General features: G+C 43.4%; 3 protein-coding genes across 9 annotated transcripts; all 3 read left to right on the top strand.

Moving 5' to 3' along the window:
- Positions 1–9,728: 9,728 nt before the first annotated feature.
- Rprd2 (regulation of nuclear pre-mRNA domain containing 2) lies at positions 9,729–64,730 on the top strand. 4 transcript variants are annotated; one of them, XM_051199027.1, is made up of 12 exons: positions 9,729–10,502; positions 33,905–34,034; positions 37,487–37,587; positions 38,547–38,624; positions 39,863–39,915; positions 40,806–40,932; positions 44,220–44,395; positions 50,025–50,307; positions 51,279–51,539; positions 53,995–54,195; positions 58,683–59,701; positions 59,984–64,730. In XM_051199027.1, exons 1-12 carry the CDS (start codon positions 10,298–10,300, stop codon positions 61,403–61,405), a joined length of 4,056 nt encoding a protein of 1,351 aa, XP_051054984.1. In that variant the 5' UTR covers positions 9,729–10,297; the 3' UTR covers positions 61,406–64,730. The 4 variants fall into 4 exon arrangements, with proteins under 4 accessions (XP_051054984.1, XP_051054983.1, XP_051054985.1 ...); XM_051199028.1 differs by having other exon boundaries at positions 9,730–10,502; positions 58,683–59,843; positions 59,984–60,110; XM_051199025.1 differs by having other exon boundaries at positions 9,730–10,502; positions 58,683–64,730.
- Positions 64,731–70,157: 5,427 nt separating this feature from the next.
- Tars2 (threonyl-tRNA synthetase 2, mitochondrial) lies at positions 70,158–87,180 on the top strand. Of its 2 annotated transcripts, XM_051199029.1 has the most exons (18): positions 70,158–70,301; positions 70,532–70,728; positions 72,753–72,876; positions 74,322–74,446; positions 75,129–75,246; positions 75,328–75,392; positions 75,647–75,725; positions 76,912–77,058; positions 77,427–77,525; positions 77,868–78,085; positions 78,695–78,857; positions 79,264–79,401; positions 79,578–79,655; positions 84,240–84,340; positions 84,489–84,590; positions 84,705–84,777; positions 85,734–85,848; positions 86,832–87,180. In XM_051199029.1, exons 1-18 carry the CDS (start codon positions 70,221–70,223, stop codon positions 86,978–86,980), a joined length of 2,172 nt encoding a protein of 723 aa, XP_051054986.1. In that variant the 5' UTR covers positions 70,158–70,220; the 3' UTR covers positions 86,981–87,180. The 2 variants fall into 2 exon arrangements, with proteins under 2 accessions (XP_051054986.1, XP_051054987.1); XM_051199030.1 differs by lacking the exons at positions 70,158–70,301; positions 72,753–72,876 and having other exon boundaries at positions 70,592–70,728.
- A 442-nt stretch (positions 87,181–87,622) lies between these two features.
- Positions 87,623–93,055, top strand: Ecm1 (extracellular matrix protein 1). 3 transcript variants are annotated; one of them, XM_051198683.1, is made up of 11 exons: positions 87,623–87,783; positions 88,793–88,855; positions 88,990–89,094; positions 89,233–89,292; positions 89,398–89,478; positions 89,944–89,991; positions 90,420–90,739; positions 90,992–91,366; positions 91,807–92,027; positions 92,291–92,378; positions 92,730–93,055. In XM_051198683.1, exons 1-11 carry the CDS (start codon positions 87,714–87,716, stop codon positions 92,961–92,963), a joined length of 1,665 nt encoding a protein of 554 aa, XP_051054640.1. In that variant the 5' UTR covers positions 87,623–87,713; the 3' UTR covers positions 92,964–93,055. The 3 variants fall into 3 exon arrangements, with proteins under 3 accessions (XP_051054640.1, XP_051054639.1, XP_051054641.1); XM_051198682.1 differs by having other exon boundaries at positions 89,941–89,991; XM_051198684.1 differs by lacking the exon at positions 89,944–89,991.
- Positions 93,056–126,944: the final 33,889 nt, after the last annotated feature.

Below are 126,944 nucleotides of genomic sequence, written 5' to 3'. Positions count from 1 at the left end.
TTGTTGTTGTTGTGGTTTTTGAGACAGGGTTTCTCTGTGTAGCTTTGTAGACCAGGCTGGCCTCCAATTCACAGAGATCTGCCTGCCCCTGCCTCCAAAGTGCTGGGATTAAAGGCGTGTGCCACCACCCTCTGGCTTTTTTTTTTTTTTTTTTGCCTTTTGAGACATGATTTTTCTGAGTAGTCCTAGCTGTCCTGGAACTCACTAGGTAAACCAGGCTGTCCTTGAAGTCAGAGATCCAACTGCCTCTGCCTCCCAAGTGCTAGGATTAAAGGCGTGTACCACCATTGCCTGGTGATAGGAACTACTTTTGTATTTTTGGTTGTGAGCCTAGCCTTTGACAGCTGAGCCATCTCTCTAGCCTGATAGCAACTACTAAGTTGCCAATATTAGCTTTGAACTCACTCTGTAGCCTCGTGAGAACTGGAGTTTAGGATTGTCAATATGTTTGAAGATAACAAAAACATACAAATAATTTCCTTTGAAAGTAGAACATCAAGGGCTACACAGAGAAACCCTGTCTTGGAAAAAAGGATGTAAAGTAATAGAAAATTTTTGGTCTATTGTTCAGTAGTGCAGTATTTGAAAAGTATTGTGCTAACTGATCTGGGTTTGTTCTGGCACTGGGGAAAAAACAGTCATTATAAGGGAAGAAAACATTCTTTATAGAATAATTCTTTTTTTTTTTCTTTTTCTTTTTTTGAGACAAGGTTTCTTTGTATTGCTTCGGAGCCTGTCCTGGAACTCGCTTTGTAGACCAGGCTGGCCTTGAACTCACAGAGATCCACCTGCCTCTGCCTTCTGCCTTCTGAGTGCTGGGACTAAAGGCATGCAACACCACCACCAGGCTAGAATAATTCTAACTGGAAATTTTCGAGATATGCTAACCAAAAGACAAACAAACCATGGGGGGGGGTGAGAAGCATTTATTGCAAAATTAGGTTGCAATAATTAGAGAGAACTTGTATTTAACTGTATGCATGTGTACATACTCAGGTTCAGGTTATGCCGTTCTAACCACTGATCTATCTTGCTGGCCCAATTCTTTTGTTTTGTTTTTGAGATGGGAGTCTTGCACTTTGCCCAGGCTGGTCTAGAATTCTTTATGAGCCTCTCAAATCCTGGAATTATGTGTGCATGCCAATATACCTAGTGGTTTTTATTTTCAAATAGAGAACTTACAAGTGTGTTGGATATCACTGTGCAAATCAAAAGTTGTGATGGTTAATTTTCATCATCAGTTTGATTAGTCTTGGACTCTTCCAGAAGACACCCCTCTGGGAGTGTCTATGATGGCATCTCCAGGTTAATTAAGGGGAAAGATGCAGTGGATATGGTCTGGGGGGTCCCAAAGTGAATAAAAGAAACCAGGTGGATGAAATATGAGCATCAGTATCCATCCCTCTTATCCGGCCACGGAAGTAACACAGCCAGCACTTCTATGCCTTCCAGCAATGGTGGACTATAACCTCTAAAACTATGAGACAAAACAAACTCCCCTATAGATTCCTTTTTTATTGTTGTTAGATATTTAGTCATAGCAAAAAGAAATGAATAGGGTGCCTTGGGTAGTCTTTTGTTATCTCAAGAAGGGGGTTTTTCTGTGGTTTTGGAGACTGTCCTGGAACTAACTCTGTAGACCAGGCTGGTCTTGAACTCAGAGATCCACCTGCCTCTGCCTCCTGAGTTCTGGGATTAAAGGCGTGTGCCACCAACACCTGGCATTTGGGTAGTCTTATGACTGATTAAAAACAATAGTCAGGTGGCTTTGTAGCTTAGTTAACTAAAGCACTTGTCTCATAAGAATGGTAATCTCAGAAGGTAAGAAGATTAACGAAGAGTCTGGAGGGTCTAAGTAAGGTTTGATAGGCAGAGGCAAAGGGTGGATTCAGAACTAGGAAATTAGGTGTGACACATGCTTGTAATCCCAATAGTAGGGAGGCAGTGGTGGAGGATACAAGAAGATCAGAAATTCAGGGTCATTCTTGGCTAAGAAGTTCAAGGCAAGCCTAGGCTATATGATACCACAGACTACCCCAGCCGGGTATGGGGGTCCCTGGGATGAGGGTTCTCGAAGACTAGGTGTGTAAGGATTCAGTGGTGACAAACAGAAACAAACAGAGGCAGTTGGAATCTGAGTATATTTTGCAGTTCTCAAGCAAGGTTTTTATACAGATATTTTTCTCAGGGGATGTTTTTGTTAAACAAACCCAAACATATGACATTATTGTTACTTGGTACAGTGATACAGAAATTGAAAACATGAAATCATCGGAGTTAGTGAAAACATAGAATTGTCCTTGGTTAATCAAAACATAGAACGATCCTTGGTTAACAGAATCATCCAAGGCTAACTGCATGTTTCTTAGATCAAATTAATATATTTTTATGGTCAGTTATTCTTTAACCTCTATTACCTAGTTCTTATGAGTTTTGTTTTTTGAAATATTGGCTATTTTAACTATTTCAACTCTTTCTTATTAAAAGCTTTCTTTACCAGCCACTTAAGCCCGCTCTTGATGACACATGTCAGCCATATGAAGTTTTATTGTTGGGAAAGTTTTTACTATTTGTACTTATATGAATGATGTAAATGATTTGGAAAGCACTGGTTTTTCCTGAGATGAGGTCATGGCTAGTGACCCCACCTCGGGGTGGTTTCTTATCTATATCTCTCGTTTGAAATGTCATCGTAGGCTTTCAGGGACATTTCGTTAATGTGAAGAAAGAACAGAAGAACAAACAGAAATTGACACAAGAATCACAGCCCAATATTTTTCTCCGGCTGAGAGTTTTCACACCCGTTTCCAGGAGACCTCCTTCTTTTGAAGTTATCGCCTCAGTCTGAGGAACTTGTCACACGGAATCTGCTGGATTTGGTGTGATAATATGAGAATGTTCCAAAACAAAATAAAACACCAATAAAAGCTAGGATGTACAACTTAAATAAATCTGAATGTAGGTAATAAACCAAATCTTTGGAAAAAGGATAAGAAGCAAAGGGAAATGAGTTTTAAGATTTAAATAAATTCCAGCACTGAGGAGGAAGAGGCAGGTATGTATCTGTGGGTTCAAGGGCACCTGGTCTGCAAAGTGAGGACAGACACAAAGGAAACAAACACACAAACAAAAAATTTAAGTTGGCAAGGTAATGGTGCACATTTTTAATCCCAGCATGAGAGGCAGAGGCAGGTGCATCTCCTGACACTTTGAGACCTGTCTGGTCTGCACACTGAGCTCCAGGACAGCCAGGACTACAAAGTGGGACTCTGTTTCAAAATAACAACTGAAGAGTTAAATGGGCTTGGGGTATAGCATGGGAAAGGCTGTAGCTTTGACTCCAAGAACATTAAAAAAAAAAAAAAAAAAAAAAAAAAAAAAGGCTGAGACAGGAAAAGTGAGGTGGCTCAACTACTTGCTGTACTTCCTGAGGACCAGAGTTCAGTTTGTAGCGTTGGTACCAGGCAGCTCACAACCCTCAGAGGACCCATCGCCTCCAATGAATGTAATAGTAACTGATGTCACTTTCTAAGCACTGTACATGCATTAACTCATCTAATACTTAGGCAAATTGGAAAGGTTTTGAAAAAATGCCCGCAATTGCAGATGCAAGTGAAAAGCCTAAATTTCAGCAGTCCCCCCCCCCCCAGAGTTCTTTTTGTGTGTAGACTTGAATGTCCTGGGAGTTTGCTCTGTAGACCAGGCTTGCCCCAAATTCACTGAAGTCTGCCTACCCCTGCCTCCCAAGTGCTGGGATTAAAGGTGTGCACTACAATGCCCAGCCGAGTAGGCTGACTTTTAGACATCTTGTGTGACAGTCTGTGTAAGAAATACTGCGAATTTACTGTAAACTATGAATGGGGCACAGTGCAGAATGTTCTCTCCACAAGGTGACCTTTATAACATGGTAAATAAGAATCTGGGAAACGATAGGCTGATGGATGTTTATTAGGGGAGAAATCACTTACACCAGAGACAGATGACAGACGAAGGTAGGTTCCTGTCCCAAGGATACCTTCAGATGTTCTTCTGGTCTCTGACCCAGAAGCAAGAGAGCATCTGGGGTCCAGGACCCCAGATCTAGTCCCCCCTGGTCACTCCCGAGAACCTGTCCCCACGTCCCAGGGAGTGTGGTCAGTGCTACAGGTGTGGGCGGGGTGGATATCCCACTACAATTCCTCTTTTAGTCTAAAGAAAAGATTTAGGCTTGATACGAAATTATATATAAAGACAGTAAATATCAAGTATGCTCTAGGAAAAGGAAAATTAAGGACATACAAACTTAAGACTTATTGCCAGCGAGGTAACAAGAGACAATGGCAAGAACTACAGTCCTTCTAGAAAACACTGCATAAACTTGCGAGCAAGGACATGAATGGAATGCCCTGTCATGTCTACATTATCTCTGTGGGAAAGGCTAAGGCCTGGGAGGAATATTCTTGGCTCTTTTCACATGACCAAAGACGGTAAGACATAACATCAGGTGTATTCCCTTCTATCCTTGTATTCACTTAAGCTAACTGTAAACATCACATCATGTTTTGCTTGCTTTAATAGTAAAAGTGGGATGTTGTAACGTGTATGGTGTTTCCGCCCGCCACCGCTGGTCTTGTCCTGCCGCCACGCCACCAGCCCCAAATAATACACAGAGACTCTGTATTTGATACAATACTGTTGGCGCGGTTACTTGTTTCTTATCGGCTAGCTCTGCCTTAATTATTAACCCATTTCTGCTGATCTATGTATTTCTCTTACCGGGGAGCCGGCGGCATACTGCTTTCTCCAGACTCTCCATCTTGACTCCTCCTTACTACTTCCTATTTCCTCCTTGTCTCCTAGTCCCTCCTATCTTCCTTTCCTATTGGCCAACAGTGCTTTATTATTAACCAGTATGAGAAACATATACAGAATGACATCTCCCATCATCTCCTCTTTTCTGTCTAAATAAAAAGAAGGGTTTTAACCTTAACATAGCAAAATATATCACATAACAGTTATCAAATAAGAATCACAGTTAACACTATTTAGTCCATTAACATTTAGCAAGATTTGAAGAAAATATTCCATCATCTATCATATCTTTGTGTGTCTAAAGTCTAAGTAACTTATCTTTAATACTAAGGAAAACTGTAACCATAACTCTCTGTCTTCAAGTCCCTCAAAGACCACAGAAGGATAGTATAAACTCTAGAAATGACAGGGACAACTCACTGCCTGGTCACCCGAAGTTCTTTTGTAATCTTCCATCTTCAGCCCATAGGCCATAGTGTGTCTGGCAGACTCTTCAGCAACACAGGAAACTTTAAACTGTCTTCTTGTATTGGCAGTTTGTCAGTCACTTTTCTCTGTGTCCTGCATACTGTCTCGAAGACTCTTCCATGAAGCAGGATCTCTGTAGCAATGTCCATCTTGAATCAGCAGTCACTTTTCTGTGGGTCCTGCATGTCCAGTATATACAGCATAAAGTCAAACAGTCCAGACAAGAGCAGTATCTTGTCCAAATGGCTAGTCTTGCCATATTGGAAGTAAACTCCATAATGAGTTTCTTCAATGTCCATCTTCATCTTCCTTTCTGACGCAGGTGGTGTTGCCAGGAACAATTATGTCTCATTGTCAAGAAAAACCCTAAACCATTTTAAATGCCATATTCTGTAGGTCTTTGAAAGATTTGAAGAATATCTATCTATCTCAAATACATCTGCATATCTAGAAAACCTAACTCACCTAGCTATGTTTTGACTATTATAGGTAACTATCTAAAATCTGTACTAAATTATACATTACATTTTTAAATGAGCTATATAAACACAATACATAAACAAGAAGAGAAATATACATATACAACATTGACCTTAAATTGTATCAATAAATGAAAATCCATTCCAAAACAAAGTATTCATATCTATACCATAATTCCCTTTTTACCTTTAAAAAGAATTGGCTATGATCATTAACCATTTATAACCAAGTCCATTTAAATGAAAACAAACATTTATAAACAATATTTGGGAATTTGGGCGTCGTTCTTTCCAAACTACTTCCTGCTGACAGGGGGCGCTGTCATGGGGGATCCTGAGAAGATGTAGAAATCCTGGCTGTAGTCTGCAAGACTGCCTTGTCCAAGCTGTTTTGAATGTTGGATCACCAGCGACTCTGTTTCAGGGGGTCTGGCTTGCTCAAACCACATAAGTCTGGAAGGAATCCACAGCTTTTTATTTTCTGTGGAAACAAAAATAGAAATCCTTTTCCCCAGTAACTTGTCCTTGAACTTAAATGTTTGAGTCAAAGCATTTTTAAAATATATAAATTGAATTAATTCAGCAGCATTTCCTTTATCAGTTGTTATTTTCTCAGCAGTCAAACAATGCAGAGACAACACTATAGCATACAGTAACCAGATTCTCTCTGAGCTTTTCATCTTTACGTGGCTTTATTATTACTCTGTTTATTTTACTTTTATTTTTTATTTCTTGACATAGGGTTTCACTGTGTAACTCTTATCTGTCCTGGAATTTGCTCTGCATACCAGGTTTACTTTGCAAATCACAGAGATCTGCTTGCCTCTGTCTCCTGAGTGCTGGGATTAAAGGCGTGTGCTACAACACCCAGTTCCTCTTTGTCTCTTTAAAACCATTTTTTTTTTTTTCATGTCTACGTATATTTTAAAACACACTGTAAACCTTTAGAGGTTTTTCTTAATATGAATCTGTCTTTACTGTAAATCTTTATCTTTTTCTGGCCATGAGTCTTTATCTGTTAAACAACAACATTGTTAAAATGAAAGTCTTTGTTTCTGCCGCAGTTTACCAAAGATGGTGGCGGGTACTCTTACTGCCAGCACTGAGAGCTGTGCTCACCGCCTTGGTCTGCGCTGCCACCCAGAAAGCATGCTGCCTGCTTGGAGATGTGGTCACTGCCATTTCCATCTCTCATACACACCAATAAATTGTTAGCAGAGTTATTTAAAAGCTGTGCGGTTTTTTTTTGCCACTTAAGCTGAGTCAGGAATCTTCCCTTAAAGGAGCAGCGCGAATATCTGCTTGTCTCTAGCAAAGCAGAGTTCAACTGAGAAAAATGCTGCTACCAAGAAACCTTGCTTATCTCTGTTCTTTTGTTTCCAAACCCTTTTTTAACCTTTTGTTAAATTTTTAGTGGAAGATCTTACTAGCCACGTGGGCGCCATTTGTAACGTGTATGGTGTTTCCGCCCGCCACCGCTGGTCTTGTCCTGCCGCCACGCCACCAGCCCCAAATAATACACAGAGACTCTGTATTTGATACAATACTGTTGGCGCGGTTACTTGTTTCTTATCGGCTAGCTCTGCCTTAATTATTAACCCATTTCTGCTGATCTATGTATTTCTCTTACCGGGGAGCCGGCGGCATACTGCTTTCTCCAGACTCTCCATCTTGACTCCTCCTTACTACTTCCTATTTCCTCCTTGTCTCCTAGTCCCTCCTATCTTCCTTTCCTATTGGCCAACAGTGCTTTATTATTAACCAGTATGAGAAACATATACAGAATGACATCTCCCATCAGGATGTGCTTTATTTACTACCTACTCTTGAGCTCAAAGGCTTAGAGTCCCCTCTTTTACCCTAAGGTTGATCTTTGGCATTTCCATCCCAGAATACAGCCTCAATGGCTGGTAGGATTCAATAATCTTACTCTGAAACTGTTACATATCCAACAGAAAAATACAAAGTTAAGACCATCAACAGCCATTCATGGTGAAGCACTAGGTAAACCCATTGAGGCAGAGGCTAGTGTATCTCTGAAGCCAACCAGGACTATGCAATTATACCATTTCTCAAACAAACAAACAAAAAACTGTGGCAGCTAGTGTCTATGAACCGAGAACCCCCAGCTAGTGTTGGGTAGACAGGAGGATTGCTGGAGCTTTCCGGCCACAGGTAAAACATGTTAAAGCTCCATGTGATCAACTGAAACTTTAGTTGTTTACTTTGATCTCCCAAGAAACCAGGAAAGAGCTCATAGTCAAATCCCCAAGCAGGTCAGTTATAGCCAGCATGATAAGGAAGTCCTGTCTTTAACCTTTGGAAGGAAAATATCTTGCAAACACTCTGTTTTTACTTCTATTTTTCTATCTGCAATGCCAAGCTTCTGCTCAGCTCATCAGAATATTCATGGTATGGAATGAGAAATTGTTTTATTTTAGAATCTTAAGAGTCATTAAGGTCTTTAAAACTGTTGTAATTTCTTTATTTAAGAAACCCCAGTCAGGCATGGAGGCACAGGCCTTTAATTCCAGCACTTGGGAGGCAGGCAGACAGGATCTCTGTGAGTCTGATGACAGCTTGGTCTACAGAGCTAGTTCCAAGACAGCCAGGGCTATACAGAGAAACCCTGTTTCAATGCTTTCTGACCTCTTCTGCCTTACTGGCTTTATTAACTTCAGCATGTATGCCAGAAGAGGGCACCAGATCTCATTCAGATGGTCCCCTGAACCATCATGTGTTTGCTGGGAATTGAACTCTGAATCTTTGGAAAAGCAGTCAGTGCTCTTAACCCCTAAGCCATCTCTCCCTTACATTTTTTTTCTTTTTTTCTTTTTTACTGAGACAAGGGTTTCTCTGTGTAACAGCCCTGGCTGTCCTTACTTTTGTAGACCAGACTGGCTTCAAACTCACAGACATCCACCTGCATCTGCCTCCTGAGTGCTGGGATTAAAGATGTGGGCCATCACTGCCCAGCCAAGTTATCTTTAAAAAAAAAAAAAAAAACTTGGTTCACGCCATTTTTATGCATACGCAGTCTTTCTCCTTTAACCCTATTCCATGCCTCTTTATTCCCTGGCACACACACTCGTGGTTTGATCCTGCTATCAACTCAAGCTGAAGGAATTTTGTTTTGCTATCATTTCCCTAATCCTAAAGCAGTTCTTGGCACAAAGACATTATGAATACTAAATGTGAAATTGCTCTATTTATTAGAAATACACGAACCTCCAAAATTTCCCAAAAGATTAACACAGGCAGATGAGACGTAATGGTTAATCTGAATTTATGCTAATAAACGCAATACTTGTACTATATCGCATTACGCAACGGTGAGGCTATCATAACCGGCCAAAGAAGCCACATTTTGTCAATTATTCTTTACTCGTTTACAGTGATATTTTCGTTTAATTCCGTCTTTCTAAATGCGGGCGGTCGACTGGCTGTGAACGGTGTCACCCAAATCGGGTGTGTAACACCATTTAGTAGTCTAGGAGTCTGCGTAGGGAACGGCTAACTGGACCTGACGCATGCGCACCTCCAACCACGCCGCAAGATGGGTGCCAGCCATTTTGTCGCGCGTCCACCCCCGATTTAGGGGTGGTAGAGGATGTAGCTGCAGATGCCAGGAACAGTGGCCACAAAACGGGGGGAGTTCCCCCGCCTTGTGCGGGCTAAAGGCTGCAAGAGAGCAACCTCGCTATGAAGCGAAAGGCGCAGGGCGGAGCACTAAACACCGGTCCCTTAACGTCCTCCATTCCCCAGCTCCTCCATCCTGTCTCCCCAGGTTTTCCTCCCAACCCGCTGTGCGCAGACTTAACGCGCAGGCGCGCAAGTCAACGCAGCGCCTCCCCAGCGTTCAGGGCTTGCCGGTTCCTGCGCGCGCTCCTCCGACCCCTCCCTTGATTGGTCGGATTGCAGCGCTATCACGCCTCGCTTTGCCCTCAAGGTTGAGAAGGAAGCGGAGGGGGCGGGGCTACCGCGCGCGTGCGCACTGCCTTGGCTGGTCCATTGCTGCTATTGCGTTGCAAAAAAAATTCTGACTAGGTAGCTTTGGGCCCTCTCTGTGGTAGAGAATCCAAAGGAAAAGCTTTCTGCAGCCGAAGGGACAGTCTGGTAGTATTACGTTTTTTGGTACTGAGGCTTCCCTGGCTCACCGGAGTTTGGCCAACGGGATGAGGGAAGGGCCTTGAGAGTTGAGGGCCTTAAGGATAAAACCATTAGTTTCGGCGCTGGACGTTTTGAAAGGCGTCTCAGGTCCTGTCTTCTGCGTAGGTCTCTCTCCCGACTACTGGTTTAAACACGACCCCCGAACCATTACTGACAAACCTTCGAAACCCGCAGCCCCTCCTTGGAGCGTGTGGGAGCCGCCAGCGTGCCCAGCAGCTAGTCTTCCTACCTCCAGAAGAGCCTAGCGCGTGCACCATCCCCACCCCCTGGCCTCCCTCCCCTCCTGCGGCTTTCACGCACTCGCAGTGATTGTTTTGCCCGCTGCCGCCGCCGCTGCCGCCGCCGCCGCCGCCGCCAGAGGACCAGCGGCGCTTGTGCAAACCGGGAAGATGGCGGCCGGCGGCGGCGGAGGCAGCAGTAAGGCCTCCTCCTCGTCGGCCTCGTCCGCAGGGGCCCTGGAGTCCTCGTTGGATCGAAAGTTCCAGTCGGTGACCAACACCATGGAATCCATTCAAGGCTTGTCGTCCTGGTGTATAGAGAACAAGAAACACCACAGTACAATCGTCTACCATTGGATGAAGTGGCTCCGGAGATGTGAGTGTGGGGGCGACTAGGAAGGGGATACTAGGGAAATGGAGGAAATGCGGCCCGAAACACTCCGGGGTTTGCCCACGGGGCCTGCATTCAGTTGGGGTTTACAGTAAAGCTCGTACGTGAGAGTTCCCAAGCCCAGACTCCATTGCTAGGTAGGGTTGCCCTGATCTGCAGGGGGCTCATTGCTTGGAATTTTTTAGCGTCTCATTTGGCGTGACCTTGGGCCGTTGGGCCTAGACCCATAGAGATTTACGTGTTTCCTTCCGAGCCTTGGAAGGTGTGTTGTTGATTTTTCGGAGCCTTCACGGAAATTGTAGCGTCCGTTTATTTCTTACAGGCCTTGACGTGTTAATGATTTCTGGGTTTCCTGGTAGTAGTCAAGCTATGGTGTAAGCTGTTCACTTTCCTGGATTATGTTAAACCATTCAGTTTTCCGCCGACCTGAAACTTGTGATGTGTATGAAAAGGGGCCTTCTCTTGATTAATATAGGTAAAACTTGGCTTGTGTTTTAAGGAGGTTGAATGTGAAGTAGCAATATGAGCTCCAACAGACTGTGAGGCGACCACCTGTTTTCCCTTTTACCTGTGTTTGCAAGAGTAAAACGCAGACTTCGGGATACTGACGACACACACCTGAGAAACTGTTATCAGTATTTTATAATTGGTACTGAAGCATAGAATGTATCCGGCCACTTTTAATCACCTGAAGTACGTTTTACAGAATTGAGTTTGTTTGCATAGGCAATCAAAATGGGAAGTAGATTTTTTTAAATAATTATTTTATCATATAATACTGCCCCCCCCAATTACACGGGTTTTGGGGTTTTGTTTGTTTTTGCCTTCAACCCTTGGGATTCTCCCCCCATCGCCACTTTAATATAGAAAAGAGGTCTTCTGAAAATATGGTTTGCTAAACTGGGCGTGGTGGCTCATGCTATTCTGGAGGCTGAGGCAGGAGGATTGTCACAAGTTAGAGGCCAGTTTGGACTACATAGTAAGTTCCAAGCAGCTTTAATCCCAATTTCACACATATTTATTTGAGTTTTAGTTTGCTTTCTATCCTTACAGCCTCTTTTTTTGGGGAAGGGGTTCGAGACAGGGTTTTTCAGTAACTTTAGAGCCTGACCTGGAACTCGTTTGTTGACCAGACTGGCCTGGAACTCAAAGAGATCCACCTGTCTCTTCCTCTTGAGTGCTGGGATTAAAGTGCAATTTCTTATTGCACATTTGTCTTTGCTTCTGTAATATTTTTGAGTTTATTTGATCGTGAACAAATGGATAAAACTTCAAAAAGTTATTGATGGGATAGTTGTTCTCTGGTTCTTTGAAATATGGTGCCTTGAAAGATACTTGAGGAAAAAAAAGACAGAATTAGGTAATTTCTGCTTATTATTATCAGATTTTTTCATTTATTTCTTGCCAAGTGGTAAAATTAAGATCTGCAATATCAAATAAGCTGCCACCTTCAAAGACTCACATGCTAAGTATCTGCCACATGCCAGCCATTTCCTTAACCTTATAATGTACTTTATAATCTATTGAATTAATTACAAACGAGGAAACTAAGGGCTCAGAAATGTCAGGTTGTTAAAGGCTACTCAGTAAAATGATGTAGTTAGGGTTTGGATCTGTCATTAACACTGAAACAGTGTTTGATGTATTTGGTACATCAGTATTAGTGCTGATGTGATTAGAACATCTTCCACCCTGTTTTAAATTATGAAGCATTTTTACATTCCCTACTGTTGGTCTCTAGTGCTTCAACCTTTTGGTTACATTATTTTCAAGAATAAATTGGTCCCTATCTCTGTTTTGTGGGATCACAAGTGACAGTTACACACTGTCCCAGTCAGAATTTTTCCTGCCCCTGCTGCTGTTTAGTGTCTGAGCTTATTTCCTTTGTTGGTACCAAGAGTAGGAGAGCAATATTTTATCCAAGAAGTGAATTTTACATAAGTTAAAAGAAGTTAAATGCATTTGGCCTTCTAAAACCTGCTGTCAGTTTCATGGCGGAGTGGAATTTAACTTTCTAAAATGACTAAGAATAATTTTTGAATATGTGGTTTTACACTTGGAGGATGTCTGTCTTACAAAGCCTGAGTGGTGAAGAGTAGGACTCAGATAGTTGGTATATTAGGCCTGGATTTTCATTTAATTTTTTGTAGATCTTAACATAGTTTGGTTGCTAAATTTGTTTAGGTAAAATTGTGAGATAGATAACTGGGCATTCCCAATCTCTCTGTCCATTTACCTGATGCTGCTGTTGCATCTCCCTTTTCTTCTGATATCCAATATTTAGTTATTTGGACCTCAGTTAAATTTAAGTGACTGTGCTAGATATTCAAGAGATGTTTTCTTTCTGTCATTTTATGATGCATCTGACTCAGGGCCTCCTGAATTCTGTGCAAGCTACATACACCTCAAGTCCTCAGATGTTTTCATTGCATCCTTAATCTTAAGGCATGTAGTAACAATGACAGACTTTTAATGCATTGCAAAGAAAAAACTTTAATAAGCCAACATGCTTCCTGAAGCTGTATTCCATAGGCAGGTTCCATTGATTTCATCTAGGCATGTCTGTAACATTCATTATCTTCTGTCTGTCTGGGGGTTACCCTGGCTGGTGTTGTATTCAGAGTGTAGCCCACATTGGTCTCCAGGCTGCAGCCTGTTGCTGGTTTTGTAGCTACTCATCACTTATTTTTTGAAGTGATCGTTCTATGGTATGGCCGCGAACTAAAAGACCAGCCTGTTTCTACTTCTGAAGTGTTGGATTAAAGGATTAGAGGTGTGGGCCACCATGTCCAGCTCATGCTACGTTTTAACCCTCCAGTAATATACTGTTGGCAGTAAAGTTAAAGTTTTTTTGTACTGTGGCCCCTCCAAGAGCCTGTATCACCTGTACTGCCTGCTTCTCAGGCTTCTTCAGAGCCTCATGTGGATCTCATCACAAATAGAACCCTCCTCAGGAAGGCCTTTGCTCACCCTTCTCATCCTATAAGCCTTTCCTTCTCCTTTCTTTTTTCTTTCACATTTTCAAGATGGGATCTCACTGTTGTAGCCCTGGCTGCTCTGGAACTCACTATGTAGATCAGGCTGGCCTCAAACTCACAGAGATACACCTGCTTCTGCCTCTGCCTTCTGAGTGATGGGAATAAAGGTGTGGGTCACTACACCTGGCTTTTTTTTTTTTTTTTTTTAAAGATTAGGGTCTCATTGTATAGCATATAGCCCTGGCTGCCCTAGACTTGCTATGTCTACTAGGCTGACCTCTAGTTCATTGTGATCTGCCTGCCTTTGTTTCCTGAGTTCTAGTATTAAAGGCATTCAGCACCACATTTGCAGGCATATCATATTATATTCAGCATGCAAAATACTGTATTTACTTTTTATATCTTTATTACCTATTTTTCTCAAATGTCAGGACTATGTTTTGTTTGTATCTATATCTCCAATATTTATAGATCAATAAATATTTGCCAAAATAATACTGCAAAATGGCTAATAAAATACTTGCATCTGACTTGGCTGCACATGCCTGCAGTCCTGGCATTTGGGATTCTGAGACAGAAGGATTAGAAGTTTGAAGTCAAACTGAGCCATACCGTCTTAAACCCCCACTTGCAAAAAAAGAAAAAGAAAATTTGAACACATTTTAAAAATTTCCTGTTCACACTGGGTGGTGGTGGTGCACACCTTTAATACTAGCACTCAGGAGGCAGAGGCAGGCAGATCTCTCTGAGTTTGAGGCCAGCCTGGTTGGTGTACAGAGCCAGTTCCAGGATAGGCTCCAAAACAATATGAGAAACTATTTTGAAAAAAATAAAACAAAAAATACTGTTTACAAAAGTATGTAATTTATACTTTTGTATAAATATAATGGCTTACTTGCTGGTTCAGGATGTGGCTCTTATATGGAAAACCCAGATTTCAGAATTAGAGCTAGGTTCAGATCTTAGCTCCATTGCTTCATCCTGGGGACGAACTGTGCAAAGTACTTCAACCATGGGCTTTATCTCTTATCTACAGGGAGCATTGTACTCTCAAAGAATTTGTGGCCTGGGTTTAAGGAGATAATATATGTATCTTAGTATAGAATTAACCTACAAAAATATGAATTGTTTACTGCTGAGACCCTGAGCATTCCAGAGTTACAGGACGGTTTTGCTTAGAGTACTGAGGTGGGGTCACCTATTAGGGGAGAGAATTGGATGGACTTCTTAAGTGAATTATAAGGTGCTCTGAACATCTAGTGAGACAAAAGTGAAATATATTGTTTCCTGATATCTTTATTTTATTTTATTTTTTTCCGAGACAGGTTTCTCTGTGGCTTTGAAGGTTATCCTGGACCTCGCTCTAGAGACCAGGCTGGTCTCGAACTCACAGAGATCCACCTGCCTCTGCCTCCCGAGTGCTGGGACCCAGGTCCACCACCTGGCTTATTTTATCTTTCTTAAAAATTGTACAATGTGTCTGTCTAGGGTATGTGACTCGATCCCTTGGAGCTGGATGTGGATGCTGGGAACTGAACTCAGGTCCTCTGTAAGAGCAGTATGCAGTCTTAACCACCTACTCATCTCGCCAGACTCTGTTTTATTTTATTTCTAACCATTGAGTGGTTTAATATGTTTTAAGAAACAAAGAATTTAAATGAGTTCATTCAGGATAAATAGAAGCTTAATTAGCAATTATTTGTAAACTACAACATTTCTTAAGTTTTCTTATTCAACTTTTTTTTTCTTTTCTTTTTTTGCATTTATTTGTTTTGAGGCCCAGGAATATACTCATGCCACAGTGCTTGTTGGTCAGAGGACAACTGGTGGAAGTCATTTCTCTTCCTCCATCATGTGGGTTCCAGGGATGGAACTCAGATCATCAGGTTTGGTGACTGACTCCTTTCCCACTTGAGCAAATACTCTGGCCCTGTCTTCAGCTATTTTTAGTTAAAATTACAAAAAATAGAAAGGCAACCAGGTATGGTGGCACTTCCTGTAATCATAGCATCCAGAAAGCACAGCTAGGATGATTAAGGCCAGTAGAGAATCTGTCTACAGAAGATAGGAGAAAGGGAAGATAAGAGGAAAGGGTAAGGTTACCCATTTGTCGGTGGTCTTCAAACATGATTTTTACATGTGCAGGTATCATTTTTTTGTTGTTGCTTGTTTGCTTTTTGACTGTGTAGCACAAACTAGCCTGGAATCACTGTTACTGCCTTTGATCTATGCAATGATTTCTCAGATCCTTGAGACAGGGTTTCTCTGTAAGAGTCCTGGCTGTCCTGGAACTAGCTCTTGTAGACCATGCTGTTATACTCAAACTCACAGAGCTCTTCCTGCCTCAGCCTCCTGAGTGTTGGTATTAAAGTCATGCACCTGCAACACCACGCTCTGAGAACACATTGTGTATACATATACATATACTTATGTATTTTAGCTCAAACTAGCCTGGAATCACAATTACTGTCTTGATCTGTGCAATGATTTCTCACTTCATGTTTCAGGTTCCTAGTCTGGCAGTGGTCGCACACTCCTTTAATCCCAGCACTCAGGAGGCAGAGGCAGGTGGATCTCTGAGTTTGAGGCCATCCTGGTCTATAGAGCAAATTTCAGGATAGGCTCCAAAGATACAGAGAAACAATTTGAACATATTTAAGCTGTGTACTAAATAAAAACCTCTCTGAATGTGAGAGTCACATTAAATAATAAAAGGAAGTTTTGGTCATATAATATTTGAAGTACATGCTGGTCAGTAAAGAGTTCAATGTGGTATCATATATGTTTTGTGGGGTAAAAGAGCTTGGGACTAAACTAAGAATCTTGAGATGCCAGAGGCATGTGATCTCCAGTACTAGTGAGCTAACTCTCAGCCTGCTAGCTTACCTTTGATTATTATACTTAGCAAAGGCATGGCATTATTTTGTGCAGGTCTGATCTCTGAAATATAGCCCTTCCCTTAATTATTTACCTTCTTTGTCATCTATCTGTTGTAGCAGGTATTTAGGCTAGATTTGTAGAATGTAACAATACTGCCATACATGCTTAGTGTATGAGTAATATAGATGAAGTAGGTACTGCATTTAAATTTGAGTTACAAAATAAAACTTTTGTGTTTTGAGATGGAATGTTGTCTAGGCTGTCATTGAACTAGGATCCTCTTACCTCAGCCTCCCAAGTAACTAGAATGAGCATCCAGCTCCAAGATGAGTTTTACTTATAAGTCACTTCACTTATATCTGCTTCCTCCAATAATTGTTAGCAACAGTGTACAGTTTGGTATAGTGTGATATATTTGTGTTTTAATTTAATTTAAATAAAAAATTTATTTTTTATGTGTTTAGTACTACATGTAGGTATGGATACCATGTTTTTATGACTCACTATGTGGATGCTGGGAATTGAACTTGGATCCTCTGGAAGAGGATCTTGACTACTGAGCCATGTCTCCAGACTGTTCTTTTTTTTTTTTTGGTTTTTTGGTTTTTTGGGACAGAATTTCTCTGTAACAGCCATGTCTATCCTGAAACTAGCTCTGTAGTTGAACTCACAGAGATCTGCCTGCCTTTGCCTCCCAAGTGCTGGAATTAAAGGCGTTGCACTGCTACCCAACTCTGTTTTGTTTTTAAATGACAGAAAATAATTCTATAAATTTATGCGTACAGAGTGACTTTTTAGTAAGTTCATATGGTAGGTAATGAATAAATAAGGGTAGTTGCTTATGTGATACCTCAGACATCATTTCTTTGCATTTGGAACATTGAAAATCCTCTGCAAGAGGCTGGAAAGATGACTCAGCAGTTCAGAGCACTTGTTGCTCTATCATGAAAACAAAGTTTGGATTGTATAGACTATTGGTCATCTTACACCTACAACTCAGCTCCAAGGGGTCTATGGCCTCTTCTGTGGACACCAGCACACACAAATACATGTACTTTGACAGATACATGAGCAATAAAAATGAATCTTTAAAAAAGAACAGAACTTGTACCAACTGTTTTGAAATATAGTTGTCTAGCATAGTTAGTTACCTTACTGTGCTGTAGAACAGGAGAATTACTTGTCTCTGTAGCTGCACTCCTGTATCTATTAACCATCAACAAATATTTACAGGACACCTACTGTGCTGGGTACTGTCTGGGCACTGAGGACATAGCAGACTAACACAATGGCAAGGCATTTTCCTATCAAACAACTTATTCTAGTGAGTTAAGTCAACAACAGAGAGAGTGAATAATTAAATCTATTAAATGGTGACAAATGCTATAAAGCAGAAGTAGGGAATGCAAGTTGTTAGGGAGGTTGGGATATGAGATTAGTGGTAAGGAGACTGAGAAGGTAACATTTGAGTAAGAAGGCAAGACATTGGGCAATGTTTTTAGAAGATGGCTCAGTTGGTAAAGGTGCTTGCCAACAAGTCTGACAACCTGAGTTCTGTTCTCAGAACTAACTCTTGTGGGCTGCCTACATATATACCACGACACACACATGTCTACAAAATAAATATAATAAAATAATGTTAAAAGACAGATTGGAGAGATGGCTCAGAAGAGTACTGACTTCTTCCAGAGGTCCTGAGTTCAATTTCCAGCAACCACGTGGTGGCTCGTGACCATCTATAGTGAGATGTGGTGCCCTCTTCTGGTGTTCAGGTATACATACAAGTAGAACATTGTATACATAATAAATAAATCTTAAAGGAAAAAAAAAAGAATCTGTTTTAAAAAGTTAATAGTCAAAAGAATAAAAAAAAAAGACCACTAAGTTCCTGAGGCTAGGGTATGCCTGGTGAGCTAAAGGAACAATAAAAACCGTTGTGGCTGGAAAACAGTTAATATGGAGCTTTATTAGCAGATAGTCCAAAGATTATGATGGGAGAGAGGGTAAAGAGGCAATAAATAGATCGAGTCTTCTTTATTAAAAAAAAAAAGTTTGTGTATGAGTGTGTCTTAGTGTGTACATGTTCTTCTGCATGAATATACCCATGGAAGCCAGAGGAAAATACCAGATCCATCAGAGCTAGAGTATTAGAAGGTTGTTAGCTACCTGACGTGGATCTGAATTTGGGCCCTGGAAGAAGCAGCAAGCAGTCTTAACCATTGAGCCATCTTTCAACCCCTTTTTGTTTTTTTCCAGACAGGGTTTTTCTGTGTAGCCCTGGCTATCCTGAAACTCTGTAGACCAGACTGGCCTTGATCTCAAGAGTGGGTATGCCTCTGCCTCCTAAGTGCTGGGATTAAAGGCACGTGCCACCACAACCAGGGCCATCAAGAGTCTTAATAGGCTCTTTAAGGACTTTGGATTTTGTTTTTTGGTTTTTTGTGTGTTTTGTTTTGAGACAGTCTCTCTTGTAACCTAGGCTGGCCTCAAAACTTACCTTGTAGTTAAGGATGACTTTGAATTCCTGATCCTCCTGCATCCAAGTCCTGAGTGCTAAGATTGCAGTCATATGCCACTGCCCAATATACGTAGTGCTGGGGATTGAACCCAAGGCCTTGTGAATTCTAGGCAAGCCCTCTGTGAATTGAGCCATATTTCTAGCCCAGGACTTTTATACTGAGAGCCATTTGAGCAGAGAAGGGATAGTATCTGATTTATGTTAGTACATGCCTATGATTGAACCAAGGACTGAATATATGCTAGTTGATGTTTGTGTTTTGAGACAGTCTTACATAGTCCTTGCTAGCCTTAATGGTCTTGGATTGGCCTTCCTGCCTTTGCCTCCCACGTGCTAAGATTACTGATGTGTGTGTAATAGAATGTTAGACATTGTGAATGCTAGATAAGCATTCTACAAACAGCTCCTATAGGAGCTGGAGAGATGGCTCAGCAGTTAAGAAAGAGTGCTTGTTGCTCTTGCAGGGGACATGGGTGGTTCCCAGCACTTACATGGTAGCGTACAGCCATCAGTAATAATTCCAGTTCCAAGGAATCCAACATCTTCTGACTTCTGTGAGCACTAAGCACACATGTGGTGCACATACATACACAGGTGAAAAACTTATAGAATAAAATAAGTCTTACAGACAGCTATATTACTTGTCCCTAATTTAAGTTTTTTTTTTTTGTTTTGTTTTTTTTTTTTTAAAGGTTCTTCTGGTTACTGCAGAAACAAGGACACCAGTTAGCTAGATGACTGGTGTACTCTCTTGTAAAATGTTAATGGTATTGGTACTTGTTGTGAGAGGTGATACAAAATAATCTTGAGTTTTCCAGGTTGGTCCAACTAGATCTTTAATTAATGTTGTTATATGGCTCAATCTGGCCTGAACCCACCATGTAGCCCAGGCTGGCCTCAAACTTTTATCAGTCATCTTGTCTTAGCTTCCTAAAAGCTGAACATGAGTCTATATCTTATTGGTTCATTGTAAGGAGTGATGGGTTTCATAAAAACCTTTCCATACAAGGATATCATATACCTTTGGATGGATTCAATGTGGGGCAAGAATAGTAGTCTGAATGACTTTGATTTTTGCCTCACTGTCTACAAAGAGTTAGTGGTTACTGGTGAAGGTTGAAAGTGGAGCAGGTTTTGAAAGGTAGACCAGAAATTTACTTTTGAGTATGTTAAATTTTTGGGTGTCTGCTTTTTAAAATACCTTGAGATATAATCCACAGATATAAGTCACTGATTTGAAGTTGTTTTAGTGTATTCATTACATTGCTTAAATTGCCAGAGGACGTAGGAAGTTGAGACATGAGGACTGTGAATTTGCAGACAGCCAGGGCTACATACCAACACAAAAACCATGTTTAATATATTCTAGACATAGTAATTAACTTTCATGCTTGGGTGGGAACTGGCTGTGAAAGTCAGTGGTGGAGTGCTTACACGCTGAGATCCACTCTGAAGCACAGGTTAAGAAAAATGTTGATGTTTTTGAAACATTGCTAAGAAACATGGAAAAGTATTATCTGTATCTTCATGAACTTATTAATGCACTGGAATAAAGAAAAGGTGGTGCAGACATTCAAAGGGAAGACATCGCAACACTAACTTTAAGACTGATGCTATGAAACAGCTACTACTCAGTGAATGCACTGGACAAAATGACAGTGTAGCCCTGGCTGTCCTGGAACTGGCTCTGAAGACTAGGATGGCTTCAAATTCAGAGATTCCACCTGTCTCTGCTTCCATTATGCTGGGGTTAAAGGCGTGTTCTACCATGTCTGGTTTACTGATTTATTCTTGGTGAGGTGGCTTCTTGCCATTTACAAATTAATAAATAATGGCTTTGCCCTCCTCTTAGGTTTTTGCCAACTAGTTATTCTCCCCCAAGTGTTATTTAACAGGAATACTTCTAGAAGTTCAGTGGGGATATTTGAAATTGTAAAAATTTGACTGTGGAACTAGATGCTCATTGGTTAAGAGCACTGGCTGCTCTTGTAGAAGGCCTACATAGGTGGCTCACAAATAGCTGTAATTCCAGTTCCTGTAGATCCAGAGCCCTTGCCTGGTCTCTACAGGTACTACACACACCTGGTGCACACAAACCCAGACAAGCATACACATAAACATACATAAAAATACACGAGAAAAAAGTTTGATGGTGATAACTAAGTTCACGGGAGGTTTAAATTGTAGAACAACCTGAGATGATAGTAAAAAAAACAACCCAAGAACTGTACAAATCAGCTAGACTGACTTTCGTTTACTTGTCAGAAAAGAATAATAGTTGGTGTTTTGTGGTATTACAGATTCCAACACCACCACAGATTTTAATTGGAGAACTGGAGAAATATACAACTTGTACAGAAAGTAGTAGAATCTAGTTACTCCATTTTGAAAGGCAGCTATTCCTCTTTGCTTTGAAACATTAAAACTTTCAGGGTAAGATAAAGATAATTTTTTTGTTGTTTTTTTGAGACAGAGTTTTTCTGTGTAACAGTCCAGGCTGTCCTAGAACTTGATTTGTAGACCAGGCTGGCCTTGATTGAACTCACAGAGTTCCACCTGCCTCTGCCTCCCAAGTGCTGGGGTTAAAGGCGTGGGCCATCACTGCCTGGTGTGCATCAGTGTTTTGCTTGCATGTGTTTCCTTGTTGGATCCTCAGGAACTGGAGTTATAGACAGTTGTGAGCTGCCATGTAGGTGATGAGAATCAAACCTGGGTTTTTTGAAAGAGCACTCTTGCTAACTCATCATCCCTTAATTTTTTTTCTTCTAATTTTATGTGTATGAGTGTTTTACCTGCATGTATATGTGAACCATTTCTGTCCCTGGAACTTGGCAGAGGTCAGAAGAGGGTGTCACATTCCCTGGATCTGTAGTGTGGTTGTGAACCATCATGTTGGTGCTGGGAACTGAACCTGGTTACTTTGGAAGAACAAGTGCTGTTAATCTCAAAGCCATCACTCCAGCGCCCCCCCCCCCGAACTTCATGCATCATTCCTACTCCTTCCTTCTCTCTAAACTCCCTCCCCTCTTTCCAAATTCATGGTCTCTGATTATTGTTGTATGCGTGTGTGCATGTGTACATGTATGTATACCTACTGACTCCAGTAAGTATTGTTACTATGTACATGTATAGGTCTAATCACTTAGAACTGGGCATCCTGTTTGGGAGCTCATTCATGGAGGAAACTAGAATTTCTTGTCTCAGTAGCTATTGACCACCTGTAGCTCTTTATGTAGGGGTAGGGCCATAGGGAAATATTGCTGTCCAAGTTAGCATATCAAATGTGTTGTCATTTATGTTGATCTTGTTCAGGCAACCTTTTTTTTTTTTTTTTTTTTTTTTTTAAGGTTTTATTGGTGTATTTTCCCTGCCATCCCTAGGGGACACTGTTTAGCAATAGGTGTCCTGTGCCTTATAATCTTTCTACTCGATCTTTCATGATATTCATTGAACCTTAGGTGTAGGAATCGTGTAGTAGATGTGTTGGTTGGGCAAACCCATAGCCCTTTATTTTCTGTGGTTTGACCAGTTGTGGTTTCTGTTGCTGAAAGAAGTTTTATTGATGAAGGGTGAGAACTGTACATATCAGACTGGGCTAGCATACAGGATGTCTGCATTCATTCTTTCATTCATTCATTTATTATGTGTGTTGCATGTGTGCAAGCATTCATGTGGAGGTTAGAGGACAACTTGCAGGATTTTGGCTGTCTCCTCCCACCATCTAGGTTCCAGGGGTTAGAATACAGTCATCAGGCTTTGAGGCATCTGTTGAGCTACCTTGTTCCCATTCATTCATTCATTCATTCATTCATTCATTCATTGGCACTAGGAATGGAACACAGGACCTAACACGTGGGGCAAACTACTGCTTCCTTTTGTTCAGTTTTGAAATGTGGAATTATGTGTGTAGCCCATGTTAGTGAAAAGCTATTAGCATTTCCCCTGACTTGGCTTCCATAGTGTACCACTGTATCCAGCTCAACTAACTTCTGTGTGTGCATGTTCCTGTGAATGGGTATACAAGGTAGCCACCTTTTTTTTTTTTTTTTTTAAGGTTTAAAAATAAATTTAGTGTTTGAGTTCTTTGCCTCCATATGTGCATGCTGTGCCTAAAGAGGTCAGAAGAGAGTCAAACATGGTTGAGAACCCCCGTGTAGCTGCTGGCAATCTAACCTAAGTCCTCTGAAAGAGCAATACATTCCATGCTCTTAGCTGCCATTTTTTTAAAGACAGGATCCCTCTCTAGCATTGGCCTAGTACTTGGTTGCCTTGCCAGCAAGCCCTAGAGAGCCCCCTCCCCCCATTGCAGTCTTTTACCAACTAAACTATTTCCTAAATTTAGTTTTCTTTTTTTTTTGAATGTGTGAAATCTTAGGTTTGTCGATTTGTTTTGCCAAAAAGCATAAAATTTTGCCATTGGTATAATTACTTTTTATAAACTATTAGAATTAGGAGCACATTATCTCAGAGTAAAAAATAAAATCTTCGAACTATTTGAGTTATTTTAAATTTATCCTTCAAGAAGAGTTCTCTGTGTAGCTCTGGCTGTCCTGGAACTCACTCTGTAGACCAAGCTGGCTTCACAGAAATGTGTTTGCCTCTGTCTCCTGAGTGCTGGGATCAAAGGTGTGAGTCACTACCACCTGGCTTTTTTCTTTTTAAATATGTAATTTATTTTTATTTTATGTTCATTGGTGATTTGCTCGCATATATGCCTCTGTGAAGGTGTCAGAAACCCTAGAATTGGAGTTACAGATAGATGCAAGCTGCCATGTGGGTCTTGGGAATTGAACCCAGGCCCTCTGGAAGAGCAGCCTGTGCTCCTAACTGTTCAGCCATTTCTCCAGCCCTTCCCTGCCTTCTTATCATATAACCTTGTTTTCTTAATAGTCTTCTCATTAGAAACTAGCTAATTTACTTATATGTGCATATTTACTGAGACATGACACCCCTTACCTCCAGTTAAAAGGAACTCCCCCAACAGAGGCTGTTTGCTTTACCATGACACATTCAGTATTCAGGTGAGACACCAAACAGCATAGAAAGGACCAGACTGGCTTGGAGCTCACAGAGATCCTCCTGCCTTTGCCTCCCAAGTTCTGGGATTAGTGGAGAATATGAGCTTTGGATTGTTACAGTCAATAGTTAACTTTTGTTTGTTTGTTTTTTGTTTTTGTTTTTTCGAGCCAGGGTTTCTCTGTATTGCTTTGGAGCCTGTCCTGGCACTCACTCTGTAGACCTGGCTGGCCTTGAACTCACAGAGATCCACCTGCCTCTGCCCCTGCCTCCCGAGTGCTGGGATTAAAGGCGTGTGCCACCAACACCCAGCTATGTTTTGTTTTTTCAAGACAAGATTTCTCTGTATAGCCCTGGTTGTCTAGGAACTCACTTTGTAGACTAAGATGGCCTGGAATGCAGATTGACCTGTCTGCTGGGATTAATGATGTGAGCCACCAGTGCCCGGCTTTTTTTAAATTCTGCTTGTTTTTATTTTATATTTTTGGGTGTTTTGTCTGCATTGTGTGCGCACATTGCTGTGGAGGCCAGAAGAGGTTTTGAATCCCTGGAACTGGGGTTCTAGCCAGGCAGTTCAGAGAAACTCTTGTCTTAAAAAAAAAAAAAGGGAAAAGAAACTTCTTGAGCCTGGATCCTTTAGAACCACCTCTCCGGCTCTCAGTAGTTAAGTTCTTAATGCTTTTAAATGGGAATAAGAGTAAAACTCACTTTATAGTTAAATGGAGGCACCTTCCCCCCCCCCCCCCACACACACACACAGGGTTTCTCTGTGTAGCCCTGGCTGCCCTGGAACTTGCACTGTAAACCCTCTGCCTCTGGAAGTGCTGGAATTAAAGGTGTGCACCACCACAACCTGGGCTAAATGAAGAATTTAAATCACATAAAATGCTTTGTAGATTATTTGACATTTTAGAAAGCCTGATATATGGCAAAATACTACACTTTATTTTTTTAATGTATTCGCTTATGCTTCATTTCTTTTATTCATTTATTTTGTGTGTTTGAGAAGGGGCATAAATGCTACCGTGTGTTGTCGAGAATAAGTTGTGGCGGTTGATTTTCTCCTAGTTTGCAAGTACTTTTACTTGCTGGCTCTTGGTTGGTTCCATTTTTGGTTTTTGACAGTATGACCCTAGCTGGCCCAAACTCACTGAAATTCACCTGCCTCTGCCTCCCAAGTTCTGGGATTAAAGAAGATATTATGCCAAAGCCACAGAGAAACCCCGTCTTGAAAAACCAAAAATAAATAAAGAAGATATTATGTAGTCTGGACTAGCCTTGATTTATGTAGTGGAGGATGACCTTCTGATCTTCCTCCATTTCCCTAGTCTTGGGTTTACTGGCAAGTAGTATCACACCAGTTTATTCATTTGCTTATTATTTAATTTTTTGTAGTATTAAGGATTGGCTATAGGGCTTCATGTATGCTAGGCAAGCACTCTGCCACTGAGCTACAGCCCCAGTCTCATGCTGGTTTATAAAATGTGGTGGTAGGCAGCTAGAGCAGATGAGAATGCTTTCTGCTCTTGGAGAGGATCAGGTTTATTTCCTAGCACCCACACATTAGCTCACAACCATCTAACTCTAGTTTCAGAAAGTTGAACAAGCAAACACACATATATTTGGTATATACTACCAAATCCCTGAAACTTTAAGTGGATTTTACTCAAAACCTTTAGAATGTATAAAGCTGAAATCAATCAATCAAGGCCCAGATATTTATCATACACAATCATATTCTAGGGCATCTAATAAGAATCTTGAGTTTGTGAAAATGCAAGTAAACATAGACTATCATTAAAATATGAATCACAGCTGTGGTGACTCAGTAGTTAAGAGCAGTTGCTTTTCTCCAGAGGACCCAGCATCCACATGGCCTAGAACTCTCTGTAACTTGATTTCTGGGAATCTGACACCCTCTTCTGGCCTTGGGCACCATACACACCCATGTAACTCAGACAGACATACATGCAGGTAAAACACCCATACACATAAAATTAAAATAATTTTACAGAAGAATTATATTTCAGCCCAATCATTAACTGCTGCAGGCTTCTAGTCTGACTTTGGTCTTTGCCTGGAGCACCTGTGGACTGCATGTACTGTACTAAGCTCATTGGATTTCATTATCTTCTGCCACATTTAACCCTTTTGAGTAAGTAGTTCATTCTTTCAGAACCATTTGTTTGGCCAGCACTTCAAAACTGCTAAACTTTTTAGCAGAGGTAGAAGAATTCAGGGTCATTCCTGGCTTAGTAGAAGGTTGGGACAAATTAGGCTATATGAGCCTGTATCTCCAAAAAGAAAAAGAAAGCTGAACTCCTAACTTTCCCTTGGCTAATTTAGGAAAGATTTCCTCAATCATGATATAATTCTTTCTTCTTAGGTCCATATTCTGTGAGGTATGAAGGGGTTGCCAGGAATTAAACCCTGGGCATTATAATCTCTACCACCGAGATACATGCCCAGCACTCTTTACTTAAAAGTTGAAAAGGTGACCACAATAGAGAGAAGTGAGTTAGGGGAGTTTCCCAGGCTTGGTGGCAACAAGGGTAGGATTTGTGGTGACAGTGAGATTAGGGATAGGTAACATTAAAACAGTCAAGAAATAAGCTTGGTGTGGTGGCAGAGGCAGGTGGATTTCTGAGATTGTGGCTGGCTAGGACTACTTGGTGAGGCCATATTTAAAAAAAAAAAAAAAAACCAAGAAAGTAATGAAGCTTATTTATGTGCCTGTAATCCCAGCACCTGGGGAGCCAAACACGATCAGAGCCAGCCTAAGCTGCATACCAAGTTACTGGCCCCTTGAGCTAGACAGTGAGTTAGTGGGGGAAAATATGAAGCTGCTTCTATGTTATACCAACATTATTGTATTTTGTGAAGCCAGATGTATCCCTGGTCTGTGTGGCTCAGCATTTGGGAATGGAGGCCAGAGGATCAAGAGTTGAAGGGTAGCCTTGATTACATAGTTTAAGACCAGTCAGGTCTACATAGATCCTTTCTCCTATAAAAGGAGGAAAAAAAATACTATGTTCAATTATTTAAAAGAGGACTACAAACTGCTACCTGAAACTGATATTGGTTACTAAAAATAATGGTGAGTAAAAGTCCAGTCTGAACTACATAGTGACATATAGTGAAAGAAATGTTAGAAGGCTATTACATAATCTGATCAAAAAGTTTGAATTAAAACAAAGAAGGGGAAATATCCTAGGAGTATTTAGAAAGTAGACAGTTGAGTGTTGTGGGTGTAATTAGAGGAACAATTCAGAAGATGAGTCCTCTGCATCTTTAGTGGCCAGGAATTTGGGAAGAACAGATAATGAGAGCAAATTTGAACTAGATGGGGTTGGTGTCTGGTGTCTGAGAAGAACGGTGTAGTCATACATACATACATACATACATACATACATACATACATACATATACATACAGCACTTAGAAGCAAACTGTTAGTTCACACTTTTAGCAATCATGTACCAGATGGTGAACTTGACAACTATTTTGAACAGATACAAACTGTTATTCGCATCCTATTGTATTAATGAGGAAAAGCAGTGTTTGGAAGGGTCATACAGTTGGACAAGAGGGGCTACCTGGTCTTGGGTTTGAGTTAGGTGTTTTTTTGGGGGGGGTATTTGGTTTTTTAATAGTTCTTAAAATTTATTTTCAAAAGATTTATTTAATTTTATGTGTATGAATGTTTTGCCTACATGTATGTCTGTGCACTGCATATATGCCTAGTGCTCACAGAGGTCAGAATGGGACATCAGATCCCCAGGAACTGGAGTTATAATTACGAGCTGCCATACGGGTGCTAAGTATTGAAACCCAGTTCTTTGTAAGATTATTGCTCTTAATCACTGAGCCATAGCTTCAGCCCTGATATTTACTTTTTAAGAATGTGTCTTAATGTGCTTGGACATGTGTATGGTCATGCCCAAGGGGTTCAGAAAATGGAGTCAGAACCCAGGCATCTGGAGTTAAATCTGTCAGTTCTTGGAACCAAACTGAGTCTTTTATAAGAGCAACAAGTGCTCTTAACCACTGAGCTATCTATTCAGCCCCATGTAATTAGTTTTAAAGACTATTTTTTTTTTTTTGGAAGAAGGAAAATAAATCATTTTTAATAAAGGCCTAAAGCAACCAAATATAGTGCTGAGCACAAAAGTTAGTAATTATGGGAATAAACCCAAATTAACACTGTAAATTTGTATTAGTGTTTTCTTTTGTGAGACAGGGTTTCTCTCTGTAGCCCTGGCTGTCCTTGAACTCAGAAATTCACCTGCCTCTGCTTCCTGAGCACTGGAATTAAAGGCATGTATCATCACTGCCTGTCTTTTGTGGATTGTTTTGGGAGGTGGAGATGTTCTAGAGAATGTTTCTCTGTGTAGCCCTTGATGTCCTGGAACTCACTATGCAGACCAGCCTATGTAGAAGACCAGTCTGGCCTTGAACCCAGAGATGCGCCTACTTCTGCCTCTGCCTCCCAAGTGCTGGGATTAAGATATTCCCTACCACAACCACCATTCCAATAGTGGATTTTTTTTTTAAAGTCAGGTGAATTAATTACTATATGTGATATATATATTATATTTTGAATTAAAAACATCCCGAGAGGCCTGGTGTAGTGTGGCTCATACACTTAATCCCAGCACTCTGAAATCAGAGGCAAGAGGATCTCTGAGTTCCAGGAAAATATAGCATACATAGCAAATTCCAAGACAGCTAGGGCTACATAGTGAGACTCTTTCTGGAAAAAGAAAGAAAAAAAATAATATGAAAGACTGTAAAACATAGCGAGGTAGATTCTTGTGATATGTATAAACTTTAAGAGTGCATTTATCAGTGGTTAAAAACACTGGCTGCTCTTTCAAGGGACCTGGATTCAATTCCTATATCCACATAGGGGTTCACAACTGCCTAACCCCAGTTCCATGGCCTTTTTTGGTCACTGAGGGTCCCAGGCATGCACATGGCACCAAAACATACATGAGGGCAAAACATCCATGCACATTAAAAAACAAAAAAACAAAGCAAAACCCAAAAAAAAAAAAAAAACCAGAAATGCAGTTATCAAGGTATTTATAAGAGAATTGATGTATTCTAAATCTACAGTGGAAATGTTTTATGGATTATTTTTGTTTATAGTGGCTGTCTTAGTTAGGGTTTCTATTGCTGTGAAAAGACACCATGACCACAGCAACTCTTAGGAATAAAACAATTAATTGGGGTGGCTTGCTTATAGTTTCAGAAGTTGAGTTCATTATTATCATGGTGGGGAACATGCATGCAGGCAGATGTCATGCAGGGGCAGTAGTAGCTGAAAGTCCTTTATCTTGCAGTCAACAGGAAATTGAGTGACACTAGTTGGGGTGGTATCCTGAGCATAGGAAATCTCAAGCCTACCTCTATCTACAGTGACATGCTTCCTCCAACAAGGCCATACCCAATCCAAGAAAGCCACACCTCCCAGTTGTGCCATAGAGCCACTCCCTATGAGATTAAGGGGGACAATTCACAGCAGCCATGTTTCTCTTAAGAGCTTTTGACCAGGGATTTTGATGTGTAGAAAAATTAACCAGCCTGGTGTACAGAGCAAGTTCCAGGACATAGAGAAACCCTGTCGGGGGGGGGGGGCGTTGGAGGGGGCAAAGAAAATAAAGAAGGAAAATTAAGATTCAAAGCTGACATACTTTTAAGTTTTTTGTTTGTTTACTTTTAGCATTTAAACGATTTTAAAAATTTTTGAAGGTCTTTCCATTTGATAATGGATGGATATGTTCATTTTTTAGAGTCAGTAAGTCAACTCTTTTAGCAGATATTTAGATTCTACTTCTCTTTTGACTGTTAGAGCGTTAGAGCTCATTTGTGAGCTACACTTCTGATGCACAGTAAATGCTCTTGAGTGGACCTGTCTGTTTTTCTTTTTCATATAGGTGTGTATACTCATGTACATGTGTGGGGAAGACATTTGCTGTTCTGCTCTATCATTTTTGTTATTCCCTTGAGATAATCTCTCACTGAAACTAAAACTAAAGCTTTTCTTTCCCCTAAGCTTTTTTTTCCTTCGATTTCCTGGGATCCATCTGTCTGTATTGCTGGGGTGGGTTGCAGGCATGCCTATTCATCCCCAGCTTTTTACATGGGTACTGTGACTTCAAACTCAGAACCTTATGCTGGTGTAGTAAATACTGTTACCATACACCATCTCCCTAGTCCCTGGTAGGTTTGTTTGTTTGTTTTTTTTAATTTCATTCGTTCATTCATTTTGTGTGTGTGTGTGTGTGTGTGTGAGAGAGAGAGAGAGAGAGAGAGAGAGAGAGAGAGAGAGAGATGGACAGACAGACAGACAGACGGACAGATGTGTGGAGGGCAGAGAATGTACCTAATGAATCATCTCGATGGCCCCTGGACTGTTGTCTTATAAAAATTTACACTACTTTGAATTTTAGGTTGGATATGGTTCCCTTTTTCAGTGTATATTAAAATTGACTTTCGAAGGACTTATATTCTATAAATATGGCCTAAGATTAGACTTGAAAGTATCTGAAATTTTTGTTAATTACAATATCCACAATATTCATTAATTTATTGTCAAGACAGGGTCTCTCTATGTAGCTTTGGCTGTTCTGGAACTCACTATGTAGATCATGCTGTCCTTGAACTCACAGAGGTCCCCTTGAGTCTCTGCCTCCCAAGTGCTAAGACTAAAGGCTTTATTTTTTCCCATAAAAACTTTGCTAAGAAATATGAGACTATAGAATGTAATTGATAGCATTGCATTCATTCAACAGGTTACAGTTAAATTTTCCAAATATTTTCTGGAACACTAACAAATTTAGGAAAAATTGTACTTTTTAGTTGTCCTTTCTGTTCGTCTTTGTAAGCATACTTGTTTTTCCATTTCTTTTTTAGCATTTCTCCATGGTTCCAGATCTGTTTAATTGCCTTTGCCCTTGACAACAACAACAACAACAACAACAACAACTACTACTACTACTACTACTACTACTACTACTACTACTACTACTACTATTATTATTATATGTGTATGTGTGTTTTGCCTAAATGTAGGTCTGTGTACCATGTTTGTGTCTACAGAAGCCAGAATAGGGCATTAGCTACCCTAGGGCTGGCTGTGTGAGTGCTGGAAACCTAATTCTGATCCTCTAGAAGAACAGCCAGTGCTATTAACCAAGGAACCATCCAGCCCCCACTTAACCTTTTTTTTTTTTTTATAAATATTTCTTTATTTACTATGTTTGTGTAAGTGCTTGAATATATATGTACCACGTGCCTGCAGTATTCTAAGTGTGGCTATAAGAGAACCCTGTCACAAGCAGCTGTGAACCTTGGTCTTCTAGAAAAGGAGCAATTGCCCTTAGCTGCTTAGCCATTTCTCGGTTTTGCCCCTGAACATTTTCGTCAAGTAGACATAAATATTTATATTATCATGTCTTTCTGTTACCAGGCTAACAGTTTTATTTTGATATTACTACATTTAAATCAGCAGTCCAGAGGTTGGAAAAGTAACTCATTTGATAGTACAATCACAGTATTAGGGAGCTAGAGAGGCAGGAGGTTCATCAGCTTAAGGTCATTCTTTTTTTTTTTTTTTTTTTTTTTTTTTTTTTTTAACATGTCGATCCCAGTTCCCTCTCCGAGGTCATTCTTAAAATACATAATAAATTGAGGCTAGCTTGGACCATATGAGATTCTATCTCAAACAAAATGAATAACCCTTATTTTCCTATTAACCTCTTTCTTCTTCTCCATAGTGATAAAAAAATAAAAATAAAAGCTTGAGCACTTAGCTTGAGCATGTTGAGGGGTTAATGTTGTGACAATGACACTGTGTATGGATTCATTTCTGCTGTAGCCTCCCTACCTTAGACAGGGTCTAGGCCCTGTCTAACCTGTGCTGTAATACCAGAAGCCTTGGAGGTCGACTAACCAAGACAAATTAAGGCTACTCACTCTGTCTTTCTTTTCCTCTGTATTTTTCTTCTTATTTTCCTTCATTTGTCCATTTAAGAAATAGGAACTGAAGTATGGTGGCACACTTTGGGAGCTGAACTAAGACAACCCCAAATTCAAGGGGCAGACTGGGAAATTTAGACTCTATCTCAAGATTTCACGTGTTTTAAGAAAAGATAATTCTCATTTAACGGTCTACTTTGTTTATAAAATAGCATGTAAGCTTATGTCCTCAGACTGAGAGACCTGTGGTACTGTAGAGGGTATTGTGGATGGTATATTTTGAAATACCATCTTAGAGCAAATGCTGAAGGTCATGAGGAGGCACTGTTTTAACACTAGGGCCCAGTTGAGGAAGGAAACTGGGCTCAGGGGACTTTAGTCCCCTTCTTGATACATACACTTCCCTCAAGTAGACTCTAACAGAATTAAGGAGCAGCAAAGATGGTAGCACACACCTGCAATGGCAGTTTTGGGAGGTGGAGTCAGGAGGATGGAATCTGTGGCCAGCTTGGGCTATACAAAACTCTACCTCAAAAACAGTAAAGAACTCTGGAGGTAGAGGCAGCCTGGTCTGTCCTCCAAATCCCAGGCCCATATAGTGAGACCTTGTGTCTTAATCACTGTTCAATCGCTGTGATGAAACTACGAGCAAGGCAATTCTTACTTAAAAAAAAAATAAAATAAAAAAAGCATTTGAAGGCTTATTTATAGTGTCAGATGCTTGGTCCATTATCACGGTGGCAGGGGGCAGGAGTGGTGGTGAAATAGCAAAGAATTGCACCCTGTCCCATAGGGGAGAGGGAGAGAGATGGCGGCCATTCTTATTCAAACCTCCACACCTTAGAGAGAGAGAGAATGAACACACAGAAAAGAAGGGGCTGGAGAGATGGTACATATGCATACATACAGGCCAAACACAAAATAAAATTAATAAATCTAATTTTTAAAAAAAATCAGCAAAGAAAGGTAGTGTAAAAGCACCCATTTAAACTAATCCAAATTTAGGATGTTATTGAATGCGTGTTGTAGAAAACTAAATTAGGTAGAGAAGGAAAAGGAAAAAAATCCTCTGGAATTAACAGAAATAAGTGATTCTAAGAGAGACTGAAGAGTTAGAAAGTGAACGGATGTCTGAAACTGTAGAACCAGTATAATGGAATTAGGAGAACATAGAAAGAGAAAGGGGTATGGGGAGATCTTAGAAGTTACTGAATTTGAGATTGAGAAACCCGAGGAACCATAGAAACACGACTCACCTATGTGAATATTGGAATTGCCAGCACATAGCAGTGAACCTTAGGTAGGTTGAGCCTTGGAAAAGCTTAACCCTCATGTATATATGGAGTCAAATTACCCTTGAACACTTAGATAATTAAAATAGCTTCAGCCAATAAACATGAGGACTTGTACATATGTTATGTGAGTAGTGTTTGGATTGGTTGATCTAGGAATCTGTGTATGATATACTATTAAACATTATTTACACAGTTGATTTCTGATTAGAGTTTAGTGTTGTGCTCAGTGTAACAGACTGAGTTTATTCAACTTTTTTTTTTTTTTTTTTTTTTTTTTTTTTTTTGATCTTCACAAATATTTGGAGAAACAATTTTATTTTGTCTTGGTGTCTATAAAGCCACTAAAGGATTTAGTGCCAAACATCTACAGAGTGAGATTGTCTACCTGAAGAGTACCTTGAACAGAAACTTAACCTCAAGTGGTTTAGTGTTTTAGTGCTTTGATAAATCAGTGCATTAGTTAATTGTTTATTCCCTATTCCATCCATGTAATTAATTAGTTCATATAAAACAGTTAACAGGTGCTGGAGAGACACTCAGGCATTAGGAGCACTGGCTACTCTGATGCCCTCTACTGGTCTCATGTGATATACAAGTAGGCGAAACACCCATAAACTTAAAATAATAAAATATAATTTTAAAATAGTTGTTTGAAAACAATATATTTGGAACAAGTTGCACTAAATATAAAGTAATTTTTTTGTTTTTTGTCTCCAGCTACATATCCCCACCGTCTGAATCTCTTTTACCTTGCCAATGACGTCATACAGAATTGTAAAAGGAAAAATGCAATCATATTCCGTGAATCGTTTGCTGATGTGCTTCCCGAAGCGGCTGCTCTGGTGAAGTAAGTAAATCCTGACTGTGCTTTTGGATTTAAGAAAATTTAAATTACCCCCCCCCCCCATTGCTCTTTAGCAAAGACTTGAATAATTAATTGTGCATATTCCAAGATCCGAATAAAATATTTTGTACATGACCAGGAGTAGTGGCATGTTCTTTAATATGAGCACCTGGAGAGCAGAGTCAGGCAGATCTCTTGAATTTGAGGCCATCAGGGCTACACAATGAGACCTTGTCTCAAAAAAGCAAAAGAAGGTGGGAGGATTTCCATTTTTCATTTCTTGTTATGTGCTCATTTGTAGTTTAATTTTTAGTGTTCTTCAGTTTACAGATTTTTTAAGTAATGGAAGAATCTCAGCATAAAAATATGAGGAGAAGAAATGGAAGTATAGTCTGTCTGTTCCAGTTAATAAACTTCTAGAAAACATCAGAGTTAAAGTTTTATAAAAGTTGAATATGATCAGCACTTAGAAGGCAGAGGCAGGGGGATCTCTGTGAGGTTGAGGCCAGCCTGGTCTAAAGAGAGAGTTCCAGGACAGCCAGAAACCCTGTGTCGGAAAAACAAACAAATGAAAAGCAAACAAAAACCTGGCAGTTTTAAAATCTTACTTTAGTGTCCATATAGTTTGATAGATTTGCTTAAAAAGTTATGGTTCTTGCAGAGTGGTGATGGTGCATGCCTTTAATTGCAGCACTCAGGAGGCAGAGGTAGGTGGATCTCTGTGAGTTCCAGGACAGTCTCCAAAGCTACAAAGAAACCCTGATTCAAAAAACAAAACAAAAAAAGTTATGGTTCTGTTTTGTCTTTTGATGGATATATTAGAATGTTAGAATATTCTCTCATTCTTTTGTCCTTATTTTAAGTTTTGAGATCATACCAATTTGACCTCTCATTTTTTTCTTTTCTGTTTCCTTCTTCCAACTCTACCTTATCTTTTTCTCTCTTTTTTTTTTTTTTTTTCTTTTGGATTTTTATTTTGTGGGTGTGTGTTTTGCTTTGTTTTCCTGAGACAGTCTCTCCACATGGCCCTGGCTGTCCTGGAAGTCACTATGTAGAACAGACTGGCTTTAAACAGACATCCACCTGTCAGCCTCTGTGGTTCTAGGATTAAAGGCGTGCACCACCTTGCTTAGCCCATGTTTTTAAAGGCATAGTCTTTCTATATATCCCAGACTAGTCTTTAAAGTGGAAATGAGCATCCTGGTGGTTGATGTTGTAGGCATATACTACCTGGCATTGATTCTTCTTCTCTGGGGGTGGAATCCTCTTCTTAGAACATGTGCTGTAGTATGGAGTTGATTGATGCTTATTTTTCAATAAACCTTAAAAAGAAGAAAAACCCAGTATTTCTTAGTGCAATTATTTTGGGTTTTGTATTCTATTTTGTTTTGGTGCTGAGTATGGAAGTCAGGGTCTTCTGTATGGACACTCGCTAGGCCAGTGTTTTGTCACTGTGCTACATGCCATCTTTGTTTTGGTTTGTTAAAATTTTATTCATGCATATGAATGTTATGTGTGCACACACACACACCCCCCTCATGAATTCCTGGTGCTGGTGGAGGCCAGAAGAGATCATCAGATCCTCTAGGACTGAATTACAGACAGGTATAAGTTCCATGTGGTGAAAGGAACTGAGCTAGGCCTTCCTCCGCAAAAGCAGTAAGTGCTTGTAACTGCTCAACTCTCTCCAGCACCATTTTTTTTTTTTTTAACATTTACTTATTTGTGTATTGTGTACACATCCCATAGCATATATGTGGAGGTCAGATCAGAGGGCAGTTTTCAGGAGTTAATTCTCATTTTACCATGTGGGTTCCATGGATAGACTCAATTCATCAGACTTGGTGAAAATCACCTTAACCTTCTGAGCCATCTTGCTCTCCCTTGTTTTCTTTATTAAGGTAGGTTCTCACAGTAGTCAGCATGATCTCAAACTCATGATCTGTCTGAGCCTCCCATATGCTGGGATTACCAGGACCACCCCACCATAACGCCATTGATTTTTGTTTTGTTTTGAGACAGGGTTTCTCTGTGTGTAGCTCTGTCTGTCCTGGAACTTGCTCTGTAGCCCAGGCTGGCCTCAAACTCACAGAGCTCCCTCTGCCTCTGCCTCTGCCTCCTGAGTGCTGGGGCTAAAGGTGTGTACCACCACTGCCTGGCTAATTTTGCTTTTTTGATCAAGCTCTTCCTTAAAAACAGAAAACTGTTTTTTTTTTTTTTCCTTTTTTGGGGGGTTGGTTTTAGTTTATTTGCTTTTTGAGACAGGTTTTCTTTGTGTAATCCTGGCTGTTCTAGAACTCACTCTGTAGATCAGGCTGGCCTCACAATCATAGAGAAACACCTGCTTCTGCCTCCCAAGTGATGGAATTAAAAGCATGTATGGACAATGTCCAACTTAAATTCTTTTTATGGTGGTATTTACTTTTTTTTCTATAGTTTTTTTTTTTTTTTTTTTTTTTGTTTTTCTCTTTGGAGCCTCTCCTGGCACCCCCTCTATAAAACCAGGCTGGCCTCAAACACAGTGGAGATCCATCTTCCTCTGCCTCCTAAGTGCTGGAATTAAAGGCGTGAAATTGGCAGTATATACTTGTAATCCCTGCATTTGTGAGACAGAGGTGGCTCTCTGAGTTCAAGGCCAACCTGGTCTACATACTGAGTTACAGGCCAGCCAAGGATACAGAGTTGAGTCCCTGTCTCAAAAACCAAAAATAAAATAAATACCCTCTTTTTTTCTTCTCCATGTTAAGTGTCTGCGTGAGTATATACTACATGTGTGGGGTATCCATGAAGGTCAGGAGATGGTGTGGATCCTTGGAGCTGTAGTTACAGGCAATTGTAAGCTGCCCAAGGTGGGTGATGGAAACCCAATATGGGGTGTCTGCAAAGGCAGTACATAGTCTTAATTGCAATGCCCTCTCTCTAGTCCCTTATTTTTAGTTCATTAGATTCAGCTTTTTCTATGCCAGGTATGTCAGGTGTTGATTAGGTCTTTGTGTTTCACAAGCATCACAAGGTGTATTATCTGTAACCTCATTTTTTTCATTTATAAAGTGTTGGATAAGGTAATTTTCCTTAACAATAAACAATGCTGGAAAAAATATTTAAAGTTATACAAACGGCTTGAGAATTAGCTTGGTTAAGAGTACTTGTTGGTCTTCCAGAGGACCCAGGTTTGGTCCCCAGCATCCACATGGTGACTCACAACCATACCTAGCTCCAGTTCCAAGATATCCAGCACCTGCTCCTGTCCTCCTTAGGTACCAGGTACACATGTAGCAGATGTATATACATGCAGACAAAACACATGAAATAAATAAGTAGATTGTTTCTGAAAATCAAAAAAAAAAAAAAAGCATAACATAAGAAATTTATGTGATAGTAAGTTGTTATAACTTTATTCCCAGATTTCTAGTTGGAGGGTCTGTCAGCATTTTTATATTTTACTTTTCTTCCAGGGATCCATCTGTCTCTAAGTCAGTAGAGCGAATCTTTAAAATCTGGGAAGATAGAAATGTGTATCCAGAAGACATGATTGTGGCATTGAGAGAAGCATTAAGTAAGTTCCTCTTCTTTCCTAAAGGAATTTAAGTCAGTCTTTACAACCCTGTCTCTATCTGTAGATCTAGTCCTGTTGTATAATACTAAAGGGATGAGGGAATCAGGTCTGATATGATCAAAATTAAATTGGTCAAAATTAAATACATAAAATATGAATATCTAGACTTAAAATAGAAGTGGTTGGGATAGGTAGTTGGATCTTTGTCTCTGCTGACTAAAAACATCAAACATGTTAAGTGGTGATAGTCATCTGGGTATTTTACTGTATTTGCTTTCATTAAGTATTTAAAATATTCATTGGTTGTGTTTAATAAATGCTTCTCTACCTTCTTACTGTTGGGGAAAGTTTAGGCATGGTTTCACATCTTTAAGTTTGGCGGTGAGAATGCTTGCATAGTCTCTAAGCTTATTTGACTTAGATTTGTAGTATCTATTCTTGTGCGTGCGTGCGTGCGTGCGTGTGCGTGTGTGCGTGTGTGTGTGTGTGTGTACATGTACATACATGTTCTCTCCTGTGTGTCTGTGTGTGTTTTAAGTAAATTAGTTCTTCCATATAAGATTTATGTAATTAAATCACAAAATAGAAGTTGATGATAATTATTGCCATGATCACCATTTCTCTAGAAATTTACTTTTAAAGGAACACCTTCTAAGAAGCTGTTGAATCCATCATGAGTTTGTTCTGTTCAAAATATTCAAAAGTAATTGATATTTTAAGCCTCTGCCTTATCTTTTTCAGAACTGGAGGTTTCATTAATTGTTAAATTACATTATTTAATAGCTTCTTAGATTTGGTGGGTATTTTCTGTTTTTGTTTTTATAAAAATAAAAGAAAAGAAATGAAAGAAACTACACAGTCTTGGATTGCCTTTTTTCATGCTACAATTTTGGCACTGAAGTGGACAGACAGAACAGCTTCCCATAATGCCAGACTGCAAAAACTGCAATGTTTTCCAGGTACCACTTTCAAAACTCAGAAGCAGCTGAAAGAAAATCTGAACAAACAACCGAATAAGCAGTGGAAGAAATCACAAAGTAAGGAACAAAATCTCAACTAATATAAAGTTACCTCCTCCTCTTGGAGCAGAAGAAAATGTAGACCATTTGACACCGTACCTGGCATAAACCATGGCAAGCCTGTGTTCCCAGGCCTGGGATGTTCCCAGTGACTTAGACTAATCAAGCCAGCATGAAGTTACTTCTTTTAAAAACCACTGTTAAACAGAGGAAATACAGAAAAAGGGTTTAATTGAGCGAAGATCCAAGAGTAGTGGGGGATTGAAAGAAGAAAAAAAAACTTGCTAGTACCCAGGCTAATTTCCACATTCAGAGATGTGCAAAGTTAGAGGCGGCTGTGTTACACCACAGAGCTGAAGAGGAGACTAGGCATTGAGAAGCATTTCTCTGGGAGCCATGAAAGCCTTCAGATTTGGGGATACACTACCAGATTAGACATGGGCCTCCAATTTTGGCCAGAAACTCCTCCTCTATCTGGAGCTCCTGTTGTGTTTTGTCCTATTTACCCAGCATGATATCAAGGGAGTGGAATGCTGCATGTTATAGACTGTTGTGGGCAAACTGAGGAATATCCAGAGCCTGGAAAGTGTGGAGGGAACAAGGTGAAGGACAGTAGAGAATTGGGAGGTGAAACGAGAGTTGGGATGTTTTGCTTCATCAAGCATCTGATACTCATCATGGTTAAGGGAGTCCTCTGGCATCCTTTTGCTCATACATTGCATGCTTAGGAACAGCGGAGCCATCAGTTTGGCCAAAGTTCAATTGCAGTGATAATTCATTTAGCCTTTTGTTGCCATGAACTGAGTCAGCTTAAAAAAAAAAAAAAAAAAAAAAGAAGTAAAATCCAAACTTAACTAGAGTTGATAAATAATTTTCTTGAGCTAGTGCTCAGGATTAATTGGATATCTTGTTCCTGGACACTCTTACATTGAAATACTGAGATTTTCTTACACCTGATGAGACTAGGAAAGGAGGTGCTTCATGTACCTACCTCAGTGTCTCCAAATCATTAATTCTGGGATTTAACAAGTCTGTTGGAGGTAAGTTGTTAGACTTATCTAAATAGTTTATTGGCCATAATTAGGAGTACTTACGTTTCATAGTCAATTATTTTACTGTGGATTATATTATGATTTATGTGTGCATGGCTGCTGTATGTTTGCAGAGTACACCCTTAACTCTACATCTCAGATTTATCCTGGATTTGGTTAAGTCTTTGTGCTGTGTTATTAATGAATTTTTATTTCATTCAACAGCATCTACCAATCCAAAAGCTGCTCTCAAATCTAAGATAGTTGCTGAGTTTCGGGTAAGTTCCAGAATTTGGTAAGTATACTAAAGATCATTTATTCTCCTTTGAAGCCACAGTTTCCAGTCATATTTATTTCTGCTCTTGTGTTCATGGGGAATTCAGAATAGGATTAGATTACCTTTAAGTTCTATCTGTTTCCCTAGACGGGAAATAACCTTCTAGAAAATCTGTTGCCTGCTTAGTTCTATGCTTAGTGCATGTTACTAGGGAGTCTTTTTTTTAAATTCAGTGCTACTAAATTAAAATTTTCTTCGAGTAGCACAATACTATATATCTAATTAAATTTAAAGTGTATAAGGGGCTTGTCTTTCAGTGTTAACCCTATATCTGTAAGTTAACTTGAATAATTAGGGACTGGGGAGATAGCCACCAAGCCTGTTAATAGGAGTTTGACTCCTGCGATCCACATGGTGAATGGGGAATGCTGACTCCTGCAGGAGTTAGCCTCTGACCTCTACATATGCCCACGGTACTGTGTGCCTACATACATGTACAGATGAAAAAATAAACCAGAAGTTGAGAACATTGGTAATTTAAAGGCTTTTTGGTTTTTTTTTTTTTTTTTTTTAATAACTTGCTGGTTGTGATTGTGAAGGCTAATCCTAGCACCCAGGAGGCAGAGACAAATTTGAGTTCAGCCTGGCCCATGGAGCAAGGGCAAATAGTAAGACCCTGTCTTCAAAAACCTAATAGCATCTTTTAAAATAAAGTGTGTAGCTAAGAATATAGTTTTTGCATGAGAATTGAAGATTGCTTTCTGTTGGTCTGAGGAAAAGGAAAAGAAAATTGTTTTTTCCTCTTAGAGCTTTGCTAGTCATTAGTCTTACATATCTAAGGAAGAGAGTATTTGATCTTGTGAATGAAAATTAATTGTGGTCTATGTTTAGTCTCAGGCCCTCATTGAAGAATTGTTGATGTACAAACGCTCAGAAGATCAGATAGAATTGAAGGAGAAACAGTTGTCAACTATGAGAGTGGATGTTTGCAGCACAGAAACTCTCAAGTGTTTAAAAGGTAATAAATACATTCTTTTAAATAAAATAGCTCAAAGTAGCCAGTTGGTGGTGGCGCATACCTTTGACCCCAGCACTCAGGAGGCAGAGGTAGTTGAATCTTTGTGAATTCAAGGCCAACCTGGTCTACAGAGTGAGTTCCAGTACAAACCAGAGAAACCCTGTCTTGTAAACTATGCCCCACTCCAATAGCTTAAAGTTTCTTTCTAGATCTTTGATTTTTGTGGTACTCAGACCGGTGTGCCCCATAAAAAGAACTTTAACCATGGCTCTGGGTGGGATCACCTGACAAAAGAGAAGTGGGAAGGGTTCCCACCCCCGTCAGTAAAGCAGTTTTCAGAAGTAGTTGTGTTCCATTGAGGTAACAGTTTGATTTGTATGAACCTCAAAAACAAAGAAATTAGCCAGGCAATGGTGCACACATCTTTAGTCCCAGCACTTGGGAGGCAGAGGCAGGTGGATCTTTGTGAGTTCTAGGCCAGCCTGGGCTACAAGAGCTAGTTCTAGGACAGGCTCCAAAGCAATACAGAGAAACCCTGTCTTGAAAAACAAGGGGGGGGGGGGGAAAGAAAGGAAGGAAGAAACATAAATAAATAGATAAAAATAGATAAATAAATAAATCCCTCCAAGGTGAATATGTTTTGTGGATTTTTTTTTGGGGGGGGACGGTAAGATTTATTTATTTTACTTTATATTTATTAGTATTTTGCCAGAATGTCTATATGCGCATCACATCTGTGTCTGGTGCCAACAGAGGCTAAAAGAGGGCATTGGGTCCCCTGGGCTGGAATTAAGCCTGGTAATAAGCCATCCTTACTAGACACAACCCAGGTACTTTGCAAGAGCAGCAAGTGCTCTTACGTAGCACATCTCTCTAGCCCGTTTTATCATTTTGGAGGTAGGGAGTTGTTTGTTTATAGGATTTCACTCTGTGTACCAGGCTAATCTTGAACTCAAAATCTACCTGCTTCTACCTCCTGGGCACCACACCTAGCTTTGTATATAAATTCCTACTCTTTCCACTTTCTTGCTATGTATAAAGTAAGTTTTACTTCCTCTTTGTGGCTAATTGGTTTGAGGATATTCTTTAGTAAGGTTACTCTATTCTCTTTTAAAATCTAGTAAATTCCTCTCCTTTTTTATATTATGAATTATATATAATTATATAATTATACTCAACTTATTAGAAGGTAAGCCTTCTACAGTTAGAGATTATATTTTACTTGACTATTTCTAAATATTCACATAATAGGCATTTGATGTATATCTTTAAAATAATGAATAAATGATGATTAGCTGTTCATTTTTGTGTTCTATTTTGCTTCTATACTATGCTTTTATTTTTTATTTAATTATTTATAGAATAACAATGTTTACTAGAAGATTTTGTTGCTGTTGTTTGCTTTTTAATTTTTTTTTTTTTTTTTTTTCTTGAGACAGTGTTTCTCTTTGTAGCCCTGGCTGTCCTGGAACTCACTCTGTAGACCAAGCTGGCCTCAAACACAGAGATTTGCCTGCCCTTGTTTCTGCATCTGGAGTGCTGGGATTAAAGTCGTAGAACATAAGATTTATAGAAGTTTCCACATAGGCCATACAAAATAGTCATAAGCCCCCCACCTCCCCAGAGGAAAATCTACACTGGACAGCAAAGTCATAATACTATTAGTGAGGGCTGAGGTATTTAATGTTTTCCATTTTGGTTCTAGCAATGAAGCTTGTCACCTATATTATCTACATCAACTTAGACTAGGCTAGAGAGCATAGTCTAATGAACTGGGTAGCTGTGTTTAAACACTACAGCTAGGGCCTCTAAAAGAAGGGGAAAGGAAGTAAACCATAAATTAGAACAAGACTACTTCTCCCCTAAAATAAAACCATTCATACTTCTGTAGCTAACCCTAATCTGCCTTCCACAGTGCTTTGTACTTTAAACCACAGTAGGGAAAAGAATAAAAGCAGGACACACTGTTTTTACAGTTTACAGCAACCCAGATGGTGCTTCTAGTCTCTGCTCATGTTTTACAACAGTGATTTAAATTTGCTAATGTGCATTTAGTCACCGAAGATGAAGATGCCTGGGCTTTTTTTCTGTAATGTTTTTAAGGATGTGTCCATTGAGTGTGAACAAAAAGTCTTGTCAGAATAAATGATAATGCATTTGCTGATTAGAGTGTCTTGAATGTTATCCATGGAATTCAGCCCTGTCTACTTACCATGTTGTATGATCCCACTTCTGACCAGATATCGTGGTTTAATAAGGATCAGAATAGACAAATACACCAATTAGATGTTTATTCAGGGAAAAATAACTTACAAAATAGAGAGATGAACACCAGCAGGTTCCTGGTCCCAAGGATGCCTCTGGATCCTCTCCTGACCCAGTTCAGCCAGCAAGAGCACTCCTGGGCTGAGCTCCTCCTCAGACCTAGTTCCCCGGGTCACTTCCGCCTCTGTATCCTCCCCCAATGGGCATAGTCAGTGCCACAGATGCAGACAAAGTGAATATCTCACTACAGTACCATACTTCAACTTGAACATAGACCATCTAATTTAATCCCAGTCATAACCTGGAAGCATCCTATAAAGAAGCTGAAGCCTCATGAAGAGATTAGTAGCTTGTTCAAGTTGGGTAGCTAACGAAAGGCATCGAAAGAGTGAATTCCCATATCCCACTCTAACCCAGCTGATACTAGGAAAAAAGCATTTGTTGAATTTGAAGGGCATCTTTCAGAGAAGAGTGAAGACTGTTTGTATGAGATGACTTCTCTGAACCTTACTTTTTCATGGAAGAGACATATGTTAGGACCTTCTGCACTACAGAAAGTAGATACAAGTAAAAAGAATGGAGCTTAATTCTCATATTCCTAAGGAGTAGTATGGCTGAAAGAAGTAACTGATGGGGCTAGAGAGGTGGTTGGTGGTTAATAGCACTTTCTTTCCAGAGGACCTAGATTCATTTCCCAGCAGCCATGCTGAGTGACTTGTAATTCCAGTTCCAGGGCATCCAAGGGCATACATGTAGTGTACATACATGCAAACACTTGCCCATACACATAAAATTAAAGAATAAATGTTTGGATTTTTAAATTTGTTTTTCAAGACATGGTTTCTCTGTGTAGCCCTGGCTATCCTGGAACTCTCTCTGTAGACCAGGCTGCCCTCAAACTCACAGAGATCCACCTGCCTCTGCGTCCTGAGTGCTGGGATTAAAGGGCCACCACCATCTACCTAAGATAATTTGTTTTTACTTTTCTAATTTTGAAATAAATACTTTCTCTATTCTTTTAGATAAAACAGGGGGAAAGAAGTTCTCCAAAGAGTTTGAAGAAGCAAGTTCAAAACTAGAGGAGTTTGTGAATGGGTTAGATAAACAGGTGAAACATGGGCCCTCATTAACAGAAGCACTGGAAAATGCTGGAATTTTCTATGAAGCACAGTACAAGGAAGTGAAAGTGGTGGCCAATGTAAGTAATTGCAACTATTTTATATTGAATGCTGTATGTCAGACACTGTTTGCATAGGGTGACTAACAATGAGGAGCATTAGACACAGATGAAGGAATGACTCTTGAATAGTTAGTGGCCTTAAACAAGACATAGCTGGTAAAAAGTGGTGTTGATTAGATTAAGACATGGGTTCCTCAGATACCGACACTCATGAACAACCTAACCATTGTACATTACTATTTCTTTTTTCCCCTTCTGTGTGTGTGGGACATTTATATTCTTTCTATAGTGCCCCATACATTTGGACTATTAAAAAGGGGTTTTTGTTTGTTTGTTTATTTTGAGTCAGGATTTCTTTGTATAGCTTCAGAGCCTATTCTGGAACTTCCTCTTTAGATTAGACTGGCCTTGAACTCGGAGATCCACCTGTCTTTGCCTCCTGAGTGCTGGAATTAAAGGCATTAAAGGCATGCACCACCACCAGGCTATTCAGATTTTTTTTTTTTTTTTTTTTTTTTTAAAGTTGGGATACCATGAATGACTAAAGGTACCCTTGTAATTTTAACATGCAAGTGGTCAAAGAAGCAAACATTTGATAATTGAGGGGCTGGAGTGAAATAGACCTCTCCCCTGAAGTCATGCTTATTCACAAAGACAGAAGACGTAAATGTATGGGAGTTTGGGAACTTTATTCCCATAGGCCATAGACCTTAAGAAAAGCCTGCAATCATTTCCTAGAATGTTTTAATTAAAGGTTTCAGCGTCATCTAACAAGGAGTGATTTCCAACAACCTCTAGACATGCCTGGTTCACCATAGTAACTCATAGTAACAGTCCCTCTGCTTTTGATTGTTTGCTTATCATGTCTTGATATTTGGTTTTCCTGTTTCTTGTAGTCTTTTGTAGAAGTTCACAGTATTATAGAAATGAAAACTATGACTAGATGAAAGCATAATATGACTCTATACATAGAATATAATAGTTTGGGGGCTCATGAGATGGCTTAGAGGGTAAAGGCACTTGCTGCCAAACCTGTTGAATTGCATTCAGTCACCATGATAGGAGAAAACCAGCTTTCCCACAAATTTTCCTCTGACCTCGATATGTGTACTGTGTCATATGCATACTCATGTGCTACCCCCAAAATGAATGTGGGTGGTTTATATATTAATGAAATGTGTATATATTATTATCCAAATTATATATAATATAAATTATGTATGTGCATATATCATACATATAGAGAGGGAGAGGGGTGCATGAGTGAAAAGCCAGGCAGTGGTAGCTCACATCTTTTAAGTCTTAAGTCCAACACTGGGAGGCAGAGAGGCAGCCTGGTCTACAAAATGAGTTCCAGAATAGCCAGGGCTACACAGAAAAACCTTGTCTTGAAAAGCAAACACCTCCCCACCAAAAAAAACTGAACAAAACATTATTCTTAATTGGGTGTTAACATGGGGTGGGGGAGGGGGGTAGGACAGCACAGGTGCTATGGCACATGCATAGACATCAGGGGACAGTTTTTGGAAGTTGCTTCTCTTCTGCCTGTGCATGCCAGGAAGCCAACATCGGCTATCAGATTTGGTAGCAAGTACCTTCATCTGCTGAGCTTCCCAGGCCCTCAGAAAATGCATGGAGGAAAACAAAAATGTGTGAGCCAATTCCATCCTTCCTTTTGTCAGAGTAGCTATCTTTTCAATGTCTAGCTTTTGTTTTGCTATACTAAAAAGACTGGTAAAAGCTTTACTGCTCAGCGTACCTTTACTTCATGTCCTTTTGCCTGGATATTCAACCTTTGACACTGTTTCCCCAAATCAACATCAGAACAAAGGGCTCTACTAATGAGAGCTTGGCTTTTCTCGTGTAGCCTTCCTGCTAGTACTCCTCACCTAACTTTTGGATGCGCCTACACTTTGCAATACCTTTAAGTGGATGTGTATCTGTTATTATTTTACTGTGTGTGTTATACATGGAGGTATGAGCATGTGCCTCTATTGCACATGTGGAGGCCCAAGGTTGCTGACCTAAGGTGTCTTCTCCATTTCTTTAAAAAGATTTGTTTATTTATTTTTATTTTATGGATATGGGTGTTTTGCCTACTTGTATGTCTGTGCACCATGTGCATGTTGTAGGTAATGGGTAAACCAGGTCCTCTACAAGAGCAGTCTGTTTTATCTCTCACTAAGGCATTTCTGCAGCCCTCCTCTTTATTTGAGACAGGCTCTCTTACTAACCCTGGATCTTACTGTTTCTGCTAGACTGGCTAGCCAGTGAGTCCTGGGGGGGGTCTTCCTGTTTTGACCCCCCCCCCACACACACACACACTCTTACACACACACAGCACTGTATTATAGACATCACATCAATCTTTAAGTGGGTATTGGGTTTCTGAACCTAGGTCCTAAAGCTTACACAGCAGACATTGTACCTAGAGAGACTTATGGGTTTCATCTATCTATTTTGGTTGGCGTTTTTGTTTTTGCTTTTAAGGAGTCTTCCTCCTCCCCCTGGTTGGTTTATTGTAATGCATTGTTTGTTTTTGCTCTTTTGGCTTTTTGGGGTATCCACTACCTAGCTTCCAAATAAATCACACACAGAAGCTTATTTTTAGTTATGAATGTCTGGCCTTAGCTTAGCTGATTTCTTATCTTAAATTATCCTGTGTACCTTTTCCCTCTGGGCTTTTTTCTTCCTTGCTTCTGTATATCTTACTTTCCTTCCTACTCTGTGCCTGGCTGGGTGGCTGACCCCTGAAGGGCTTCTCTCCTTGTTCTCTTGCTCTGCTTTCTCCTATTTATCCTCTCTGCCTGCCGGCTCCGCCTGTCCTTGCTCCTGCCTGCCTCGCTATTGGCTGTTCAGCTCTTTATTAAACCATCAGGCGTTTTAGACAGGCACAGAATCACAGCTTCACAGTTCATCAAATGCAGCATTAACAAAAGTCACACACCTTAAAATAATATTCTACCACAGTTTGTTTTTCAAGTCAGGGTTTCTATGTGTAGCTCTGACTGTCCTGGAACTCACTTTATAGACCAGAGTAGCTTTGAACTCAAAGATCTGCCTGCCTCTGCCTCTGGAGTGCTGGAATTAAAGGCATACACCACCATATCTGTCTAATTTTCCTATCTATCTGTCTATCTATCTATCTATCTATCTATCTTCAGTAATTTAACTTTATTTTATGTGCATTGGTGTAAAGGTGTCAGATTCCCTAGAACTAGAGTTATAGACAGTTGTGAGCTGCCATGTGGGTGCTGGGAGTTGAACCCAGGTCCTCTGGAAGAGCAGCCAGTACTCTTAATCTCTGAGCCATCTCTTCAGCCCCCTTATTATTTTTAAATGTTAAACTATGTTTTTGTTTTGAGTTTTTGTGGTTGTTTTGGTGTTTGTTTGTTTGCATGTGTGTGCATGTATGTTCATGGAGCATAATCCAAAAGCCTTCATGTAGAGGTTAGATACTACTCTTTCCTTCACTATGTATCTTGCCATCTTGACAGCTCTTTGTTTCCAGGACTGGAAATGGAGTCCAGAGCCTTTCACATGCTTGGGCAGTGTTCTACATCAGTCTTGCTGGTTTTTTTTTTTTTTTTTTTTATACAGACTGGGTCTAAGTAGACCCACTTAGCCTGAAATTTACTTTGTAGGCCAAGCTAGCCTCACTCACCTGCCCCTACCTCCTGAACACTGGGATTAAAGGAACATGCCACCATGCCAACTCATTTTGTTGTTGTAAGATTTTTTTTTTTTTCCCATTCTCCTCCTCTGCGCGATGTGTTGTAAGATATTTATTTTGAGAATTTATTTTTACTTTATGTACATGAACATATGCCTGGATATACATCCTTGCACTGCATTCATGCAGTGTCCTTAGAGTCTAGAAGAAGGTGTCACGTCCCTGGAACTGGAATTACAGTTGGTTATCATTGGCCATGTGCTTGCTGAGGATTGAACCTGTGTCCTCCAGAAGAAAACAGTCTGTGCTCTTAAACTGCTGAGCCATCTCTCCAGTCCCCTGCCTTTATTCTTTTCAATGTTGCCTACACATATGTATGTACACAAAACCTTGTACCTTGGGTCTTCAGAAGCCATAAGAGAGTGTTGGATCTCCTGGAACTGGAGTTACAGGCAGTTGTGACCCACCGTGTGGATTCTGGGAAACTGAATTGAGGTCCTCTGCAAGAGCACCTATCTAAGTGCTAAGATTATAGACAGGTGCTACTGTGCTAGGGATATTAGTGGGGTTTTTGTTTTTTTAATAATTTTTTTGAATGTCTAGCCGAAATAAAATAATACCTATAATGTGATGATGGTTCAAGATGCAAAGCAAAGGGGGCAGGGGTCATGGTAAGGTGACTCAGTTTGTAGAGGTACCTGCCACCAAGCCTAAAGACCTGACTTTGAGCTCTGGGATCTGAACAATGGAAGGAAAGAACAAACTCCCACAGTCTTTTCTCAGACTTCTGCACATGCTCTCCAACATGTACACACACACACACTCACACTCAAATTAGCTTTTGGATTTTTGAGCCAAGGTTTCTCTGTGAAACAGTTCTAGTTGTCCTGGAACTCACCCTGTAGACCAGGCTGGCCTTGAACTCCCAGAGATCCACCTGCCTCTGTCTCCCGAGTGGTGGGTATTTTTAAAGTACCCAGCTTTAAGATTTTGGCAATTAAGATAATCGAGGCATAAAAGGAGACCATTGAGATGGCTCTGCAGGTAAAGAAAGAAGGCTCTTGCTGCCAAGCCTGAGGGTCTGAGTTTGATTCCCAGGGCTCACAGGGTTGGTAGAAAAGAGCCAGTTTCCAAAAGTTGCTTGTCATGGGGCATGTTTATTCACACACATGTATACACACAGTAAAATATTAAGGAAAGGGGGAGAGATACTTGGGTTTTTACCAGATTATTGGTATTAGCGTTAACAGTGGTGAGCTGATGAGTATGTGGGGATGACAACTCAGGGCCTCCCCCTAAAAATTTTGACCTCTATCTAATCATGACATAATCACTAGCCAAAATTAATTGACCTTACTAGTACTCATCAGAATTGTTAAGGTAAGTACACACAATTGTTAAGGTTATCAGAAACAAAGAAATTCAAACAAATTATTACAAAAAAGAGGAACCCAGGGAAACATAACTTCTGTGCAATCTGGAATACAATACTTACTTAGAAAAGGAATAATGGGCTAAGAAGAGGAAATCTGAGTAAAGTAAAACTTCAGTAAATAATCACACTGGTACTGGTTTATGAATGTGACTGATAGAGCATTTCTAACTAATTGAGCAAAGGATTTAGCAAGTAAAGACACTATGTATACAAGCCCTTTGAGACCTGAGTTGATCCCTGGAACCTGCATAAAGATGGAAGGAAATAGCTGACTTCACATACACACCATGGCCTGCCCATCCATATCCCATTGTATATACACATATAACAACAATAATGAAAATTTTAAAAGATTTCTAACCCAGACAACTGTGGGGTTGTAATATTCACTGAACACAAGGAGATACCCAGACTACTCTGGCTCAGCAGATGGTGATACTCTTGTTTTGTGCTAGTTGTTTTTAATAATAATGAGGAAATCTGACCATAGTCAAAATAGTGCTTGGGAGTTCCAATAAGCTCTTTTTTTCTTCTTTTAGGCTTACAAAACCTTCGCTAATCGAGTAAACAACTTGAAGAAGAAGTTGGATCAATTGAAGTCAACCCTTCCTGACCCTGAGGAATCACCAGTCCCTTCTCCAAGTATGGATGCTCCTTCCCCAACTGGTTCTGAGTCTCCATTTCAGGGGATGGGAGGTGAGGAATCCCAGTCACCAACCATGGAGAGTGACAAGTCTGTCACACCTGAGCCTGTGACAGATAACCGTGATGTGGAAGACATGGAGCTCTCAGATGTGGAAGACGATGGAGCAAAAATCATTGGTAAGTCCTGACATGTTAGCATGTTATTCTGTATTGACTTTGCTTTCCTGCTAATAATTAATTAGGCTTTCTCTTCCATGGTACTGGGGATCAAACCCAGGGCTTTCCACAGGCACCTAGCTCTGAGCTTCATGCTCAGTGTTCATAATGATTTTTATACTTTACTGATACAAAAATATTTTGGATAGAAGCCAGGTGGTGGTATTGTACGCCTTTAATCCCAGCATTCAGGAGGCTGAGGTAGGTGGATCACTGTGAGTTGAGTGACAGCCTGGTCTATAAAGTGAGTTCCAGGACAGCCAGCCAGAGCTATACAGAGAAACCCTGTCTTGAACAAATAAAACAAAACAAAAATGGATGTATTGAGATAAACAAAATATATTCCAAGAATTTACAACTTTAAAGTGGTTTTTTTTTTTTTTGGGCAGAAGTTTCTTTCCTGCCAAAGCTTTAATCCCAAATAAACACATGGAGGTTTATAGTAATTATAAACTGATTGACTGGCAGCTCAGGCTTCTTGATGACTATCTCTCTCTCTCTTTTATTATTATTTTTTCTTTTTTTATGTATCAATCCCAGTTCCTTCTCCCTCCCTTCCATGTCCCCCAACTCCTCCTCCCATCCCATTCCCCACCCACTCCACAAGGAGGGTGAGGCCTTCCAAAATGGATCATCAAAATCTGACAAGTCATTTGGAGTAGGGCCTAGGCTCTTCCTCCTGTCTAGACTAAGGGAGTATCCCTCCATGGGGGCTAGCTCTCTCTTAATTATTAACCCATAACTTTTTTTTTTCCAAGGCAGGGTTTCTCTGTAATTTTGTAGACCAGCTGGCCTCAAACTCCACCTGCCTCTGCCTCCTGAGCGCTGGGACTAAAGGTGTGTGCCACCACTGCCTGCCTTAACCCATAGCTATTAATCTGTGTATCTTTATGTGGCCTTATCAGAGAATGTTCTTTTGTTTTTTTAAACAGTGGAGGACAGGAAAGAAAAACCCCTGGAAAAACCAGCTGTCTCCAGTTCTGTACCCACAAAGTCAACAGAAAGTGTCTCAAAGGCCTCACCTTGTGCCCCAGCACCTGTGCCCACGACAGCAGCTCCACCTCTTCCAAAGCCCATGAACACTTCTCTTCTGTCCCCCTCCCCAGCTTTGGTTTTACCAAACTTGGCAAATGTGGATCTGGCAAAAATCAGTTCTATCCTTAGCAGCTTAACATCAGTCATGAAAAACACGGGTAAGTGATCCCAGTGAGGACAGTAAAACATGGAGTTCCATCTTTGGTTTAATTGAACCATCAAGAATTGTTGTTGTTGTTGTTGATGATCAGATTTTTAAATTTTTTTCATGAAAATACATAAACAGGGCTGGGCAGTGGTGGTGCAAGCCTTTAGTCCCAGCACTCAGGAGGTAGAGGCAGAGGCAGGCGAATCTTTGTGAGTTCAAGGCCAGTCTTGTCTACAGAGCTACACAGAGAAACACTGCCCCGAAAAACCAAAATAAATAAATAAATAAATGAAAAGAAAATACATAAATAAAACAAATGAATAGACATAGAAAAGATCAAAAATAATCTTAATACACCAAAGCAAGCCACCCACACATATGCATGGATGCTTATTTGATTGATTACATATTTGTAATACTTCTTTTAGTAATTGAAACATTGGCTGGGTGACATTGGCACATGCCTTTAATCCCAGCACTTGGGAGGCAGAGGCAGGGGGATCTCTGTGAGTTAGAGGCCAGCCTGGTCTACAGAGTGAGTTCCAGGACAGCCAGGGCTATACAAAGAAAACCTGTCTCAAAAAACTAAGAAAAAAAATAAACATTGTATATATTATTTTTAAGCCAGCTTATTTTAAAACTTTAAGTATGTATCACACATTTTTATGTTATTACATATTCATCTAAACAGCTGGTTGTGATAGTGCCCACCTATATTCTTAACATTTGGAAGAAGAGGCAGGCAAGTCAGGAGTTCGAGGATAGGCTGAACTACATAAGACCCTTTCTGGAAGAAAAGATGAAAGTGGGCAGGGAAATGGTTCATTGAATGAAGTGCCTGATGCATAAGTATGAGTGTCTGAGTTCAGATCACCTGCACCCACATAAAAACTAGACTTAGCCACGTGTGCCTGTAACCCATTTGGAGTAAGTGGAGACAGGTAGATATTGGGGGGTGGCAACCAGTCTAGAAGAAACTTCAAGCTTCAGATTCAATGATTGACACTGTCTTCCAAAATGAGACAGTGACAGAAGAATATACCCAGTGTCACTTGGCCTCCACATGCACACATGTGGGTGTGTGTACCTGTGCACATACCACACAAAAAACCCTGAAAATTCATTTATATCAGCTTTAATAACTGTTATCATGTAGGGTAATCCTTGTTATTAGACATGACTAGGTTTTCTGCTTTTTGCTTTATAAAGAATACTGAGGTCCATGCTGTGCAAACCTGATGTGTCCTGCATTCAAATCTCAGGATCTTATGAAGATTGCTGGAGAAATCTGACTCCACAAAATTGTCATCTGATTGCCACATGCTCCCCCATTATCCACATATTACCAGGAGCAACAATAAAAGTACTCTAATGTACAACACACAGCTGCAGAAAGATAGGGAAACATATTATTTTCATCTGTACACTGCCCTACTCTATTATTTGGGGTGGTGGGGTCAGCATGTGACCTAGACATAGTATTACCTATAACATTGGCACTCAGGAAACTAAGCAGGAGAATTGAGAATTCTAGACCAGCCTTAGTTATATTGTGAGACCCTGTTTCTGTGTTTGATGGTTTGGTTTTTGGTTTTTCCAGACAGGGTTTCTCTGTGTATCCTTGGCTGTCCTGGAACTCACTCTGTAGACCAGGCAGGCCTTGAACTCAGAGGTCTGCCTGGCTCTGCCTGAGGAGTCCTGGGACTGAAGGTGTGTTGCCACTACCTCACAGCTAAAAGTATTTTCATATGTTAGAACTAAATTGTTATCTAAGAGAGTATACTGTTTTATGTGTCTAGTATTTGGAAATTTAGTTGTTCTTAACCGTTCCCGTTGTCACAATCAGTCTTGAAAAGATTATATCTATTCTTTTAATTAAAGGCTTTTTTTTTCTATTTACTTATTTATATTTCTTTGTAATACAAACACCTGCTCATAATGGTTTTTGTCATTTTTTAAAGAAATCTAAATGTTTTTCTCCTGGTACCATTTACCTTTTTACTGTGTTAATAACCAACTCAATGTTTTGAATTGTAAAGGTGTAAAGGAGTTTGTATAATGTCATCTTAAAGGCTGTTTCAAAAGAAAAACCCTTGTCAATAACATAGACTTGTACTGATAGTGTTCTGCACGGTAGTGCCTCTGATCCCAAGCTACGCTCCACCCAGGGCCCTAGTTCCTGACCCCACACTTCACCACCTCACCCCACCACACCCTTGGAGTAGAAGTAGGTTGCATGGTTGCTGCTCCAAAAACCAATGTGTGTAAAAATAACATAGTGCTTGTTTGTTTTAAGAATATTCCAAATAGAACAGTTCATATTTTCAGATGTTTTTCTTTGTTATGTGTCCAAATGGGCACTATTTGTAGATCAGTCCCAAGAAACTATTAAACAATCATTCATTGAGTGGAAAGCGTCCCGAATTGAGTTTTGCACTTTCTTGAGTTCATCTTTCTGCCACCAGGGGTCAGTTCTGCGTCAAGACCTTCTCCAGGAACGCCTACGAGTCCCAGCAACCTCGCCAGTGGCCTGAAAACACCTGCACCTGCCACAACACCATCTCACAACCCTCTGGCAAATATCCTCTCAAAGGTGGAGATCACCCCAGAGAGCATTCTCTCTGCTCTTTCTAAAACCCAGACACAGTCAGCCCCTGCACTCCAAGGTAAACTGACCTGTGCCAGAGGGACTTAAATTGTGAATGTTTGTCTCTAGTGTAACTTGGATTCTAGTTCTCAGGAATCCAAAGCCATGAAATGTACAATATAGTTAATTTATTAGTGCCTTTATAGTTGTCACTTATGAGGTGGGATTTATAAAATTGAAAATGCCAACATTAAAGCAGACTAAATATTATTTAGTTTATTCTCCTCCCATTCAGGTAAGAAAACTAGGCTCATTGAGGTGATAATGGTTGGTTAAGGTCACAGGTCTGTCTGATCTGTGATGAGCTGAAACTAAAAACCAGATTTCTTGATGATTATTTAATACTCTGACCTGTACCATGGCACCACTGGGTTACATTAATCCTAACTCTCAGTATAGATTAGTGTGTGTTAAGTTTTGTTTTGTGTGTGTGTGTGTGTAAACCCTGTCTTTGAAGGAAAGAAAGGAAGGAACAAAGGAACTTTGTTCTATTTTTGTCATCCCATAATCTTGTTGACAAATTTTCAAGAGAAAGACTTCACTGCTTGTTGACATGAAAGAAATGTAGTAAAGCGATAAAAAAAGAATTTTACATATTACAGAAATCTAGTATCTTTTTTATTTTTATTGGGGGTGTACATGAGCTTCAGTTCTTATGGAGGTCTAAGGACAACTTGTGAAAATTGGTTCTATCCTTCTACAATGTGGGTGCTGAACATCAAATTCAAGTCATGAAGCTTGGCATCAAGTGCCTTACCTGCTGAGCCATCTCACTGGCCTGACGGTATCTTCTTTGCAACAACAGTGGTCTGTGGAAGAGCATGTCCACTGTATCTGAAAGATGATACTGAATCTCTTTTTTTAAGTCATACACACCTCACATCTGTAATCCTAGCATTTGGGTAGAATTGCCATGGGTTCAAGGCTAGCCTGGGCTGTATAGCATATGCCTATTTAAGAAAACAAAATAAGTAATAATGGGGTATAGTGCTGAATGCCTTTAGTCCCAGTACCTGGGAGGTATAGGTAGGTGGAGCTCTGAGTCTGAGGCTAGTCTGGTCTATATAGTGAGTTCTAGAATATCCAGTCTTGAAAAACAAAAGAATAAACAAAGAGCAGGTGTGGTGTATGTGACCCCCACCTGGGAGGCAGTGGCAGAAGGATCACAGTTTATGCCAGTGGATGCTAAGGAGCAGGTGCTAGTACATCCTGGGCAAGACTGCCTCCAAAGATGGACCTGAGGCCGGCCATTGGTGGCACACGCCTTTAATCCCAGCACTCGAAAGGCAGAGGCAGGCAGATCTCTGTGAGTTTGAGGCCAGCCTGGTCTATAGAGCAAGTTCCAGGACAGGCTCCAAAGCAATAGAGAAACCCTGTGTTGAAAAAAAAAAACCAACAACAAAGAACAAAAGACAGACGTGTACCAGGAGTGTAGCTTAGTATAGAGCATTCACTTAGCATATGAAGCAAAAATAATAATAGTAAGATTTATGTTCAGGCTGTAGATTTGTAAACTGGTCTAGCTGCCATGCAAGTCAGGATGAACTTTCCTACCAGAAAATGGAACTCAGATATAATTGTTCCTGGGTCTACATCTGAACTGAAATGATCACACCATAGAGGTTCTTCTGTGTCCTTGTGAGTTTTGCCTTACTTTCAGTAGTCAAGAACCAGACTAGATACCCATCCACAGATAGATAAAATGTGTACATATGCATATTTAACTTAATTTAACCTTATAAAGACCATAAAAAAAAAGAACAAACCAACATTTGCAGGGAATTGGGTGTAACTGGAGATCATTGTGTTAAGCAGAATAAGCCAGACACAGAAAGACAACCTTATTTTCTCTCAAAGGCATAATAAATTGTGTCTGTGTCTATGTGGATGTTAAACTAGAAATCCATGAGAGGTGAAGAAAAGGTCTTGGTTGGGGGTGAAATAGATGTGCCAGGAAAGCAGATGGAATTATTGTTTGCAGAGAGGAAGGTGACCAGCAAAAGGGAGGATGGAGGAGAGGAGGATGAATATCGAAGTTAATTAAATGACGTGTTAAATGAACATGGCACAATGAGGCTCATTTACTTAAATTAACTTTAGGATGTGTTCGGGTGGTAATTTTGCTGTCTGTGCATGCATGAGGACCTGAGCTCAATCCCCAGAACCCACATTAAAATCTAGGCATGGTGTCATGAAACCTGCTGCCCAGCTGACTTGGCCTGATCAGTTAGCCCCAGTTCCCAATGAGAGACCTTGCCTCAAAAAATAGGTGGATGGCTCCTGAGGAACTGATGCCTAAAGGTGATCTTTGGCCTCCACATGTAGCCCCATTTGTGCATGTACACATACAGAATTCACTATAAAAATTAGAAGTCTGAGGAAAATTTTAAAAATTGAGATCCCTTAGTAAATATGATTTTAAATTGATATTTAAAGACATTTTAATTGATATTTTGAAGAATCACTTACTGAAATATCAGAAATATTTTCTTTAGGTGTTTTATTGCCAAAAGATAGTTTTAGTAGATTTAGTAAGAATTGAAATTTTCATTTATGAGTAGAAAGTGAGTAAATTTGAGAAAGTATGATTGGCTTAAGGGTATCTTATGTTTCTTCCTTTTCAATTTTTTGTCTTGTGGACTATTTTCTGCCTGGACATGGCAGTATACATTTGTAATTTTGGCAAGCAGGAATATCATGAGCTTGAGTCCACTCTGGCTATTTAAGGAGATCCTGGAGTTTGTTTTATTTTCAGGAGCGCTTTGATTTCATTACCTTCAGCCTGAACCGAAGAATTTTTTTTCCATGGTTCTGAGGTTTATCAGTATACAGGGCTGAATCTCATCATTGTCAGTTTGTACTGATCAATAATCCTTGGGTTTTCCTAGGTATAAAACAGAAGTTGTGGACTTTTGTATGATAAGAACAGCATTTCTATTGGTCTGGCTTTGTGGTGCCTGTTTTTCTGTTTATCATTGCTGTCTTTTACAAACAAAGTTGGTCTTGAAAGCATTACCTCTGTGGTGAGCACCTGTGATCCCTGCCTTTTTAAGAGAAAGAAAGAGAGAAAGTTTGAGGATAGCCTGACCTGCATAGCAGCAATACCCTGTCTCAAAAAAAGAAAAGAAAAAGAAAAAAACTGGAAAGGAACCAAAAGGGGCTGAGCAGTGGCCCAGGCCCAGCAGTGAGAACATGACCGGTTCTTGTCCCAGCACCCACACCTGGTAGTGACTCCAGCTCCAGAGTATTTAATGCCTTCTTTAGTCCCCCACAGGCTATACACACGTACAAATATACACACATACACATAAATAAAAATAATTTGGAAAAAAGAAAAGAGCCGGGCTGTAGTGGCATGTGTCTATAATCTCAGTATTCAGAAAGCAGAGGCAGGAAGATCTCCATGAGTTCAACTCCAGCCTGGTCTACATAGCAAGCTCCAGGCCCTTCGAAGCTATGAAGTTGAGACCCTGCCTCAAAAAATAAATATTAATAAACTTGAATTAAAGGTGGGGGGAAGCTGGGTGTTATGATACACACTTAAAACCTCTGTGATAAGAAGGTGGAGGATTAGAGTGTAAGGCCAGGAGAACACCCCACCCCTCATAAAGAGACAGACAGGACTGGGCCTGGAGAAATAACTCAGTGGTTAAGAGTACTGTTTTCTCTTCCAGAGGACTCAGCTTTAATTCCCAGCACCCACAGGGCAGCTCACAACTGTTTATAATTCCAGTTCCATGAGGTCTGACACCCATGTCAAAACACCAATTCACATAAAATAAAAGAAAAAAATTAAGTAAAATACTTTATAAAAAGACTGGAGAGATGATGTTCAGCACCCAAATAACTTACAGCTGTTTGTAACTCCAGTTCTAGAGGATTCAAACCTTTTTTCTGGCCTCCTTGGTCATCAGGCATTCAAGTGGTACATAGACATATATGAAGATATGGGGCAAAACACCTATACACGTACAAATTAATTTTAAAAGTGACAGTATTCTAGCAAGAGTATTATTGAAGCAGATTTCTGAATTTTGTATATGTTGTTCTTGAAAACAACAGTGCATGCTAACATATTGGAGTAAATTGTGATGGATGGAAATGTGGGAATATTCATTTGTGTTTTGAGTGGTTCCACAGCTCAGATACAGATACTGGCTTAGAATGTTGTGCTAAGAAGGATTTGCTTCCGTTCCTCTCCTGCTTTGTTTTGTTTAAGCTGTGAATGATTCTGACATGGAAAATCCCCCTTTGCTGTGACCTTTTAGTACTGGACTTGTGTCTGGATTGTTCTGGGAATGTCTGAACGCTTCACTGTTTTCGATTGATAAATTGTCCTGATGTTTTCTGTAACATCTAGACACTGCCTGTTTAGTCTGGATTCCTTTTAACTTTGTGTTTTAAAATCTATCTGGTTCCCACCGGAGTGAATGATAGTATCTGATAAGCCTATTTTCATTCTGATGTGGGTAGTTCTTTTTAACCCTGTAATGTGTGTTTTTGCAGGCCTGTCATCTTTACTTCAGAGTGTTACTGGGAACCCAGTGACAGCCAGTGAAGCTACATCCCAGAGCTCTACAGCCTCCCCTGCCAGCACCACAGGCTCTGCCATGAAGGGGAGAAATGTACTCTCCAAAAGCTTCAGCTATTCTCCTAATTCTTCAACTGCTGAAGTCTCTTCGACTTCAGCAGGCAAAGCATCAGTTGGGCAAAGTCCCGTGCTCCCAAGCACTACTTTTAAATTACCATCCAGTTCTTTAGGATTCACAGGTACCCACAATACTAGCCCTGCCGCCCCACCTACTGAAGTTGCCATGTGTCAGTCCTCAGAGGTCTCCAAGCCAAAGCTGGAATCAGAGTCCACTTCCCCAAGCCTGGAAATGAAGATCCACAACTTCTTAAAAGGTAACCCTGGTTTCAGTGGGTTAAACTTAAACATCCCAATCCTGAGCAGCTTGGGATCCAGTGCCCCATCAGAGAGCCACTCCTCAGATTTCCAGCGTGGTCCTACTAGCACTTCAGCTGACAACACTGATGGAACCCCTGTCCGGGATGAACGCAGTGGGACACCCACTCAGGATGAGATGATGGACAAGCCCACATCCAGCAGTGTAGACACTATGTCCCTGCTATCTAAGATCATCAGTCCGGGTTCTTCAACACCAAGCAGTACAAGATCTCCACCCCCTGGAAGAGATGAAAGCTACTCCCAAGAGCTCCCCAATTCTGTGTCTGCGTATCGGCCCTTCAGCCTGGCCAGTGATGCTCCCTACAAGCAGCCATCTGAGGGAGTAGAGAGACCGTCTTCCCTGATGGACTCTTCACAGGAAAAGTTCTTCCCTGACACTTCTTTCCAGGAAGATGAGGATTACCGAGATTTTGAATATTCAGGACCTCCGCCCTCTGCTGTGATGAACCTAGAGAAGAAACCAGCCAAATCCATCCTCAAGTCAAGCAAGCTTTCTGACACCACCGATTTCCAGCCAATTATGTCCAGTTATAACCACAGGGCCCAAGAGTTTGGGGTAAAGTCTGCCTTCCCTCCATCTGTAAGGGCACTCCTAGACTCTAGTGAGAACTGTGACCATCTCTCATCTCCCCCTGGGCTATTTGGTGCCTTCAGTATAAGAGGGAATGAACCTGGGTCTGACCGGTCACCGTCACCGTGTAAGAATGATTCATTTTTCGCCCCTGACTCCAACCACAGTAGCTTGTCCCAGTCTACCACTGGGCATCTCACTTTGCCACAGAAGCAGTACCCAGACTCTGCTCACTCAGTCCCACATCGCTCCCTTTTCTCTTCGCAGAATACTCTTGCCGCTCCAACGGGCCACCCACCCACTTCAGGCATGGAGAAAGTTCTGGCCTCCACGATTTCTACCACATCGACGATTGAGTTTAAGAATATGCTTAAAAATGCCTCTCGCAAACCCTCAGATGACAAGCATTTTGGCCAGACCCCCAACAAGGGTACTTCAAGTGATGGTGTCAGTCTGTCAAACCTTACCCAGCCCAGCTTGCCTACCACTGAACAGCAACAGGAAGAACACTATCGCATAGAAACCCGAGTCTCTTCCTCCTGTTTAGACTTACCTGATAGCACAGAAGAAAAGGGGGCCCCCATAGAAACTCTGGGTTATCATAATGCAGCCAATAGGAGGATGCCAGGGGAGCCGATACAGACTGTAGAGTCCATACGAGTCCCTGGGAAGGGAAATAGAGGACATGGGCGGGAGGTTTCAAGAGTAGGTTGGTTTGATCTGAGCACAACAGGCAGCTCTTTTGACAATGGTCCCTCGAGTGCCTCTGAGTTGGCATCCCTTGGGGGTGGGAGCAGCGGAGGCCTCACTGGCTTTAAGACAACGCCATACAAGGAACGGGCGCCCCAGTTTCAGGAGAGTGTCGCCAGCTTTCGTCCCAGCAGTTTCAACTCAACATTTGAGCACCATCTCCCCCCATCCCCCTTGGAACATGGGACACCCTTTCAAAGAGAGCCAGTGGGGCCGTCATCTGCCCCACCCGTCCCTCCTAAGGATCATGGTGGCATCTTCTCTCGAGAGGCGCCCACTCATCTGCCCTCTGTGGATCTTTCGAACCCCTTTACAAAGGAGGCATCTCTGGCCCACGCTGCCCCACCACCTGCTCCAGGAGAGCACAGCGGAGTTCCTTTCCCGCCCCCGCCCCCGCCCCCGCCCCCTGGGGAACTTAGCAGCAGCGGAGGGACTGGTGTTCCCTTTGCTACTCCGCCCCCTCCCCCTCCCCCTGTTGACCACTCTGGGGTTGTACCTTTCCCAACTCCACCACTGCCAGAGCATGGAGTGACTGGGCCTGTGGCAGTTTTTCCCAAGGACCATAGTTCCCTCCTTCAAGGGACCCTGGCTGAGCATTTTGGGGTCCTCACAGGACCCAGGGACCTCAATGGCCCTGGTCTTAGCCGTGCACGAGAGAGCCTGAGCCTGCCTTCCCACCCTCTGGAGCACCTAGGCCCTGCCCTTGGAGGAGGTGGGGGAGGCAACACCAGCAGCAGTGGCCTTCCCTTGGGTCCTGCACACAGAGACGCCATCAGCCGGAGTGGTATGATTTTACGGAGTCCCCGGCCAGACTTTCGGCCTAGGGAAGCTTTTCTCGGCAGAGACCCATTCCACAGTTTAAAGAGACCCAGGCCACCTTTTGTTAGAGGCCCTCCGTTCTTTGCACCAAAACGCCCATTCTTCCCTCCCAGGTACTGATGGAAATCAGGGAAAGGCATTTTGAACAGTCTAGAGAACATTGGAAGTAACAGTTTGGTTTCTTGTTTTTGTTTCCTCTCTTGACCTTTTTTTTTTGTTTGTTTGTTTTCTTAATGAGGGCCTCCCTTACAAATTCAAAACATATACATGATAACAATTTACTATTTTCCACTCCTCTCTGCACTTAGGACCTTTCTTTCCCAAGTTGTTTGTATTTTTCTTTTCTTTTTTTCTTTTTCTTTTTTTTTTTTTTTTGTTTTTGTTTCTTTAAAAAAAAAAAAAAAGTAAACATAACCAAAGCCATTTCATTTGGCTGGGGGTTTCTTTCGGGAGTTGGGAGGAAAACAATATTTAATCCATCTATTGGACAGATAACTCACATTTGAAATAAAACTTCGGTCAGTACAGGTAATAACATGTGCAATGTTGGGGTGTCATTTGGGGCTTGGCCTTTCTAATAATAGCGGGAGGATCCCTGTCTGCTTCCCTCTCCAGCAAAGCAACTTCAATGACTGGCTTGGCTCCCTTCTTTGAATTCTCTGCCCTGCTGAAGGCCAAGAGGTGTTTGCAAAAGGACAAAATGTGGGCAGTTTTGGGCCTGCCAGGTGTATTTGCTTTATTCTAAAGACATGTTGAAACAGTTCTTTATCTTTTGTTTTTTTCAGCATCCTCTGAACTATTACCAAGCAATGAATCTGAGGCAGTACCAACTTCATTGTATATTGTAGAAAGTTTTCTCTTGCTGGGTGTGGTGGCACACACCCACAACCCCAGTGCTGAGAGGCAGGGACAAGACAGCGGCAAGTTTGAAGTCAGCTTGAGGTACATAGTAGAACTTTGTCCCCAAAAGAAAGAAAAAAGTCTCCTCTAAATGAACAAAAGGGCTGAATATAATTTCAATATTAAAATTAGGAATGATCACAGTATGTAAAGCTAGGGGAGGGATCATTAAATGGTGCTATGTGACCCACTACCCTTTGTAAACAAGGAAATAGGAAGAATTTGGATAGTTCCAAGCCCTTTCCCCATTGGTTTCCCTGAATTTTCTCCCTCAGTTGTTTATTCTGACTACATTATTAAACAGGTGTAGGTCAAATATCCTTGCCTTCTTAAATGTATAAGTAGACACACATTTTACTGTGGTGCCTCACTGGTGGTTTTCTGCAAACATTAACTATTAGAGAAAGGGAAATATTTATCTTTAGCATTTCCCCCTTCTAAGTCCTGTATTCACCCCTGCTGTTATGTTTCAGAGGAGAAGAGCGGTACTCTTACATGCTACTCTGTAGGTGTGTCTTAGAGACAGGTGGGTATTGTTGGCCATCTTTACATAGAAAGTGGGTCCTCATGAAACCAAGTTGGCCCTCAGCAGATAGGAAGCAACTTGATCTTTTCAGTGCCCACCTCTCCCCCCCACCCTTGTCAGCTAATAAGACATTTTGCCTGGGTCATTGCTGTGGAGGGGAGAGCTTTCTTCCCTGCATTAAAAGGTTTGTTTGTGTTTCTGCATCTGATACTTGGGGAAAAGACAATCACTGTGCTTGGAGTGCTTTATTCTTTATCTGGGGAGCAAATACTGCTTACTACAATTTCTGTTGGTATTTTGCACCACGGTAAACACTGATGATCTCCAGGTAGGTGTGTAAAACAATGTGTTGAGCTTTTAAAGGAATTTTAGCAAGTTAGGATAGAACATAAGGAAGTAAAGGAGCGTTTGAATTTCTTAGTGGGGTAGGAAGATGGAGGGAAGGAAGTGCAGCACGCGGTTGAAGACAGTCCTTTATCTCAGAACAAACCACTTTTCAGAAGAAAAGCTGTCCAACCTAATCCGGGATCTGTGTTCTCTTTAAGCGTGCAGCAAGACAGCATCCTCATTCACATTCCCGTTTTGAGCCAGTTCCTCTTTTCCTTTCTCAAGCCTCTCTGCCCTGTAGTTCTTCCCACAAAAATGCCTGATACCATGTGACCTTGTGGAGGGGATTGGGTATATAGCATAGCAAAGCAAAGGAAGTATAGTTATATTGAGTCTTAAGGCATTTGTTTAGTAGAAAACTATCAAACAGAATGGGGGTGGGTGGGTGTCAGGGAATTGTGACTTTCAGAATTGATCTCTTTTTTTCCAGAAATTAAGTGGGGGTGTTTTTCAGTCTAGAATAAAAGAATGTGAATTCTTCCTACCGCTCTTGTTTAAGCTAAACATACTGTTTACTTGAAAAGGCTCTCTGACTATTTGATTTTCTGAGAAAATATGGGAGTATCAGGAATGTGGTTTCTGGAATGTTGAGCAAGATAATTGTCCTCAAAAGCATAGTGGCCAATCCGTGACCCGAGTCCTTTTGTCCAGTTCAAGGGTGGAATATGTGGGGGTTGGGTTTTTGTGGGGTTTTGTTTTGTTTTGTTTTGTTTTTGCCACAAAATCTTCAGTGTGTTTCAGGGTGGAAGTGAGGATTGTATTATGCTGTCAGATATTTTAAGGAAATCTGTCTACAATAGTAACGAAGACAATTGTATATATGTGATATAGTGAAACAAAAGACATTTCTGGTATTCATAAAGATAAAACAAGGGATTTTATTCTTTCTGTGTCTGTGATTTAAACTCCGTACCATGCTCTGACTTTTGTATTTCACCCTGAGTTTAAAAAAAAAAAATAAAAATAAACAAGATATTTTTTAAAGAATGCACAATATAGTGTGTCTTAGCAAGGACATGAGTCATATGAAGCAGAATGAGTAGTTGTCACTAAGGTCCTTGGTGCTCATTGTAAAACCACAGACAAAGAATTCTTTGAATATGATAGTACCACACAGAATTCAATGATGCTAGACCAGAAATAGGATCCTTAAAGTTTTTCTGAGAGTTTATTCTCCATTCAGCATAGATGGGAGCTCTTCCCTGCACCTCTCTGCCCTCTCAGCAACTGAGGTCGACAGAACTTGGTTTGATCCCTGGAGGGTGCTGTGAGCAGTGGAGGACCTTTCTCCTTTCTGGCACCAGAAACAACATGATACGTATGGTACGGCCAGCCTATCTAGACAATGTGAATAGGCTCAGCTTTCTTACTGCAGAATATTCACTCAGTCCTGTTGTTACCTGTTGATGCAGTTAGGCTTCAGCTGTATATTACTGCTCCCTCCTCTCCACCTCCATATTTTTAATTGGTGGGGTTACCTGTTAAGATTTTTTTTTTAAGTAGATATGTTGGATTGATATTCTCACGTGTTCAGTGTGGAAAACAAGTACATGCTTTAGAGACGACAACAAAAACAATGAAATCCTTTTGGAATGTGTATTAATATCATTTAATAAAATAACTAGTTCTAAAGGTTTGATATTTTTCTTTGAGACTGGAGCTTTGAACAAGGGCCCCTGGCTTCTCTGGTGAGTGCAAACAGAAACGACTTCTCCAGGAGCCAAAAACTGCAGCTTTGTAGCACAGACCTGTGGTTAGAGATGTTAAATTTCCTCTGTCGAAGATGCAGCATGACTGTCCAGGGGCAAAGGAGACACAGGCTACAGAATGCAGAAAGAAAAGCTGGGGGATAGCCCTGAAGATGCCACTGTACTGGCTTTTCACCGGGGTGTGTGGGAAGGACAGAAAGTGGTATGTGTGCCCACACATACCCTATGTGCTGCAGACCACCCATGTGTTTTCCTTATAGCCGCTTGCACTTAACTTCTCCCAGCTTTGGGGGTGGGGGGGTTGTCTCCAATATTTTGTTTGCTGGTTTAATAAAATATGGTTTTCTTTGTTGTGTGGTTAACTTTCCCCTCTCACATTGAAGTTTCCCAGCTGTCCTCTTGACTTGTGGTCACTGAAGTCTCTCTGGGCCTCTAGGATCTCCATGGCCTTGTGGGTGTTGTTTGATCCTCGGTGTTACTGTAATGGGTGGGATGAGATCAAGGTGCTGAGGGAGTGACTGCTAGTGAAGTGGGATATACTGTATGGATTATGTGTGTTTCCAAACGTACAGTTGTGAACCAAGAGAAAAGGTTGTTACGGTTGTTAAACTTGTGGTGCTGTGCATAAGCCCATGGCTTGTGCGTTGCAAGCAGGCACCCTACCAAAGGAGTACATCTCTAGTCTTCAGAGAGTATCTTTAAAGCAAGCTTAGAATTGGGGGAAATGTATGTGAAAGAATCTTGGTCAACTCTGTCCTTCGTCACATATTGATGATTGACCTGTCATGCAAAAGCCATACTTAGCTCTTCTCTCTTACTCCATCCTTTTTCATAACCCAATGAGGCTTAATAAATGGAATGTTGCCTTAAAGGGATCACAAAGGATAGTCACTTCATCTGGGCCAGGCTTGGGTCACTGGCAAGATAGAAGGCTTTGAATAGCAGCCCTGATTCCATATGTCGTAAGACCTCAGATGAATGGCAGCAGTCTAGGAACACACCCAGCTGCCAGGGTGTACCACTATACTGACTCTGGAATCTTGCTTGCCTTTTCATCCTTGTCTCCACCTTGGTCACCCTAATGCTTTGCCCCTGAAGGAGCAACATTTTTTTAGACTTCCTCATTGGCCTCTGGTCATGTTATTGAAAAGTAAATAGCTTCTGCTCCCCCCTACCTCAGCTTGTTTTATTCTGTCCAATCTTACACAGCAGGAATGAGTTACCTCCTCTTGTGTGTAGACTTAGTAACATCATCAGAATGGGTTTGGGGGTATTAGGGTGTTTCTCATACTTGTTTATGAGTAACTATAGACAAGTCTGATCAGTTGCTGTCCACAATTGCTGAGGAGTAACTCATTGCAGCTGTAAAGACCTGGAAGCTGTCTCTAAAACAAACATTCTATTCTATATAGAAGGGAAGAACATAAAGGAAGAAGTGTGATATAAACCTAGACAATCTGAGTTACTTGTGAAAAGAGGAAAATCCTTAGTTACAAAGTTAGCTTTGGCTTTTTGTTTGTTTCCCCGGGGTTTGGGGTGGGGGGTTGTGGCAGGCTAATTTATAATAGACCTGTTTAGCATTTAAAAGGCCCTGAGCCAGGAGGGAAGGGGATTGACTTGGGATTTGGTTTGGATTTAATCTCTCTGTGTCTGTGTGTACGTACGTGTGTACTCACACTTGGGATTGAATGCAGGACTAGGGAAGGGGATTGAGTTGGGATTTGGTTTGGAGAGTCCGTGTGTGTGTGTGTGTGTGTGTGTGTGTGTGTGTGTGTGTACGCGTGCGTGCCCGCGTGCCCACACTTGGGATTGAACGCAGGACCTCATACATACTAAGCACTAAACTGACCCAGCCTCTCTTTGTTCTCACCTAGGCAGGTGAGTATCTATAGGTGGAAGCACTGAGAAGATCTTCAGTGCCAACTGAGAAACAAAAGCCACATCTGTTCACGTTTGACTCAAAAGGATGTTGGCTAACCCAGTCTACCCTGGACTTGTTTAGGTTCATGGCAAACTAAAAGGTTCTCAAAAAATTTTGTTTCTTATCTCATTGTATTTTCCTGTATTTGTAAGATGCTGAAGTCTTTTGTCAACTAATGTGTGGGAAAGAAAGGACCTGATGCTTCCTATATTTTTCTTAGACTACCTGTGAGAATGGGAAAAAAGGACATTGATAGCATTCAGTTGTTCCCTTCCCCTTTCATATCATAGAGCCTGTGCCCTATATGAGCCTTGAGTAAAGCAGCTGGTCTTTGTTGAGGGCAATAGAGGTCAGTAAAGTACAAAGCTGGTCCCACGATAGACCTTCACAGACATTACTAATGAATCCTTTCTCTAGCCCTGACTCCCCAGCACTTGCTTGATGAGTTGGAGCTGCAAGAATGGCAGAGTTCTCATATGTGAGGCTCATCCCCAGTGTCCCCAGGGGAAATTGCAAAGAATGTTCACATTCTGGGTGCCCATAAGCAGAATTTGCCTCTAAGAGCTAAAATGGATTTAAGGACTATGTACTAATCCTGATAAGTGAAAAGTACTCACTGGATACAGTTGTAAATTGTTTAAAGCTATAAAGATGATACCCTGCTTTAACAAAACTTCAGTCAACTGAGGATGCCTGGTCTAAGAGTAGAAGAAATCTGAGTTCCTAAAATTTGATTAAGGATCTAGAACATTTTTGTTTGTTGTTTTGTTTTTTGAGCTAGGGTTTCTCCTCTGTGTTGCTTTGAAGCCTGTCCTGGAACTTGCTCTGTAGACCTGGCTGGCCTCGAGCTCACAGAGATCCACCTGCCTCTATCTCCGGAGTGCTGGGATCAAAGGCTTGTGCCACCAACGCCTGGCTCTAGAACATTCTTTATTGTAGATTTTCGTTGTATTTTTACGGACCATTCTCATTTTCTATAACCAGAACATAGAGGCAAGTTGGGAGACATTGTCTTTGTTGACTTTTTTCTTTAAAGCTTCACTCTAAAAAATGCTCTTTGGCCACAAGTGTCTGAGTCATGTGTGTCAGGAAAGAAAAGGAAGCAAATACATGTTAGCAAGCACGATCCATTATGAGTAATCTGGCCTTAGAGAGTCATTGTGGCAGGGTGAGCAACCCAGGCTGTGGGTTTGGACAGACTAGGACTTGGTCTTGGGATCATTTTCCATGGTTTAAAGGGAGCATAAGAACTCTACTGACCAGGGTTGTTCAAGGAATGAGATAGAGTTACAAAATAGTGCTGCACCTCAGGATTCAGGCAGGAGTTGTGGGGGGGGGGGTGGCAGAAAAGTTGTGGAGATGTTTTCCAGGTAGACTAAAGACTTAAATTCACCAGGGCCAAGGCATATACCAGAAGAGCCAATAATTAATACACTGACTGGCCTTAGCTGCTTGGTTTGCTACAACGGGTGAAGGAATAATACAACATTCCTTTCTCTACTGCAACACAAATTACATATGTGATGATGTGGTAACTGATCAATCAACATCAGCGCAGTACATTGCACACAGTCAATGCTGAAGGATGAGTGTAAGGAGCTGTCAAACAGGGTGGCATCCCACTGTGATCCTAGGAGAAGGACACAGTGGAATACATTTTAAAATGGTGTCAAAAGCTATGATTTCCAGTCAGTATGTGATCAGTACATATTTAACTCAGTGGTTATTTATATTGAGCACCTACCATTTTGTTGCCTGCATATGACACTACCCTGTCTCTGCAACAGCTCCACAAGATGATCTTGGTCTGCCATTGCCACCCTTTCTCAGTGCTAGTTAAGACATTTAACTGTGCACTGACCACAAGAACACACATACACATAAAATCTTGTTCCACACAGCCTTGTCTCTTTCTTTGTATTTCAGGGTGTCATACCAGAAGATGGAGCCCCAGAGTGGCCTGTGACTCAAGTCAGCTGCCCTCCCCAGACAGAACTTTGGGCCTCTGTGGAAGCCTAGGTTAAGCAGCTTTTGCTGACAACTCTTCCACAAGACCCCTTGATCCTATCACCATCGCAATCTGGAAATGGACTAAACATCCCCACCCCCAGGTGAGGGGATTGATTGAACCTCAACAGGTGCTAACAAGTTCGTTTTCCCTTGTGCTTCTCCACACATCTGACCAGGTTTCTGTTTTTACTGTGTAAAGCTAATTAAATATGGTTAATCCTGTACCCTGGAGTTCATGGAGGAGAAAACAAAGGCTAAAGGAAGATGAAGGCTGAAGTAATAATGAGAGGAACAAAGTCTATGTAAGGAGTAGAGTCAGATGCCTGCCTCTAAGGTGATCAGGTAGTCTGTTGGGAGTAAACTATAAAAGAACTTGGTATGCTGGAAGACTACAAACCTTAGACTCTTCAGCACTTTGTGACCATAAGCTATCTTCTGTGATTTTTAAATTCCATATCTGGGACCAATAAAGGCAGTTGTTGCCCAAGCCTGGCAACCTGTATGATCCCTAGAATCCATATAAGGTGAAAAAGGACAGTGGGTTCCAGAAAGTCAGCATCTGACCTCTGCAACCGTGCTGCCCACACCCACAAAGATACTTAATACCCCCTCACAATAATGACAGAAAATAAAATACCTATAGGTCTCTTAAAGCCTCTCCATCATGACTATGAAAGGTCCGTGGGATGGCCTCCACAAATAGAGCCAGTTTTATTAGAGTTGTTATATCCAGTGTTAATAACAGTATCTTGCTGCTGGTGCTCATTACCATATACCAAGCACTGAGCTATTTACATCAGATGCGCCTCAAAAATAAGAACGGATTGTTTACCTCCTCAAGACAGGGTTCTCAGTCTTAACAGCTCTTGACTGTCCTGGACCAGGCTGGCCTCGAAATCAGAGATCTGCCTTCCTCTGGCTCCCAAATACAGGGATTGAAGGAGTATGCTACCACCACTCAGCTATAGGGGGATACTTATATTCTTGATTTATAGATTAGAAAGTGGTGATTACAGAAACAGTTTACCAAAAACTACTTAGTTAATGCCACATCGAGGATTTACACTAGATGTTTCCCGCCTGCTTTAAGGATGTTTAAAAAGTGATTAAAGAAAAATTACTAACTCCCTCTCCTTTTTTTTTTTTTTTTTTTTTTTTTTTGTTTTTTTTTTTTTTTTTTTTTCCCCACTCTTTCTCTCAGGAGGTCTGCTCCTGCCGTCAAAGTTGCACCCCTTCCTGACACTTTTGGGCATCAGGCTGCCGGTGTGTGCAACGACTTCCCCCTTCCGGTCAACCGGAACCTTTCCCAGAGCAACTGCTGCTGTGGATGGGACTTGCCTCGGTGAAGTTCCTGGGGGTGGTACCCGGCTAGAGTGGCGGCTATTTTGTCCAATAGAAAGGGGTAGTATTGACTCAAGCCAATGAGGAGTCTGTTGAAGAAAAAGCGGTGATCTGAGCATGGAGGCAGCGACTTGAGGCAGAATGGGTGTTTGTTTGAGGTGGCGCCGTCTCGGGCTCCCGTTCTCGGGGTTCCGCCGCTGCGAGCTCCATACAGTGCATGAGGTATGCAAAGCTCTCAACCGTCCAGGCCAGCAGAGTCCCAGGTGCAGGCTGTCCAGCCTCCCCCGGACCCTGCAGCCCCACTCGGAAATGTGCGGTCCCCTTGAGTCCCAACCTGAGACCTAGTGTCACCTTAGGACCAACACTACTTAGACATCTACAACCCCACCACCCCCATTGCGGAATAGTGGGAATATGGCCCGAGATAACCTGATGTGTGCCTTTCTCTTCAGGCCTCTGTGCCGACTTCTCCACATTGGTTGGCAGAGCGTTTTGGCCTTTTTGAGGAGCTATGGACCGCTCAGGTGAAAAGGTTAGCAAGCATGACACAGAAGAAATCCCGGGCTATTAAGATATCACTTCCTGAAGGCCAGAAGGTAGATGCTGTTGCGTGGAACACGACCCCTTACCAACTGGCCCAGCAGATCAGGTATCAGCCATCCTCTACCTAAAAGGATTATTTTTTCTGTTCACTATTTTCTCTGCACCCGGCTAGGAAAAGGAAACATTCTTTTGTTTGTTTAAGCTTTTATTTTTCTTTGTTTCTTATTAGAAAGGTAGTGTTTGGTCAGGGAGAGGGGAATAACTCAGTTATTTAATTGCCACACAAGCATAAACACCTGAGACGTGAATTTGATCCCTGCAATCCACATAAGCGGGAGTCTGGCTCCTGCAAATTGTCCTCTGACCTCCATATACACTATAGCATATTCCCCCCTCATAAATAAATGAAATAGTAGTTTAAGTTTAAAAATAAAAAGGGTAGGTGTGGTGATATGTTATTGTAATACCTTTGGTGGATAGGCAGAGACAGGCAGATCCCTATACTGTCTGGCCAGCCAGCCTTCCCTGCTGGGGGAGCTCCTTACCAATGAGTGACCCTGTTTCTAAAAATACGGTTAATGACTCCCAAGGGAGAATACACAACTATCCCCCCCCCCAAAAAAGCATTTTTTAAAAGATTTTTTTTGTTGTGTGTGGTGGTGTAAACCTTTAATCCCAGCATTCATGAGGCAGGTGGACCTCTCAATACAAGGCCAGCCTGGTGGATATTGTGAGTTCCAGGATAACCTGGGCTGTGTAGAGAGATCCTGTCTCCAAAAAAAAGAAAACTTTTTTTTTAAACATTTAGTGTATGTGTGTGTGTCCCTGTCCATGCATGCATGCATGCATGCCATAGTGCACGTGGGGCGGTCAGAAAATAACTTTCAGGAGTAAATTCTTTCCTTCTACTATGTGGATTCCAGAGATTGAACTCAGTTCATCAGACTTGACAGCAAAACATCCTGACCCTTCAACCTCCATGTCCTGGGTTCTGAGACTATAGGTGGCCACCACCGTTCATAGTTTATGTCAGACTGGCAATCAAAGCCTGAATGCTAAGCAAGAACTCTACAGACTAAGTTAGGCTACCTATACTTTCCCCCCCAAGTTCAAGCACAATTTTATTTGACATTAAAAGAAAATAACCTTCCACTAAACAGTGGTGGCACAGTCCTTTAATTCTAGCACTTGGTAAGCAGAGACAGGTGGTTCTGTGAGTTTGAGGTCAACCTGGTCTAATTCCAGGATAGCAAAGACCATGCAGAGAAACCCTGTCTCAAAAAAAAAGGGGGGGGGTTGGGGAGGAAGGAAGGAAAGAAGGAAAAGAACGCCCTCCAGGGCAGTCAAAAGCTATAAATCTTAGCAGCTGCCTCAAGAAAATGAGGAGAGAAAGGGCAAGGGGCCCTGCTAAGTTGTCATGGATGGGAGGGGAAAGGCCATACTGTCTAAGTTGTCATGAAGTCAGAAAGAACATTCTTACTTTCTGGCCACAGAAGAGTGATCAGACACCTCATGGTGTTTAGAAGGGCTGTACTCCACACTCCCTTAATCCAGACAGTCTCATTCCTGGATGGCCTTGAATTTATAAAAACCCTCCTGCTTAAGCCTCCCAAGTGCTGGGTTACAGGGGTGGGCCACTACACTTGGATAGCCTTTCTTGCCAAGCATGGTGGTACAGGATTATAATCTTAGCATTCAGAAAGTGGAGACAAAAGATCCAGAATTCAAGGCCAGCCTGGACCTATCCTTATTTATTTTTTTAAAACGTGTGTTGGGATAAAGGTGTCAGATCTCCTGGAACTGGAGTTACAGACAGTTGTGAGCTGCCATATGGGTGCTGGGAATTGAACCTGGGTCTTCTGGAAGAGCAGCCAATGCTCTTAACCACTGAGCCATCTCTCCAGCCCCCAAGACCTATCTTTAAAAGTGGGGAAGTTCCTTGAAGATTTATCTTTATAGTTTCAGAGTCTTTGCCCTTCTATATCCATTGGGAAAAGGGATAATACATTTTATTGTTCTGAAAACTTATTTCCACTTGGCACATTTACAGTTGCTAGGTTGTTGGTCCTTTGTCTCTGTGGATTGTAGCCCTCACTTCCCTTCATCCCTGCTGCCCTCCCACTGCTACAGTTCAACACTGGCTGATACTGCATTAGCTGCTGAAGTAAATGGAGAAATTTATGATCTAGAACGACCCTTGGAAACAGACTGTCACCTCAGATTCCTGACGTTTGATTCCCCAGAAGGCAAATCGGTAAGTTTCTTCCATATAGCAAGTACAGGACTTAATTAGCAGTCTCTGTGTAGTCTGTGTAGCCCTGGCTATCCTGGAACTCCCTTTGTAAACCAGTCTGGCCTTGAACTCACAGAGATCCACCTGCCTCATTATCCCGAGTGCTGGGATTAAAGGCATCCACCACCACTGTCTGGCACTGAATGATCTTTAAACAGGAAATTCTAATTTTTTTTTTTTTTCGCCCCAGTTTCTCAATTTGCAACTGAGAGGGAGACTTAACACAGACTGAATTGACCATCTGATTAATTCTGATGAAGCTGGAGTCTTGATCAAGGCATTTACTTAGCATTATTCTATTAAGCAAATACCTTGTGCACTAGTGAGAGGGAGAGATTGGCTGAGAAACAGAAGATAATGTGCCTATTCAACTCTTCAGCTCTTGAATGTATACAGTGTAAGTCACCCAAGATATGCATTCAGTTCTCATAGATTTCCATGACTGAGAACAAAACCTAGGCCTTCTGTTTTGTTCAATTCATGTCAGCTCAGGTTTCACAGAGCTTGTTTATTAGAATCCAGCCCAAAAAAAAAAAAAAAAAATTTTTTTTTTTTTTTTTTTTTTGGTCATTTAAATTTGTGTAGTGAACAAATCCAAGAATAGTTCCATCAGAATAGATTCATGACTTGGAAAAAAAATGGCACTAAAGTGCAAAACAGAAGCTGGGGATAGCTAATGGTTGAGGTCCTGGTTTGTAGCGACACACACACAAGCAAGAAAAACAACAGCAGCAAAGCCAGAACTTAAGGAACTGCTGTTTGGTTATCGTTGTTGTTGTTTTTAAGACAGTGTTTTGCTGTGTAGCCCAAGTTCAGCCTCCAATCATAGCCTTCTGTGTGTGTGTGCCAGCACAGCTAGTTAGAACCACATTCTTTGTCAATAGTGATATGGTAAAGCTCTAACGCTTACAGGAGCAGGAAAGAAGGCCAGCGCCTCCTGCTCCTGTACCCGTGGTTCAGGAAACACACTTCTGTTCAGCAGAAGAAAAAACAATGGCTCTCTGCTTTCTTTAAAGATTTTATTTTTTGTGTACACTGCAGTGCCTGTGTGCTTGTGTGTGTTTACATATGTGCATGGTGCCCATGGAGTGTAGAAGAGGGTGTCGGAACCCCTGAAGTCGGAGTTACAGGTGGTTGTGAGCTACCTGATATGGGTGCTGGGAACCAAACCTGGTCCTCTGCAGGAGCAAGTGTTCTTAACCATTGGTGCATCTCTCCAGCCCCCCATGGAAATAACCTTCTATTCTATAGAAGATATTCTTAGAGCTCCGGGTTCTCCGTTTTGTAGCAGTCAGTCCTGTCGCAAGCACAGCAGCTTCCCAGCCAGCTGTGAGGATCGATCGCAGCAGAGTGGGGACTCAGGCAAGCAGAGCAGCGGTGAGCTCTCTTTGTTCTTCTGACTTCAGGTATTCTGGCACTCTAGTGCCCATGTTCTGGGTGCAGCAGCTGAGCAACGAATGGGTGCTGTTCTCTGCCGAGGCCCAAGTACGGAATCTGGCTTTTACCATGACTTCTTCCTGGGAAAAGAGCGGTGAGCAGTCCAAGGAAGAAGATTGATTCTGGGGTGCTTTCCAGGGCCTCAGGACAAGTTCAGTTTAGAGAAGCTGAAAGAAGTCTTCTCAGTCCAACCAGAGATGACATCCCTTCTCCAGGAGGGTTCTCTTCTGAGCTGTAAATTTGTTCGTCAAGCTTTCCTTCTCTCAGCGCACACTCTTTGCCCCCTCTCCCCTTCCTTCCCTTCCTTCCTCTCTCTGGTCCTCTTTGTAGTCCAGGCTGGTCTTGAACTCATGATCCTCCTTGCCTTGTGTATAGAGTGCTTGCCTAGCATGAGCATGGGCTTAGGGTTCAATCCTCAATTACCACACATACACAAAATTTTATGCTGGTGTGGTGATGCGGGCCTTTAAACCCAGCAATCATGAGGCAGAGGCAGATGAATCTCTATGAGTTCAAGGCCAGCCTGGTCTACAGAGTGAGTTCTAGGACAGCCAGGGTAACACAAAGAAACCCTATCTTGAAAAACAAAAACTATACTTAATTTTCTATTTTTTTTTTTTTGGTCTTGTTTTGTTTTGTTTTTTTCTGAGTTTGTCTTTGCCAGTAATTATACATTTCTTTGTCAAAGGGGAGAACTTTACTCCCTAGCTAATGTGTCATCAGTCAGCTCCAGGGGTTATCTCTGAAGAAGCAAGTCCACAAATTCCCTTTTCCAGGACAGTCCGAAGCTCAGAGCTGCCCCTTCTAGAGCAGATTTGCCAGGAGATCATAGCTGCTGCACAGCCGTTCCGGAGGCTAGAGGTTTCTCGGGATCAACTGCGCCAGCTCTTCAAGGTGAGTCGGCAGTGCACAAGAAAAATAGGATAAGATCTGGATGTCCTTGTAGCTTCATGCTCCCTTTCTGCCTTCATCTAGGATAACCACTTTAAGCTTCGTCTGATCGAGGAGAAAGTGACTGGCCCAACGGCAATAGTGTATGGGTGAGCCTTATCAAGAGTGAAGAAAACAGGGGAGCTGTGAGGAGGCCACAATCGGGGTAAAGGAAGGGTGATCCAGATAGTCTCTATTGCTCTAGAAAAAGAAATGGGAAGAGGAATTTGCTTTTATCTGTCATTGCTGTCTCTGTCAGCAAAACAGTTTCTTCCTCCACACCTTGTCTGTCAGTTGCAGGCCTTGAAAGGGAGAAAACTAAACAGGAGAACCTGGGCAGCACTAACTAGCCTCTTTGTCTCAGGTGTGGCATGTCAGTTGATCTTTGCCGGGGACCCCATCTTCGGCACACCGGACAGATTGGAGCACTGAAGCTGCTGACGGTGAGCTGTGGGTGCATAGATGCCCTGTTTCTCAGGAGAAAGGTGCAGAGTGGAATGGAGACTTTCTCCAACCCCCTTCTCTGCCCTCATGGCTAATGAGGGCATCTGGAAGAAAGTTTCCTCCATTCTGGAATCTTAAAGTTTCGTGGCAGGGTCCAGAATTCAATTTAGACTCCCTAGTCTGGGTCTGGATTAAGGGAAATGAAGCAAGATCATGAGCCGGCTATACATACAGTGTCATATGAGGAGGACCTTGTCCAGTAGAGAGGTGCTCCTGTTTGACAGATACTAGGGAGAGCACGCAAGACAAGGGCATGCCTTCCATGAAAGTGCTCTTCCTAGACATTGTGTTACTGGATGGAATGGAAGGTAGCAAGAGACAGGCAGATGTGTAGGAAGAAACCTGAAAATTGTGCCATATGCACAGTCTCATTCTGGTACTAATGAGGTGTGTGGTTGACCAAATATCCTTACCTGTTGCTCCTATCTATAAAACGAGACTGACTATTCCTGTACCGCTGGTAAAGCCACACCATAGAAGTGAAGCCAGCTAGCAAGCACAGAAGAGAGTGTTTAAGGAAAAGGCTCTAAATTGTCAGTTCTTTCAAGCTAGGCATGCTAGTACATGCCTGTGATCCCAGCACTTGGAAAATGGAGGCAGGAGTTCAAGGTTATCCTTGAGCGAGCATCACCTCTGATGTCACCTTTGACTACTTGAAACCTGACTTTAAAACAGCAGCAAAGGTTCTTATTAATACTGCTAAAGAGCAAGCAGGGGTATTTGAATTTCATATGGCTAGGAGTAGGATGGGGTGCGGAAGGTTGACTTTTTTAGCAGCTGAATGGCATAATAATAGGGAATGGTGGACAGTCTGACATTTGACCATAGTTTAGTTTTCTCCTAAACAGTCATTAATTAGGAGGTAGAACTAAGCATAAGGGTACTGGCAGGGCAAGGAGAATGCAGAGAAAAAGTAGGCTGCATGAGATTACATCTGACCAGGATGCACAGAAGGTCTGATCCAGGTGATGCAAAGGATGAAGATACCACCCTCCTGGTACTGATGGTGGGAAAGTAATGAGAGAAGAACAGTGGTGACCTCTGAACCAAGAGCATCATAGAGGCGTGACAGAAAGGACGATGCCTCCAGTACTCTTCATCTTCCATCCCTCTGCTCTCTCACAGAACTCCTCAGCCTTGTGGAGGTCCTCAGCAGCTCCAGAAACACTGCAGAGAGTGTCAGGCATTTCTTTCCCCAAAGCAGAGTTACTGAGGGACTGGAAAGCACAGAGGGAGGAAGCAGAGCTCAGAAACCACAGACGCATCGGGAAGGTACAGAGCACCGAAGAACGGGAACCATGGTGATTAGAGTGAAATGGGAAGGAATGGGAGCGGACTTTTTGTCGGTCTTTTTTGTCTTGATTTTTGTTTCAGTTTTATTTTTTTATTTTATTATTATTTTTTTTTTTAGACAGGGTCTCATGTAGCCTGGGCTGTCTTCCTGTGATAGCCAAACACCTGGCCCTCCTGCCTCTACATCCAAGTACTAGGAATACAGACCAAACAAACAACCACAGCTGGCCAAAGAATGTGATTGTGAATTTGTCCGAGGTTCAGCTAATGCAGGGGCAGCTGTGTCATTTGCTTCTTTAGTTCCAAAGCCCTCCCCTCCTTGATTGACACGTAATATTCTTTCCCAGGAACAGGAGCTCTTCTTCTTCCATGAACTGAGCCCTGGGAGCTGCTTTTTCCTGCCTCGAGGGACAAGAGTCTACAATGCCCTGGTGGCTTTCATCAGGGTGAGCAGGGCACATGTGCGGGGAAAGGAATAGGGCCGAGAATAAACCAAGGTGTTTGAATTTGGCTCAAGCATGGTAGTGCATGGCGGTAGTCCCAGCACAAAAGAGTAAGTTTGAGGACAGCCTGGGTCACAGCATGATCCTGTGTCATAGGAGAAGAACATAAACTTTATATAATCCTGGTGACTTTTAAAAAGGTATTGCTGTTGTGTCATCTACATGAAGCAGCTTAGAGTCGAAATGGCATTTAATCGCTTGTGGCTGTGGTCAGCATGGTCTGAGTCCTCTGTCTCCTCTCCTTCCAGTTACATTGACATTTGGTGTCTGTATCCACCCTTGCAGGCTGAGTACGCCCACCGTGGTTTCTCAGAGGTGAAAACTCCCACGCTGTTTTCTACAAAACTCTGGGAACAGTCAGGGCACTGGGAACATTATAGGGCAGATATGTTTTCCCTGAAGCCCCCAGGCAGTAATGGCCCAGACATCTCTCAGAGTGACCACCCTGCCAGGTGTCCCAAAGACACACTTGCTCTCAAGCCCATGAACTGTCCTGCACACTGGTGAGTTGGGAAGCCTGGCTCCTCCTGGGGCTGGGACATCAGGTCACAAAAATGTGAGGTAGTAGAAAGTTCCTTGGAAAGAATATTGGGGCATCTGATTTGGGTCTTGAATCCACCTCCAGTAGATTCAAGTTTACCCAAGTGTATTTTGGGAAATTATTCCATTTCTTGGGCCTTTGTTTTATTGAGCAATGTACCCATCACAGAATATGGACACAGTAAATGATGCCTGCTCTTGTGTAATAGGCTCTCACTCTGCAGCTCCAGCTGGTCCCAGACTCACTACATAGACCAGGCTGGCCTCAAACTCAGAGATCCACTTGTCTCTGTCTGGTGGTATTAAAGGCTGACATGCCCTGCTGAAATTTGACCTTTGACCTGACACTAATGATAGGATTAGCAGGATTCAGTGGGAGAGTGTGCTAAGAGGGGGTGGAGCTAGTATTGCATGGTGGCACACAGCTTTAAGCTCAGAACTGGGGAGGCAAAGGCAGAAAGTTCATGAGTTTAAGGCCAGCCTAGGCTACATAGCAAAGTAAGCCGGGGCTACTTAGTAAGACCATGGCTCTTTTTCCCTTTGGCCCTAACCCCTTCCCATCCCAACCTCAGCCTGATGTTCGCCCACCGGCCCAGATCCTGGCGGGAACTGCCTGTGCGACTGGCCGATTTTGGAGTCCTGCATCGTGCTGAGGCCTCTGGCAGTCTGGGAGGATTAACACGCCTCTGGCGATTCCAACAGGACGATGCTCACATCTTCTGTGCACCAAATCAGGTGGCTTTCCTTGTTCTTCAAAGCATCAACTTCCTTTGCCCCTTCACGTAACCCAGGGTCTTACGGAGTCTCAAATGTACTGTGTAGCTGAGGATGACTTTGAACTTGTAGTCCTCCTGCCTCTTGAGTGCTGCAATTGCTGGTGTGTGCTATCATGCTTGGTTCATTTGGTGCTAGGAATCAAACTCAGGGTGTCATGCATGCTAGCCAGGCTCCATCTGCAGGCCCCAGGTGCCTTCTTATACTATGGTGTAGCTGCCCTTCTGGTCCTGACCTGTCTGTCGTGTCCTGTTCTGTTTGTGTCCTCCCCCCCCCACCCCCACCCTGTCTCCATTTTTCCCAAAACTACCCATCACCTCGGATTTCTAGTTGGAATACAACTGACATCCTGACTTCCTATCTCTAGCTGGAAGCAGAGATCCGAGGCTGCCTTGATTTCCTCCGATCTGTTTATGCTGTTCTTGGTTTTTCCTTCCACCTGGCTTTATCTACTCGGCCATCTGGCTACCTAGGAGAGCCTCACCTGTGGGACCAGGCTGAGCAGGTGAGTAGGACAAAGGGAAGCAAAGCACATAAACTGATCTATAATAGAGAGGGAGGGGATATGGTAGCCAAGATCTTCAGATAAAGGCACAAGGTATGGCTGTTAATTTTCATGGACCAGCAGGTTATCTTGCTCATTAGTTTCCTATATACTCTTCTCATCTTGTTCTCTCTAAGGTCCTACAACAAGCCTTGGAGGAATTTGGAGAACCCTGGGATCTTAACCCTGGAGACGGCGCTTTCTATGGGCCTAAGGCAAGCTGGAACTACACTTAAGAGTTGTCTTTAGTCTGCTTCTTTAAGTTGTACTTACAAAGAACTGATTTAAAACTTGTGTAGGATGTAAAAAAGAACAGTACGCTTCTGCCATGTGTGGCTGAGAGTTTCATAAAGGCTGCAGTAGGTAAATGGGCCCTGTCAGCCCAGTGGGCCTGTGCTGGTCAGCTCCTGTGAGAGTGCCACGGGTGTAGCACTAGTCACAGTTTAGGAAAGACCTCCTTCAGCAGTCAGTTTCCAGTCTACTCAAGGAGAGCTCTCTCTGGGAGGGAGTGGTGTGGGCAGAGGCTGGAGGATGGGGTACAAATCCCCATAGCAAGTTAGAAGAAATGAAAAAGTATAGGGCAAAAAGGACTTGGTGTATGTCTGCTGTTTGACACAAAGGCTGTTAGAAGCTGCTGTGGACACTGAACTGTAATTGCAGCTACTTGGGGAGGTTTAGGAAGGATCATTTGAGCTCTGGAATTTCAGGCCAGGGTGGCAAAAAAAGACCTGATCTCAAAACCAGGTCAGTAAGAACAATTGACAAGTTGCACCGTCCCTGGACTTGCTTCCCTGCACCACAAGAAGAAAGCTAAGGCAGCGAGGCTGCCTTCGGGTGTAGATGTGGTGACACCTGTTTTGTTTTCCTGGGTGGTCTCATGTGAGCACAGATTGCTTTAGAACTTTATATACTTAGTTTTGTTTTTTTTTCAAGACAGGGTTTCTCTGTGTAGCCCACTCTGTGTAACTCACTCTGTAGACCAGGCTACCCTCGAACTCAGTGGTTCACCTGCCTCTGCCTCCCAAGTGCTGGGATTAAAGGTGTGTGACATCACTGCCTGGCCTGTTTGGAACTTTTTCTGTAGCTAGACTGCCCTCCACCTCCTGCCTCTGCCTCCCCTGTGCCAGGATGACATGTGTGCTCTACCACACCCAGCTTGGGTATTGGGTTTATTCAGTTTTGTTTTTCCAGTTTTTGTTTGTTTGTTTGTTTGTATTGTTCTTTTTTAAAGATTTATTTATTTCTGGGGATTAGAGAGATCATTCAGCAGTTAAAAGCACTTGCTGCTTTTGCAGAGGATTTGAATTCAGTTCCAAACACTGGTATGTTGGCTCACAACCATACATTATAAATCCAGTTTCAGGGGAGTGAATACCCTCTTCTGACTTCTGCAGATACCAGCCATACATGTGTGCACATACATATATGCAGATAAAACACAAATTCACATAAATAAAAATAAAATAGTCTAAAAAAATTTTTTTAAGGTTTAACTAAATCGGGTGGTGGTGGTACACACCTTTAATCCCAGCATTCAGGAAGCAGATAGATCTTTGTTAGTTCAAGGCCAGCCTGTTCTACAGAATGAATTCTAGGACAGCCAATGCTACACAAAGAAACCATGTGAATGAAAACCAAAAGAAGAAAAAATAATAAACAAATAAATAAAATAAAATATATCTAAGCTGAGCATTGGTGGCGCACACCTTTAGCACCAGCCCTTTGGAGGCAGAAGCCTGTGAGTTCGAGACCAGCCTGGTCTACAAGAGCTAGTTCCAGGGCAGCCTCCAAAATCACAGAGAAACCCTGTCTTGAAAAACAAAACAAAACAAAATGTATCTAGGAGCTGGAAAGATGTCTCATAGGTTAAGAGCGCTGTTTGCTCTTCCAAAGGTCTTGAATTCAATTCTCAGCAACCACATGGTGGCTCACAACCATCTGTAATGAGATCTGGTGCCCTTTTCGGTGTTCAGGCACACATGCAGCCAGAACACCGTATATATAATAAGTAAATAAAACTCTTTTAAAAAGAAAGATGTATCTATAGCCAGGCATAGTAGCCCATACCTTTAATCCCACTAGCAGAGGCAGGTAGACTTCTGTGAATTCAAGGCCAGCCTGGTCTACATATTGAGTTTAGGCTAATGAGGGCTACATAGTGAGACCTTGTCTCAAAAACAACTTTGGAACCTGCATGGTGGAAGGCAAGAACCAACTCCCAAAAGTTGTCATCTGCCTTCTACATTTTCATCCCGTACACATACATATACACAAGTGTAAAAAAAAAAAGACTGAATAATCTTGGTACATACCTATAACCCCAACACTCAGAAAACTAAGACAGGAGGATCTTGAGTTCAAAGCCACCCCAAGTCATATAACAAAACCTTGTCTTAAAATACTAGGGGGAAAAGAATTTGGCTCTTAAAAAGTCAGAGTTGGAGGCTGGGAGTTGGTGGCGCACACCTTTCATCCCAGCACTTGGGAGGCAGAGCAGGCAGATCTCAGTATGTTCAAAGCTTGGTCTACAAAGCAAGTTTCAGGACAGTCAAAACTGTTACCCAGAGAAACCCTGTCTTGAAAAACAAAAACAAACAAACAAACAAACAAACAAAACCAAAAAAAATTAAAAATCCAGAGTTGGGGACCTGATGTGGTGGTGTAATGCATGCCTTAATCCTGGCACTTTAATCTCTGTGGGTTCGGGGCTACATAGTGAGACCCTGTCTCAAAAAACACCCACCAAACCACAAGAACAAAAAACAGAGTTGGGCCTGATGGCTCAGTAGCTTAGAGCACCTGCTGGTCCTTCAGAGGACCTGAGTTTGCTGCCCAGTGCCCTACGAAGCAGCTCACAACTGCCAAACTACAGTGCCAAGGGATCTGGCACCCTCTCCCAGCCTCCGTGGTCATACACACAAATGGCATTCACTATACAGGCACACTAATAAAAAATGAATCTTAGGCTGGCCTTGAACTCGCAGAGGTCTATCTGCCTCTGCCTTTGGAGTGCTGGGAGTAAAGGTGTGTACCACCAACGCCTGGCTGATAATAAATCTTTTTTTGTTGGTGGTGTTTTTGTTTGTTTTTGGGGGCACAGAGTTTCTCTGTGTAGCCCTGGTTGTTCTGAAACTAGCTCTGAAGAACAGGCTGACCTTGAACTCAGAGATCCACCTGCCTTCTGAGTGCTAGTTTTAAAGGTGTGTGCCAACCTGCCTGGTTAAAGATAACACTTTAAAAGAATTAAAAAAAAAATATTTATTTTACATTCTAATCACAGTTTTCCCCCTCTCCAAGAGATAACTTTTTTTTTTTTTTTTTTTTTTAATTTTAAGTCAGAGGCATTTAAGTGAGGGCTTGACACTATTCTTTTTGTTACTAAAAAATTCAAAAAGTTAAATACTGCTCCCAGGTTACAGAGTTAGTAGTCAGTGATAAACTTTGAATTTTGTTAAATCTAAGATACTGTTTTATTTAAAGGGGGCTGGAGAGATGGTTCTGAGATAGAGGGCTTGCTGTGCAACCATGAGGACCTGAGCTTGGAACCCAGCACACAGCACACTTAAGCTAACTGTGATCTCTGGGGCGTGGAGATAGGAAGATCACTGGGGCGTGCCAGCTGTCAGCCTGGGTGGGGGGGCCTCCAGGTTCAGGGAGAGATCCTCCTTATCTGTGATTAGATACTCTTAACAAAAACTACTTAAGGGAGAAGGGGCTGACGCTGACTCACAGTTGAGGGGTATAGCCCTGATGAAGCTGTTAATTTCACTGCACCCACGAGCAAGAACACAGAGCAATGGATGGGCCCAGGGCTGAACTCAGGTTCTCCATTTTATGCAGTTTACGGCCCTTCACAGGGAATGGCCCCACACACAGTCCCCCACAGGCATGCTCAGAGGCCTGTCTCCTAGGCCAGTCTAGGTCCCATCAAGTTGACAGTTGACATTTACTATTACACCGCCTCAAGGAAATAAGGCCAGAGAACAGTAGAAGACCCAAGGTAAGCTTCTCTAGCCTCGTGCACACATGTGTATACACAGGCATACACACATTAAAAAAAGAAGCCTGGTAGTAGCGGTGCATGCCTTTAACTCAGCACTCTGGAGGCAGAGGCAGGAGGATCTCTGAGTTTGAGGCCAGCCTGGTCTACAGAGTGAGTTCCAGGACAGCCTCCAAAGCTACACAGAGAAACCCTGTCTCAAAAAGAAAGAAAAGAAAAACTTATGGCCAAGAGAGGAAAGAATTTGAGAATCCCTAAGGAAAATAAGGCAAAATGCTGATCAGGGCAGCCCAGGGATTGCAGGGGACCAGCTGACTCTTGAAACTGATTTCCATAGCAGCATCAGTCTCTGCTTTGGCATGTGACATGTTAGGTGGCACTGAGCAGTTCTTCTGTAAGGCTAAGGAGGTAGAACAGAAGACTGAGTAGGATTTGCCACATTGATTGGACAGCAAAACAACAACAGAAATGAAGGGAACTAGAAAAGATTACAGCTGAGTAGAGTGGTAGAGGGGGCAATGGGCCTATGGACGAGAAAAAGGAGCTGCAGATCCAGTGATAGGAGTGTGGGCTGCAAGAGTAGCCGGACCGAGTGGTAGACGCTGAGGGAGATAACAGTTAGGGGGTAGGTGTCTAAGATGAGGGATTTGGGGAAGTGGAGAGGAGGGAAGGAGTATGGGCCATTGGGGTCAGCTCTCCATATACATAGCCTGTGACATGGGTGGCAGAAGGGCTAGCTGCTGAAGATGCTGGGTACTGCTGGGTCTGATTTCTCTCACCCGTCCCCTCTCTTCTCTAGATTGATGTGCACCTGCACGATGCCTTGGGCCGGCCCCATCAATGTGGAACCATCCAGCTTGACTTCCAGCTGCCACTGAGATTTAACCTACAGTACAAGGGGTACAGAGCCCTGCTGCAGCCCTGTCTGCTTTTGGCCACTCCCCAGACTAGTCTACCCCACCCCATCAGAGGTGTTTCTTGGTGACTGGGAGGTGATTTGGTATGCTCCGTTTGTGGCACTTCATCCCTTTCCCCTTTCCCTTCCAAGGCAGGACGGGGCCCTGGAGCATCCGGTCCTTATCCACCGAGCAGTGCTTGGTTCTGTGGAGAGGATGTTGGGAGTGCTGGCGGAAAGCTGTGGGGGAAAATGGTGAGTCACTCATACCAGAGTTCCGTCCTTCTCTCCAGCCACATAGTTTCTGCCTTAGGGTCTGACCTTATCCTGCAGTCAAATGAATAATTTCCTCCTGTATTTTCCCAACAGGCCCCTATGGCTGTCCCCATTCCAGGTGGTAATCATCCCTGTGGGGACAGAGCAAGAGGACTATGCCAGGCAGGTGAGTTGAGGGCAGGGAAAGAGCAAAAACAGGAACAGTAGTGAATCTAACCCCTACCGTTTGTCAAGAGAGGCTCTGCAGGGTAGTAGGAAGGGCTTGATGGCAGTTGGCCTGTGTGCTTAACATTCTGCATCTCAGAAACAAAACCAACTCCTGCTTTGTGTGTGTGATAAGCATGTTAATAGGTGCTTAATATTGCCAACAGAGCACAACGATGTTGGTTTAGTTTTCCTTCCTAGAGAGAATTGATGACCCGGAGTAGTAGCACATATAGCACCAGTACTTGGGAAGCTGAGGCAGAAGCGTCACAAGTTTGAGTCCAGCCTGGGCTTCAAAGTGAGACCCTTTTTCAAAAGTTAGAGGTGGGGCCTAGGCATGTAGTTCAGTCGGTAACATATTTACCTGCTATGTACAAAGCAGTGGGCTCAGTCCCCAGCACACCAGCCAGGCGCATACCTGCAATCCTACCGCTTAGGAGGCAGAAACAGAAGCATCTGCAAAGTCCATGTTCATCACCGCTTCATAGCCTGAGATTCGTGAAGTTGTCTTTTAAGGAAATTAAGAATATGGAAAGTACTAGAGTTAGTTATACAGCTGGTTGGGACAGTGGGTACCCACCTAACAGCAAGCAGAGCCCAGAGAATAATTGAGGGTTCATTCAGTGAGAAGTTCACGGATGTTGTAGATCAGGGATGGGACAGAGGCCTCGGTGTCTCAGAAGAGAGTCTGGTGGGGCATGACACAAGCAGCTGTCGCAGCCCAAGCTTCTATTGAAATTTACCGGCTGGGTGATGGTGGCACACACCTTTGATCCCAGTACTCGGAAGGCAGAGGCAGGTGAGTCAAAGGTCAGCCTGGTCTACAGAGTGAGTTCCAGGACAGCCAGAGATAGATAGAGAGACCCTGTCTCAAAAAAAGAAAGAAGAAATTTACTCATCACAAAATCTGTGTTCCAGGTACAACAATGCCTGCAGGCTGCAGGGCTTGTCAGTGACCTCGATGCTGACTCTGGACTGACCCTCAGCAGGAGAGTCCGCCGGGCCCAGCTTGCCCACTACAATTTTCAGTTTGGTAAGAGAGGTTAGCTTTGGACCTCAGAGCCCCAGGCTCTGCATTCTCTGTATTAAGTCTATTGTTTGGCTCTGTGTACATTGAATTAATTGGGGCTCATTACCTGGGCTGGGTAGGAGCCTGACTAATCTGCCTCCCTTCCATTACTCCTTCCCACAACCTCTTCCATTCCTCGGAACAGTTTTCTTCTCATTAACCCTACCCTAGGATGTTTCTGTTAATTAACCAAGCCAGCATCAGAGAGAAAGGGACAATAGAGGGGTAGGAATACTTGAAGCCAGGCATGGTAGGCATACCTGTAATTCCAGGATTTGGGAGATGCATGCAGAAGGGCCAAGAGTTTGAAGCCGGTTTGGGCTGTATACAGCAAGATTATCAATAAACCGAGAGCTGGAGCATGAGTTTGATCCCAACACCAAAAAAACCAACTGTGCCATTAATGAATTAGCCTTGTTTATTGTTGTGTGGGTGGAGGCAGCTCTAGGGGACAAGAAATGCCTTAAGGAAGGAAGTTGCTCCTGACTGTTGGGTCTCTCTGAAGGCAAGAAGCAGAAGTTCCCCAGCCAGACCGTCTGATTGGGAATCACGGAGGCCACTTGCCTTGCCCGCACTAAGAGCGAGCTATGCCACGGCCCCTCCCTGACCCCTCACACCCACTCCCCCACCTCCACCCCCCCTCCACCTTCCTGTATTGTACCCACCCCCCAGATCATACACATACGTTTTTCTTTGTGTGTGGCTCTCCAGCTGTTTGTCTTTGACCGGCAGTGGTAAGGGGAATGGAGCCTGGACCATTCCCTATCTCCTCAGAATGTACAGACAGCAGCAGAGCAAGCACAACTAAATGTGTGCTTCTTTAAGCCGTGTCTAGCCTCTGCCCCCACCCTTCCTAAAGATGCAGGACTCAAGTTTCTGCAAAGCAAAAGGAAATCCTCCATGGGGTGGATTTTTCCCGGGTCTGCAGTTCTTTCCTCCTTCTGCAGTGGTCGGCCAGAGAGAGCAGAGTAAGAGAACAGTGAACATACGGACTCGAGATAACCGACAGCTCGGGGAGCGAGGCTTGGCTGAGTCTGTGCAGAGGCTGTTGGAGTTACAGAACGCCAGGGTCCCCAATGCCGAAGAAATGTTCTGAGGTGGTTCACTGGTGAGGAACAGACTTATGAGAGCTGTCTCTCCCTTACCATGGGAGATCCCAACCCAACTGGCAACCCAGAATGTCCCAGACTCCTCAGATAGCTTTCCTGAAAATGCACTTGGTTTGGGGGCTCTGCCCAGGAAGGAATGTTGTACTGTTTGCACAGGAGGAGAATAAAAAATAAACTTGAAAGTAAACTGTGTCTTCCTCTGGCTCCTGTGTTGTCCTCCTCTTGCCCCAAGGCTAAGGAAAAGGAAAAGCGGTACTGAGGAACTGCCTGAGGCAGCCATTCCCCCACCCTTGAGTAAAACCCTCAGTGCCATTTCCCCACTCCCACTGAGGAGATTGTCAGATCCCTTCTCTACGGAGGACAGTATACAGACGGAGAAGTGAGGCACAAATTGATTCACATATCAACTTGCTCCATGCTTCTCTGCCTCAGCTTTGGGGTCCTGTGAATGCTCCTTCCCATCACCTCCATTACTCCCAACCTTCCAAGGAGGCTCCAGGATGAGTTTGAGGGGAGTGGCTGAGAGAGGAGGAGCAGCTGGTACTGAGTCATGGCAGGAAACAGGAGGGCGGGAGATAGCATATAAAGGGAGGCAGCAGGCCTTGAAGTCCACAGCAGCAGTAGCAGCATCGAGAGGAGCAGGCGCGCCCAAATCTTCAAGTCCAGATCTACCTGTGACAACAAGCTTCTGGGTGGGCAGTGACCAGTCCTTGCCCCAGGATGGGGACCATATCCAGAGCAGCCTTGGTCTTGACCTGCTTGGCCCTTGCTTCTGCTGCCTCTGCAGGAGGTGAGTCGGGGTGGGGTAGCAGTTGCTTAGGAGCCTGGCTCCAAATGGCTCATCACCAGTTGGCTTCTGAGTCTCCTCTTTACGGACATGCTCACAGTGGGCCTGGGGCAGGAGAGGGATGCCTAGAGATAGTTGCCAAGAAACACAAAAATTGGAGTCAAATAGACAGAAGACACAGGACGGGCACATTTACAGACTAAGGGGCCTGGACATGTCTGAGGCAGGACTGTGAAGCTGGTGAAGAAGAAAGGCCCTCAGGCTGCTCAAAACCAGTCTATTGACCCAGGGAGCCTTGACTCACTGGTTAGAAGTTAGGGATGTCCATGTTCACCTTCTACCACGCACACACACACTGCTTTGAAGTCTGAACTAAATGGAATGCCCACTCTGGACGGGAGGGAGATGCTTGGATATTATTCAGGAGATGCAGCCTGTATCTGGAAAAGGTCCACCTCATTGTCCTGGTCCCTAGTCTTGTGCCTTCAGTTCAGCCACACACTTAAGTCAGATGGCTAAAGGAGGGCCATAGAGATGGCTTAGTTTGTAAAGGCGCATGCCAAGCCTGGTGACCTGAATTCAATCCCAGTAACCCACACGGGAAGGAGAGGACTGACTCCCACAGTTGTCCTCTGACCTCCATACACTCAAACACTTCGCTGGGCTTCCTACCCAAGGGCCCTTTTTAAAAGACCTGTAGGAGAGGTTTGGGGAGAGGTGGGTCCCCTAAAAGCTAGAGGAACATCAGAGCAGTAGCTATGGGGAGACAGCTACAAGCCCCAACCAAGGGAGACACTGGCAGGAGAAACTGGACCTCCCTTCCCAGCCACATGGGTCACATTCCCTTTAGAAACAGATTTTCTCAGAACTCCGGCACTCACATCAAGGTTGGTAGGGGAGGCTCCCACACAGTGGTCTTTCTACATCCTCAGCCCCCATAGCCTCGCCATCCTTTGCTTGGACCAGGAAGGACCTCTCAAAACTGCCTCTGACCTGTTCTTCCTTCCTCCAGCCTCCAAGCCTTCAGGGCAGAGGGAGATGAAGCCAGAGAATCCCTTCCTGCACCTTCATGAAGGTGAGTGCCTCTTGCCCAAGAACGAACCAGGTCAATGACAACAGGATGATGGCTGTGGCACTGGGGGGGGAGAGGGCAAGCGTGAGATGGGAGTCTAGAAGGAGTTACAGCTCTGTCTCCCCTCTTACCTCCAGTTGGCTATGCAGCACCCCCTTCTCCGCCACAAACCCGGACATTCCGAGTGCACGACCACTTTGAAACTTCTCTGCACGACCCTCTCTTTGAGGGACAAAGGGAAGGTAAGGCCACCGCAAGCCACTCCCAGTTGCCCTCTAGACCTCTAACTGAGGCACTCACTCTTCAGGTGGGGCAGAGGGAGCCCCCACGCTGCTTCTGTCTGACTGAAGGGTAGACTGCTCCCGCTGCTCTTTCTGCAGTGCAGCCTCCTGCCTCTCCAGAGGAATGGTCCACTTTCCCCAAGTCTGATGATAGTGAAGGTGAGTGCTGGCCTGGCCCTGTCCACATCCCATCCCATCCCATCCCATCCCATCCCATCCCATGTGCTCTCGCTGACCCTCCCTTGTACCTTCGCCTGTCTACAGTGGGTCCTCCTACCCCTCAAGAAGCCATCCCCCTGCAGGAAGAGCAGCCCCCTCCCCAAGTCTCCATTGAACAGAAAGAAAGTAAGTGACCCCTTTACTTCAGAGTGTGGGCTTTGGAGGCCGAGGGGTAGGGAGCCTTACCACTTATGCCCCTGTGACTCTCGGGGAACTGCTTACTTCTCTGAGCCTTGTCTGGCAACAGCAGAGGCCTGGGTTTGATCCCCAGCGCCGAGAGTGGTTGTGGTGGCAGCCACCTGTAATCCCAGCTCTCGGGAGGAGGCATGGACATCAGATGTTGAAAGTTACCCTCTGCTTCACACAGAGTTCAAGGCTAGCCTGGGGTATATAAAGCCCTTTCTTTAAAAAGGGAGAGAAGGAAGATAGGAAATAATGCCTATTCCATAGGTATAGGATTAAATGATATAAAATAGCGTTTGTTTCTTACTTGTTCCTCTATTGAGCTCCTTCACGCGTGGGCTAGGAGGTGCCTCTTTGCGCCCCTTATCCCAGAACCTTTTGCTTACACATCTCCTCCTACCCAAGTAGACCCATTGGTCCATCAGGAAGACATCGTCCATGGCGGGCAGAAAGAGGGTGAGTGATGGCACTTGTCTGTCCCTGCGCATTAGCCTGGGCTCACACCCCTGGAGAGACAACAGGCCCTGAGCCTCATGAAAGAGCTAATGCGGCCTGAACAAGCCAGGGTCCTTTTCTTTCTTTTTATTTATTTATTTACTTTTGGTTTTTCCAGACAGGGTTTCTCTGTGGCTTTGGAGCCTGTCCTGGAACTAGCTCTTATAGACCAGGCTGGTCTCGAACTCACAGAGATCCGCCTGCCTCTGCCTCCCGAGTGCGGGGCGTGCGCCACCAGTGCCCAGCACTAGGTTCCCTTTCTGTGACTGATGGTAAGGAGCCCAGATTAGCTTCTTGTTTCCGGACCCTTTCTCTTCAACCGAAGGTCTACCAGTTCTTGCAGCTCATCCAACCATAGCGTACCCTCCCCACTGTTTTCCCTTTTCTAGAGAGGCCAGCTCCTTCCGTGGTCCAGGGTTCTCCAGGACCTCGATCTCGGAATCCAGCTCAGCACTGCCAACAGGGCCGGAGAGGTGGCTGGGGCTACCGGCTGGATGGCTTCCCTCCTGGACGGCCTTCTCCAGACAATCTGAACCAGATCTGCCTTCCTGAGCGTCAACATGTGGTGTACGGCCCCTGGAACCTGCCTCAGACTGGCTACTCCCACCTTAGTCGCCAAGGAGAGGCTCTCAATTTGCTGGAGACTGGGTATTCCCGCTGCTGTCGCTGCCGCAGCCACACTAACCGCCTAGATTGTGCAAAGCTTGTGGTAAGGGCTTGACTGCTGGTGCTGGGGTGTCCCTTAAGGGGGAGGGAGAGAGAGAGAGAGAGAGAGAGAGAGAGAGAGAGAGAGAGAGAGAGAGAGAGAGAGAGAGAGTTCACTGGCTCTACCTCAAAGGCCTCGCACAGGACAGCCATGCGGCTTTCTTCTTTACCTGACTGGGGTCCTGTTCCTGGAACCTGGGAGGAAGGCAGAATATGCACAATGGATTGCTGGGCTGACCCTTCCCTCTCACTGTAGTGGGAGGACGCAATGACCAGGTTCTGTGAGGCTGAGTTCTCTGTCAAGACCCGACCCCACCGGTGCTGCAAACAGCGCGGGGAGGAGCGATTCTCTTGCTTCCAGGAAGAAGCTCCTCAACCACACTACCTGCGCCAGCCCTGCCCCATCCCCCAGAGTATCGTGTCCTCTGGGCCCCAGCTACCTTTCCCCCCTGGGTTGCCCACTCTGGACAACGTCAAAAACATCTGTCTCCTGAGACGCTTCCGCTCTGTGCCACGCAACCTGCCAGCTACCGACCCCATCCAGAGGCAGCTGCAGGTTCTGACCCAGCTGGAGATGGAGTTCCAGCGCTGCTGCCGCCAGGGCCACAACCATAGCTGCATGCAGAAGGCCGTAAGTGGGCATCCCAGCCGCCTCAGGAGCCTGTCTGCCTGCCCACCTGTCCACCCAGCTCCAACTGCTGACTCTACAGCTGTCCATCCATGTTCTTCCCCGTGAGCACATCCGCGTCCGTCTGCTTGTGATTGTCCGTCCATCCATTGTGTCTGTCATCTGAGTCTGTTCGCCTTGAGTCTTCGTGCTGTCGTCCTGGGCTCATCCACCCATGACCCCACATATGCATCTGTCTGCCGTCCATCCGTCCGTCCGTCCAGCTCTGGCCTCAGCTGACCCTCTTACCTACTGACCCAGCTCATCTCCAGAGCCGACTAGGAACTAATCTGTGTTCTTCCCTCCCACCCCCGCAGCTGCCTCAGCTCACAGATGATAGTGATGAGGTGTGAGGGAGAAGGGGTCAGGCAGCCAGGCCTCTGAGCGCTCTCTCTGGTCCACAGTGGGAAGACACCCTGGATGAATACTGCGATCGGGAGCTGGCTATAAAGACCCACCCCCACTCGTGTTGCCACTACCCTCCGAGCCCTGCCCGTGACCAGTGCTTTGCCCACCGGGCTCCCTATCCCAACTATGACCGGGATATCTTGACCCTTGACCTCAGCCGAGTCACCCCCAACCTCATGGGCCATCTCTGTGGGAATGGAAGAGTTCTCTCCAAGCAGTGAGTCTTAGCTAGATCTTCCCGACACCCTGGCCTGTCCAAACCTCCCTCCTGGGGTGCCCTTGGGGAAAACAAAATCATGGCCTCCCAGGGCCATTTGGGTAGTGGGGGGGTATTTTAATGAGTTCCACTCTGCGGTCACTCTGCTGGAACCAATCCTCCTGCCTTAGTAACCCAAGTAATAGGCATAAGCCACTATCTGTGGCCCCGACAGCCTTTGGATGCTACAGACCCTGATTCCCACCTCTCATAACCAACCACAGCAAACAGATCCCTGGGCTGATCCAGAACATGACTGCTCGCTGCTGTGACCTGCCCTTCCCAGAACAGGCCTGCTGCGGAGAAGAGGAGGTGAGTGTGTGGGGAAGGAAACACAGAAGGTTAGGAGAGAAGGCCGAGGTAGAGCTGGCCCTCCTTTTTAGTCCCTCCAACCTGTCACAGAAGTCAGAGGAAGAAAGAATCAGACTTCCTCGGTGTTGCAGATGTCTTCCCTCCTGCCCTGGGCCTCAAACGCCTGGCGTTTTCAGATGTGCACATCTGTCGCAAGGAATCTGGCTGTGCTGGAGAAGCTGGCATAGTCTCTGGGCCTCAGGAGGGAATCCAGTGGGCGAGCAGTGGATGATGACCAGAGGAGGACCTAGGGCCCCCAAGCCAGCCGCTGGCCCCCTCCCCAGTGATCCCTGCTTTACACTCCCTTTTCAGAAACTAGCCTTTGTTGAGGATCTCTGTGGTCCCCGAAAGAACTCCTGGAAAGATGCTGCCTTCTGCTGTGACCTGTCTCCTGGGGATGAACAAGCCAACTGCTTCAACACCAACTATCTGAGGAATGTGGCTTTAGTGGCCGGAGACAGTGGGGACGCCACTGGCCAGAGGCAGCAGGGCCCAACTGGAGGGACAAACGCCAACCCCGCCCCTGGGTCCAAGGAAGAAAACTGAGTCACCCTGAGCCTCCGAGGATTAGATGGGGACCCCACCCTTCTCCACCCTCCTTGAGCAGTCATTACAATAAATGCCTCTTGGATTTGGCACCCTCTTTGTCCTTGGCGCACAAACACGCCCTCCTAAACTCCCCAAGCCTGGCCCAGTGCCCTCTCCACTCTGAACAGGAGGTGTTCCTCAGGTGGGACCATAGCTAAGCGGCTTGCCCTCACCTGTCGCCGTGACCTTAATCAAGTATTTTAAAAGAACACCACCCCAGTAACAAGCTGTTGGGATTCAAAGTGGAAAAGATGGAGTCGATATTCTCGATGAGCTTCAGCCCAAGCCTGACATTTCAATTTTTCTGTGCTCAGGATGGAGCCAGCCTCTTGACAACTAAACCCATTCTTCCACTGAGCTGTGTCCTCACGTTCCCAGCTCAGGCTGTGTGGTCTCAGGTGTGCAGACACGATGTCGTAGTGTGCCGTCTGCCGATGCTCTTCACCAGGCTGAGGCAGTGCCTCTGACTGTATCTGGGTCCACCTGCCCACTGACTCACAGACCCACACCAGCACCTCTAGTTTTCATTTATGGCTAGAGATCCCAACTCAGTGGCAAGCACTTACCATCTCCCAGCCCCAACCTGGCATTTTAAATCACTTTCAACCCTTAAGAGTTCCCACTCTGGCTCATTATCAGTTTGCTGAACCCCTGTTTATGATCACGTAAGACTTGGGAAATATACATTTTAAAACCACAGCCCCTGTCCTGATCATTCACAATCCAAGAACCTGTTTGCAAGTATGACGAGTATTGGCCAGGGTCTGAGCGGGACAAGGCCCGAGTGGGGTGGGGTTGAGCTGCAGGCAGTCCATGGCATTGGGGTAGCATCTGGGCAGTGTAGTAAAGCTTCCTCCTCAGCAGATAGGAGGAGGGGCCTGGGGGCTGGTACATGACCAGGCAGGATGCACAAGCACAAGCACCAGGGTCTTCCTCTTTGCTGGTCCTCCTTGGCTAGCTGGGATAGGTTGTGCTCAAATTTGCTATTAAAAATGTCTAGTCTGCAGCCATGTTCCTAGGCCAGGGAATTGAACTCCAGCCCTGAGATGAACCAGACAAGGGCAGTGACAGGACCTTCAAGCCCTCCGAAGCTGCCTCGGAACCCTGAGCCTGAGGCTGGGAATGGAAGAATACTCGTGGGGACGGGGGTACTCTGTGACCCGGGTGGCAGTACATCTTTCTAGAACCACAGACTTCCGAGTCCCAGATCTGGCAGAAAGGGTGCACCAAGGCCCGTCATGCACCCTGGCTAGGATCCAACCTTCACCAGCCGCTTCCTGCCCCGCCACAGTCTTCTATTTATTTTTTTGGTCAGTGGTTGTTCCTAAGCAACTACTTAGCAGATCCTCCCTGTCTATCAGCGCTAGGGCCAATAAGCAGGCAACTGTAGCTCATCGCCCCACCCCAGCCCTGTCCTGAGCTCAAGAGCTCCAGTACGTCTGCGTCTGCGCAGAAGTCTCAGAGGAAGTAAACTGGGGAAACCGAGTCACACCCAATGACACTTTTGTCTTTAGCAGGCTGTAGCACACACAGCTCCAAGTTCCACAGTCCCGGCCGCCCGCAGTGGTTCACAGTGTGTTGGGAGGGGAAGGGAAGTGGAAAGAATGAATAGTAAGCAGCCTCGGAGAAGGAACCAGATAAAGGGCTAAGACGCAAGCCTTGTTAGTAACTAGGCGGTGAGTTTGTACAGCAAAAAGGGGGTTGCTGTTACCAAGGAAAAGGGGAAGTGTTAAAATTTACAACAATTAGATGTGAAAATAAACTATTAAGATAGAATTTAGACAGGGTGGTGGTGGTGCATACTTTAATCCCAGCACTCAGAAGGCAGAGGCAGGTGGATAGAGCAAGTTCCAGGACAGCCAGCACTACATAGAAGCACTGTCTTCAAACAAAAAAGAACTTAAGTTTATGGGAGACACAGGAATCAGAGCTCCTGAGGAGAACTTAATTCCACGGAGCAGTTAAAGCTTAAGAGGCTAGGGTGATGCTCAGTGATTAAGAGCACTGGCTGCTCTTGCAGAGGACCTGGGTTTGTTTTCCAGCATCCACATGGTGGCTCACAACTCTGTATCTTCAGTTCTAGGGAATCTGAAACCTGCCAGTACTAGACGCACACAGGCATGCAGACAAAACACATAGAATTAGTCAAACTTTTGAAAATTAAAAAAACAAAAACAAATTCAGGTTTTTGTTGAAAGGGATTGGAGAGATGGCTTAGCAGTTAGGAAAGCCTGAGTTTGGTTCCCAGGAGTCAGGCAGCTTACATCTGCCTACAACTACAGATCCTGGGATCCCATTCCCTCTACCAGCACCCTACACACACACACACACACACACACACACACACACAGACACGTGGCATACAAACAATTAAGATGTAAAAAAGATTATGGTGAGCTGGGCGTTGGTGGCACACGCCATTAATCCCAGCACTCTGGAGGCAGAGGCTCCAGAGTTCAAGACCAGCCTAGTCTACAAGAGCTAGTTCCAGGACAGCCTCCAAAGCCACAGAGAAATCCTGTCTCCAAAAAACAGGGAGAAAAAAAAAAAAAAAAGATTTGATGGTGGCTCAAGTCCTTAATCCCTGAATTTGGGAGTCAGAGGCCAGTGGACCTCCAAGTGTTTGAGGCCAACCTGGTCCACATAGTTCCAAGACAGCCAGGACTAGATAAGCCCCATCTAAAAAAACAAATAAATTAATGAATAAGAATCTAAACCTAACTGGAAGGAATGCATCAAAATAAATCAAATGAGGCCTATCTGTGGTGGTGCTCACCTTTAATCCCAGTACTTGGGAAGCAGAGGCAGGAGGATCTCTGTGAGTTCCAGGAAAGCCAGGGCTATACATGGAAACCCTGCCTTGAAAAAAACCAAAAAAAAAAAAAAAAAAAAAAAAAAATCAAGTGACATGGAAAACACCTTTGACTCAGTCCTGGGGAGGCTGAGGTTGAGGATCACTTGAATTCAAAGCTCACATGGAAACCTGGGTATAGTGGCAATACCTTTAATCTCATAGGGCAAGCACATCTCTCTGAGTTTGAGGCCATCCTGATTTACATAGTGAGTTTCAGGACAGCTAGAACTACGTAGATAGACTTAGCTACAAACAAAAACTCAAAACAGAACAAAAGCAAACAAGGCTGGCCTGGAACTTGATATGCTTGGGTCTCAGCCTTCCAAGTGCCACAAGGATTACAGGCTCATCCACCACCAAGACAAGAGCTCGGTCCGAGCCTAGACTGATGAGCATCCATTTTCTGGGGAGAGTTAGGTTAGGTTAGATGGATGTCTTGCTTTCATTTAGGGGAAAGGGCTTGTTTCAGCTTAAAAGTCAAGGAAAATCTAAGCGGGAACTCCAGGTGGGTATCTGGGGACAGAAACCAAAGCTGCTTACTAGCTGGTTCCTGTCGTTCACTCAGCCTGCTCTCATACAGCCCAGGACCACCAATCGCGGGGTGGCCCCACCCACAGTGGGCTGGGTCCCCCACATCAATCATGAACCAAGAAAATGACCACAAACCGATCTGACTGAGACACTCTCTCAATTGAAGTTCCTTACTCCCAGATAACTCTTGCTTGTGTCAAACTTGACAAAAAGCAAACAGCACAACGGGCAAGCGGCAACGTATAAGAAACAGGAACAGGTGACCCTTGGAAGGGAAGCAGCTCAGAAGTGTTAGTAACAACTTAAAACTTCCCCAGATTCTGTGTTAATGATTTAGAAGAAATAAAGAGGGAAGGGGGAACAGCATGGGGTCCTTTACCTGTAGTCCCAGGTACTTAGGAGGCTGAGGCACGAGGATTAGGAAGGAATTCAAGGCTATTGAGTGAGTCTAAGATAAACCAGGGAAAACCAAAGTAGCACAGGAAAATGTTAGAGGTGATCATGCCTCTAACAATAAACTTGGGAGGTTGAGGCAAGAGGATCCATGAAACAGAGGATAGACAGAGAGGGAGAGACAGAAGGAGAATAGGTAGGTAGGTAAGTCTGGAGAGATGGCTCAGCAGTTAAGAGCACTGGCTGTTTTTCCAGAGGACCTGGGTTCAATTCCCAGCACCCACCTGGAAGCTCACAGCTGTCTGTAACTCCAGTTCCAAAGGATCCAATGCCTTCTTATGGCTTCCATGAATGCTAGGCATGCATGTGGTGAACAGAACAGACACACATGCAGACAAAATATATAAAAAAGTTAAATTTTTAAACCTTTTTAAACCTTATAAATATGTAAGAGTGTGTGTGTGTGTGTGTGTGTGTGTGTGTGTGTGTGTGTGTGTGTGTGTGTGTTTTCTAGGCAAAATAGCCCAGGTTATCCAGGTCTCAAAACCCAAAACAACTTAAAAGCAGCATCCAGATGTGATAGCAACACTTTTTTGTTCTGCTTGCCTGCATGTACACCTGCAGGCCAGAAGAGGGCACCAGATCTCATTACAGATAGTTGTGAGCCACCATGTGGTTGCTGGGAATTGAACTCAGGACCTCTGGATGAGCAAGCAGTGTTCTTAACCCCTGAGCCATCTCTCCAGCCCACTTTAATTTTGATAGTTCATTAAAGTAATATAAGCCTCAATTGTCTATCCCACTAGACTTACTGGAAATTAGTTTCATGTCTTCTAGGTAGAAATAGAGGATAGGACTTCCATGATCCTGTGCACACAGATCTTTGTTTCAAGATGAGATCTATGCTTAAATTTGAATAAAATTCATTTTTTATAATTAAAGAAACAGTGTGGCTTAAAAAAAAAATGGTAACAGCTGGGCAGTGGTGGCATAGGCCTTTAATCCGAGTACTCAGGAGGCAGGGGTAGGCAGATCTCTGAGTTCAGCCTGGTCTACAGAGCGAGTTCCAGGACAGGCTCCAAAGCGACACAGAGAAACCCTGTCTCAAAAGAAAAAAAAAAAATCCATAAAATACAATAAAGCAAAGAACAATAAAATGGACATATAATAATAATAACAACAACAACAACAAAAAGCTGGCAGGGTGGTGGTGGTCCATTCCTTTAATCCCAGCATGCAGGGAACAGAGGCAGGCAGATTTCTGAGTTCAAGGCCAGCCTGGTCTACAGAGTGAGTTCTAGGACATTTAAAGCTGTTTCACAGAGAAACCCTGTCTTGAAAAACAAAACAAACAAATATTAATGTAAAAACAAAGAGGTCAGAGAGTGGTGGCCCACATCTTTAGTCCCAACATTTGGGAGGCTGAAATTGGCGTATCTCAGGGAGGAGTGTGAGGCTTCAGGCAAGACAAGGTTCTCAATAAAATCCTGTTTCAAACAAAACAAAAATGAAGAAAGGGAGGAAGGAAAGAGAACAGAAAAAGGAAAGAACTCAAGGGTTGGTGGTGCCAGTCAGTGGCGTTACATCAGCATGAAGCTGGTGTTTCCTACCGGAGCCCCATACACAGCACACTGACCTGGCAACTGTCCTACCTCCTACAAGGAGACATTGTAGTGGGTTCCTGAGCCTGATCCAATTAAGCCACTTCCAAAATCCCCAAGCACCGAATCACAATAACATTCTGCTGTTCCCATTTACTTAGTGTTGGGCTGTTTAGCTACATAGTAATACATCACAAACATACTGAAGGTTTTTCATTCATTTATTTGTTACTGGTGTCTTGTAGATACCGTTTATTTTACTTTGAGGCAGTTTAACTGTTTAAGATTGGCTGACCTTGAACTTGTGATTCTCTAGTCTAAAATTCATGTGTGCTGAAATTTTAAGTATGGGCCATGCCTGCTTCTATGCTTGTTTTTTGTTTGTTTTGTTTTTTTTTTTTTTCTTTCTTTTTTTCTTTCTTTCTTTCTTTCTTTCTTTTTTTTTTTTTTTTTTTTTTTTTTTTTTCTGAGACAGGGTTTCTCTGTGATTTTGGATCCTGTCCTGGAACTTGCTCTATAGACCAGGCTGGCCTCGAACTCACAGAGATCTGCCTGCCTCTGCCTCCCGAGTGCTGGCATTAAAGGCGTCCACCACTTCTCTTTCATATTTTTTAAAGGACCTGTTTAATCAGGATTTCTCATCTTTAGGTTTTTGTAAACATTTTTTCTTCTGAGGGAATTTTACAAATTTTCATAAAATTTTTCAAGTGCTTTTAACATGAAGTTCACAGCATCTCGATATTTTTTTCTTTGAGATAGCTCTAATATAAACCAGGCTGACCTCAGCTTGCCATGTAGAGAGAACAAACTCCCATCTCCACCCTCAAGTGCTAGGACAGCAGACATGCACAGCCACTGTTGGCTGGTTTCTTTTTAATCTTTTTAAATGAGCCTGGTATAGCGGTGCATGCCTTAAATTCAGGCAGAGGTAGTGGCAGATGGATCTCTGTGAGTTTGAGCCCACCCTGGACTACAGAGTGACTTCCAGGACAGCCAGGGATACACAGAAAAACCCTGTCTCAAACAAAAAAAGAAGGAAGGGAGGGAGGAAGGGAGGGAGGGAGGAAGGAGCCCAACTTTAGTTACTCAGGAAATAAGACCAAAATTGGATAAAGGAACCACATAAAATTAAGACTTTTAAAGGAAAGAGTTAAAAGACAGCCTACACATGGGAAAAAGTCTTCTCCAATTATACATCTGACAATGGATTTATCTAGAATACACAAAGAACTAAAGAAACTAAACAAGTGCCCAACCCACCCAAGGAATGGGCTTATGAAATAAACAGACCAGACCAGTCTCAAAAGATGGAACACAAATGCCCAAGAACATGGAAAATGCTTAATCTTCCTGGCCATCAGAGAACAGAACCACTTTGAGATTCCATCTCACCCTAGTCATTAAGAAAACAAACACCACCAGTGTTGACAAGGATGTGGATAGAAAGGAACCTTATACACTGCTGGTGGAGCTGAAGATGAGTCCCGCCAGTGTGGACATCAGGAAGGAGGATTCTCAGAAAACTGAGACTCGTTCTTCCTATGACACAGCTGTTACACTCATGGGTGTTTACTCAACATGTCAGAGATACTCGCTCATCATGTTTATTGCAGCACTGACCACAACAGTCAAATGATGAAACCAATCTAGGTGTCCAACAACAGAAGACAAGATAAGGAAAACATGGTATGTGCATGTGAGGGCCACATGTGTGCTCACGCACACAGAGGCCAGAGGCAGACATCAGCTTCTTTCACAAATGTCCTCACTTAACTTTTTGAGGCGGGGTCTCACTGATTTACCCAGGCTGCCTGCTCAAGGAGCTCTAGTGGTCCCTATCTCTCATCTCTGCTTCTATAAAACTGAGATTACAGGCACAAGGCACCCACCATTCCTGGGGTGTGTGTGTGTGTGTGTGTGTGTGTGTGTGTGTAAGTGCCTTGTATGTGTGTGTCTGTGTGTGTGCGTGCGTGTCTGTGTGTGTGTGTAAGTGCCTTGCATGTGTGTGTCTGTGTGTGTGTGTGTCTGTGTGTGTGCGTGTCTGTGTGTGTGTGTGTAAGTACCTTGCATGTGTGTGTCTGTGTGTGTGTGCGCGTGTCTGTGTGTGTGTGTGCAAGTTCGTGCTAGAGATATAAAGTCAAGTCTCCCAACTGAGCCATTTCCCAGCCCCCACATGGATTTTTATTTTATTTTATTATTTTCCATTTTCAGGAAAGTGGATACAATGGGAGACAATTATATCAAATCCTAGTCACTGTCCTATTACTATGAAGAGACACCATAGCCAAGGCCAACTCCTATTAAAAAAAAAAAAAAAAAAAAAAAAAAAAAACAAGTAATTAGGTGCTTACTTACAGTTTCAGAGGTTAGTCCATGATCAAGCATGGTGGAAAGCAGTAACAGCTGATTCACAGGTACCAGGTAGAGAAAGGGGCAAGGGAAGAGGGCCTGGCATGGGCCATTAAAGAAAGAAAACTTGGGACAAAGGGGACTAATGGGAGGGGGAGGATGAGGAAGGGGAGAGACAATGTTTATAACATACAATATGTACATGGAGAAATAGCTCAGCAGTTAAGAACACTGCCTGCTCGTCCAGTGGTCCAGAGTCCAATTCCCAGCAACCACATGGTGGCTCACAACCACCTGTAGTGAGATCTGGTGCCCTCTTCTGGCCTGTGGGCACACATGCAGGCAGAACACTGTATACATAATAAATTAATAAATAGAGCCTTTAAAAAAAAAAAAAGAAGGAAGAAAGGAAAGAGAGGAAGGAAGGCAGGCAGGACAGAAGAAAGAAAGGAAGGAAGGAAGGAAGGAAGGAAGGACATAGAGGTTACTGGGTATGATAGTATACACCTTTAATCCCAGCACTCAGGAGGCAAGGGCAGGTGAATCTCCGCTAGTCTGAGACCAGCCTGTCAGCCTGTTCCTACAAAAAGAATTACTGGACAGCTAGGGCTGAACACAGAGAAACCCTGTCTTAAGAAACAAACAAAAAAGAAAAAGAAAGAAAGAAAGAAAGAAAGAAAGAAAGAAAGAAAGAAAGGAAGGAAGAAAGAAAGAAAAGAAAAGAAAAGAAAAACAATGATGAGATCTAGAGCCAAACCTATTTGGTTCTTCTCTGTGACCCAGGCACTTGAGGCCCAGGTAGCAGGACCAAAGTCAAGATCACTTACTATAAAAGAGTTCAGAGCGCAGGGCAGTGGACGACATTGCTCTCAACTAACCAGAAGACTGAGGCAAAAGCATCACAAGTTCAACACCTGCCTGGGCCTCAGAAGTTGTTCCAGACCAAGTAACTTAGCAGGGCCCTGTCTCAAAAATAAAAATGAGTGAGTGTCCTAGTTGCCTTCTGATGCTGTGATAAACACTGTGCCAAAAGCAACATGAGGAGAAAAGGCTTCCTTGTTTACAACATAAGGGCCACAGAGAAGGAAACTGGGCAAGAACTCGTCATGAATTGCAGCAGAGATCATGGAGAAGGGACACTACCTACTCTCTTCTCAAGCTTGCTGGGTCTGCTTGTGTGCTTGTTTTTGTTTTTGTTTTTAAGACATAGTTTCCCTGTAGCTTTGGAGCCTGTCCTGGCACTTGCTCTGTAGACCAGGCTGGCCTGGAACTCACAGAGATCGACCCGCCTCTGCCTCCTGAGTGATGGGATTAAAGGTGTGCACCACCACTTCCAGGGCCTTGGATCTGTTTTCCAACACAGCCCAGGACCACCTACCCATGCTGGCACTGGCCACAGTGAGCTGGACCCTCCTACATCAGTCACTAATCAAGAAAATATGCTACAGATTTGACCACAGGCCAATCTGATGGAGGCATTTTCCCAATTGAGGTTCCCTCTCCCCAGAAAAGCCTGGCTTGTGTCAAGTTGAAAAAAAACAAAACAACAACAAAATCAACCATACAAACAACAGCAATGGAAAACACTAGCAAATACAGCTGGGGATGTAACTTAATGATAGAGCATTTGACTCACACATTAACCCTTTGGCGTGAATCCCAGGACATACACACAAAGAGAGACAGACAGAGGGGGTATAATTAATAGATTTTTGTATAATACTGGGTTTTAAAAACTTACTTGGTTGAGCATGGCTCATGCCTATAATACCAACACTCAGAAGGCCGAGGCAGAAGAATCACAAATTCAAAGTCAGTATGGTGTATACTTTTGAGTCTGAAGTCAGCTTGAGCTACATGAAAGCCTGTTCCAAAAATATACTTTTGCTGGGCAATGGTAGCACACTCCTTTAATCCCAGCACTCAGGAGTCAGAAGCAGGCAGATCTGTGAGTTCAAGGCCAGCCTGGTTTATAGAGCAAATTCTAGGACAGCCAGAGCTACACAGAGAAACCCTGCTTAGAAAACATAATATGTATGTATGTATGCATGTATATATATATATGTGTGTGTATATATATATGTACACATACACACATACATATACACACACACACATATACACACACACACACACACACACACACACATATATATATATATGTACACACACACATACATATTGGCCTTGAACTCGAAAGGATGATCTTCACATCTGAGTCTCAGATTCTCTGGCCTCCACCTCCAGGACACTGGAATTACAGGTGTGTCACCATGCCTTGTGTGTGCTGGAGATTGAACGCAATGTCCTGCCTGCTAGGCATGATTTTTTTCCTTTTGGTCTGGAATTCACATAGATCTGGCCACCTCTGCCCTGAGTGTTGAACTAAAGATGGATGCCACCACGTCCAGTTGCTGTTGTTTGTTTTTTCATGCACTGATGTTTTGCCATGGGTGTCAGGTCCCCTAAATTGATATTACAGACAGTTGTGAGCTGCCATGTGGGTGCTGGGATTTGAACTCAGGACCTCTGGAAGAGCAGCCAGTGCTCTTAACCACTGAGTCATCTCTCCAGTCTCCATGTACATGTTTAATAAAATTTTTTTAAAAATTGGCTTTGGCCAGGAGTGGTAGAGAATGTCTTTGATCTCAGCACCCTGGAGGCAGAGGCAGGAGGATCTCTGTGTGTTGGATGCCAGCCTGGTCTACAGAGTGTGTTCCAGGACAGCAGAGCAAATAGTAAGACCCTGTCTACAAAAAAAAAAAAAAGAAAAAAAGAAAAAAAAAGAAAATCAAATATCAAATGTAAGGAATAAGGTTTTTCCTCCCACTGCTGGTCTGGTCCCACCACCGCGCCAGCCCCAAATAACACACCAAGACTCTGTATTTGATATAAAGCTGTTGGCCAGTTACTTGTTTCTTATCAGCTAGCTCTGTCTTAATTATTAACCCATTTCTGTTAATCTATATATTTCCACGTGGTCTTACCGGAGAGCTGGCTGGCATCCTGCTCTCTCCAGACTCTCCATCTTGACTCCTCCTTACTACTTCCTCTTTCTTCCTTCTCTCTTAGTTCCGCCTATCTTGCTTTCCTATTGGCCAACAGTGCTTTATTCATTAACCAGTATGAGAAACATATTTACAGACTGACATCTCCCATCAATCAAACAAACAAAAAAACCAAATAAAAACCCAATAATAAAATGTGCTGTTGAAAAATTGGAGAAATTCACTAAATTGAGCATGGTGGTACTTTGAAAAGAAAGGCAGGCATATCTGAAATGTAAGATTATCCTCTGCCTTATAGGCTGTTTGAGCCTAGCATACACTACATATGATTTCATCAGAAAGAGAGAGCACAAAGAAAAAAGTTCTGTGAGGTTCAAGACAATATCATCTTCCATCAGGGAGAACTTGTTTTTCTCCTGAGCAGCTTCTGGCTGTGTCATCAGTCTAAGCCTCAGACTCAAGAGCCCCCTGCCTCTGACTGTCTAGGATGAGCTCACAGGTGTGTGTACCAACTGCCCAGGATAGCCAGGGCTACACGGAGAGACCCTGTCTTGAAACTGCAAAATAATAATAATAATAATAATAATAATAATAATAATAAATTAAAAAATAATAAATCCTTAAAAAAAAACAAAATAAATACCCATGTTCTTCTCAGCACTACTTTAAACAAACTTCTACAGCTCCTAACATTTTAGCAATTGCACCCTTTTGTCCCCCTGTCTTGGCTCCCTCTTCTTGCCCCTCTCTCTTCCTCTCTTGGCCTCCTTTGCCCACTCTTTTTGTCCTCTCCTCCTCTTCCGTCTCTCCTCTCATTGCCAGATCCAGTCTGCTGGCCATGCGTGGTTTACTACTCCCTCTGCTCTGGACTCTTCCAGATACCGCTTTCTGTTCTCTCCCTCATATCTACAGTAGACAACCTCACATCAACCATACCTTGGAGTGGTCATGTCCTCAGTTTATGTATCTGGTGCCAAAATCCTCAGTTTAAACAGGGGGTGTACATGTGATGCAAATGCCCACGGAAGCCAGAAGAGGGCGTCAGATCTCCCGGAGCTGGGCTTTCTCGTGTTTGTACACCTGCACCATCCTCCAGTATGGGTGCTGGAAACAAACTCAGGTCCTGTGCAAGAGTAGTACATTCTCTTAACCACTGAACCATTTCTCCAGGCTCTGAAGTCTCCGATTCTTTTAAAATTAGTTTTCTGTCTAGGCGTAGTAGTGCACACCTTTAACCACAGCATTCAGAAGACAGAGGCAGATAGATTTGTGGGTTCAAAGCTAACCTGGTCTACACAGTGAGTTCCAGGCCAGTCAGGGCTACACAATGAAACCCTATATCAAAAACAAACAGCCGGGCAATGGTGGCCCACACCTTTAATGCCAGTCCTTGGGAGGCAAAGGCAGCTGGATTTCTATGAGTTCAAGGCCACCCTGGTTTAAGGTCAGCCTGGTCTACAAAGTAAATTCCAAGACAGCTAAGGCTACACAGAGAAACCAAAATGTCTCAAACAAACAAATAAACAAACCCCAAAACAAAAAAGGACAAAACCAACTGTTGTTGATCACTTTTTTTTTTAAATTCTTTTCTCTTTGGGTGCCACCCTGCTCCCAAATAAATCCCACAGAGTTTATTCTTTCTTATGAATGCCCAGTCATAACTTGGCTTGTTTCTAGCCAGCTTTTCTTAACTAAAATTACCACATCTTCTTTTGGCCTCTGTGCTTTTACCTTTTTCTATTTCTGTATATCTTTTCTTTCTTATCCTGTGTGTGGCTCCTGTCCTCCTCTTCTCCTTTTCTTGCTTCCTCCCATCTCTTTCTCCTTCTATTTATTGTCTCTGCCTGCCAGCCCACCTATCCTTTCTCCTGCCCAGCTTTCTTTTTAGACCACCAGGTGTTTCAGGAAGGCAAAGTCATGCTGCTTCACGAGTTAAACAAATGCAACACATCTTTGCATCATTAAACAAATATTCCACAGCCTAAACGAATGTAACACATCTTCAACCAATATTCCAGTATGACTCAGTTTATCCAAGTAGCTAAAGCTGAACAAAGGCAGTAAAGACAGAGAAGCTAGACAACTGTTACTGTGAATCTGGGTAGACCTTAGGGGTTTAGAAACCTTATTTATTGAAAATATATTGCTCTTATCTAAATTGTCTTGCACTGAGAAGTTTTCTGAGCGTTGCCTTAGTTATACCATGTGGTCATCTTAATCGGGATGGTAGTGAAGTCATGTGGCATGTACCCTTTACATTAGTGAAGGTGGCTGTCAACTATGTGGCTACTATTTAAAATAACCATTTTTTGGAGATCTATTTTTAAACAAGAGTTGAATCTAAGTTACACATGCAGTATATTCAAAACAACAGCGGAATCACATATATATATAGTGTTAATAGCAAATGAAGATTACCCATGTAGCTGGGCTACGGTGGCATACGCCTTTAACCCCAGCACTAGTGGCCCCATCGCTTCCCACATGACCAGGGCCCAAGCAGGGGAGAGGGCTTTCTGGAACATCAGTGTCGCTTTTGAGCGATAGTGAAGTGCCGGGACCTTCACCCAGCCCCCTGCTTTAGCAGCCATGACAGGCTACAGAAAAGATCCAGCAAGACGAAGGCCCCGTGTGCTTCTCCGACCTTGCCTGACCTTCCAATTACTAGGAAGCCAGATACAAAGAACCAATCAGGAGTTAGCTGGCTGGCTCTGCATGTGCTTTACGGTAACACTGGCTTACAGAGCATAGCAACCATCTTGGGAGGGCCTATAGGCCATAGCAACCAGTTGACCAATCAAACAGGACAGGTCACCCAAGCCTGGAAATGCACCAATCCTGAGGCTGTTGCAGACCCTAGACACTCCCCTTGTTCTACCCAAATAAATTCTCCGCCAACAGTCCCTCTGGGTCCTTCTCACTCCACCTGCCATGTTGAGTGAACAGAGAACCCAAGTTAATACAGTTAACTTGTTAATAAAAGACTCTGCTTTTGCATTGGATTGGATCTCTTGGTGATTTGGGGGTCCAGAATTTGGGTACAACAATAGTACACAAGGCCAGCAAGTCTAAGTGACAGTTACCCAGTAGAGATGGAGAGGGGAGAGCAGCAATGGCTTCTGAGAAAAGGGAGGTTATTAAGTGTCTTTAGCAGAGCCGGCCAGAGTTGAGAGATATAAGACAAGCACCCAGGTAGGTGCCCTGGCAGGGTGTAGAAGACTCTAGGAGTCCGAGAGAAATTGCAGCATAGACAAGAGGAAAAATAGAGCACGTGGAGGGGAGAAGTGGCTGAGAAAGCAGACTCTAGAATTTGGGCTTAAATTTTTCGTTGTTGTTTTTGTTTTGTTTTGTTTTGTTTTTTTGAGACAGTGTCTCTCTGTGTAGCTTTGAAGCCTGTCCTGGAACTTACTCTGTAGACCAGGTTGGCCTCGAACTCATAGAGATCCACCTGCCTCTGCCTCCCGAGTGCTGGTACTAAAGAAGTGTGCCACCAACGCCCAGCTAAATCCTTTTTTTTTTTTTTTTTTTTTTTTTTTTTTTAAGAAAGAAGCCAGGTCGTCGAGGTACACACCTCTAATCCCTTTAATCGGGAGCTAGAGGCAGGCAGATCTCTGAGAGTTTGAGGCCAGCCTGGTCTACAAAGCAAGTTCCAGGACATCCAGGGCTCTTACACAGAGAAACCCTCTCTTGAAAAAGCAAGAAAAAAAAAAATTACAGTTGTCAGTTGGTGGCCTTGAATATATTTTTATTTCATCTTTATTTACTTACTTTGCATACATGTGTGTGTTGGGGGAGGGTGGGAAGATAAGTTTTCAGAGTCTGTTTTCTCCTTCTACCTTGTGGGTCCTATCTCAAACACCTGGTTCTGGGTATTCTTGAGCTGGTGTTTGTACCCTGGAACCCTTTGCTTCCATGTTCTATGGAAGCAAGAGTCCTTACGGCCCTCATGCTGTGGGGAGGTACTGTTAACCCTAAGTTTTCTCTTCTGGGAAGAGCTCCAAGCATTTCTAGCTGTCATGCCTCTCAATAGTCCATTTAAATGTTATTTTCTCAAGGAGACATCCTTGAAGCCCTCAAAGCAGAGCATTTTAGAGTCCTCTCAATTTTTCCTCAAGTTCCCCTCATCATGAGTATAATTGTTGGGTAACTGTCTTTGTCTCTAGTTCCAGGAGGGCAGACTGTTACAGGATTAACCTGCCTTTCCAGAGAGAAATCACTTGGTCCACTTAGGGGTTAATACAGGAAGAAGCTATTGCATCCATGTCTGGCTTAAAGAAAAGCTGTCTAGGACAGAAGATTTCACTAACATATATACACCATTGTTATAGAATAATCTTTTTGTGCACTATGAAGATGTGTCTTTGCCAAAGTACCTTCTGATTAGTTTAATAAAATAACGGGCTAAATGGTCAATAGCTGGACAGGTAGAGGACTTTCGGACAAAAAGAAAAACGGGCAGCGAGGGAGGGCAGGGTCAGCAGCCAGATGCAGAGGAAGCAGAGATACTGCTACCTGGTAGAGTGTAGATAACAAATGGGGGTTAGTTTAAGACATAAGAGCTAACTAGTAACAAGTTTGGGCTATTGGTCGAGCATTTATAATTAATAGTCTCTGTGTGGTTATTTAGGAGCTGGCTGATGGGACAGAGATGGCTGATGTGATGGAAACGCCCACCTACCCACCATGGGCTTTTAGCATTCCATATAAACTGTCACCCTTAAATCTCTCTCTCTCTCTCTCTCTGGTCCTGGCCCCAGGCTACAGTTTGAACAATTTATTTAAAGTTCCTGAGAGAGGAGACTGCAAGTCTGGCCACTGGAGCAGAAGGAGATATTGACACAGCAAATATATTGCCAGAATTATTTTTCTTCCTTCCTTTATTTTTAATGTGCATTGGTGTTTTGTCTGCATTTGTATTTGTGTGAGGGTGTCAGATCCCTGCAACTGGAGTTACAGACAGCTGTGAGCTGCCATGTGGGTGCTGGGTATTGAACCCAGGTCCTCTAGAAGAGCAGCCAGTGCTCTTAGCCACTGAGCCATCACTCCAGCCCCACAAATGTTGTTCTTGTTGAATATTTATTACAAAGGTCCCTCTTGCCCATCTGTAGGACCTGATAAGAGAGGGCTTGATGTGGTTGTGACCTTGAGGTGTTCTCTTGAGCTGCCCTGAAGAGGCATGGTCTGTGATTTGCGGATGGAGCTAATGGCCAGTTTTAAGTCAGGGTTGTCTTGTGGGAATGGGACCTCACTGGAAGTCAGTCTTGGTGAGTAAACTTTAGCAGTTTCTCAGCAACCCAAACTTTAGTCATGGTACAAATTTTCTGTTAACACATTTTCTAATCAGCCTGCACAGAGCGCTGCTTATCTCCAGTCACTAAACGCAGCCTCCTTTAGCTAAATTCTACCTCGGTAACTTAGTATTTCCTACGCAGGTTTATTAGTAAGTCCTTTACAGCATCAATTTTACTACTTCAAATGTCTCCTGCATCGAGACTAGTGTAATGTCCTATCACCTCCCCCAGCATCAGGCATGGGATCCTATGAATCAAAAGACAAAAGTGGTCACTGATGCTCAACTGTAATGACAGCATTTGAGAAGCAGAGGCAGAAGGATTATCAGTTTGAGGCTAGTTTGCAGTACAAATTGAAACCATTTCAAAACATTTTTTTTCATTTTCATTATATATTTGTTTGTTTGTTTGTTTCTCAAGGCTGGGTTTCTCTATGTAGACCAGGCTGGCCTCGAACCCATGTCTCTGCCTGTGTCTGCCTTTTGAGTGCTAGGATTAAAGGCGTGTGTGCTACTACCACCCAGATCTTTTCAAAAAATTAAAAAAAAAAAGGAAGGAAAGAAAGAAAGGAAGGAAGGAAGAAAGAAAGAAAGAAAGAAAATCAAGCCATCAGGGCATTGGTGGCTCATGCCTTTAGTCCTAGCACTTGGGAGGCAGAGGCAAGCTGATTTCTGGGAGTTTGAGGCCAGCCTGGTCTACAGAATGAGTTCCAGGACAACCTCCAAAGCTGCAGAGAAACCTTGCCTGGAAAAAAAAAAATCAGTGTGCTAGAACAAGGCAGTACTCCAGCACTCAGTAAATAAAGGCAAGGAGAATGGGAAACTCATGGCTAGCCTCACCTACATAACAACTTTGAAATTAGCCTGGGCTACATGAGACCCTCTCACAACAAACAAAAAAAGCAGGTAGGAGGGATCAGATAAAAATACTGAGGGATTAAAATGTGTGTCATTGTGCCTCTTCAGCCACAGGAAAACCTTGGTTCAGCAGGGCTTTGGGATGGCCGCTGTGGGAACTGGGTGTGTGCGTTCTGCTCAAGGAAGAGAGCCAAGTAGCGCAGACTCCACTGGGTCTGGGAACCATAAAAGTGCATTGGCAAAAACCGCAGAATTATGAGATTTCCCCCACAGTACCCTGGGTGTGGGAGTGAAACCGGGTGATTAGATTGATCCAGAAACGAGGGCTTGTGAGCTGGCTGCTTTGTGTTCTTAGACTGAGCACGTGTTAGAAAGCATGGGTTTTTCTTTCCAGTAAATGCAGAGCTCCATGGCTTATCTTTTGGTTCCAGACTGAACACTATTCCCCGGCTTCGGCATCCATCCTAGAAGTATTTCCTTATTGATTAGGTGTCCAGTAGTTAGGATTAGACAGTTTAAAGGGAGTCCATGAATTCCCTAGGATGTAACAGAGTGTGGCGCACTCTAGAGGGGTCTATGACCTGGACGTGAGCCCACTAACAGGATTAGACTCATTGCGTCTGGCTTGACTGATGGGTAGGCACATCCTGATTGTCCTCAAGCCAGAGTGTGGCACAGACGGAGGGGAAGAGTTTTCTTCTTTTGAGGGTTCTATCAGTTCAAGGAGTGGTAGCATGTAATGTGGTGGCTGTGCAAGGTGTGCAATTGTGTATGACTAACACTGAGGAGTCGGGATCAGCATTCACACACAAAGAGAATTTGTTTTGTTTTCCTTAAGAGACAGGAGATTAAAAGAAGGAAGGAAGGAGGTCATTCATGCAATTCATTGCAACCACACTCAGCTACCATTTATGAGTAATTCTTATTAATTGGGCTGGAGTGAGGGATGGCTGAGTGGTTAGGAGCACTAGCTGCTCTTCCAAAGGTCATGAGTTCAATTCCCTGCATCCACATGGTGACTCATAGCAGTCTATAAGTGTATTCCCATGGATTCTGACTTATTCTTCTGCTATGCAGACATACAGGCAGACAAAATACCTGTATACATAAAATACATGAATGAACATGTAAAAATAGTATTGTTGCTGGGTTTTGATCACTCTGAGCTTCATTTTCTCATCTTTAAAATGAAAGAGATAAATCAGGCGGTAGTGGTGGTGGCGCACGCCTTTAGTCCCAGCACTCAGGAGGCAGAGGCAGATGGATCTCTGTGAGTTCAAGGCCAGCCTGGTCTACAGATCAACTTCCAGGACAGCCAAAGCTGCACAGAGAAACCCTGTCTTCGATTTAAAGAGCGGTAACAGCCAGACATTGCAGGACATGCTGATCTTGACACTCGAAGGCCGCAGCAGTGGGGTTGCTGTAAGTCTGAGCTAGCCTGGGCTATATAGCAAGGTTCCTGTCTCCATACAACAAAATAGAATGGAGGACAATAGCAGCTACTTTGTGATGGTCCTAGGCTTTCTCTGAGGGCTCTAGGGGCTGACTCACATTTCCTGAAAGAACCTTGTTACTGTCACTGCCCTGGGGCTACATTTCCTTTAAGAAGTCAGGCCCTTTCCACCAAGTTCCCACGGCCTCCATCTTCTCAGCTTAATCTTCTCACAGACATGTCTCTGACCGCAGCCCACAAACTGTAGAGCTGAGCCGCAGGGAGAGGACATGACTAAACCCAGGGCTCTCCCCTGTCCCCTTCCTCTTGATATTCCCTGACAAGAATCCCTGGCTTTCCTTTTCTATGGAAACTCCATCTTGGTGTCACGAAGCCCTCAGGGTCATGAAACTGGGATTCCTAGCTCTGCCCTACAGACATCTTCCCACCACAACCACACCATGGCTGCAATGTGCTGGCATGCAGACATCTCCCCGGATCCCCACCCACAATCATGCTCTTCCTGTACGGATTGATTTAGGTTTTAAAACTATTTCAACGACCGTCCACTGTGTGTGTGTCTGGTGCCTGAGGAAGATAGCATCTCACCCCTAGAACTGGAGTGAGTGGCCATGTGTGGGTGCTGGGAATTGAACATGGGTCCTGCATGGGTCTGAATTTCTGAGCTAACTCTCCAGTCACTTGTTTTTTGTTTTCTGAGGCGAGGTCCCATGTAGCTCATGTTGACCTTGATCTTTCTGGGGATAATCTTTTTAAAAGAAATTTTTTTGGAGACAGGGTTTCTCTGTGTAAATGCCCTAGCTGCCCTGGAAGACATTCTGTAGACCATGCTGGCCTTAAATTCACTGATATCTGTCTGCCTCTACTTCCAGAGTGCTGGGATTAAAGGTGTGTGCTGCCATGCCTGGCTTATTACTTATTTCTAATTAGCTAATAATTACTGTTGGTCTTTTTGACACTATTATCTCACATAGCCCAGGCTGACCCCAAACTTGAGGTTCTATTGCCTCAACCTTAGGTTTCAGGTGTATGTCATCAAACCAGGCTTTCCTTTCCTTTTTTACCCCCCCCAGTCCCTCTCTCTAAACTATGAAACTGTAAGCTAATCAGGCATGGTGGGTCTTGTCTATAATTTTAGCTCTTTGAGAGAGGGTAGAGGCCTGAAGACTCGGGAGTTCAAGGACAGACTCAGCTACACGAGACCCTGGTCAAAAACAAACAAACAAACAAACAAACAAAGGGAACAAAGAATCACGAAGTGATGAAACACTTCAGGAATCACGTTGTCATCCTTGCACAGAGACCATCCAAATCTCTGGGTCATTGATTGTGATTTTGATGTTGTTGTTTCCAAACAGGAATTCTCTGTATAACCCTGGCTGTCCTGGAACTTGCTCTGTAGCGTGGGGTAGCTACTCACAGAGATCCACTTGCCTCTGCTTCCTGAGTGCTGGGATTGAAAGATTTATTGCTTAGCTGTTAGCAGGAGGAACAATCTCAGATCCATTGGAGATTGCCATAAAAGAGAGGTGCATGGAAAACCATGGAAGACCTTCAACATCTATGCAAGCTAGCAAAAACTGTTCTGTTCTAGCAAGCCAAGTGGTTAAGAAAACTCAAAACAATCTTTGGGTATCAGTGTAAGCGAGTTACAGAAGAAAAAAAAAAAAAAAAAGGATAGTTACATCATAAAAAGTAGACAGTCAGAACAACATATTTTTTTGGGGGGGGGGGATCCACTGGTCAGTATTACAGGCACCGGAGTCATAGTCAGAGGCTGGTGGGTACCAACAGGAATGCCTAGCACAAAATGGAGCTTTTTTTAGCCATCACAGGCCTTGCAAGCAGCCCTGCAGAGAAATACTTGCTAGACAGAGCTGCTGAGTGAAGGAAAGGAAGGGCTCCATGAGTCAGTTTCTCTGGCATTCACACCTTTACAGAAAGAGAAGGTTCATGACCCAGAGAAGTCAGGAACAACTTGGAGGTAGAACTAACACACTTGAGGCCCTGAGTTAAGTGTGTGTGTGTGTGTGTGTGTGTGTGTGTGTGTGTGTGTGTGTGTGGTGTCCTCCCGCCCCCCCCCCACCATGAAAGAAAAGAGATGAACTAGGTGTGGTGTGGTGTTTCTTCAAATCCACTGGGAAAGACTAAAGACTTAGACTCTATTCAAATTTAAATTAAATGAGTCTACTCTTGTTGCTAGAAGGATAGCAGCCTTGGAGCCAAACAGCATGCCATGCTGAAGGGGGTAGGATGGGGTTTTAAAGGCAGACACCAGGGAGGTGTGTATTATAACTATCCATGGGATCCACAGCTGGGCAGGAACATTGTTTTCCTTCACTCAGTTGTTTATTTCTTTCATGCTATATAGTAATAAAAAGACCATTTCATCCCTTTCCCATAGCAATACATAAGTTTTACAGAAGCAAAGGCAGCTGTCAATACCTCACAGCCCATTATCCCTATCCTTATCTAGCCTGCAGGCCACTAGGATCTCCCAGGCATTCCAGAGCAAAAAGGTCAATATTAAGTTTCTGTAGCCAACACAGGGGACCTGTGTAAATTATTACTCAGGTCTGAGTACTCTGGCTGGAATAGAACAGTTCATTTCTGACAGGCCATCAGCATGTCCCCACAGTGGCTTCTGTGATCCCAGCATTTAGGAGATGCAGGCTAGTGGAACAAGAACTCAAGATCATCTTAAACTACATAATGTTGTATGATAATGTTGCTGGAGTTTCTTGTCCCAACAGGTTCCACAGCTGCTACAGCCCTAAATAAGCACACAGAGACATCTTAATTATTACTTTTGGCTGATGGCTAGGGCTTCTTATTGGCTAGTTCCCTCTTAATTATTAACCCATAGCTACTAATCTAAGTATTTCTACGTGGTCTTATCTTACAGGAGAATGCCTGGCTCATCCTTTCTTCCCAGTCTTTACATGGAATCTTCTAGAGCGATCTCTGCCTCTCTCCCCAGAATTCTCCTCATCTCTTAGCCCTGCCTATCTTCCTGCCTCTATTGGCCAACAATGTTTTTATTCATCAACCAATAAGAGAAACATATATACAGAAGGACATCCCCAATCAGAATAATCTTTTTGTACACTATAAAAATAAATCACTCAGATTGGTTTAGTAAAAAAACTGAACAGTCAATAGCTGGCAGGCTTTCCAGGTACAGAGGATGCTGGGAAGAAGTGTGGAGTCCTGAGGAGATGCAGAGAAAGCATGACTTGTAGGAGATGAGGTAACAAGCCATGAGCCTTGTGGCAACATGTAAATTAATAAATTAATGGTTAATTTAAGTTATAACAGCTAGTTAGAAATAAGCCTAAGCTATTTGCTGAGCTTCCATAATTAATGATAAGTCTCTGTGTGGTTATTTGGGAGCTGGTAAGCACGTATTTCCACATAAGAGCTGAAAAAACTTACAAAAAAAAAATGTTTCAAACACAAAAAAAATGAAGCCAAACTTGGCTTCTTAGTCCAGCAGTCTCTTATGTGGGCCACTATACAGAGACACATCTCCCAGCCATCACCTGCAGGCTTGAGCTGCCAGCAGCCCATGAGCTAAGCTGTGTGGTGGTTTATGGTTTGCTCATGCAAACAGAAAATGTTACAAATACAGGATAAAGCAGGGTCAGATGGAACAAACCTCTAAACAGGTTACAGTGTGTTTAACAATATGGGTAGGCTTAAGAATATAAAGTTTTATATTAAGAAATAAATAGTTTTAAAAAAATAGTCTCTAAAGAAAGAAGTTAAAAAAAAAAAAAAAAAAAAAAAAAAGCCATGTAAGGATGGGAAATATAACACAGGGAGTTTACACCTTAAATGGTGGTTTGTTAATTTTGAATTTTTTTGAATGCTAATGAACAAACTATAGCTGCTGAGAGACATTGAATTTGGAAGGGACTGTTGAATTAAGTATATACTTTAGAAATGCCTTAATTTAGCTAGGCAGTGGTGGCACATGCCTTTGATTCTGGCACATGTGAGGCAGAGGCAGGCAGATCTCTGTGAGTTCAAGGCCAGCCTAGTCTACAAAGCTACACAGAGAAACTCTGTCACAAAAAACAAAAAACAAACAAACAAAAACAGAAAAAGAAAAGAGAGAGAAAAAAAGGAAAAGAAATGGCTTAATTTTAAAATGGAACTCAAAAATGTATTATGTTGGCGAAGAGGTTATGCTTTTGCCTCCATAGGAAACAAAAGACTGTGGATTCCTTCTAGGTTAATAGGTTAATAAATCAGATTTGACTGGGGGAGACCTGAGGATCTTGACTACAGATATGTGGGAGGAACCAAAAAAGACTACAGGAGAGGTGATATGTACAATAATCCCTCGTCATGGGAACAGCTCAGAGATGAGATGAGACATGATAAATCTGGTTGGCTACAGAGTCCTCATGACATCCTTTTGTATGGCATGGATAGAGTTTATATTACAGTTTGATTATATAGTCCAAATAGACTTATAAAGTTGGGAGATGCTTTTTACCTGTGCAAACATAGGAAAAAGTCATCTTTAACTGACTTATGCACACTGCACATTCCATACTTGTGTTAATGCAGATATTTATGTTACCTTCGAAAGTTTGTGTGTTTTCAGAGCAAGGGGACCATACATCAATGAAAATGGGTGGCCCAGGTGACACAGCCTAATGGGGGAATGTCCTTCTGTATATGTTTCCTTTATTTCTTGGTGAATAAAACACTGATTGGTCAGTAGCCAGGCAGAAAGTATATGCAAGGAGAATTCTGGGGAGAGGAAGGCTGAGAGGAGCTGAGAGAGACGCCATGTAGCCTCCAAAGGAATAACAGGTCCAGGCATTCACCGGTAAGCCAAGACCATGTGGAAATACTTAGTTTAAAAGAAACGAGTTAATAATTAAGAGAGAGCTAGCCAATAAGAAGCCTGAGCCATTGGGCAAACCGTTTGTAATCAATATAAGACTCTGTGTTTATTTGGGACAAAATGGTTGTGGGACCAGAAGGAAGAAAAACTCTGTGTACACTAGCCTCTCAGATGCCTCTGCTGCGGTTTCCTCAGAGTTCTTCATCCAGAGCAGCTTCAAGGCTGCTGGCTGAGATGACTGAGCATCACAGACTACTCCAGCAAGACTGCGGATAAGCCCTATATTTTCCTATCACACCAAGACTAGACAACAGCAGGCTCTCCCGGGACTAAACCATTATCTTAATTTTCTCAATGTCTTATAAAAATATCACTGCCCCCAGACAACAGGAAGCAATCTATAAAACATGAAGACCACATTCCCAAGAGGTGGGGTGGATGGTTTTGTTTGTTTAGTGGATTGTGGATGTTTACCATCATTTAGGGGGGTTGGTTACAAGTTGTTACTGGTCATAATCAGGGTAGAAACTAAGCAAAGGAGATTAGATTCAGGGATCTTAGCATGAAAGGAAAAAAGGGAACATAGGAATGATAGGATAAAAATATAGATTATTAAATCTACTAAAAAACCATCTACTATACTAGTCAGGCAGTGGTAGTGCACGCCTTTAATCCCAGCATTCAGGAGGCAGAGGCAGGCGGATCTCTGTGAATTCGAGCCCAACCTGGTCTATGAGTTCCAGGACAGCTAAGTCTGTTACACAGAAGAAACCCTGTCTCAAAAAATAAAAACACAAAAAACAAACAAATAAAAAAAAGTAACTACTAGCCTTAAATATTTTACACTGGCATGGATTTTTGTATATTGATACAAATTTAAGGTTATTTTTGTTAGAACATACTGTACATGTTTCCATTATTTAAGGTATTATACCTATGCAATGTATAATTTCTAGTCCTTGAAAGTTACTATTACAAACTATTTAGGATAATAAAGAAATGCAGGTTAGTAGTTAGTCACCTACAACAATCAAACTTATAGTCATGTTAGGTATGTTTTTGATGTCAAACATCTATATAGACATATAGAAGATGATCTTCAAGCACTTCAGAGATCTACAGAATAGGACATTTAAGATGTTTTAATAATGTAAGTCTTTTCATGACAATGAAACATGTCTGTTCCTGGTAGCACCAATTTACTTTAAAAAAAAAAAAAAAGATATTTATCAAAATTCCTCCATATGGAGTTTGCTTTCTTTGTGGAAAAAGTTAGCCACTGGGCAATAAACTGCCCTTACCTCAACTGCTGACAGTATGCTAATTGGGTAAGCAGGACACAAAAGAAAGTGACTATCAAACATTGCCAAGACAGGGTAGGAGGGTTGTAAGGAGGAAGGTTTTTCCACCCGCTGCTGGTCTGGTCCCGCCGCCCCAATTAACACATAGAGACTCTGTATTAGATATAGTGCTGTTGTCCAGGTACTAGTTTCTTATTGGCTAGCTCTGTCTTAATTATTAACCCATTTCTATTAATCTCCATGTGGTCTTATCTTACCGGAGAGAGAGCCCGGCAGTGTTCTGCTCTCTCCGTCTTCCATCTTGACTCCTCTCCCCTCTTTCCTCCTTGTCTCCTAGTCCTGCCTATCTTGCTTTCCTATTGGCCAACAGTGCTTTATTCATTAACCAGTATGAGAAACATATTTACAGAATGACATCTTTAAAAAATTCCTGCTTCACAGAAAAGTCTGTCAGATATTCTAGGCCCATAGGCTGAAAATAGATACCCCAGCATTGCAGAGGAACCCTGGGTTGACTGTAGATGGAAGTTCTGTTCTGCCTAGTCCCACAGCTGCTGTAGCCCCAAATAAATATACTGAGACTGATATTAATTAGAAACTGTTGGTCAATGGCTCAGGCTTCTTACTGACTAGCTCTCTATTAATTATTAACCCATTTCTATTGAACTGTGTATTGCCACAGGCTGTGGTTTACCCACAGTTCAGAATGTTACTCCTTCAGCAGCTACATGGCTTCTCCCTGGTGGCCTCTCTCTGCCTCTCCTCCCCAGAATTCTCCCTCGTCTGGTAGCCCTGCCTATACTCCCGACCTGACTACTGGCCAATCAGCATTTTATTCATCAACCAATAAAACGAACATATATACAGAAGGACTGTCTAGGCAGCCAGATGTCCCTGTCCTTTCAAGCTTTATAAGTTGTTTACTCTGCACTTCCTGTTTACTCAGGTCTTTGATGGGGTTGAATACTAGATAGAATTTTCCTTATTTATGATAGAAAGTAAATTAGGTACAAAACTCTTCTCTCATCCAGATAAGATAGATAACGGAGTATTTTTCTCTGAACCTGACAAATACAAATGGACAGAACATTGTGAATGTAATTCTTACCTGATAATTGTTCATATTATACATAGTTTTACTGTGTTAGAGTTAAAATATTTCCTTTTAATTTAGACAAAAGGGGGAAATGTACAATAATCTTTTTGTACGCTGTGAAGATATGTCACTCTGATTTAATAAAAAGCTGAGCAGCCAATACCTAGGCAGGATTTCCAGGCACAGAGGACACTGGGAAGAAGGGCAGAGTTGGGAGGAGGGAGACACAGAGGAAGCACCATATTAGGAGATGAGGTAACAAGCCATGAGCCCTGTGGCAGCGCATGAATGCACAGAAATGTCTTAAATTATAAGAGCTAGTTAGAAACAAGCCTCAGCTATTAGCTGAGCTTCAATAATTAATAATACGCCTGTGTGCCGTGCTTTGGTAGCTGACAGGCAGGACAGAGAAAGACTAGCTACAACATAGCAAGTGTTCCTCAGTGGCCTGCCTCTGTTTCTTATCCTGATTCTGGGTTCCTGCCTTGACCTGGCTCTGATGTCCACCAGTGATGGAGTGTAACCTCTAAGATGTAAGAAAACTTTTCATCTCCAAGTTGCTTTTGTTATAGTTTTATCACAGCAACAGAAAGTAAACTAGGATAAGGGAGTATTGGGGTGAATATTATTAAATGCATTATATTTGTGTATGAAAATATAATGAAGCCTATTGTTCAGGTAATTAAAATATGCTAACAAGAAACTTGAGTGTGCAAGTACAAATGCGCAAAAAAAAGTTAAAAAAAATTACAAATGTGTTCAGCAGCCTGCAGCTAGGGGAACCTGTCAGGTCTGCAAAGAAGTCAGACTTGTAGGAGGCTGAAAGGCCATCTCTTGGGACTGTAAGATTTCTGAGACAGCTTAAAGGGACAGGCGACAGAAAAAGACAGGAGCCAGAACACAGCTGGGGCTCTGTTTATTAGTACACTCAGCAAGTGGCAGCCTTTCTCCCACGGGAAATTGGGGAGTCTGCAGGGGATTGGGGGAGCTGGCTGAGACTGTTTATTATAGGCATGGGTTGAGGGGCGTGGCAATGAGGAAGATGCCCAAAGGCCGAGCGAGGTTATCCGTAATCTTTCAGGAATCCTGTTTTACAGGCGAGGCACTGTATAAGGGGCAGTTCAGGAAACTAAGGAACCTCTGCCATCAGCTTGAAATGGTCGGGGATAACACACTTGGGGCAGAGAAGCCAAGATGGACCGCACAGGCTGCACGCCGTCGCCCACTGCTGGCAGCCTCCTCCAGGTTTCACGATCCAGCCTTCCTGCTCCCCCGGGATCTCACAGTACCCCGCCTTAGGTTTGCTCATGTGTTCTCGTGATCCTCCACTTCCCCAGATCCCAGTGCAAGTACCTTGCCAGCTCCAGGGTGAGGGGCGGGGCTCTGGCCTCAGTGTAGGAAACGCTGAGCAGACCTTTGGACTCTGCTCCGAGCGAATAGCTGTGGCAGTTGACTCAGATGAATCCCCCAGGCAGAAAAATCACAAAAGAGTTTTTGTTAGATGCTGATTACGGAAGGAGTGGCTAAGCGAAGTAGGAATGGGAGGCCAGGCCCCGTGGAGGAAAGCAGGGCCTCTGCAGGCTGAGCCACCGGCTTCCTGGAGCCGCCCGGAGCCGCCTGCTGGTGCCAGCCTCTGGGAGTAGCAGGGCTTGGGAGTCCATCTAGCCGCCCCATGGGTCCTGTGTGGGTTCCCCGGGTAGTTGCTGGGTGTAATGTGAGAAATGTGTCAGGCAAGGACAAAGTCTGGGGAACAACCCCTGATAATGAAGATAAACTGTAAATGACTAAAAAGCAAAGTAATTCGCCCATAGTGCCGGTTGATGCCTTCAGTCCTAGAACTGCTGAGGCAGAATGACCAGCCTGGGCTACACCTTGAGCTCCAGGTCATCCAGGGATACACAATAAAACTTTGTCTTAGAAAGAAAGAGAGAGAGAGGGAAGGAGGGAGGGAGGGAGGGAAAGAGGGTGGAAGAAAGAAAGAAAGAAAGAAAGAAAGAAAGAAAGAAAGAAAGAAAAAAAAAATGATGCCAAGCAGTGTCAGTACTCAGGAGGCAGAAGCAGGAGGATCTCTGTGAGTTCAAGGTCAGCCTAGTCTACAAAGCAAGTTCCAGGACAGCCCAGACTGTTACACGGAGAAACCCTGTCTCGCAAACAAACAAACAAACAAAAACAAAAAAGTGAAGAATCAGGTGCCGTAGTGGAGAAAATGAAGACGAAGAGGGGCTGGAGGGCTGGCTCCGCAGTTAAGAGCCCTTGTTGCTTGCATTCAAGGGCTCAGTGACGACAAGGTCGGAGGGGATAGCAAAAAGGCAGGGGAAGCCTTGCCAGTTAAAGAGGAGGGGCAGCTTCTGGGAGGAAAGAGTGCAAGCCAGAACAGCCTACAGTTCAGGTTAGAGGAGGTTGTGAGATAGTGTTACAGCTATGAGCCAATAGGGAACTAGATGCCCTATTTACTACTGCATTTGGTAGGGGAAGGTAAGGGAAAGGGCTCTTCCTGGCAGACGGAAACCCATTCATAGGTTTAGGGAGACTGCTGCATGTAAGTTTTTATCTATCCCAAAGCAAACTTTCTGCTTTACCCTGTCAGAGTCCAGCTTGTGCGGAGCCCAGACTGCCATTTAAGGTCACTGTCAGCTGGCATACTGGGACTTTGAGTGTAGGGACCTAACATTGCTCTTTCAGTGGACCAGGATTTGATTCCCAGCACCCACAAGACCACTCAGACATCTGTAACTGACTCCAGTTCTAGAGGATCTGACACTCTCTTCTGGCCTTTAGAAGCACATGGTGCATAGGTAAACAAGCAGGCAAAACACCCACACAAGCCAGGCTGGTCTCAAATTCACAGACATCCCTGCTGCCCCAGACAAAGAAATGGGCCACCACAGCAGGCATCAACAAATAAATCTTTAAAAGGAAAAGGAGACAATGGAGTAGGAAGGGTGTGAGGTAGGTTGGTGCCCACTGCTAGAAAGGATAGCTGGGGCTCTGTCTCAAGAAAATAATGTTTGTGGGGCTGGAGAGATGGCTGAGAGGTTAAGAGCATTGACTGCTATTCCAGAGGTCCAGAGTTCAATTCCCAGCAACCACATGGTGGCTCACAACCATCTGTAATGAGATCTGCTCCCCTCTTCTGACCTGTAGGGATACATTCAGATAGAATACTGTAATCATAATAAATAAATAAATATTAAAAAAAAAGAAAAAGAAAATGTTTGCACTGACTCCCGAGTGACCAGGAATCAGGGCAGCTGTTGAGGAAATCAACTTGAACAAAGGCCCGAGGTAGGAGTGGTTTTGATATGGTGGCATAGACCTGAAGCCGCAGCTGTTGGGGAAGATGAGGCAGACCAGCCTGGGAAGAATTATCTCACACAAACCCTGAAAGCAACATCAGGCGGGGGAACATAGTTAACCAGTAAACATTGCCTAGCATGAGAGCGGGCCTGGTTTAGAAGCTTAGCATTATAAAAGAAAACAAACAAAAATGAGGGGGAAAAAAGAATGGACTGGGCAGGGTTGCTCACACCTATATTGGGAGGATGAGGCAGAAGGATTGCCATGAGTTCAAGGCCAGCCTGGCCTACCAAGTGAGTTCCAAGCTTGTCTGGGCTATGCAGAGACACTATCTCAAAACAAACAAAAGCAAGAGAATAACAAATCCCACCCACTGTAAGGGACTCACTGGGAAAGAACAGAAGGGTAGGGGCAGTGCTGTCTGCGGCTCTGGGGGAGGCCTCTGCATCCTTACTGTTTGTTGCTTTCTTATTCCAGGCAGGATGGTGACACACCTCCCTCCAGGTCCTTGGGTGGTCCCCAGCTCCCCTGACCTGTGCTCCCACTCCAACATCAAGGAATGGAGGCCTGTGCCTCACCAGGACCTGGCTAACTTCCCAGAAGACTGTTGCACACCTCTTGGAGAGAGCCCTACACAATGATACCCTTTGCTCAGGTCACCAAAGCCACTGCTCTCCTCCACTGTCCATACCCTGGGCTCCACCGAGCCCTCATCTTCTTGGAGAGAAGCCAGGGCTGACTGGCCTAACACGCTGTCAGACCTCATAAACACGTTGCTGAGTTCAGAGCTTCAGTGGCTTTGTGAAGGGCCTGTGCCCAGCTTGGCAGTCCCTTTTGCTTTCTTTAAAGGCTCTGCCTAAGGTCACACCGAGCCTTCCCACAGGTGGAGGCAGGGAAAGGAATAATGTTCCCTTCAGCCTCTCTAGAATCTTGGCTTGGACTGCTTGGTTCTGGCCAGTCCTGAGGACCCACCTGTTGTCAGCCATCAGCTAGTAGCAGCCATGGCCTCACTTGGCATTCAATCCTCCAGAAACCTGAGGCCAGGACTGACATAGTCAGCTATCAGTGACAGGTCCCTCAAACTGTATAGACAAAGTGTTCTAACACCAAGGGTGGCAAGATGGTTTAAGGCCCGAAGACCTGAATTCCATCCCCAGGACCCATATGGTGGAAGGGGATAACCATCCCTGAAAGTTGTCCTCTGACCTCCATAGGAGCTAGCTAGCACCATGTCATGTGTGCGCTCACCTACATACACATGCACAATAAATAAATAAGATGGAAGTTTTAAAAGTTCAAGGTGATTAAATCTTTAACATCTAAATTAAAAACTACCCTGAGAGTGGCTCATTCCTACAACCCTAGCATTCAAGAAAACTGAGGCAGGGTTGTCAGGAGACAGCAAGGCTGTCACAACAAAACAAACAGGCCCAACAAATAATGGTTGTTAATTAGGTTTATTTTTGTTTGTTTGTTTGTTTTGTTTTTTTATGAATGTGGTGTGTATGTGTATCCATGTTTGCACACATATGCAGGTGGAAGCCAGAGATCCATGTCTGATATGTCTTCTGATGTCTCTCTCTCTCTCTTCCCAGACAGGGTTTCTCTATGTAGCTTTGAAGCCTGTCCTGGAACTCGCTCTAGATCAAGCTGTCCTTGAACTCACAGAGATCCACTTGTCTCTGCTTCCCAAGTGCTGGGGTTAAAGGAATGTACTACTGTAGCCTGGCTGTCTTTCTTTCTACGTTGTGCTTTGTGGAGACAGCCTCGCACTGAATGGGACACTCACAGATGGCTTAGATTGGCTGGCCCATGAGCTCTCAGAAGCCACTTACCTCCTCACCGTCTGTGTCTAGGGTTGCAGGTCTATGCCTCCACACCCATCTTTTACCAGGACATCTGAGGTCTGGAAAAACAAACAACAACAACAACCAAAAGGACTCTCAGAACTCACTGCCCAGATTCAGTCTGCGCACAGCAACTGGAGATCAGACATGTGTGCTGTCAGGACACCTTACACACACTGCCGAGGGAGCTAACGGAAGCTGATCCTAGGGCCACATTCCTCTGAATGCTGGTGGACCGCATTGGCCTTGTGGCCTGGAGCACTTGGCAATGTCAGAGCTTCTCCTTTGTGTCAGAAGGGGATGATCTGAACTCAGGCTTGCCCCTCCCTGCTCTGAAATGCTGCAGGCCATTTGGGAAACACCGGCTGAAGTAGGTGCCAGGACTCTACCATCCCAGACTTTGGAGGACAAATAAGAGAATGACCAGTTAAAGGCAATGGTAAGCTCCATACGAGATCAAACCAATCTGTTCACACCAACATACCATCTCAAAAAATCCAAAAATGTTTAAATTAAAAAAAAAAAAAAATAGAGCCAGGTGGTGGTGGCACACACCTTTAACTCCAGCACTCTGGAGGCAGAGACAGGAGGATCTCTGGTCTATGGAGGTAGTTCCAGGACAGGTTCCAAAACTACACAGAGAAACCCTGTCTCAAAAAAAACAAAACAAATAAAACAAAATACAGCAGGGTGTGGAGGAATACATCTTTAATGTCGGCATAGGCAGAAGCAGGAGGAGTCTCTAAGTTGGAGGCCAGTCTGGTTTACATATCAAGTTCCAGACCACACAGGGCTACATAGAGAGACTCTGTTTTAAAAATAAATAAAATAGACCTGGGCAGCAGTGGCACACACCTTTGATCCCAACACTCAGGAGGCAGAGGCAGGTGGATCTCAGAGTTCGAGGCCAGCCTGGTCTACAGAGCAAGTTCCAGGACAGCCAGGGCTGCACAGTGAAGCCCTGTCTAGAGAAACTAAAATAAATAAATAAATAAAATGGACTAGAGAGATAACTGAGCAGTTCGGAGTGTTTGCTGCTATTCCAGAGGAGCTGGGCTTGCTTGCCAGCATCCACTCCCCATAGAACTACCCGACCTTAGTTCCAGGGCCTCTCTTCTGGCTTCAGAGGGCACCAGCACACACATGGTATAAACTCATACAAACACACATGCTTAAATAAAAACGAAATAGAAGCACCTGCTCCCTGCTGCCCGGGTCCCAGGCCCCCTACAGGCTCCCTGCAGGTGGTGTCAGAGCTGGGCTGGAAGTGGGCAAACAAAAATTTTGACTGCAGTTCTGCACCCAAAGTCAAGCCTTTCTGGTTTATTCCTCACCCCACTAATCTGTGACCCCATTTCACAATGTCTTGAGGATAATAAAATTACACGGTGAAGCCAGAATGCCGTTGCACAGCTTGGGTATGTGGCTGAGCAGTAGGGCAATCCCTGAGCATGTGCAAGCCTCAGAGCTCCATCCCCAGAGCAGGTGAGAGGTTAGAGAAAGGGTAGGTATGGAACTTGGTGAGGTACCATGCTAGGCAGCATACTAACTGTGGATCTCTCTGAGCCTCTATCTAAGGATGATGCCCAGGTGTCACTGCTTCCAAAAATGGTTGCCTATCTCTATTGAGGTAGTCTTATTGGATTACCAGTCCCTCCCTGGGGTAAAAGGGGAAAGCAACAGGCTAAATAACTTGCAGGAGACTGTTTAGCTAAGAGGGGATGGTGTGGAACTCATGCAAGATTTTCTGGACGCCAAAGGACTTGGACTGCTCCACTTCTCTGGTTCTGTTCTCTGTAGCACTTCTATAGGCTCAGGCCAGCCCCACTCTGCAGCCGCTGCTGTCCTCGGGGTCATTCCACAGTCCTGGCATCTCCAACTTACTAGGATCACCACTCCCACTGAGGGTACCTTCACCAATGTCCTCTTGGAGACTATCTTCAGGGGCTCCAGCCCAAGTGACAAGCCCCAGCTGCTCTCCATGACCTCTTTATGTCTTCAAAACCAATGTCACCAGAGTGACTCTTACACATTACCAAGTCCAGCTGTTAGCATGAGACGTAGCCAGAGTCCCTTCACTTCAGTGTTCTGGTCTCTTATTAATTACTGCGGTCTCTTCAGCTCGAGGTGACTAGAACCACAGGTTCTTAATACAAAATGCAGCATGAGTGGCCCTGACAGAGTCTTTATTTCTCTCTGAAACTTCACAAGCCAGGTCTCCATCATCCACACTGCTCGAAGCATTACCTAGTTCCCACAACAACCCACCGGGTTCTGAATAGTCGTGGCTCTTCTACTCCAAAGTTCTAAAGTTCTTCCACAATCCTCAAAATGTGGGCAGGTGTGTCACAGCAATTTCCCATGGACCTGGTACCAATTTCTGTTTTAGTTTGTTTTCTATTACTGTGGTAAACACCATGACATAAGCAAACTTGGTGAGGAAAGGGTTTATTTGACATAGAGGTCACAAGTCCATCACAGGGTCAAGACAGGAACCTGCAGGCAGGAAGTGAAACACGGGCCTTGGAGGGTGCTGCTTACTGGCTTGCCGCCACTGGCTTGCTCAGCCTGCTTTCTTATACAATTCCAGGACCACCTGCCCAGGCTGGCACCATGCGTGCACAAGTGGTAGGCTGGGCCTTCCAACATCAGTCATTCACCAAGAAAATGACCCCACAGACTGGCCTGCAAGAGAATCTGATGGGGGCATGTTCTCAACTGAGCTTCCTTTCCCCATAGGACTCCAACCTGAGTCAGGGTCACAAAAAGAAAGAAAAGCCTGCCTGGGACAGTGGAGTGGTGAGCTCCTGGACCGGAAATCTGTTGTCACAGGGAAATGAATCAAAGTGGACTTGTCTGGAATACCTGTCTGTGCCTTGGGTGCAAACTTCCCTCAGGAGTCAGAGCCAGGCATCTCTCTAATGGGTGTGAGCAGGGCATTCTCTGAGGGGAATAGCCAGGCACACCATGAAGGATGCCCTAGGGTGGACAAGTGGCCATTGGGATTGGGCAGAGTGACTGGTACCAAGAAGGTGCCAGTGTTCTTTGGTGACTGAGTTTTGTCCCCACAGAGAGCTCTAAGGGTATCTGGGCCCTGACTGGGGTGCTCAGTCCATTTGGGTTAGTAAAACTGTAAAGGGGGCAGAGTCCGGCAAGAAGAAGCTTTGTGATTAGCCATGGGGCCAAGAGCCAGGGCAAGA

Source organism: Phodopus roborovskii, unplaced genomic scaffold (genome assembly GCF_943737965.1).
Source record: "Phodopus roborovskii unplaced genomic scaffold, PHOROB, whole genome shotgun sequence".
In the NCBI taxonomy this organism is placed as follows: domain Eukaryota; kingdom Metazoa; phylum Chordata; class Mammalia; order Rodentia; family Cricetidae; genus Phodopus; species Phodopus roborovskii.
Note: the sequence above shows the minus strand (reverse complement) of the source record. Positions and strands in the feature narration are given on the sequence as shown.

Bases quoted from the DNA above. Each gene is read 5' to 3' on its own strand.
- Ecm1 (XM_051198682.1), top strand. From the start codon at position 87,714: ATGGGGACCATATCCAGAGCAGCCTTGGTCTTGACCTGCTTGGCCCTT. The intron at 89,293-89,397 runs GTGAGTGCTGGC...GCCTGTCTACAG, and splicing joins CAAGTCTGATGATAGTGAAG to TGGGTCCTCCTACCCCTCAA. The intron at 90,740-90,991 runs GTAAGGGCTTGA...CTCTCACTGTAG, and splicing joins TAGATTGTGCAAAGCTTGTG to TGGGAGGACGCAATGACCAG.
- Rprd2 (XM_051199025.1), top strand. From the start codon at position 10,298: ATGGCGGCCGGCGGCGGCGGAGGCAGCAGTAAGGCCTCCTCCTCGTCG. The intron at 40,933-44,219 runs GTAATAAATACA...CTATTCTTTTAG, and splicing joins AACTCTCAAGTGTTTAAAAG to ATAAAACAGGGGGAAAGAAG. The intron at 54,196-58,682 runs GTAAACTGACCT...GTGTTTTTGCAG, and splicing joins GTCAGCCCCTGCACTCCAAG to GCCTGTCATCTTTACTTCAG.
- Tars2 (XM_051199029.1), top strand. From the start codon at position 70,221: ATGGGTGTTTGTTTGAGGTGGCGCCGTCTCGGGCTCCCGTTCTCGGGG. The intron at 77,526-77,867 runs GTGAGCAGGGCA...CCACCCTTGCAG, and splicing joins CCCTGGTGGCTTTCATCAGG to GCTGAGTACGCCCACCGTGG. The intron at 78,858-79,263 runs GTGGCTTTCCTT...TCCTATCTCTAG, and splicing joins TCTTCTGTGCACCAAATCAG to CTGGAAGCAGAGATCCGAGG.